Raw genomic sequence first — 144,179 nt, forward strand, 5'->3', positions numbered from 1 at the left:
TCACAATTCTTTAAGACCATAAACTTCTAAAAACATATTGAAACATGACCAAACCATCCTTTCGATCATACTTTAGACTACAATATCTATCCTTCACTTGCATTGATCAGATATCCCTAAAATACTAGTCCTCATCCTTTATTTAACTCACACTAAATGTTGAACCACTATTTTCTTCACCTGATAAACACTTCTGAAATACTTAACAAAACTAGAATAATCAAGCTTCTTTCAAGATTATACTCCAAATTACCTCAACCTTCATTTAATTATTTTCCTAGCAACCATTACTAGCCTAAGTTAAAACATTCTTCAAGAATTAACTTATAAACTCTAAATCTTAGGAATATAAACCGTGTCCTCAAAATACCTTCCCACATCCTAACCTAATATGAATCCACAAACTTAATGTTATCCGTAACCCAGTACCTAACAACTGCGTATCTTTGATAAGACTCAGCAGATCACTCAATCAACAATGTTATAATTTATGAAACCACTTATATCAATAAGGCCGTATTTAAAACTAACTAGCTTCCTTATCAGTATTGCACCTACTCATTTAAATAAACTACTTATGCCACATAAGTTAAATCCATCCTATAACATTAAAATATAGTTTAATGGTTATACTAATTAATCCTCTAATACTTGAAATAACTCCCATAGATATAAAGAATTTATGGGTCATCAAAACATGTCATAGCACAAAACCATTGTGCCAAGTATCCCTTCCCACCACTCTATTCAAGAACTTTTTCAGGCAAGTACACCCTCCCAACCATTTAACCACCATGTTACTTCCTACCACTCGTCTATAGAGATTATCAAGCAATCAACCACAACGCAACCTCAATTATAATGTGCTTCCCGAGATCAAAACCATATCCCAAGGATACTTAGTGTTAACCAAATCTCAAATTTTTATCTTATGCGAACTAAAAGTAAGTATAAACAAGTTCACTCACACACATCACTGGATAGAGATCAAGGTGCGACATATAAATCTTTACCCATCCTTTACATCACCATTGAGGTTTGAATACTACCATATAACTATACCTGATGAAATTTCTCCAATCACAACCTACAATTTCTTAATTATTCCAAATTCCCTAATCACATTGCAACCCTCCTTTTTATCTATTTCCAAACTCTTCTTCTTCCTTATCTTTTCATGTTCATAATAATATCAATTCAACCTACACTACCTCTACTAACTTTAATATTCCAAAATCAATAAAATTTACAACCATAAACCATGACACTTTAATCCTATCAAAAAAATACCAAATATTTGCATAAGCCGAAAGCCAAAATTTGCGTACCTGGATTTTCTCCACTACTCCTCATACCATAATCACATAATCTCAAATCTTATACATTTACTGAAAAAATCTAACCATCTCCTTTTAATCATCCATTTAGCTTAAAATCCTTCCAATAAAAGATCTCGTGTCCTCTTAACTTATAAATTTCTCCTCCTATAAACTTTCTCTCAATCCTCTTTATTCCTTATATAACTTCTCATCTACTCTTCTTCGTCTAATATTTGATTTATTCTTAATCTACTTCCGTATTCCTATCCCTTTTTCTTTTTTTTTTTTTATTTTAAATTTTCTCTTTAAATCTTCCACCATTTTCTTTCTTCAGATTCCAATCCTCACTGATACATCAATCCATGTTACCAATCTCACACAATGTCATTCCGTTTCTCATCAACACTTCCTTCTCTTCTGACTTCTAACGTTATTGATATACTAAACCAAACTGATTTCTCAAACCTTGCTACATTCATGCTTATCCAAAGCTTCTCTAAATCTAGCCTTTGAACTCAACTCCTTTTTGTGAAACGTAAGATATCTCATCTATTAATTTTTGTTCTAGAAACTTCTAAAAATTTTACTTCTAAACACCAACATCTTCACTCATCCTTTGAAACTTAAACTCTAGTATTATATTTCCCTATCAAGGCTTTAACTAATTCTAATATCTTTCCTCAAACCCTCAGAATTAAGAAAGGAAAATCATCTATGGTAAAAGTTATGAGTAGTTAGACACAATACTCTACTATCTAGATTTGGAGGAAATGGTAAATTATACCATTTAGATTCAATTCTTCACAGAGAAGACACGGAAGACCCACAACACAGAGGTCATCCTAAGGACGAACTGCTCTGATACCATTAATGTAACATCCCAATATCTCACATTGGATAATTCATATTATTACATTTACGGTAACATCCCGTAATCTCACACTTAAAAATTCACAGTTGATATACATATTTTAAACTCAAATTTCAACTATAAACTCCTAAGTATAACTTGAATCCTTCTAACTTATCTTCGATCTCTTTCTTCATTGGTATTGCTTCAGACGACATTCCTTCATCTGCTCCCGTATAATATCACGCATTATACGATCATCGCATTCACATGCACACACATGTAAGGGTGAGCTAACAATTCAATACAATAAACATACCTCGATATCAAACCATACTATGCTCACTATACCAGATCAAATTACATAAACAAATATGAGTTACACACTAAACCACATTGCATGCATCAATATATATCAAACACCAAATCAGAATGCATACACCAATATGCATCATGCATACACCAATATGCATCATGCATACACCAATATGCATCATGCATACACCAATATGCATCAAACACCAAATCAGAATGCATACACCAATATGCATCACGTCCATCCATCCCAAAAGTCATACAAATTGACTATATCGCATACATTCACATACTCTCCACATAAATCACATCATTATAATTCACAATCATATTCAGATGCATAAATTCAAATCTAATAAAGTCCAATTATTTCAAAAATCATACAAACTGAATATATTCCAACAAGATATATTACACAATAATTTAACAGTACATAATCTGTTCAATAGGATTTAAGTTAAAAACTCGTCGAGTATACTTCCAGGAAAGAGAGGTGCGTCACAATGGACAACTTAAGTACCAAATCTTTCCTTAGCCAAAGCGTTCCTCTACTAGTTTTTAACAAATTTCTTATTTACAGATTTAAAACAATAGCATATAATATTAACACCGAAAGTTAATATAGATATCAAAAAATAGAAATTAAGCAATATTGAGATCCCTGAGAAGATACGAAATTAATATCTATAAATCTGTAACTCCGATTTCAAATCTGAATGGTCACAATAATTCACTATTTGTTATAAATTACATATTAAAATTTCAGGTTGATCCAACGGTTAACTAGATAGATATTGAGGTTTTACCGAGGTAACTCAGGTGCAGAATTTTAAGTGGTTTTTGGTTATACTCAAAATGCGGAACTAATTTCCCTAATCACAGACATTTAATTTCAAATCTGAACGGTCAAAATGACTTAATATGTCTTATGAATTACATACTAAATTTTGGGCTCAATCTAACGGTAAATGAAATATATATAAAATTTTTTACCATGATAACTTAAGAACAGAAATATAGTGTTCATCAGATTTTTCAAAACTTAAAACTTATTTTCTCCAACCATAGACTTTCAATTAAAAATCCGATCGGTCAAAGTGTATTAATATATCTTAGGAATCATATATAAAATTTTCAAGTTGATCTAACGGTCAAATAAGTCGTAATATATATTTTACCGAGATGACTCAGTAATAGATCTACAGGGGTAATTAATTTACTCAAACATGCAGGATTTATTTCTCTAAGTACAGACTTCTAATTACAAATCCCAACGGTCAAAGTGAAGAAATAGGTCTTAAGATTCATATATTAAAATTTTAGCTAAATCCAACGGTCAAAATAATTAAAAGAAATTTTTTTACCATACTAACTTGAAAATAAGAAAATTATAATCATGAAAACTAAATTTATATAAGTGAATAGATAACTACCATTACCAAAATTTTAACATACTCATAACTCATATTCATTATCATAACATGGATAAAAATCATATACAAGAAAGATTAGCTCCCCTTACCTCTATGCCAGACTTAATCTCCTGCTCCGAATTTGTTTCCCCGAAACCCTTCAGAACCTCTACTCTTCTTACAACTAAAAAATTTCTCCCTAACTCTTTCTTCTCTATTTCTCAAGCTCTCACTTGATTCCTCTTTTCTTGGTGCCAAATACCCTTCCCTCCTATGGCTATTTATAGTAAAAAAAAATTTACTATTCATTAATATTTTAATATTATTTATTATTTTAATATTATTTAAAAATAATATTTTAATCATTTACTCACCAAATCTGATCCTAGTTTCTACCTACTAATTTCTTCCATGCTAAGGAATCTTAATGCTGGAAATTTATTTTTACTATTTACTTTTTACTATTTAATATTTACTTTTTACTATTCAATTTAAAAAAAATTTACTAAATAAGTTACCAAAAATTTGAACCTCTCCTTCTAAAATTACTATAATTTTATATCCAAAATTTACATTTTTCTATCCATTAAAATTATTATTACTAATAAAATACTAAAATTTACTACTATAAATATATATATATATATATATATATATTTTTTTTTTTTTTTCATGAATTTTACACTAAACATTTTTGTTTTTCTTAGAGAGAATATCACACTTTTTTACAAATAATGAAAGCTACTTTTTAGAATAACTATCTAATTCTACTTGTACTTTTGCAATAGAATAAGTTTAAGTTTTATTTACAAAATTACTAACTGTCTATCAAAAATATTTATGAGTATAATATTTTGATCATCAAAATATGAAAATATACATTAAAAATAGTAATTTAGATAAAAAGTTGTTCGGTTTATTTAATTATTCGCCCTTATCCTTCACAATTTTTTATTTATTTTCTTTACCTTTGAATTAAATGAAAATTAGATCACTAATTATTGATACTTGTTATATTTTATAATAAAGTGATTCAATTCAAGAATCTATTTTTTTAATATTACTTTAGTGGTGATAACTTATAATAGTGTTAAGATCAGCCCAAGATAAATATGGGAATTGGGTCCACGATTTATTTATTTATTTATTCGGCTTCGAAGTGAGATAATGGGAAGTACTTGCACTCATGACACGGAATACATATAATATTCTTATTTACTATCAATTTAGAATAGTCCATATTTTTTTAGATACAATGGGTAAAGCCCAAGTTAAAAAAATAAATGAAGTGGGCCTATAACACAACTTGAACTAATTAAGATTAATATTTCATACATTTATAAGAAAATAAAATAAAACTATAAGGAAGATAATTTTTCTCACAGATTAAGAAAAAAATTATTTCTATAAATTTAAATCAATTGTTTTTATGATCTGAATGATAGAGTATCTTTAAATTAGTTATATGTCAGTTAATTTAATATTATTTTTGAATAAATATTTATTGAGAAGTTTGTTTAAATATGGTCATAAACTGTTGATTCTCTAGCAAGAGTGAATAACAATGGAATTTTGTTTTTTTATGTTGGCTTAGAAGTACAAACATGAAAGAAGAAAGTTATCTAGTGGATTAATATTTTAACATAAGCTTATATTTAAATATGAAAGACTTGAGCTGGTTTCCAAGACAAGCTTGTTGGTCAAGTGTTATTGAAATTCGAAATAGCAAAATATTGTCTATTTGTATTAAAGACTAAGATAAGAAAATGACAGAATTTATAAATTATAATTATATTACAATTTGATGATGGATTATATTATATCCAAACTACAAATACTAAGCTACAAATACAATGCCTCAATGATACTCTTTTGTTCTTTGTTTCTGAAAGACAAGCTCAATTTGGAGTATAACTGTTGTCACCTTTGTCTTTGAACTTCAGTCTAAAACTATGATAGGTTGGTGATGCTTTAACAATGCAGTCATAAATTTGTTGAGAAAATGACAGGTTAACAGACCAAACAAATCAACTTTCATGTTATGTCGCAGTAATAAAAACTTTTATGTCATGTTTTGTTGTTATTATCATTATTGTTTGGTATACTTTTTTTTGGATAAAATTTTTAATTATGTATTATTAAATATAATTATAATTTAAGGAAGAATAAGATGTCACACAATTAAATATCTATAAATAGTTTGATTGAGAAGGAAAACTAAAGTAACTTCAATCTATTTATTGAAACATCATTAATTTAAGGAATTATAAGATGTTACACAATAAAAAGAAAATGTAAGACTGATAAGGAAAATACTATTAATTTTAATTAATATAATTAATAAGAGAAGAGGTGTTGCTGATCAATTCAAAAGAAACAATAAAGAAAAGGAGAGGTGAGCCTATAGATGCTTCTGAACCGTCTGATGGGTGGCTGGAATCCAATCCAACGGAACGAGTTGACCAGTCAAAATCAAACTCATCATGTCACGCACACGTGTCCACCATCTGGCACGCTCTCATAGGCTATTAGAAAAAATAAGCACGAGGAATAGAAAAACTTAGTCAGGGGTAGTTTCGTCAGACGAAATTGTGAGAGCGGAAATTTCAGTTTAGGCTACAGAACACAGACTCAACATCATTGACATTGAGAATGGCAGTGTCTCCATTTGCTTGCTTATGTATGATTATTCGCACCAAATAAACCGATCGCGTTTTGTTCTTTTGATCAGTATCGAATAAGAAAGCGAGCTTCAACCCTAGCGTTTCTACAGTCGATTCTGTAAGCTCTTTTTTTTCTTATTAGTGAAGGACCAGTTGTGAAATCTGTATTCCGTTCTAGTGTTTGTGGAAGCTCTTGAATTCAGTTTTTGTGTTTTCGCTGTCGTTTTACGAACACGGCAGTGTGAATAAATATTGTTTCTGGTTTTTGTTTTTGTGAGATTCAGTGACGTAGATCAATGAAGCGATTCTGATATTGCGCATTTGATATATTCTGTGGATATTTACCGCTACCTTAGTTTCATTCTGTTAGTTTAGTGGATTTTGCTTTTCGTTTTGGGGGAAACCTGCGCTGTGGTAGGTTGTGGCGTATGCTAGGCTTGTGTTTGAAAGTTTGATAGACAACGAGAATTCTGAAAATACAAATGCTCACTAATCGGTAATGCGTGCAGTGAACTAGAGACGCTAAAACCGCATTAGGTTTTTCTTTGTTCTTTAAACTGCGTGATCTATTTGTATTTGTCTTTTTGAATGATACTGTTAGTAATAACGAGGTTTAAACTTGTGGCATCATGCAAAGTTCTTGACCACTAGTACTATCGTCGTGGTTCTAAATGCTTGATGCTGTCTGTTGGTCTCAATGTCTTCAACATGCTGCTGAAAATCTATGTTGTTTTGCATATTTATCGTCTCTATCTCTCTCAGATACTCACGTACTCCCTCACACTCATTCTGAGAATGTAATTTGGGTTTATGCGAGTGCCTCCACTTGGATGGAAAGTCTGGCAGATAGATACATGTATAGGAAATAAATAGAAAATGCACACTCAACCGGACTATTACTCTACTTGTGCCTTATACTTGGTCTCATTGTTGGCTGTTGAAGGATGTTATATTTGTGTCGGTGTTTGCTTGAGGATTTAGGGCTTTTCCGGGGGATACATACCTTCACTTGATTGTGGTCGATACTAACTGGACAGCAATAATGTATCGAAGGTAAGGATAAATTTATTTATTAGAGTAACTATTGGTATTGCCTGTCTTTACCTGGTATCTTAAACATCTTATATGTCCTGTATATGTTCTACCAAAATTTCTGAATTTAGTTTACAATATCTTTTTTAGCACATTTAAAAGATCAAATGAAAGTACCCGGATTCTCATCACAGCTATCATGGGAATTGCCTTTGGATTTTTTGTTGGTATTTCTATTTCATCTGTGCATTTGAGGAAGGTAATAAATACAACAGTAGTTTTTTTCAATATTGTGTCTCACACTTATCATCCTATTAATTTTTTTTGTTCTCTTGTTATATTTTGCAGATTAGCTTACTTTCATCACCTGTAGGGAATTCTTTTGATGTACCTGTAGCCGAAGCTGAAATAGACAGATTTTCAGCTGAAGTAGAAAAATCTCCAGCTGTTATTGATGAGTCTTCTGGAACCAAAAATCTTGAAGTCTTAGGGTCCATTAAAGTACCAAAGGTATTTCAATTCTTGTTCTTTAGAAGGATGTCAATGCTTTTATATTCCCAGAAAAGAAAAGCTGAAGCTTTAGGTCAATTAATACCTTCTAAGGGAGTATCCTTTGACTGTTACTTGTTTGTTAGCACTGATATATTATGTCAAACTGTTCCTTAGAAAGGTTTGGTTAATCTATGTGTGTCATTACCATTTCCCAGCCATGGTTAATCTTAGAATATTTTGTGTTTCTAAGCTTTCTTTCACGGCTAACTGTTGGAGTTGAAAATATCATGAACTAAGCGCTTTAAATCCTATTCTATCAAAAAATTTAAGAAGTATTAATCGAAAGTCTATTTATATATAATTTAATAATATTTGTAATTTTAATTGATTTATATTTTAAAATTTATTTTTCGACGATTATTGAAGTTTGTGTTCCATAATTAGATAAAACATACCGCAGAAATTTTGTCCCAACCTTTAATAATTCCATCAAGGAAGTAAAAATATGCTTGCTCGTTGGAAAAAATGAAAGTAAGCCTTTATTCAAATTATCTAAGCTTATATATTGCTTATAAAACAATTATTAGGTGGTAGCATTCTTGAACATATCAACATAACTAGTGAAACTGGTGCACAATTTATATAATCAGGTGACATGGTCTATTATGTGAACTATAATTTTTTTGTAATTGTTTCTAGAACAAGGAGCTGGGTGCTAGTGTTTTGAGTCAGGAGCTTATCAACTTTGGAAGTAGTCTTTTTATAATCATTGCTTAAGAAATTTAATAAACATTGAAGTTGAATGTGCTTTTACCTACGTCTCATCCATAAGGCACTGTCAAGTTTTTTTTTTTTTTATATGATTAAACTACTCTCTAGAATTATTTTCTGCCAGATATGATTCTTGCAGCGTCATGGCTTATGCATTTTAGACATTATTTTATAATTGTACTTGTTTTAGATCGGTAGCATACTATTTATCAAACAAATAAAGTTTGATTCAAAGCTGCCACTTTCACAGATATTTGTTTCATCAAATCCTCGTGGAGCTGAATCACTTCCCCCCGGAATTGTTGTATCAGAATCTGATTTTTATTTACGCAGATTATGGGGTGAACCTAGTGAGGTATGTTGATAAGCAGTTATTTATGATGCAAGAATTTATCTGTAGCTTGTAGTTGTTAAGTCTCATAGTTTTACAATTTACAAACATGAAATTTGATCAAACCCCAAAGTTCATCTATTGTTGTGGTGGTGGGTGTATCATTGTAAAACAGAGAGCGACATGTAACAATATCTGTTTTATTCTTCAATATAAGTTTCACATGATATAAGAGGCAAAATCAAAACTATTATATTGGCTAGAAACGTGCACTTTTATCAATTGTGTATTTATGCAGCTTTATTCATGCATGAAAACATTGCATGCTAGTGTGTCAGCAGGTTTGCATGTTGATAAGCCAGTGTGGATAGGGAAGACATGTTACGTGTCTATTTCTTTGATATATTTCTTGCAAATCTTCCAATGAAACCATGAATGGTGCAGGATCTGAAGAAAAAGCCAAAGTATTTAGTTACATTCACTGTTGGTTATGAACAGAGGCATAATATCAATGCTGCAGTGGAAAAGGTTATAGAGATTTACTACTTTCAAATATTCATATAAACGTTTTTATTTGTATATTTACCATTTCATATTTTTTCCAAATTGCTGACTATCAAATTGTTCTGTAGTTTTCTGATGATTTTGCAATTTTGCTCTTTCATTATGATGGTTGGACTAGTAAATGGGATCAATTTGAGTGGTCAAAGAATGCAATCCATGTTAGCGCAAGGAAACAAACTAAATGGTATAATTAGAGACCTTATCATTCTTTGGAGTGTATCTTGTTGCTTTACTCTTTTTCTCTTATACAATTTTCTCATACTTGATGTTGTACAGGTGGTATGCTAAAAGATTTTTGCACCCTGATATAGTGGCAGCTTATGAGTATATTTTTATTTGGGATGAAGATCTTGGAGTAGAGCACTTCAATGCAGACAGGTATTATTTTCATCTGTCTAGTTTGCTCAAATTTTACATTAATGCAGTTTTTAGTTTGATTAACTAACTGTATTCTATTCACCTATTCACTAGGTATATTCGTTTAGTGAAAAAATATGGTTTGGAGATCTCTCAACCTGGTCTAGAGCCCAATAAGGGATTGACATGGGAGATGACAAAAAGGAGGGGTGACAAAGAAGTTCACATGTATTCCTTTGCTGTTCTTTTCTTTCTAAATTTACTACCTTAGTCATTGATCTAATAAGGCTCTCTTTGTCAGACCTTCAAATGTGTTCTTAAGTCTTGACACGTTTTTGTATGTGTTGCCTAGGGTTACAGAAGAGAAACCAGGCTGGTGTAGTGATCCACATTTGCCTCCTTGTGCTGCGTATGCCCTTTCTTCCACCCTGCTTCAAAGTTGAATGTTGTATTGCAATCATTTACCTAGTTTTTCTTACCTTTGTCTACTTAGTTAATTTTATTATATCTTATGTTATTTTAGATTTGTGGAAATTATGGCACCTGTCTTTTCTCGTGAAGCTTGGCGTTGTGTGTGGCACATGATTCAGGTATATTTTATTTTCACATTTATTGGTTATAGTAACATTGCTGGATGAACAGGTAAATCTTCTCTTGCACGATAGATGCATAATCTTAGTAATTATAGTGATGGCTTTCCAATTGTCTTCCGTAGAATGATCTAGTGCATGGATGGGGGCTGGACTTTGCTCTCAGAAGATGTGTAGAGGTCGGTAATTCTATCTATTTACCTTTAACCCTCCCTATTGAAGAGTGTTTGAATCCTTTTTGTTAGCCTTGTTGGAAGATGCGTATGCTTTAGTTGGTCAAGTATGCATTCAGGTGCCAAACTGAAAAGAAAGCTATGTGAATACATCATACAATTAAAAAATCTATTTAAAGCATAAACTATTTTTTGCCTTTAGAACTTATTTAACACAGTGATCCTGGTTTTGTAAGCTTACTGTGTTTGTGTTTGTGTTTCTGTTCATATTAATGAATTTTGGCTTATCTTTTTTCTTAAGTTACTATATGGATTAATTTATCAGGACTATGGGCAATTGTAGCTCTTGAAATTGAAATGCATTTCATTATATTTCTGTTCTTGAATTAGTTGAAGAGGCTTCCTCAGTACCACCTTTTGTTTTGTCCTAGCTTATTTTTTGAGTGTGAAGCCCGTCTAGTTTATGCTGAATAGAAAATATGGGGCTACAATCTCTCTGCCCAGATATAATATTTTTAGAACAAGCTATTTGATTTACTTGGCTTTAATTTGAATCCTTTTTGCAGCCAGCACACGAAAAAATTGGAGTAATTGATTCAGAATGGATTGTTCATCAAGGAATTCCTTCTCTCGGGAGGCAGGTTAGCTCACAAGCTTACAATAGATTCAGGACCACTTATTTTCTTTGATTATATAATTTCAATTGAGTTTGTTTTTATAAATGCATCTACATACTGCGAGTATGTGTAGGCTGCAAATGCTTTGCTTGGCCAGGCAGAAAATACAAATATACTTATTTTAATAACAAAATACGTGTGAAAAACTATACTAACCTCGTATAGTTTGGTGTTTTGTGTCATAGAAGTTGATTTGGATAAGGTTTCAATAACGAGGAGTTCCTATTGGAAAGAGATTAAACTAAGATAAAAGGTTTTTTTATTTTATTTTAATTTTTTTTCGGAGGAGAGGGGAGAAGATGTGTTATAATTTTGAAGGGGCTTATGTAAAATTAAAAAATAACTGAAGTTGAAAATTTGAAATTCCGAGAAATAGAGTATTTCTACACTTGATGCTGAGAATTCTTCTGAATCTGATGGCCAGTATTTTATCACAAGTTTTTGTGTTTTACATCTTGTTATGTTGATTATAGTGCCGGGTTTGGGTAGTACGTACAAAATTTTAGGTTCAAAATTTTTTGTTGCCATTGTACGCTTTTAAAACATGGGGAGATGTATTCAGGATAAACAGTGTAGCCATGAATTTTCCTTAATATCCTCTGCACGATTCCTTTTTGGGGGAGGGGTGGTAGAGAGATTCCTAGAAGTTGTCCCGAAATCTTATGTTGGGAATATTACATTCCCATGTTTGGTATGGAATTTTGGTAAAGGGTTCTCAGAATTTTAACATGTTTTGAAATTTGTTTTAACCGTGTTTCCAACAAAGCATTCTCATGAGAGGTATGGGAAGCCAAGATTTCATGAAAGGGCGAAAGTTTAGAGCATACTCATGAAACATTGCCAAAGATTCCCAATAATCTTTGAGAATATGAACTACATTTATAACATTCACAAAAATTGATATTTTCAAGTAACACAATTCTTAGGAAACATAATTTCTTAAAATGAAAATGATTATGCATATTAAATGCTCTCTTAAAACATCCAATTGGTATCCATGGAACCCCAATGCTTCCATCAAGCAGTTACATTTGCAAGTTTTCTTTCTTTCTTGGTGAGGAGTATTACATATACAAGGCTTTATTGTGTTAAACTTTCTGTCACTTTTCTCAGAAAGAAAAGGAATAATGAGCCTTGACGATATAGTATGGTGTTGTTGCCTTGTGACTTGGGAAGTCCGTAGTTCAAATTCTGGAAACAAGCTCTCCGAATTGTGGGAGCCTCTTGGCATTGAATTGTACTTACGTTAGAGAGAATAATAGGAATTTTTTTTTCCATTTATTATTACTTTTTACTTTTATACACATGATGGCATTTTCTTTCATTCTTGTTTTCTTTCTGCTTTTCACTTTTTATTTTCGAGAGGGGGGTGGGGGTTGTGGTTGCAATTGTTTCATAATTATTAAAGGTAAACGAAAAGATGAAGGTAAAAGACGTAGGGACATTTTCTAGAGTGATGATTATCTTTTTCCATAATTATTCTATTGTTGCCAAGTCCTTCTACTCCCGATGAATTCACATATGGTCTTTTACTTGTGCAATAAATTTTGTATTAATTTCTAAATTTAACTTTTGGGATATTATGCATAATTTTCAGGGAGAGGCTGACAAAGGAAAAAACCCTGGGGATTTGGTACGTATAGTTTCTGTCTAAGAATGTTAGTGAATATATATACTCTATTTTTTGCTTAACATCGTTGGTTCCTCCTTCAAGTTGTTTGAGCGCTACATATGCACTCACCTATTGTAGCAAATGTAATAACAGTTATATTAGTTATATACTTATACTAAGATCCAACATTTTGCTCCCTACTGCAATAACCTTTTTCTTGAATACTCTTTCAGGTCCGAGCCAGATGCAAAAGTGAATGGGCCCAGTTTCAAGTTCGCCTAACCAATTCTGATAAGGCCTATCTTGAAGGACTTAAACGTAATGGGAAGAATTGATATATGGATCCATCTTCCTGTTGTACATTTTTTATGTACACTCTAAATGGTAGTATTTGTTTTGTTTTGTATTGTTTTCTCCCTCAGGTGCGTGCGTATTTTTCTGATCCATCTTTTTTGAGGAATTAATTTGTACCAGATGTAATTCAATCAGTTTTATGTTATTGATTAACTTTCTAATAGCCGTTAGATCGAAATCTGTTGGCTGTACATATATAATTGTATATTATTCTAAATGTTCCTTAATATGAACGTAATGTTTTCTAGTATTACAAAAAAAAATTATAATTTCTTTCAACCTCGATAATATTTGATAAAACAATACTGTTAGATCAATAAAAATAAAAACGTATTTTATGTCAAATTATTGAAAGATGTCAAATATTTATCTTTTCCCAATTTGTACCTTTTTATTCTCTCAAAATGTTATAGTGGCTAGTTTTCTTTTTTGGTCTTTTCCATTTAGTATTTTTAGTGCAAATAAAATTGAATGAGAAGAAAATTAAAATGAAGAATACTTTGATAACGAAAACGTGACTTCATAAGAATTAATGACTTGAGTAATGCGTTCATATTTTACGTTCGATTTATGGTTAAAGGTAAGAAATATCCGAAAGTTACAAAATTGACAAGGTTGTTTACCAGTTTGCTTTTAAAAGTAAAAAGAGTCTTGAACTGTGCAAATTGTTTAAGTGTAAAACAATTTAAATTTTGAGTTATGGTGAAAATAAGTTTGATTACGTATAGTTATTATGCAATTTTTTTAACCGAATGATTGAAATGTTTTCAAAAAGTGTTTATAGTTAAATAAAAATAAATTAGACACTTTTAGTTATACGTTTGAATCTATTAGAGATTATTTTAGTGGATAACGATATTTGAAGAAAAAAAAAAGATTTTTAAACACCTAATTAACATTCGTTATTTGCCTATATATCTCTTTTTACATCGCTACAATATTTATACATAATTTTTTACTTGTTCAATATGTTCTAATATTGGGTGTGTTTTTCACATGTTACTCTATATCTTCAAAATTCACTCTTAAAGTTTTTTTAAAAGATTAATTCATTGTTGCTCTAATCATATAATAATATTTTTTTCAATTATTATAAATTTAGTACTTTCTCTGATTTAATAAAATAGTGTATTTATCAAAAATATCATTATTTTAATATAATTATTTCAAAAATAACATTTATTTAAAAAATATAAAAACAAGTATTTGCTATTATGGTCAAATTACTTACATAAGTAAACAAGCAAACAACGTGGCCTAGTAGTTTTTGTATCGGGAACACTGTTTAGTGTCTACTACACACTGAACAAACAACATGCGACAGCTTACCCACCAAAGTTGACGAGTTGCGTTGAATTCAGATTCAACATGAGTATTCAGAGTATATAACCATTTTACTTATTAACTTAATCAAATAGATTATTCATATTAACATGGATAAGTTAATTAGATATAGGTTATTGCAATTTAACACGGTAGGTTATTCGAAATCAAATTTTATTTTGAAAGAAAATTAAGATTAATTTTGTTTTAATTTTAAGTAAATGAAATACATATATTAGAACTTTAGTAAAAATAAACTTATATTTGGTTTTGATAATTATTTTTAATAAATTATGGTTTTCTAATGTTTATTATTAAGTTTCAAATCAAATCGGTCGTATTAAAAATAAATTAAAAATTTAAATACAAGTTTTATTAAGATTGAATATAGATAAGTTTCAAAAATTAAATTCAATCCAAACTATTTTGGTTCGTATAAACCTAATTTTGTTGATTCTGAAATACGGTTACCTCGTTTAATTCATTTGTTTATAACACATGCTCGCATATTTGTATAGTCATACAACACGTATTCACGACTAATTGTCACGGTGTAGTGTTTTTGTTAGAAATAGTAAAAATTCAAACTAATATACAGTGGAAAATGAGGTAGCCAGCATTTACTGTCAGTGTTTCTCTTAATTTTATTAATCTTTATCTTTTCAAGTAAAACTATAAACTAATTTCCATTTATAAAATTGTTCTTTTATTTTTCTTTTTTCTTACTCTTATTAGGTTTTATGAAAAATCTTGTGTACTTACGCTTAACATGACATGATATGTTATTTAACCATTCTTTTTTTAATATTTTTAAAATATTTGTGTATGATTAACTCAATTTTTATTTAGTACATTAAAAACAATTAAGTCTTAAACCAATATGTGACTTAATAATAAAGTCTAACTTTTGGAAAAAATATTTTGGTTGCATTCCTCTCTTGCTTGCCATGGGTACATAAAAATTTCAGTTAATAAAAGCATATACCTTTTTATTTTCTCAATTTCATTCAATAATAAAAATAAGTTAAAAAATGATACAATTGTAAAATTGAAAATATAAAGAGTTGTAAGATGTAAAAATAGAATAAATTCACTGATATGGAAAGTCATTAGAAAATAAGGAATAACACTTCATTATACACGAACTGTATCAATTAAAGTTAAACATGAAAAACTTAAATATATAATATCCAATCAAACACTTTGTTTATATATTATATCTTGTTGGAATATGAAGTATTATTGGATAAATAGTTTGAAATAAATTGTTCCTTTTGTAGATGGATATTTAAGGAATGAATAGGCAGAGAGATTGCCTGAATAGTGAATGAAGATGAGCCTACAGAAGATTATCTACCATTTAAGTTAATAAGAGATTAAAAAGTAATAAAAATATTGTAAAGAGTCATTTGGTGGAGAGATATTATCATTTAAACTTTAATAGACTCCTAATTAATATAATAAAAGATATATAATATTCCTTTTATAAATTTGTTATCATTCATCCTAGGATATAAAGAAAGAAAAAATAGAGGTACAGTGAAATTGTTATAACTCATTTATAGATTATTACTAAAACTTAATTGTCTTTCATTGTTATACTGTAAATTGTCTTGTTAGTTTAAGATTATATGTTTTAGATATATAGAAACATTGATTAAACCATTTCGAAAGTTAGAATAGTGGAATTCTATACACAGTTTTTAAATAATAATTTTATTACGAGTTGTACCGTAATTAGAGTGGTGATAATCTAAAAATCATTCTGAAATTTATGAATATTTGAGGTAACAAAGTAGATAATTGAATTTATTTTGCATTTATTGTTAAACTTATCAAATCTTTATTGGCTTTGATATTAAAGTATTTTTACAAATAATTTAAGAAGAGTGGATTAAACTGAGTAAAAGACTAACATTAGTGAACACAACATTAAAAACGTACAAGACTTAAAATATTCATAACCTAAAATCCATAATTGAAACAATTATTATTATAATTTATCTTTGAATGTAGTAAGAGAAGAAAGAAAGAAAGAAAAAGAAATTGAAAGTGTGGTATAGGTTAATTAGGAGTGGGGTTGAAGTCTCTTGAAGATGATTGGAGAGTGTTGCTTCAAATGGCAGACATGTAAGCTGAGCTGAGTTGGCCTAAAAGGAAATGTTGGTTTCACTCACCTTCCTCACTTCTGAGTCAAGACTCGTTAGGCCTACAATTTTTGAAATCGATGTGGGACAAATGAGTTTGGTAATCGCATTAGCTATATACCTATACAACAATATGCATAACATAACACACGTGATGGCCGTTAAACACATAACTATGCAGCAGTTCAAATGTCCAAATCCCTTTTTCATTCCACAATACTTATATTCTTGCTTCAAATGGCCGTTAAACTCCCGCCATCCCATGAACTTAACGCCGTTAATTAGGCACCACCAACAACCCATAAAAAATATAAATCCCACAAAACCTTCATTCTCATACATACAACCTTACACTTCCACAATACACCTCTCCCTCCCTATAAACGCTGCCGTTTAGACTAACAACTTGGCTCATCTTTTGGAGTTGGAGGAGCCCTTGCATCTTGCAATTTCATTTCACCATTCCAAGGTATGCCATGAATCATCACCATTTTCATTCCATTCTTTCCTGCAATAGCTTCTGCTTGTAATGTTTTTCAATCACTATTATAATTTCACTTCAGTAATGTATATGAATTCTACTAACAAAATATCATAAACAACATCTCTATGTAAGTTTTGTCCATTCTTGTCATACAAAAGTTTGTTGATCATGGTTTCCATTTCTGTGATCCTGTCAGGCTCCTACCAGGAAATAGCTTCAAACTCGATCTCAGATTGATATATCATTTATTTCTCTTCATATTGGATAAGGTATTATGTGTTAATTAATTTGATTTTGGTACCAACCATTGAGTAAAAGCTAAGGAACACATTGCTGATTACTGAACCATTGTGCTTTTTGGTATCTGATAATAAGTTGATAGATGACGTTGTACTTGTATGACAGAAAACTGTGAAGGTGACATTGAAACAGTAAAGGAAAAAAGTTAAATTAAATAGCTAGGTAGATATTTTAAGAAAAGTGTATGTTTAATTTAATGATTTCAGAAAACTAAACTTCAAATTCTGCACTTTGATGAATCTTTTGACAGAAAATATGGGAGAGATGTCAAACTTTCAATTGGGGGTGATTGGTGCACTATTTCTCTCGGTGGCTTCTTCTGTTTCCATTGTCATCTGCAACAAAGCCTTGATGAGCAATCTTGGCTTTCCTTTTGGTGATAATCATTTAGTCCCCTCTTTAGAAATCATTTAATTTTGGCTATCAATGCTCAAATTTATCAACATTTACATATCTCATCGCTCTAAGTTTGAATTATGTTTCCTTTGGATCAGCCACAACACTTACTAGTTGGCATCTGATGGTAACCTTTTGCACCCTTCATGCGGCTCAACGCTTGAATCTGTTTGTGGCCAAATCCATTGACTTCAAAACGGTGATGCTTTTCGGTATTCTGAATGGCATCTCCATTGGATTTCTCAACTTAAGTCTTGGCTTCAATTCCATTGGATTCTACCAGGTTTCACCTCGATATTTTACTGCTACACAACAGTATCATGTTAAACTTTATGATATACATATATACAGATATGTTATGTTCATACTTATGTTGTCTTCTGAATCATTCATTCTACGTGTATTAATTTTTCCTTATGGAATGATTACTCTGCAGATGACAAAACTTGCGATCATACCATTCACTGTATTGTTAGAAACTATTTTCCTAAAGAAGCAGTTCAGGTAACAAGTTATTGAAAGAACTGATTGAAAATTTTAAATTACCCAGTGTTCATGTGTTAATGTAAAGTCTTGTGCTAACACATGCAGCTCTAAAATAAAATTCTCTTTATTCCTATTACTTGTGGGAGTTGGCATTGCCTCAATCACAGACCTTCAGCTCAATTTTGTGGGAACTGTTCTTTCACTTCTAGCAATCATAACTACTTGTGTTGGCCAAATTGTATCCTTCATTGCTCAATGCTTACTCTTCCAGTTGCAGCATGTAATTATTGTCATCAATTGATTAAGATGGCTTAAACTTGATCATTAATTATCTTCATTAAAGCTTAGGAAGATCTGATATATTTGGATTCTTAACTCAGTGCTCAATTTAGCTGACCAACACAATACAAAAGAAGCTCAATGTCTCTTCCACACAGCTGCTCTACCAATCTGCTCCATTCCAAGCAGCAATTCTTTTTGTTTCAGGCCCTGTTGTGGATCAAATGCTCACCAAGAAAAATGTTTTTGCCTACAAATATTCTCCTATTGTGTTGGTAATGTTAAATCCTCACCTTCTGTTATATTTAATATATGTATAGTAGTAGTTAAAGATCATATATATCAGAAACCATAATATGTAATCATTTTTTCTTCTGACACTTTTTTTTTACATAAATTTCAATGATTAATTCAGGCATTCATCATCTTGTCCTGCTTGATAGCTGTTTCTGTGAACTTCAGCACATTTCTGGTCATAGGAAAAACATCTCCTGTAACTTACCAAGTACTAGGACACCTCAAGACATGCCTTGTTCTTGGATTTGGGTACACATTACTGCATGACCCATTCACTGGAAGAAACATTCTTGGAATACTCATTGCAGTTTTTGGAATGGGATTGTACTCTTATTTCTGCACTGAGGACAACAAAAAGAAACAGTTAGCTAGTGACCTCCCATTGTCTTCTCAGGTTTCTTTCTTCCCTTTTCTCTTTCTAAATCTTTATGACAAGTTTCTCAAAATTTAATTTTTATTCAATCTCCTTATAATGTTTATAATCAAAACTAATAAACGAAAAAGGGGATAAATGATAAATACTTTTGCATCTTGTGAAGTTCATAAAATATTCAGTACTTCATTTTTGCCATAACTATTGTAAGATTTTATTCATTTTTTACTCTTTAACTATAGGTGAAGGACAAAGACAGTGCAGCAGTTTTGGCAGGAAAAAACGTGGGAAACCAAAAGGAGGAAAATGATGAAGTTAAGAAATTAAGCAAGGATTCTGTGATTTGAATGAACAGGGTCCATGTCTTTTTCAGATTTGGTATATTTTGGGTTTCTTCAATTTCTTGTAGGGAACTTGTAACGAGTATAAATCAAATTTGTTTTGATAAGTTTTTCGTACCAACCGTATATTCCTTCAACTACAGGAAATTCAAATTTCATAAAATTGTAATTCCTTTTTTCTTCAATAGAAAGGTAGACATCAATCATTTTTTGTGATTCACAATAACTATGTATGTTCTTCTCAATAACAATCACAGAAGGAAGCTGTTGCTTTCTATTTTATTATCTTCAGTGTTTCTTAATCACACGTCTGTCATCAATATTTAAACGTTGAGTGCTTCGTTATAGTGCTTAGAACCACATTAATTATAGAGAGAAATTAATGTTTATTTTATATGATTAAAATTTATAATAAATAAACAAATTGTATAATAATAACTCTTTAAAATATTATTCAAGATAATTATTTTAATTTATATGCACAAATGTTTTAAGTTCTGCTGAAAAAATAGAATTAAAATGTGAAAACATGACATTCTTTACACGGTTTAAATCAAACACGTTCAAACTTGGAGTATATAGGAATTTTCTTATTGAGTCTATGAAAAAAAAACTAAATTAAATATTCTTTTTCAAAATAAAAACCAATTTGAATATGCGTTGAAGTTTTCTCAACTTATGATAACGTACACTTATAGCCATTGTAATTTGTTTTTTTTTTGTCGGTAAATACTACCTCAGTATGTGAAAGATGTGGTGAAACACATTATCGTTTTTTTTTCATGACCGTCATTCAAAAATAGTGTTATAAAATTTGATTTACAAGTGTTTGAAAGTTTAACTTACACTGATTTAACTTAAACCGAAATATAAATAAAGTTTGAATAAGAATTGTTTTTATACTAAACTAATGCCTAGTACTAGTATTTTTTATTGTTTTTAATTTAAACATGTTTTTTTTAATTAAAGGAAACGGATATTTGAAATTAGAAAAAAAATAGATATTTTTTAAATAATTAAAGTTGACACTCTTTTTCAGAAATGCCTTAAACTGAAAAGAATTATAAACGATTATTATCTTAATGGTAATAAAAATAATAAAAATAAATACTAAATTGACGAAATCACTTGCTGGTAGGATAAACAAAATATAGTAACAATTTTTTATCTCATGTACCAGAGTCAGTAGTAAAATAACATAAAAAATAGCCTTTTTTAACAAGCTACAAAAATTATTTATTGTTTAGAACATAATTGGTTATATCTCTTCCTTAAATGTTCTCTTCATATTTGACCGTTTTTTACTTAAATGTTTTTGTAAGGCTTGAACAATATATTTATTATATTAAAAAACATAAGATACATTGTTTCATCATCGCTTAAATAATCGCTTAATTGTTAGTATGTAATTTCTATAAACCTATTTTTAAGCCATCATGTTGTCCCTTAAGTGTCATTTATCTAGAGAGAAAAAAATTGTTTTGACCTTTTTCTTGCTTGATCAATTAATTATTAAGATTGACAAATAAACGATTATCTTCTAGGTATTGTTCAGATTTGATTTGAAGAAAATCCTCACATTAATTTAACACGAATATGGATATTGATAATACCGAATGAAAAATAAAATTGATATATATTATAACATGGTTCTTGTATCAAGTTTATTTTAAATTATTAAAATATTTTTAGTTTAGTAACCTAAAAGAACTTTATTTTCATTATTCTTTTGATTATTTGTTTTATTTTATTTTCCCAACCTTTCTTTTGCTACACAATTTTTAATTTCTTTTAACTGTTCAACTTATTTCATGAAAAACTTATATTTTACATTATTTTTAATTATATTTATATTGAAGATGAGATTTACATTCTAAATTTGAGAATGTTTTAAAATAATAATTTTAAGTTAATTAAAATGTGATATATATATATATATATATATATATCATTTCCCAAACATTATTACTTTTGTGTTTATATTTAAGCCTAAACAGTAATGTTGATACCACAACATATCTTTGAAAAAGAAAATTAATGGAGAAAAAAAAGATTTCTTTGTTATCGAAATTAAAATATTTAATTTAGTACTGTAGCATTTTTCGTGAAAACCCCCAAATATATGTAAACACATTTTGCTGCACTTTTTAAAAATAAAAAAAATGTAAAACATAAGTGAAAAATAAGAGACGTTATTTGTCGAAAAATAAAATATATGATTTTGTTTGTAATATATATATATATATATATATATATATATATATATACTAATTTACAATATTATTTTCTTGCGTTAAGTATTATGTTTACTCATGTTTAACATATAATTTTGAATGTATATATATATTTACTTTTTATATAATATTTCGTATTTACTTTATTTCTTTCTTTTCTATCGTACAAAGATGGTGTTTTTTAAATATTAATTTAAAAAGAAAATGAAGTAAAAGATGAAAAAATGGCGGATAATTTTTTAAATTATTTATAAAATAAATTGATGTCTCCTTAAGACAAACAGTATAATGTCTTTCTGATTTTATTGTAACTATGATTTCGTATTTTATTAATAAATGTGCATTATTTGCTATTTTTCATTTTTGTTCTATCATTTATCTCAAAATTTATTATAATATTATTAAAAACTGACACTGCAAAAGATGGAAGGACACACTCTTTCTCTTTTTCTAAAAAAAGACATTTATAAGATATTGAAGAGTAGGAAAATGTCAAATCATGACTGGCTAGTTGACCAAATAAAAAAAATACCCTAAAATTATTGTATCGTGGAGTCATTACTTGCAAACTACATTCATTTATTTGTAGAGTAGCTGTTAGTTGTTCATTTATTTGTTGTAATAAATTGATTGATTAATGGACTATTCAATATTCTTATCATGTTCTATAAGTTAAGAGTAGAATGCATCCCATTTTCTATCAGTTGGATTTTGTAAGCAACTTGATAAATAAGTGTTTTAGTAGTTTATATTGATTTTTATTATGTCTTTTCAAATAGCATTTTAGGTTTTCGGATTTTTTTTTAAAACAATATATCCTTAATTAAATTGTCAAAATTTTGAGTTGAAAGTGTAACTTTGAATTTTAATTTTTAATAATTTTTTGGAAATCGTAATACTCTTGCTATTTAGTGAAATTTACATTATTATATCAGAGCAAAATTCATAAGATATATTTTATAATATTAAATACAATTTTTTATAACTAAAACTAAACACTCAAAATAAAACTACTACAAGTGAAATATACATACGTAATATCATAAACTATATGTATAAAACTCTAGACTTCTTTTCACTATTCAATATTTTTTAATAATTTAACGATGTTTTTCTAAATCCATATAATATGATTGGATAAATTATATATCTAACAAATTTGACTACCACCAACATTTAGACAAGAATCTTCTTTGACTCTCACAACTAATTTCTTTTTATCTACTTGAATTTAAGTATTAATAAAGTCAAGATAATCTTACTTTAATCTTTATCATTAATACACCTCACATTAAACAAAACTAATTTTTTTTTATCTACTTGAATTTAAGTATTAATAAAGTCAAGATAATCTCACTTTAATCTTTATCATTAGTATACCTCACATTAAACCAACTCATCATAGTATTTTCATCCTAAGAATAACTACCTCATCATTCCATTCATATACATCTTAATTCACACTAAACATTACCAATATTATAAGCATAGTCATAATAAAGCTATCAAACAAAATATATCACACTTAGTTCATATTCTCATAAAATCTTAAATCATCATATCATAACATAACATTCAAATACTATATTTTCAATAATTACATCAAAACAGTGAAAAGAAATTTTATAATCATAGACATCTAACCAAATATGTCAACGTTGAAAGTAAAGATTCATATGCTTAGGAATAGATTTTCAAAATTTCAGCTAGATCCAACGGTTAACAAAGTAGAATTCTCAATTTTCCCAAGATTGCTTAAGACTAGAAATAGGGTGGCGCCTAAAGTTGAGTAAGTGGAGCCTAATGCTAAACTCTTGGAAAGACATTGCTTTGAGAGAGCACTATAGTCCATAAGTAGCACCCAACACTTCCCAAATCAATGACCATTGTCTAAGTGACATCTATCGACACTACGATGATGCCTGAAAACATACAAGATCCAAAAACTTCATCTTTAAGTTTTAATTAAGCAAATTGACTCTTTTTGAACTATTCCCCGCTTAATAAACTTTGTAAAATCATAGTATCACTATGTCTTAAGCTCAAGAAGTTTCAATTTAATCAATTAAAGGTCTCATAGAGAAACTTAGATCAACAAACATCAAAACTCATATTCACAAGATCAAAAACCCTATAGTACAAATTGAATCATACTCACCTATTTAAAGAAATCCTACCACAATAGACATATTACACGCTCATTAGTGTCTTTTTATAAATATATTTAATTAATCTTTTAACTAATCAACTCATCTCATTCATCAATTCAATTAAATAAATCAACTCAACAGAGACTAAAACACTATTTCACATATTCATTTTTCAACTTCACAATTCAATTATGAAGCTCAACATATACAACACAATTTTGTCACTCAGCCCCTCATTACACATCAACCAAATTAATCAAGTGTCACGCATGCCAATTAAAATCAAAATTTACAGTTCAATCAAATCATGTAACAAATTCACAACTTAAGCATCAATTCAAATAATTATTTCAATCATATACAATTATCACTGTAAAACATATTCATCCATTATATTCATCATAAATCATTGACTTTAAGATATTTTATATGACATGCATGATCTTATAACCATATGTGCCTCAAAATGTTAAACTAACTAAAAAGAAGAACTTATTTTGTTTGATATCCTAATAGGTCGAAATGATAGATTTTACTGTTGTGAATTTACTAATGGTCTTTGATCGTTAAATGAGAAACAAATTCAAAAACTTACTTAACAAAAAGACAAAGGAAATTCTAGAAATTTTTTTTAGATAAATACGATTCAACTATCATAAATCTATTTATAATTTAAATTTTTTATTATTAATTTTTTTTATGAAAACCATCACCTTTTACATTGACACAAAGATAATATTGACGGACATAAAAAATTAATAGTTTAGTTTATGTAGATAATAACAAAGAAACAAAAATTACTTAACTTTAAGAATAAAATAATATGATTTATCTAAAAAGAACTCGAAAAACCAAAATTATAAATAGTTTAAAAGAAGACTAAAAGAGCAAGCAAAACATTCAAGATAAACATGATATAATTTTAGAATTCACGATGTATTTATCCAGAAGAAAAAGAAAACCACTATATGTGCATCAGCATAAAGTAAAACCCATTGTATTTCAATTAATTATAATAATAAAAGTTTGAAGAGAACGTTGATTTAAAGAAAAAGAGAATATTGAATCATTAAAAAAGCATGACATGACCTTGTTTGGAAACTTTAAACAATTAATTAGTCGAGTATAGTAACCATAACACTATGACTAAGGAAAGTAATTTATAATAGATCAAGTCACGGTAATACCTAAACGTCTTAATCTCATCGTTTCAACATGGTGTCGTTAAGGTGGAAAAATATTGTTACTAAAATATTTTATTTTAAGTACGATATTTTCTTAAAGACAAGTGAGAAGATGATATTATATTGATAAAAGTGATATAAATAAAATAATAATATACATAGTTGTCGGATGAATATATTATGATTTTTTGGTCGTTTCAATTTGATTAAATTTTCCATTAGAGACTTATATATAAATTAAACATTAGTGTATCTTATTAATAAAATTAAGCTGCAGTTTTGTCCTTCAAGAAAATATGGAGCATGTTAAAAAAGTTCATGTTTATTCTTATTTCTTATAAAAACATAAAGTATATAGGGTATATGTATAATTATGAAGGTTGTTAGTACTATTTAAGTGTGATATTAGAACTATTATTGAATCCATACATTCTCAAACATGCTTTTATCTTGTACATTATAATTACTTTTTTCTAGCTATAAATTCAATCATTTTGAGTATACACTTTAATCATAGCATTTTATTTGTTAGTCTTTAGTGTATTTGAAAGCATTTACTGTGTTATTGTTTTTCTTGTTTATTATGATTTTTTAAACCCTTTCATTATCATATTTTTAGAAATTGGAAGATTTTAAAAAAATGTATAAAGGCGCATTAAAAAGTTATCGGGGATATTTCTCTTTCTAAACCTTTTTTAATAGGCACGTTAAGTATATTGATTAACCTTTGTCATTCATAATACCTACATGTTGGTGTTAATTATGACGTTGGGATAAATAAAGACGAAATGCTAAATGCATCTTTGATTAATCGGATGTATATATTAGGACATTTTTAATAGAAAATAATTTACAGGATTTAAACTATGTATTAAAAAATGTAATTTATAGTTTTTATAGTGTCATGTTTTTGTTATACGATTTCTCTTTATTGCTTTAATACAAAACATTTATATTTTTAAAGCAACTCATATAATTTTATATTATTAACTTAAATTTAATTGCTATACATAATGATACTTATTATTTAAAATGAAAATAAAAATAACAATAACATATATCTTCTATTTGTATGGTTAAATGCTTGGATAGATAACTTTGAATTTTTTAAACAACTTTTGAATGTCACTTAAAACCTATAGAGTAGAAGAGTTGTTTAAAACAACTCCTAAACATATTTCAATAAGAATGTTATAAGTGTGGTAGATATATAAGTAGGTATTCGTAGTACATGGGGATGTAATTAAAATTTATATAATTTAAAAATATAATAGAAAACATATTTTCATGTAAGATTTTAAACACTTTTAAAATATTTAAAATTATAAATGATAATAATCGATTTCAAATTTGGTCTACTAATTTATTACAAAGTTGGGATGTTCCTAACACGTGTTTAATGAAAATTCTTATTAAGTACACTATAAAAATAAACTAATTTTAAATAAATTATGTTATTCATTATTTTCTTGGACAATAGTAGCCAACAAATATTGAAAAATAATTATTTTAAGATTATTGGAAAACAGAGAAGAAATATCTTAATAAAAGTTGCCAATCTTAAAAGCAAATTTCAAGAAAACATTTATTAATTGATTTACTTTCCGAGTATTTAAATAATGCACAAAACTTAACGTGTGCACTTAATATTGAAAACAAGTTAAAACCTCAAAATAATAATAAAAAGAAAAGACGACGCATACTTGATTGTTCCATGCATTTGGTTTAAATCATGTTTGTTTCGTTCAGGACATATTTATCTACAACTGCGAGCTACAAATAGGACTGAGAATAGAGGAATAGGAATTTTTGCATGCCAGACAAATGACTGGTTGCATTTCAAATGCTTATATAATTTACATACCAACACTGGGCTCCATTACGACAGTGGTAAGACTAAGAGAGATATAATTTAAACATTGAAGAAAAATTAAAAAACAAGAAAAAATTTGTTAAAGGAATGTAAAAAAATGTAATTTTTAAAGAATATGATTAAGAATTTAAGTGTGAGTCTAAGTTTTATATTGGATAAAATAAAAAATAAAATATTATATAAAAATGAAAATCTATTAATTTATTGTTTTATAATTTTAGGTAATGTCAATTTTGTAGGAAGATTTGACACACACATACACATAGATCTCCATAACCTCTCATAATTAATATGATTATCGGTCCATTGGTTGCCTGTCAAGGCTTCACCTACACTGGAATTAATTACGAAAGTGTTAAGATCAAAAGAGATATAATTTGAACATTAAAAAAAATTAAAAGACAAGAAAATATTTGTTGAAGGAATGTAAAAAAAAAGTAATTTTAAAGAATAAATGATTAGGAATCTAAGTTTTATATTGAATAAAAATAAAAAAATAAAATATTATATAAAAATAAAAATATATTAATTTAGGTAATGTCAATAATAATGTATTTTTAAACCGATAAAATATAATTTGCTTTAAGTTAAGTCTTCACGGATTTATTTTTGATACTACTTGAAAAGATTTCAATGGAAGAGTTTTATGTGTATATAAACTCGTATTTTATTTTACTTGGATTTTGTTTCTACCTAATAAATTTCTTGCACTGAAGTCTGTTGATGTTATATTTTTTCACAATATTAAGTAAAAACAACTATTGTAGAGATGACGGTCTTGGTTAAAATGTTGCATGTGGAAACACGAATAATAAAGTTGAAGGCCTTGGTGACAGAGCTTGACAGAGCTTGGATCTCGGCACGAGTACTAGATCGACATATGCCAGTGTTTCAAAACTTATGTCCTCTTCCATAAATTCTACACCTAACAGAAGAAAAAGTCATTGCAATTGTAAACAATGCATTGGTCTCTTTTTCGCAACGCAAATATTAATGATGATGAGATAAATAATTCATGCATTCCAACTATCAACAACATCGTCAACTAACCAACCTCTGCTGGATGAAGACCATCATGATGTTTCTTTACTAGCTCGGGTTTATTATATATTTGCATTTTCTTTTTGAAACATATTCAACCTTATGGTTTTGTAAGACAAAAGTTGGTTTTTCAATACATTGAATGGTTTGATTGCAAGTTTTATTTTTTATTAAAATTTTATTTACATTTTATAGTTTTCAAATAAATATAGATATCAAATATAAAACTAGATATTGGTGAATGGTACCATAATTGACATTTTTAATCAACTTCAATTCTATATTTAAGTTCATTACATAATTGACATTTAGTTTAATACGGTAAATTTGGTAGAAAATTTAATATAGTTTTGGCAAAATTAATGATTACTTATGAGGGCACATAAATTAGTTGGACATATTGGAAAGAAATTTACAAGGGATTAACTAAGAAATGCATTCAGCACATGCGGAGGATTCACCAAAAACTTTATATAGCGAGAAAATGTTAAAGACATTATAAGAGGTCAGTGTAAGCAATCGGTGGTAGATTTTGCAGCAAGCAGCGAGGGAAAACTAAGGAACTAAAATAAAACAATAATGTGCAGGAATACCGACAAACTGAGGAGAGATATCTTGTGAAATTATGACAAATTATCAAACAAATATCGATGGAGACATGACAGCTTTTATGCCCTATTCACAAATTTATGCATGAATTTTTATAAGAAAAGTAAAATTAATTTTAATTTATAACATATATATATTTATAATTTTTTTATGAGATTAATATAATATTAGATATAAGATAAATTCTGATACAATTTTAAAATTTTAAGTAAAAATCAAACTTAACTCTACAAGCCATCCTGTGAGGTAAACTTTTACTTAATTATATAAACTACTTAATTATTGGCGTTTGAACAATAATCTAATGCGATTTCACCTTTCTTGAAAAAGTTGAAAAAGTAAGTACTCCATACTCAAACATCTATAGAAGCATGCATTAAAAAATCACAAAAGAGCCTTAGTAATGTTATCAATACCTTCCTTAGTCCTTACACGTCTATTAATACTGCATACTTTACTTGAGTATAAAGTGTACTTAACCTTCTCAATTTATCCTAGTAAAAAAATAGTATTAGAGTCAATTATTTATCTTGATATCTAATTAAAATATATCTCCTTGGTTTATCCCAATAAAAGATTCTAAAGAATTATGATCTAATATTATATTAATTTAATATTAAAAAAAATAACTTAGGTAAGTTCTTGTTAGTGATTTATGTTAATCATGTAATTAAGATTTAGTAATTAAAACGTTTTAGTCTTATTATAAGATAATTGTAATATGTGGTTTGGATTAAAGGACCGTTTCTTGAAAAAGATTTTTTTTTAACTTTCACGAAAAGTTGATTGTTTAAATTAGTAAAATGCTCAACACAACAAAACATAAGCAAAGACTAATAAAATGGGTCAACAAAATGCCTATTACCATAAAATAGACAATCTTGTTTTGTATAGGAAAAAAAATCTTTCGAAATTATATATATATATATATATATATATATATATATATATATATATATATATATATATATATATATATATATATATATATATATATATATTAACAATTCAGCTAAATATATAATAGAATTGCTTTAACATATTTAAGACTTAAGATTTTCAGCAGATAAGTTTAAGAGAGTTAAAGTTAACACAATAATAACGCATTATTAATAAAAAATCAAATTTAACCCTTTGAGTAATTTGCATTGATTCAATTATAATGTGGGTAGGACCAGTCATAATGAAATCATCTTAAAAATTTACGTACTTGTTTAGATATTGGGATAAGTAAACATTTTTACTTTATTTTTGGTGAAAATATTGGGATTTGGATACGAAGAAAAACTATGTAAAAGGTACATAAAATTATATAATTAGAAAGAAAAAGAGAATATTATAATGATAAGAAATTGAATGCATGTCTGTATTATATATTTTATAGGCTTGGTTTGGAATTATTGGAATCTTATATTTATATTTTAGATATGAAAAATAAAAGTTATTTAATTTTTTTTTGAATGTGAATTATAAATTCACGTTTGACTTAATAAATTAAATATCTACTTAAAGTCAATTTTATTGGTCTTTTCTATATTTAAGTATTCTCCATCTAAGGTTTCAGTCATACATAATTTCTTATTACTTCATCTTTAATTAAGGTGCACTCACTTATTTGATTACCAAGCTCTCTAAGCTCTCTATATAGTCAATAGTTTAAACAAAGATGTATAATTAATATAAGAAAAACAAGGTGAAAATAAAATGAATACATATTTATATAATAATTCTTCTGGACTCTTCTAGTTTATGCTAAAAAAAATTAACCTGTAAAAGTATAGTTCTTTTTTACCACTCTTTTATATGCATGAGAAGAGAATCATTGATCCCAAAACTAAGAATTATAAGTTTGTTATGTTATTAGAACATTTTATTAAAACATATATTTAGTAAATTTAATAATTCAATATTAAAGTATTAATTGTTTCCTTTATTATTGTATTTGTTCGTAAAATTTTACCAGATAATAATTTCTAACACGTCATTTATACTTAGTACTTTAAATTTCCAGGCACCACAAAAATAAAAAAATCACTCGTTAACGTATAAAACACGAACACCTTTTGTAACCATTAGGATAAAACATAAACAACCTGCATTTTCGTATCTGGTTTATATATATATATATATTGGTCACATTGTTCTTTTATTCTAGCATAATAAATCACTATAACAAAGCATAGTTGTTATGGTGGATCAATTTGGCTCATAGCATAACTCAAAGGATATGTACCTTTTGAAACACAGCTTGCATTTTAAATATAATAAACGGTAGAAATTACCCGAGTTCAACTAACCCATTCGCAACGATGACAAAAAATTGCCTTTGTAATATATTTAAAATTAAAATCAGTATAAATATTATTTTTTTAATTATTAAAATAAATAGCGTGATAAAAAAATATAAAAACATTTTGTTTTCCCTGCTGGATACGTATATAGTGTATGTGATTTATCACTATAAGCTATCATCCGATATAGGCTACAGCTGTAAAAGAAAGCGTTGAAAAGAATAATCCCTACCATTAAAGTTCCCAAACGAAGAAGGAAGAAATTTCCCCGTTGACGAAGTCAAATGGCTATATTTAAACATGTATTTTTTAATTATTTCACACTTTAACTATTCTTTTTTAAAGTTACCTAACTTTAAAATAAACGGTCGGGAACCCTTCGTCAGTAGATTAACCTGTTTCCTATTTTCCTTGTTTAAATATCTTTTTCATTTAAAATACAAAAACTGATTATATTCCATATTAAAATAAAAAATTGAAGCTTGAAAAGGACTATTTAGAAATCACTTTTGCTTTTTGTGGTGAACAAAGCACTTTTTAGAAAAGGAAAGTAAGAGTGTAAGTATTAATTGAACAAATTCTTTCGTAGCATCCGGCTACAAAACTATTAAATTTATTAATTTTATCATAATTTATATTGACTATAATTTTTCTTAAATAGGATCACGAGACGATTTTGCCAACCTCCAACCCAAAAATACCAATGAAATAACTTAGTAGTAGGATTAAACATGAATTAATGTTAAAAATATTAGGTTAAACCTAAGCAAAATTATTATTATTTAAATTCTAATTAGATCATGTATTAATCCGAAATTTATAAATAAAAATATAAATATAAATAGGGTAGTATGTTGGTTATATTTATTATATTTTTATTGTTAGCATATGAAATCTATCATAATGTCTTTTACATAAACGAGAAACTTTGACCTTTGACCTGAAATTAAAATTGAAAAAACCGATAAAAAAAGAATTGAACTGGACTGATAGACCTAAACACTTATGACATTTTAGTTTTTTAAAAAATATTAATTTTCTAAAATAGTAACATTTATAAAACATTATCTAAATCCAATCAAAGATGATGAATTGTTAGAAGTATATTAAAAGAGGATACGCAGATGACTTTGAGTGAGCTCCAGTCCAGTTCTTACCTCACCAGAAAACACTTGAGAAATAGAAAATGAATTAAAAGGGGTTTTACCATTTGTGCGGCTTGGTATTTTTTTATTAATCCGAAGAAAGCATTGTAATTGTGGTTGGAAAAAAAAGAATACTTTAAAGGGAAGAGTAGGAGAGAAGGAATGAGCAATGAGAGGGCGGAGGGTGATAACGTCATTTAAGTGGTTCTGAAATTAACTTGACAGGCAATCTTTGTCTCATATGCAACACAAAAGAGTTACACCCAAGGCAAACACAGCACAGCGCACACACACCACACGGCACAGCCATCCTCAAGAGAGAGAAACACAGACATTTACATTACAATTTCAATTACATTTAGTGGTTGCAACTACATTCTGCCACTCGCCGCAGTTCCCTTACACCGTTTCGGATCGCTCTCGCATCTTCACTTCAAAACCTCATCCATTTTCCATCGCTTTTCTGATTTTCATTCCTCCAATCACGCTTGCGTCTGTAGTGCAATCATTAGTTAGATAAATGCTCAATGGTGAACGCTGACAAGTGAATTGGAGAGGGAAGAGAATGGGAAGTAGTGCCGCTGCATCGGCGTCGCAAAGCGATGCAACTGGCAGAATGGAAGGCTGGTTGTACCTCATACGCTTCAACCGTATTGGACTTCAGTTCTCGCGGAAGCGTTACTTCGTCCTCGACGGTAACCTTCTCCGCAGCTTCAAATCCGTTCCTCTTTCTAATAACCAGGTTCTGTATTGTTCCTTTTTTAATTTATTTCGCCGATTTTATTTTTTTTTTAATTCAAGTTGCGTCGATTCGATTGCGGATGAAGGTGGAGAAGTTTCTGGATTAATCGTTTTCGTTCTGCTTGATCGACTTTGACATGTGGAACTCTTTCTCTGGAATTTTCTTTGCAGGATCCTGTTAGAAGTGCGATTGTGGATTCCTGCATTCGAGTCATGGATAACGGGAGGGAGAGCGTTAACAGAAAAGTATTGCACTCTTTCCGTTTTTCTAATGTCTTTGATTATTTGTTGTAACCGATGCTGCCGGTGCATGATGTTCATTCGCTGTGCTGATTGCAGGTGTTTTTTATTTTTACTCTCTATAACACTTCAAATCACAATGATCAGTTAAAGGTGAGGTCGCTGTTATGTTTAGGATGCCGAGTTTTTCTATTTGGAATTATGTCGTTGAATTGCTAAGTGCGAGTGTTGTGCAGTTAGGAGCAAGCCGTCCTGAAGAAGCGGCGAGGTGGATTCAGTCTTTCCATGAAGCATCGTTAAAGGTATGCAATATGAAATGTTTTAAGCCTGAGGTGGAACTGTTTCGGATGAAGGATGAGGTTATTAATGTAAACTTATAGGGTGCACCCGATGGAGGAGATGATGCTGTAGGTTGTTCTAAGAGGAGATGGCAGTCCTTTAGGTAGAGTGATTTAATTTTTTATATCTGATCTATGAATAATTTATATTGCAATAAAAAATTCAAGTTCTTTCTCAATTTTTTATTATTCAAAGATCTTTTGATTTATTTTTATCGTATCATCCTTTCAGACTCAGTGGGTGTTCCAGTAGAAGTCACCCAAATTCTGTCGACTGGACTCTTTCTTCTGCTGATGTTATTGCCCCTTCACCGTGGACAATCTTTGGCTGCCAAAACGGTAAATGTTTGTTTCTATTTCTGCTGTTTGAGTTGTCATTGTTTTGTAAAAACTTTCAAAATTTAACATAAGTACTAGAGCTGGCTAAAAGTGGTATGAATGATTTTATGGTCGCATAATGAAGGTTTACGACTATTCAAGGAAGCGAAAGACAGGGATTCTGGTGGGAAGGTTGGCAGAATTTGATCTCAGTAACTATTTTTTATATTTGGAGTAGAAATGAGTTTTTTTTTTTTTAATATGGTCCTTTCTCCAGAAATGGGATGATCACCCTGCAATAATGGCTGTTGGTGTGGTTGATGGAACTTCAGAAGCCATTTTCCAGACTCTTATGTCTCTTGGTCCTTCAAGATCAGAGTAAGTCCATTAGTTTCATTGTGATCTTCCAGCAGCGGTATTGTTTTATTAGCGAGAGATTTCTTATTTTGTCGGTTGTCTTGGTATGTTTGTTTTTTTTCCTCATTGACTTTGTTTCTAAATAGATTTAAGTAGCATTTCATCATCACAACATATTGGCATGTTACTATCAAATTTTACTATATCATCATTGCTATTCTTAAGATTCGGTGATTGGATGTAGAAGGAACTGTAACGTTACAAGAGAATGGAAAGTGTATAAGAGCCAAGCAAATAAAAACCAGAGCAAAGAAAGAATTATAATCCAAACAAACTTACTAGTCTCTTTTATCTCCCATCTAGGGTACGCAAGCATTAACCAATCGTCATAACTATATTAAAAGACTACTTTATCCCACATAGGTGAAAAAAAAATTCATCAAGCTCATGACACCAGTCATAAATACCAAATAAAATAACAGCATACTTGCATATTGTCAAATTGCATTCCCCTCTTTACTCTCCCCCAAAACCTGTGAATGACGTGAGAAAGGGCTCCAAATTCCATCACAAGTTTATCATTCACTAAATCTTGTAACAAGATCGGACAGAATTTTTAGCTGGACATTGAGCACAGATCGTATCATTTTATGTCTAATGATAATCACAATAGGCCTAGGTGAAATAGGGTGCTTCCATTGAAAAGAAAAATGAAATGAACTGCAAATAAAAAAACATTTAATAGTAGATGTTAGGTTAGAGCAATGTAGTAGTGAGCAATTTGATTATGATACAATTTTATAAACCAACATTGCTTTATTGTAGGTCCTTAAAGCACATTAATTGTTGGCATGCAGGTGGGATTTTTGTTTCTACAAGGGGAATGTGGTGGAGCACTTGGATGGTCACACGGACATTATTCACAAACAGTTATTTAGTGATTGGTTGCCTTGGTATAGACCCAAGCCTTTAGTGCTGATCATTGTACCACTGCACTCGTTCCAAGGTTCTACCAGTCTATTTAGAATAAAAGTTTCAATTTTTCATACATGTTTTACAGGGGAATGCAACGAAGAGATCTCTTGTTGCGGCGTTATTGGAGGAGAGAAGATGATGGGACATATGGTAGTAGTGAATTATGGAAGAAAATTTTCACACACACACATTCTGAATGGAAGTAACTTCTTTGATTTTCTTTGTCACAGTTATTCTTTACCATTCCGTGTTTCATAAAAAGTGCCCTCCCCAGAAAGGCTACGTGCGTGCTTGCCTTAAAAGTAATGTATGCTTAAACTGTAGAAATAGTAAATATTTCTTTTCTATTATTCTATTTGCCTTGTACTTTACCTCAAAATAAATAATACTGTGAAACTTAAAGATGGTAATTTGGAATCATAATGTTCTTTGCTTTTAATCATCTTTATTCTGATCTGAAATTAAAGTAGTAGAGCTGTCACTGATTCTGAAATCATCCTCCTTCACTATTGTCATTATAATATCCAATTTATGTATAGAGGATTTCTGGTATTGTTTTTTTGGAATTTTTAATGCCTACGAAAATTGCTAGGTAGAAAGTTTAGTAGAAGTGTAGGTTAGAGTAGTTGAAGGGTGACAACTCGTATTCTTTTGTAGGTGGAGGGTATGTTATATCACCGGTGAACAAAGGAAAGCAATCAGTTGTAAAACATATGCTTGCTATTGATTGGAAATGCTGGAGATCTTATCTTAAATCTTCATCAGCACATTCCATAACCATTCAAATGCTTGGGAGAGTTGCTGGTAGTCTTATTTTATTCAGAAGTTTACATTATTGAACACAATCATTTTCTTGCTGGCCGACATTTATTTTACATTGCTAGTTGTTAACATGTTTAATAAAAAGATTTAATATTCTAGTTAATATTTTATTTACCACTTTCTTTTGCACTTGCAGCATTACGGGAGTTATTTAAAGCTAGACTAGGGAATTGTTCTTCTCCTGATTATTCATCTGGAGAGTTGACGACAAAGAGTGGGCTTCATGGAAAGGAAGGGGGCATCACCAATTCTGATACCGAAATTCAGGCAGATGAGAACAATCATGATAACTCAGTTGGAGAAGTAGATCAAACTCAATCAGAGCATGCAAGCCTTGTTACTCTAAATGATGCTGATGATGAGTTCTATGATGTTCCAGAGCCATCAGACTATGACGAGTCGGAAAATGGGTGGATGACTGAATCTAGTCACCAAAGGTCTCAGGTAAAAACGATAGTTGAAATATTTGTTTTCATTGCACAGAAATGAAGTGAACAATCTGAAGTTAAGGTAGTTTTTGTCTTGACGTTTAATATTTAGGGATTGCTCTTAAGACATTTCCTTTAATATATAGTTTTTAACTATCAATCACTGCATGGCTTTCAAATGTCATTTATTGTTCTCAGTTTATTATATCTGTTTTTCATTAGGGATAAATTAGTTTTCTCATTAGTTAATAGACACTACTTTAGTTCTGAACGTTTTGATAGACTTAAGTTTTTGTAAACAGTCAAGGTGTTATTTGCTCCACAATCCATAAGTCTTAAGACACCCAACAATATGTTTAAGAGTCTTTTATATGCTCTAATATGGCTTGAAACTTTTTAAACCAATGTAAATTATTTTGGAATTTCAACTTTTAAATGAATAAAGTAAATGTCTACAACGGACAACATTCTCTAGGCTATGTTTGGAAGCATGGAAAAGGCTGAAGCGGACAGGAATGAAATGACAGTTTAAACAAAGTTTGTTTGGGATTTATTAAGAAAAGGATTGGAACGGCAATGGGGGCTCCTATTACCTCCTATGCCACTTGAAATCCTGATTTTTCCCTCCTAAAGAGGAGGGGGAGGGGGTGTTACAGGGGGTTGAAGGAGGGAATGCCATGAATTAAACTCCCCTCCTTCATTACACTTTTTAAGCAATCATTTATCGGAGTGTCATGTTATATTTGATTTCATTTCTAGGCTTGCCGTGCCACTCCATTCTCTTAAAAACCTTCTACACGTGCCTTAGCCATCACATTAGTGGAATAATCACTATATCAGATGAACTATGCATAATTTGGAAATATTATTGGCTTGAAATTACAATTTTCAACAGTTAAAGATAATCTTGAATTCCTGATCCTTTAGATATTGGACTGGTTTACTAAGTTATTCACAATAGTAGGCTTTCTAATCGAATGCTTACCTTTTGAGGCTGATCAACTGTGCAATTCGGCCCCTTCCCTTTACTGTATGCTCCTATTTTTGCATGCTTCTGCCTAGATAGTTTACATGTAGTTTTATATATTTTTTCATATAGTCTAGCTATTTTCAAAGGTGGGGCTGCATCTGGGGATATTTACTTATCAGCATTTTTATGATGCTGGACTGCTCATCTCATGTTATTCTTTAAAAATTTTGCACTGGAAATTTGGTCAAACTTCATATTTTGCTTGACTTCGGCCTTTCCTTGTCCTGCTGTGATGGGAATTTCAGGACATTCGTCATCAGAAGTTATCAACTGCTGCTAACTTTGTAAAAAGATTGCATGATCTTGCAGGTGATTTTTATCCTCTTTGATTCCAGATTATGATTAAGCATGATTTTTTCCATTGATTTACAATGTCTAGAGATTCTGTTACAGTTCAGAAGAGGGGTTATGTTGACTTGCAAGAGATGGTCAGGGAAGACAGTGGTATCACTTGCTCATATGGATCCACTCTTCCTCAGGATCCTACTTGTACATTACCTTGCAGCTTGACTGAAGCAGATCCTTCTACTTTCCTGATTCGTGGAGAAAATTATCTTAATGACCGCCTGAAGGTATGATGGCTACTGCCATTTTTGTGTGGACATAGCGCTTGGTAACTCCCGCCTGTGCATGCAATTCTTTCTCCATTTTGTTACATCAATGATCTTCTAATTATTGGTTTGACACTAAATTATGTTTTCTCTTTTTATGTTAAGTAGTTTGGTTTGGATGCTTTGAGAAAAGATACTAACAGCAGATTAACTACAATATATGCAGTTATCCTTTTTTTTATTTGGTTTAACCAAGCACATCATCACTAATCTCAAATGCCTGGTAACAATTACTAGATTAAAGCGAAGGGAACCTTGATGCAAATGGTTGCTGCAGATTGGGTGAGATCTGACAAAAGGGAAGATGACCTTGGTGGCCGTCCTGGAAGCATTGTTCAGGTTGGTCATTGCGTATGATTATGTTATCTAGACTTATATTTTTCCTGGCTTCAATTATATTTAGCCATTGTGTAGCAACTAATGATTTCCATTATAAAGAAAAATCCATTTGCTGAAGTTTTGTAAATTGCAGAAATATGCAACACAAGGAGGGCCCGAGTTCTTTTTCATTGTAAATATTCAGGTAATTGATAGTCTTTTTGTGCTTAGGTGGTGACTAAACTTCAGCACAGCGCTAATTATGTGTTTCTATGAACCAGGTTCCAGGTTCTACTACATATAGCCTAGCACTATACTACATGATGAATACTCCCGTGGAAGATGCTCCTTTGCTAGAGAGTTTTATTAAGGGCGATGATGCCTTCAGAAATTCAAGATTTAAACTTATACCGTACATATCTAAGGTGAGTAAAATGTGCTGTAAATTGCAGCCTAATAGCGCACTTATACATCAAGTGATCCAGTTAATTATGCATATGAGATTGAATCTCATCAAGTGATCCAGTTAATTACATTTTCCTCTACTTTCCTTGTATTTACCTCTTACCAATTCCTTGAACTCATTTAGATATTGTAGTAACATTATTTTGAGCACATGTGTTTCCTCCTGGGTCAGTGATTTACTCGATTTCACATAATCACTGAATTCTAAGGAACTCTGTTCTAAAATTTTCCATCCCCTAGGACTATGCATAGTCCATGTTCAGAAGGCAAAATGTCTATTAGTTGTCATTTGTGCCTTTGTATAGTAAGTCTTGACATTCCTGTTTCAGGGTTCATGGATAGTAAAGCAGAGTGTGGGCAAGAAGGCGTGCCTAGTTGGGCAAGCATTGGAAATCAATTATTTTCAGGGAAATAACTATTTGGAGGTAAATATTGCGTGGAAATGAGTAGAATAGCAACTTGTTAGGAAAATTAAGACTATCAAAGTAAATATATTGTGTTTGTCTGTTTGAGTTTATGCGTATGCTGTATGAATATGCTTTGGTCTGCGGAAAACATATACACACGCAGGAAAATTGGTCATGAAAGTTAAGAATTGGGCTTAATAGATGATATGCATGATGCATAAAAAATTTAGCTGCCAACCATCTTTCACGTAATTCTTATCTGGAAATCCTGGCATTGATTCAGCTTGGGGTTGATATTGGATCATCTACCGTTGCAAGAGGTGTTGTGAGTCTTGTTCTTGGGTACCTCAACCATCTGGTGATTGAGATGGCTTTTCTAATACAGGTAAAGTGATGTTCATTTTTATTTCCTTGTAATTAGTTGTCAGGCTTAAAATTTATCAATGACCTTGTGGAAGAGTCTCCGGTAAAAGCAATTGTCATTTTTTCATTTGAACGATTTTGCTGTTCTATACACAAATAATTCATGCCTATCATCTTGTTTAGGGAAACACACGTGAAGAGCTCCCTGAATTTCTTCTTGGAACTTGCCGCCTTAACCATCTCGATGCCACTAAAGCGGTTTGTCTGAAACCGTGATTTTCAATGAAACTTCCTGACAATGACAAGTACGTTGTGGAGGAGAGAATTCCAAGGTTGCAAATGTAGATAATTGAAATTCCACTTTCTCGTCTCCACAAACTCGCTTTCAGAAGTAATTTTTGTTCACCAATTTGAATTCTGCACCACTTTATGGTGCTGTGAGCGTTGTTAGGATGGATGGTGTGGGGGGAATTTGTATAATGAAAGTTGCATTTTATTTTCGTTACACCTGATTTTATATTTTTTTATTACTTTTATTTAAATACGTCATCCATTTATTTTGCCTGTGTCCAGTTTTGGTATGTGGAATTCAGGCAATGAAATATTAGTACATATTTCCTTGAAAAAATGGCGTGCGTTTTGAGTGAAAAAATAAATCATTTACATTTTTCTCTCTGCATTTCTTTCGATAACAACACAATTCAATCCAAAAGCACATTATTTTACACTAAATATGTTATTATTTCCTTACCAAAGATATGACCTGAAATAGTCTAGTTTTCTTTTTTATTCTAATGTTTCCCCGAGTCTCCTGTAGTAATCAAGAAAATTTATTCTTATAAATTGTGTCGCTACCAAGTAATATAAAAGCTGAGTAGTACAAGGTGAGCGGTCTGGTGAAGCAAAAAAAGGAAAATAAATTAAAAATATTTATAAAAAAAAATGTCTACAACAATAATATAGGTCAATATAAAGGTAATACAGTCGCTATTCTCAGTTTTTTGGCCGAACTTTCTAAATATGATTTGGACCGGACAGCCACTTCGAAGGGAAGAGGACAGATGGATTTTTCATTGCGTTCATATGTCAGTGATGATTTTTAATTGATGAAAATAGAAAGAACAAAATGTTTAATGAAGCATAATTAGACTTTAGTAGCAGCCATGATAATAGGTTCTTTACTTTTAGACCATGAAACTAAATTGGGTGAAGCGATGATTTTCTAATCATAAAGCTGGGATGCAGGAGCAGTTGGATTGAATTAGAAGTCCAACAAGACTTCATTCGCAATCCAATTTGAAACTGAAAGAGAAAAGAAAAAAAAAAGCAGTAGTAGCAGCAAAGCAGTTGAAATGTCGAAATCCCTTTTAAAGAGCAGGGTGACCCCGTTTGGCCTTCTCCATGCCTGTAAAATAAAAGAAAGGAGACAAGAGATAGTTTTGTATACGAACATCGCAAAAGAGTTTGTTAGCAGTTGGCCCACTCTTCACTTGACATGATTCCTAACTAACTAACTAACTTACATTGCAATGAATTTTCTATAGAGGATTTTGCTTCTATAGGAACAAATCTTAAGACAACCACAGTCCTCCTTTTGTTTCCCAATTTCCTCTTCTGTTTGTACCATTCACTCACCTCTTCTCTGTCACTGTCTTCTATTTTAATAGCCTTTACCTTCTTCAGTTGCCATTCCATTACCCTCTCTCACTTTCTTAACCACTTCTTCTTCTAAATGCAACCCTTCCATTATTCAAGGTTCTATTTTATTCATTAAAATCATAATTTCTGCTCTTCCTGCTTCAGATCACCAACACTCTATTTAGTATTTAGTATATTTGCATCTCCACATGTTTTTTCTCATTGCAGATGATGTATGCCTTTTTAAAACATTATTACTTACATAAATTAATATGATAAACTGACAAATCTACATATTTTTAAAACTAAAATACTAAATACATAAAATCGAGGGAGTAATTAAATCATATATATTATAATTGTTTCTATTTTTTAAAATTATATATATATTTTTTATTTTTATATTTATAATGTTATTGCCTTTTCTCTATACCAATAAATGGAAATAAAACAAAATAATAATTGATATTATTATCTTAACATCCTACTATGAATCTTTAGAAAACTAATAATTTATTTAAAAATAATAGATGAAAAAAATAGAAAAAACAAAGACAACTTGCCTCAAGTATATCGATGACCTAGATCGTTCAGCCAATAATTTAAATTTAAGTAGCATATACCGACGCTCTACGTGAATATACTTAAATTTAAGTAAATTTAAAATTTATAGAAAAATAAATTAAAATAAACATAATTGTTTTGTTATGGTTTCAGAATATTTTTTGAAATAAAATATTTTAGATATTGAAACGACACTAATAAACTTGTAAAATAAAAATTACACATTTCTTGTCAATGTTTTAGGTTTTCAAATATTTTAAAAATATTGGAATTTTTATTTTCAAATGAACTTTATTTTTTATTTTTTTAAACGTGGAAATGTGCATATAACAAATAGTTTTCATTTTATAAATTATGTATACTACCAAGATTTTCGTGCATTATATGGGCTTTTTTAAATTTAATAAAAAAACATACTAAAAATAAATTTAGGAAATAAATAATTAAAATTTATCAAAAAAAAAGTAATGAAAATATTATTTAAATCAATATATATATTATTTATTTATATCATATTTCAATATTTAAATTACGATTAATAGATTTCAATAATTTCAATATGTAGTCCATGTAAAACAGAAATAATTTGATGTAGTGAATCAAATCAAATTTAAAAATTAAAACCGTAAATACTTTATGTAGGAGAAATAACTCAACTTAGGGATTGTTTTTATTAAATGTTCTCATTTAAAACTTCAAATTCAGATTTACAATATCAAAATATGGCTATGTCTCTGTAGGTAAATACATACATTCATTTCATTATACAAGAGCAACTTGAGTTATTTTTTTCAAAATAGAAACTTGATTTACTAATATAAAGATTAAACTATAATTTGCAACCTTTCTAATTATAATTATTTTTCACTTGATCACTTGATTTTTCCCTAAGTCTTTGTCACCTTTGTATCAATTTCTTAAATATTACAATCACGTCCTTTGGATCTATTTTCATATCAGAGTGACCGGATTAATTTAAGCACAAAATATGATAAGAAAAAGCTTCGCATTCTAGTGTGTCTATGTGAGCTGGATTCTCCAATTGTTCATTATTTTATACTTTTTTTTAATGTTGTTCTAAAAACACAATAATAATAATAATAATAATATATTTTATGTTTTAATATGCTTTCTGATAATTTTGCTTTGATCTCATTATTAATTAAAGGTAGATCTGAGAAACATGTTTTCCAATTTTCAGATCTAACCAATCTTTCTTTGTCACCCTAGTTGTTCAACGTTTTCTTTCTCCTAATTATAATGATTTCTTTTCCTTTAATTACCTTTACTTTTCGGTGCAACAAGCAAATCTACTATGTCCCACGTATAATACCTCTTCAATAAAAATATCTCTTTATTAGTTTTCTTGATATACGAAGAATTTTATTATACAATTGATCTATTTTAGATAATGTTTTGAAAAATTTGTATTTGTGGAGATAAACTAAAATGATTTTATATAACCAACTAAATTTTAGTTTATCTATCTAAAGTTATATCCATTACTAAAAATTTATGATTATATTAATTATTTTGGACACTATTCACCATGTAGATATAAACAATATATAGAAAGTGTAACATCCCAAAAATACAATATAAATTATATGATAGAAGAGTTACATTTAATCATAATTCAGATTAGTCTTAAAATTTTACAAGAGCGTACGGTTCTTGACCGAACGACCTTTACAAAAAGTTACACGCTTAAACTGTACCGAATAAGCAAACATGACCGAACGGTTTACAAAAGGAACTACCGAGCGGTCAAATAAACTCAAAAGGAAAGGTGACCACCTTACATTCAAAATAAACTACTGACCGAACGTTCTATTGTTCAGTCTTCACTTCTACTTCTACCAAATTTTCTTCTTCCAGCACCTCTTCCAACAGCTCGTCTCCTTCTGCTCACATCCACACGGATGATCATTGCAACGACAAAGACGGACATACCAAACCAGACAACACAGGAAATACAGGGTAAGCTTATGTAATTTAATTCATGCACATCGTACATTTCACAAAATCATTCAAACAAAATAAATCAGAGTTCGTTCACACAAGCCTAATATACTAGACTGACCGTCCGGACTGTATGAAATCTGTGTAGCTACGACGTTCGTGCACCCGGGTGGTGTAGTAACTGGAATACTCTCATCAGCTGCCACCCGAGGTTAGTCCTATCTGTCCAAAGTACCCCTAAGGACTAGGACCTCCTGCCGTTCCCACACATGACCTACTCCCCTCTACATGAGGACGAGTACTCACGGAACATCAGGATGAATCGACAGCTTAGCATTACCACAGTCATACTTTATAAATTCCAATATTCATACATGAGTCGTTCCTCCCCGGAACGCTCGTCCATAATCAACAACATTTCCATATTACATTTTCTTCATCTTTTATTAATAAACATCTCATTTAATCACCTCGTACAAAGATTTATGAGGATTCCAAATAACGAACGTTCAACTCGAACTCAAAACTAGTCCAAACACATAGAGCGAGACAGAGAGATATTCAAGTTTTGAGAATGGATTAGACCAAAGGTTGAATCGGTTTTAAGAAAGATAGCGAGCACAATAATATATTCCAAGAAACAAATGAACGAACGTCGATTTCAACGCTGAGCCAATTAGATGAACCGACTCTTGAAAACTCCATTTGAACATTAAAAGACCAGACCAAGAACGAGGACTCCAGAGTGAAACATATGAATAAGAATATTTCAAGGCACGAAGATAATACCTAAAATGTCTCATATGACGAGACCGAATGTTTGTGAATACTTAGTTTAATTGAGTTTAGTATCAAGAATCCAAGTGACAGTCAAAGACTGAACACTATAGTGAGCGAACCCTAGAGGGCTTGAACGAACACTCATATAAGGAAATTTAGCTTAAAGAGATAGAACGAATGCCTGGTGTAAGACCAACACTTGCTTATGATGAACACTTGGTATAAGACCAGGTGCCACTAACTTATATAAAAGAAACTTGATAATTATGCCAAGGTACTATTGAAGTAGTATTTAGAAATAACTAAAATGTTTTATAGCAGAATCTCAAGACAGAACTATGCTTGGCCGAACGCTCAAGCACAGTAATTCGAAGTGTAGACGCTCGTCCTCAACTAGGATTCTTCCCAAATGAAAGAATCCATTACTAACCAAATTCACTATAAAACCGAACGGTCAAGGACCGTTCAGTAACGAACGTACACTTTCTTATGGGAAATCATATCAGGATCATTTATATTCCAACTCATTTATTACATATAGTTTCACACCTTATACATTCATATTTCATACCCTTCAAACATAGAGATATCATATATTTCATACATCATAACATAACTCATTCATATTTCATTTTCACTTATTAAATAAACGATCGTTCATGTATTACAAACATATCAATCATCATGCATCCAATTCATTCAGTCAACTACCGTACATTCATACATTACAACAGCATACAAATTAAATTAAATAAGCTTCCCTTACCTCAGAGCGTGAACGTACGTCCTTCAGACTAAAACTCAGTTCGCTGAACTATGATCTTTCTACCCTCAACGCTCAACGACTCTTTGAACCAAAATAAAACAACAGACCAAACTCGTTCAGAATGAAACTAAGGGCCCATGCAACCAGAACTTGGTTTGCATGTTTACAAGAACGAACGGTTAAAGACCAGAAAAAACTTACCCGTTCAGAATTTGAAACCAATCGGATCAAACTAAAGCTTGGGACGCCGGAAGTGCTCCTACGGTGCCTGAATGGAGATTGGAGTAGAGAAAGAGTGAGTTTTGGTAGAGAGAAGGGGGAGTTTTTAGTGAGAAGAAGGAGAAATGAGAAGTTCAGAGTTTTGGGAAGAAGGGTGCATGCAGAAGAGAGTGGGACGGAAGTTTCAGAAAAATTAGTTTTGCTTCACACGTCAAAACGAACGTCCCCTCTTCAGTCGACACCTGCTTTCCACTAACTGATTTTCGGATCCTCTTCGCTTGACACCTGGCGTCCGTCATCTGAGTGTCGAGCCTCCCTCTTGACACGTGAATTCCACTAACGATACGTGCGTGGATTTTACTGGTTCTGAGAGAAAGTGTTGAAATTATTATATCACTTTTGAAGCGATATAATAAGTTTTAATATATAAAATTAGTTAGTTTTTAAGACCAATTTTGCACATTTTACACGAACTCAAATATAAAATAGAGATTTTTTATATCAATTTTGATGTATAAAATGTTTTTGATAAGAATGTTGTTATTTATTGTGATTCGCATATGTATAATCATAAAAAAAAAAAATTACAACACAACCAAATATGCGTTAAAAATGTAAAAAAGCAAAAATTATTAAATGTTCAAAACTATAAAAGAAAATGGTAAATGACATTTTCCTCAAGTTCCAAGTTTCTAAATCCACCTCCCCTTTGAGCATAAGTCCCCACCTCTACTTCTAAATCTTTAAAAAATTATATATGATAATAGTTGTTTACTGTTTTTTTTTTCAGTTACGGTATTTTTCATGTTTTGAGTCAATAAAAAAATTATGTTCTTTTATAAAAAAATTATTCTAAAATCTAAATTTTTTAATAAAATTAATGTCATTCAAAATATTGATTCATAACTATAAATAACATTGACAACTATTAATATACAAAATAAAGTTATAAATTGAGTTAGAGAAAAATGTAAATACAGAAAACAACATAGATGAACGTGACAACATAAGAGTATTCTTAGAAGAGAGAGCTCCTAGAAGAATGCCTTGGGGGAGAGGAACTCCTAAAGGAGGAGCTTGAGAATCGAAGAAAAAAATATATTAAGTGAAAAAGTTAAAAGGTGTTCGTCATAAATTAAAATATATAACATTGATTTATATTATAATTGATGTTGTATGTGGATATCAAACTTTGTTGGTATTATGTCGTACTTAAATGCTACATGAACATAATGTAATAGGAATTGACATAATATGTGTCAATTAATTAGAAAAAATATCAAAACATTATTTTTAACTAGGTATCCTATTAACATTAGATTATTACTAATCTATAAAAAATACATAAACATTTACAAAATATTTATATTATCTTCTTTAAATTTTTTTCAAAATAAACGTTCATCGTTACTTCATAATAAAACTAAAAATCAATTAAAATCATAAAATATCTAAATGATATATATGATGAGTGTATTGGACCACAAATATCATATTGTATTCGTTCTAAAAATGAGATTAACTCATTTCTAATTTTTGTAGTGATGTTTTATTATCAACTCTCTTTTGTGAACATGCAATATACATAATAAATAATTGGATTGAAGAAGTTTTTCGCTCTTAAGGGGGTGTTTATATGAGTTGCCAACTATTTTTTGTATCATGATAGATTTAGGATGACTCAATTGATCATGTCAAACAAGGAATTCATTTTGATTTGTAAACTTCTTGTTTACAATTACATGCATTTTGATTGTACTGATATATGGGTAGTAAAAGTCATAAGAAAAGGTTGATAGTTTCTCCGATACTCTTTTTTTTTTATTCAACCCAAGTCTAGTGATATAAAGATATTTCGTATCTTCTTCATTTTTTTATCTTAGTATGATATCCATCTAAACAAATATCCTTGACACTCAATGGGATAAAATGTTGGGGTTTTTTTTTAATATAACACACAAATAAGATAAAAGAGGATATTTAAGCCAGAACATTGCCTTAGATACTTGATGATATGATTTTATCTAGGAAAGAGTATGATCTTTTCTGAATTTGAATCCCAAGAGACACACCAAAAATAAATCGAAGAAGAATGTGGAATAAAACAAAGATAAGAATGTAACAATCTAGCAAATTGATAAGTTAAGTGAATATTTGACACAAAGATATTAATCTTTGATAAAAATCAAAATTCTAATCCAAGAACCAATCCTCTCTCAAAGAATGCAAATGCATAAAATATGACTCAAGTGTTTACATGTGTATTTGGTGTCCTTATATGTAGGCACAAATGTTGGAGCCACCTAAGAAACCCTAAAAGAAAGCCGAAAAACATCAAGTCCAAAAATAACTTGAAAAATTAAAAATAGAAACAAATTGTTTGCAATTAAAGAAAATTACAAATATTTTTAATTGCCTTAACTATTGTATAATTATGCTCTAAGCCATGATCTTCATGTCCCTTAACTTCCAATCTTCAAGGAGCATCATGAGCATCAAAGGAGATTTGTTCTTTCAACTTTTAATTGTAGTAACTCTTCTTCAATTTTTTATTCTATAAGATCAAGAGATAATCCTTTATCATACTCCTTCTATCATACAATATGTTTTTTAAGGACAAATTTGTGATGAAGCACATGTTCCAAAGCAAACAATATCTCAGATGAGGGATGATTGACTCTAATGATGTCACTTGTCGGACTTTGGATTGTATTATTGACACCCACTAAGGAGGTCAATATCAAGGTTTTGAGATGAACCATCGATTTCTTTAAACCCTCCATTAGGATGAACCATCATTCCTCTTAGGCCTCGATTGAGGGCTTATGTTCCTACATACCCAATAGTCCAACATCACTTATGAGTCGGGGCCTAAGGTAGTTTAAATACTCCTCCCTCCTTCCATTCTTTGAGGTGCCTTTTTAACTTTTAAGGATAAAACTGTGATGGAGCACAGACTCCAAAACAGACAATACATTAAATGAAGGGTGATTACTCGACCAACCTCCTTTTACTCTATGAAATGTTTTCTAAAAACAAAATCGTGATAAGGCATAAGCTACAAAAGTGGATAATACTTTGAATGAAATTGTTATTTACTCTAACTATGTCACTTTAGTAGATTTGGAATAGGAACAATTACTAGTTGTTGTTGATCAACCATAAGAGCTATATTATTATTATATATATTTGGATTTACACTGAAATCTAGAATTTTTCAAGTGAGTTTAATATTCTTGGTATTTTTGAATTATGAGCACGAGTATGTTATATTTTACTTTTGTATTTGTAGGCATGTAACTATACATAAATCTTAACAGAGGCTAACTGAATAATTTTACTTTAAAATTGATTATGATAGAACATTTTGGTTTTGCTTCGTCTTCTATTTAATTCCATGTATTAATTAGTTAGATTTGAACATATAGGTTTAAGCCATAAGATTCTAGTATTATATATACTGAATTGTAGTTAATTTATAGAGAATGAAATATTTTTATGTAATTCGATCAATATGTTTCAGAGGTCCTAAGGCATATATAATTTAAGTGAGGCATATATTGTTTAACTGATATGGAAAAAATGACCTCAAAATTCTAAAACTTCTTTAAATGAATATAATCTTACTTAAACGTACACATACTTATCAAGGGTTTTACTTAAAAAGAATATTGCTTAAATGAGATGTGTTTTTTAAAATGATTATATATATATATATATATATATATATATATATATATATATATGTTTGACCTAATTTTATATTTTATATTTTATATTTTTAACATTTTATTTCACTAGTTAGGCTTCTTGTTGTAATTTTAATATGTTCATTATATGAGGTTAAATATATGAATGATGCAGAAAGTAATTTTTTTCTTAGTTCCCAATTGAGTATTAGTAATACGAAGGATAAAATAGATCAAAATAAATAATATCTGAAAGTTGTCACTATAATTCGATAAATCTTTTGGATGTATAAAAACTTGTGATAGTTGTGTGTTATGAGACGATTTATATATTTTTTTAAATTGTATGAAATAATTTGTTGATTACTACTTATTAAACCTAATCCGTTGATAGGATGTGAAATGTTGGTTTTAGAACACAAAGAAGAAATTATGATGTTGAAAATTACAAGAACTAGAAACTTTATAGTACAATGTTTTTAAACAAAATTACAAACCCTATTTCCTTCTTCATGCTACTTGATATGGGGCTTTGGTTTCATAATTAACCAACATATTAGCTTTGAAGTAAATAGGAACTAGATTTGAAGTTAGGTAAAATCCTATTAAGTATTATCTTTGAGAAACCCTTACAAAACAAGTTACTTATTATTTTAACAGATTTGATGTATGGATGTTTGACTCATTTTAATTTTAAGGGGAAAAAGTAAAAAATAAAGCATGCCAAACTCAATTAAGATTTTTTTTTTCTTGGCTGAAGTTAATATATTTGCAAAAGAGGTCAACAGAATTGCATATCTGTTTCGATCTTTCAAAACATGATGCCCCAACACACATGGTCCCACATTGAAAATTAGTACCATCAATTATTTTATCAGAAGGTCCATATCGATTTCCTTTTCCAAAGAGAATCAAAATAAATAAAATGGTAATAAAAGTTTGTATTTTCAACAACCAAAATATAAATGTACATAAATAAATAATGAATATCAAATAACATAATTACTTCTCTCATTTTTCTCTTTTGAATTTAGGTTATGTAAATACAGGAAAGGGTAAAATATTTGACAATATTTTTTTATAATCATTAATAAAAAAATAGCATTTTAAGTTAAACTGGTATGAGGATTTATTGTATTTATACTTTATTTCAATAATTTTTTTAATATTAAAATTTAAATTAATGATAAGTGTATATTATTTTTAATATTACTATTTTTAGCCTTAATTAAGTTTTAATTATTTTATAAATTTGAGTATTTTTTTATTAAGTTTGGACTAAAGAAAATTATGTTAAATATTTAGAGTACTCTTTACTTCTTCTAACTAAATGCATTTGAGTTTTAGTCATAAGAAGATGATATGACTATTACTACCAAATTTTTTTAGTCAATTTATTCAATAACTCTATTTCATTCCTTTTTAATCTTTTTTAATTTGTTAGTCAACTCAATTCTTTCTTCTTTAAAACTGAGTTCATATTCTGAGTTAAAAGAGATTAAAATGAAAAGATGTAAGTTGATTAATGAGTTATAAATGAAAAAAAAAATGGTTAAGTCCTCTCATAAGAGATAAAATCATTTTAAGCAATCAAAGAAAAAATTTAAATAAAAGCTCAATTAAAAATATCAAAATTTATAAAATAATTAAAATTTATTTAAATATGTGAAATCATGAGTGTTAACTTTTTTATATTAAAAAATTAAATATAATTACAAATTAATTCTTATAACAAATTTTATTAAAAAAATTACCAAAATTTATGTTAAAAATATAAAAGATTATATAGGTAAAAATAACCTTTTTTAATTAATTTTTATTATATTTTAATTTTTTATGAAATAAAAAACATATGATGAAATTCATATTAAAAATAGTTATAACATATTTTAATTTACATATATGAAATCAATATAAAAATTATATAATAAAAACATTTTTTATCTTTACAGAAAACTTTTATATAATAAAGACTAAAAATTTGATTAATAAATATAATAAAACAAAAATAGAAAATATTAAAAATATATAAAAATATTTAAAAAGTTAATCCTCATTATTAATTATTATAGATTTTGAGTAAGTGATGTTGTATGTGTTTACTTTTAAGTGGAAGATATATACAAAGTCTGGGTTGACTTTCTAGTTCTACTACCCAAATTAATTTTTGTAATATTCTATTCTTATATAATATTACTTATACATTGAATATGAAAATATTAATAAATATAAATATAGATTTTATTACACCATCCACTTTGATATATATATATATTTTTTGTGATATACTTATTTATTTACTTTGTAATAAATAATAAATCATTTCTCTTTTAGGTTTTTTATTTTTTATAAGTCATTGTTTGTATAGTATACTCAATGTTGGGATTAACAAATTATAAATATTTTTTTAATTTTTTCTGTTTATGCGAGCTAGACTATAGATCTACAAACTTGCAGTTATGCTGCAGAGACCAAACTTATTAATTTATAAATATTACGTAAATCAGTCTCCTTTCAAAAGTGGGACAAGTTGGTCCTCATTGTGATTTTTATTTAAAAAATATATTTAAATACCTATATTTTGAAATTTATTACATATGTTTAATAAAAAATTTAACACTAAAAAATTATGCATTATTATTTGAATAAAAATAATAATAAAAATTATACTATAGTTTCAAATCTTATTCATGTGATACAAAAGAAATAAAAATCTAAGTCAGAAGGAGAGCTTAATCTTCATATATTATCAAAGTAATATGTTATTAATTAATTAAGAATAATGTACACCCTTTTAAGTAATTATTGTGATATAATAAAGTAATAGCTAGATAATAATATCACGGTTTAATAAAATTCTCATAAAACAATTTCTTACAAAAGGTAAAAGAGAAAGTTTCAAAGTTCTACAAACAAGGTTTATTCTTACATGTGATATAAAGTTGAACGTGCTATGCTCATTTTTTGAAAATAAGATAAAAATAGTTGTATAATATTTCCTCGTTCTTTGTCGGTGATCTGCATGAATTTTTGTATTTTCGCTTGCAAATAAATGAATATATTAAATCTGGAACGATACAATGATTTAAAAAAATAATAATAATTTGTTTGAGATCCACCTATTTTTGCTTAAACAAATGGTTTTAGATCCATATCTCATGCTCCTCCATCACTCTTACCACTACATTTGACCAACCCTTCTTTATGTTTTTCCTACTTCCCACGGTTTCTTCACCTACAATTTTATGAACTATACCATTCATTCATTAACCCAATGCATATAGGTCAATTTGTTCTACCTTCACAATACCACAATTAAAAAATATTTTATTAAGATTATTTAATTTCCCTTTTAGAAAATATTTTCCATAATTAAAACGGATTATTCTTAAATTTTTCTTTTCCTTAAACTATATTTAAAGAATTTTGGTTCGGTTTCTCTCGAGCAATGTTCCTAAAGGTTTAGCATGAGAATAACGCGTTTTAACGTTAAGAATGCAAAACAAAAAGCATAAATCTTATAAATTATGAGTGAATGATAAACGTTAGATATTGTTTTTATAACTCTAACTTTTGGAAGTGTATAAAACCATAATAATTACTCGTGCGAACAATGAGAAAAGGTTTTGATAAAGGAGAATTAAATAAATATAAGAAATTAAAATTTGGTATGAAATAGATGGAATACTATTATGGAAAGGGAAATATTGATTGAAGTCACGAGAGGAGGATGAGGGTTTCCGCATGGTAGTAGCGCCAGTGGCGCAGGAAAATAAAACCTAATTTACCAAATTCAGACACAGAGATTCTCATTCCTCAAGATCTTCTTATGTGTTGTCTCTGATTAATCCTCAAATTTCTTCTTTTTTTTTTCTCTCACTCTCTCTCTCTTTCGGTTCCCAAATTACTACAATGTGCTCCATTTCCTCACTCCACCCAACCCATGTCTGAGGTCTTTCAAGCTCTTCCCTTTTTTTTTTCTTTTTCTTTTTTCTCCCTTGGTTTATCTCTTTTATTTTTCCCTTTTAACGTCAGATATTGCACGCATTTTTCCTTTTTGTTTTCGATTTTGTTTTTCTTTCCAAATTTGAAGAGATTGTGAAAGACTGGCGTTTTACTGTTTTTAGCTGGGCTTTTTTTTTTCTTTGTGGATATTTTACGAGGCACATCCTCTCAGTTAATTACCTTGTTATCCAAATTACAACAGAGAGCATGCATAAATTCTAGTTTTTTTTGGTGATGTTTAACTAATGATAGGTGGTTTGGGTTGTTTTTTTTTTTCAAATGTCTTTATTGTTGTGTGCAAGCAAGGAATGACAATGTGTGTGTTGCTGTTTCTTGTGTAGTGTAGTGTTTCGGAACAGATATTGCTAACATGAAGGACTCTTGGTTTTTCGACAATAACTTCAACGGTCTGTCAGATGATATTTTTGATGATGTCGTGGGCTTTTTTGATTTCCCACTGGAAGATGTAGAAGATGACTGGGATTCTCAATTTAAATGCCTTGAACACCAACATTCTGAGGTTTTTTCAGCATCATCAAATGGGCTGTGTGCCAAAACACAAACTGAAAATCCTCAATTTGGGACGGAGTTCTCTGTTTCTGTGAGTATTCTGTCTGCAGTTATGGTGTGTAGGAATGTTGATTGTGATATCTTTAACCTACTAAACTTCTTCTCTTGTATGTTGCCCCCATGGTTTTAAATCCTGGTCCTGGTTTTAGTTTTGTTGCTGAAAATATGGGAAAATGCATGACCTTTGTGATGTGGCTTCAATTGTGGTTGCAGACTGTTTTTTGAGATCATGATTGTCCATACCCTCTTAGTTATGTACATCCTAAGTCATGCAGAACCGTCATTGCACTGCACTTATATTTGAAGAATTAACTATTTGTATGTTTTTATTATGTGAAACGGCACTTATATTTGATGAATTAACTGTGTGGATGTTTTTGTTATGTGAAACCAAAATTACATAATTGCAGCTAAAGGATAAATTTTGTTGATCTAGGTCGTTTAGTTTGGTTGCTGGAATGACTGGTTTGTTTCGTGTTGTCTATACTTTCTGAATGAAATTGTTCTTGCTGAACTTTCATCACAAACCTTTGACAATTCTGTTTGTTTGGTGATGTTAATTCTGTTACTTTGAGAACTGAGTTTTTACTGTTGTTATTCCTAAAATGTTGTCTAGGAATTTATCGGATTTGCAAAACAAAATTATTGGTAATTAAAATACTCATTGGGTAAGAGAATATATTTGTGATGAATTTGTTATAATCTTGGAGAATTAAGCAAAGAGGGCAAACCCTGGCACAATTGTAAAGTTATGCCTTGACGACAGGTTGGTCAGGGACTCATGTCCCCAAAGAGCCTCTTTGCATGTGCAATGGGCCCTCCCCCATACCTTCATGTAACGAAGAGCCTTTCACTATCAGTGTACATTACTTAGGAGAATTGGACAATTAGTGTATTAAGGTTGAAGATTCAGGGGACTAGGTGCATTTACTTAATGGGCAGGATTATTGAGCGACTTTAATTGCATTCCACATGCTTTATTGTTTACTAATGATCTGTTTCCCCAAGTAAAGAGTAGTAGAAGAAGCAGTAGTCTGAATTCTCTTGAAACTATGTTGCCAATCTAATTTTCCCAGTCTTTGCAGTAACAGGATACAATAATAAAACGTGTAGCTGTTAACAAATTTGCAGGAAAAATTTCTACATTTTATCTACTACCGACTCAAAATGACCTCAAGATGTTACTACTATTCTGTTTGTAGTGCTCAGCGTTTATGGACCTGAAGTTAGAACTTCATGGTTGTGTGACTATGTGAGGATTAAGGTTGGAAGCATGATGTTTATCTCCTTCCTCTCCCATTCATGTTACAGAAACTCCCTCTCTTGGTATACATTTTTGAATGGCATTAAACGGCTTAGAGAAAGACAAAAGAGGAGGGAAGTGAGAAAAAGTGAAGAAGATTGGCCAGAAAATGAGTCATCTGATTAATTTTTTATACAGTCCATCAATCATAACTGTCCAGTTCTAAAATTCAAAACTTTTACTATTGTTGAATATGGGGTTTTAGGCATAGAGTGAGGAAGAGAGATAAAAGAGTTTCAAACGCTAAATTAATATTGACAAAGATGTATTCATGAAACCTAAAGCACTAATCCTTGTGTCTATGATCAGAATCCTACTAACTTATTATCGAAACAAATCATGATAACTAAGGAGGAAATAGGAAAACTAATCCTATAAGATAATTTAAGATTTTAGACATTGTAAGAATTACTTAAGTTAAATTTGTGTTAAAATGTTTGGAAGAGGTGTAATAACACGAACTTCTTTATAATTAATTTGCATGCTAAGTTGATATTTTTAAATTTACAGGTGAATAAATCTTAAATCTCAACAATACCTTAGAACTCATGCCATATATTATCTTGGGTGTTGCCCTCATAAAGTGATCGACTTCTGGTAACAAAGCTTGGAACTTGTGAGTGTTTAGTTATTTTGAATGGTGAATGAGTGTGACATGTTCGTAGAAAGATGTAAAATTTGCTCTCATAAGAAGTAGATGATTAAAAGAATGCATGTCTTGTGTTCTTGTATTTGGTAAATGGTAAGATACAGTTCTAAATATCAGATCCCTTGCCCAAAGCTATTTCCGTCTCCATGGCTGAAGTAAAGAAACTCCTTGGCATGGTTGTATTGGATGGCCGGGGATGATTATTGAGTTCTCGTTTGTGCATGTGTATGTATGTGTATACTGTTTTATGGCTATGGAATAGAAAATGATTTACAATGTCTGTAATCACACTTTCTTAAGGGGCAAGACTACCACATGGTATTGCAAATTGAAATTGTAAAAAAGGCTAGCAATTTGAGTGACGTGTGTCTTTTCATGTTGGACCCTGGAATGATGATGTAAGCATATGGTAATTGATTACTATGAGTATCAATTTTAGAACAGTAGCAGTCCTTTCATGTGAGTAGATTTGTGGAGTATAAATGTAAATGTTGGATGAAATCAAATGGAATCCTCTCACTTGTTTATTAAAATAATCAAATCCACTGATGTTGCATCCGATTCTTGTTCTTTTTTATTTTTGTTGGTTTGATGATTGTTTGGCATTGCAGTGTAATGGGATTTCCCCAATCAAACAGCTGGAAAAGGCTCCTGGACCAACATATGGAAAAACCATTCCCCTCAAGAATGTCACTTTCAATGGAAAAGATTTGCACCGATTCCGAACCTACAGCCCAGTTTCAGTTTTTGAAAGCAGCAGTTCTTCCTCTGTTGAGAATTCGAGCTTTGATCGACCTGTCATTCCAGTAAAGCGTGCTCGAAGTAAACGGCATCGTCGATTAAGTTTCAGTCCTCTATTTTCCATTCCTGTCGTCCAGGCTTTGCAAAAACAGCAAAGGACATCTGCCTCTGAATCAGATTTTGGAACAAATGTTGCTGGGAATATGTCAAACAAAGTAAAAAGCCACAAGAAAAAGGATTTGTCCCTGCCATCAGAAGATGTTGAGTTAATGAGATCCTCACATCTGGTGTCAGATCCACCAAGGAAATGCACGCATTGTGAGGTGACAAAGACCCCACAATGGAGAGAGGGACCTATGGGTCCCAAAACACTGTGCAATGCTTGTGGTGTTCGGTACAGGTCCGGCCGCCTCTTTCCCGAATACCGGCCGGCAGCTAGCCCAACTTTTGTTGCATCATTGCACTCAAACTGTCACAAGAAGGTCGTGGAGATGAGAAGCTTAGTCCAGGAGGATGTTAGGGGTTCTGTGTTTGCTTCATCAAATCTCCATGGAAATTCTGTAGGATAATTTTTATGTTGGATTGATTATACTGAGGAAGAAACGGTAGTCCTGAACAGGATCCTCCTTGTTTGTTGTTTTCATTATAGTCTAATGTTATATTGCTTAGCTTCATTTGTTTGATTAATGTAAATTGATTGGTGAAAATAAAAGGTAGTAGCAGGTTAGTGCTTTGCGAGGAATTCGGAGAACATGGTGTTGAAAGCTTGAGAAGTTGAGAATGGTATAATGTAGTTTTCATTGTGGTGGTTGATGAAGCAGCCAGCAATTTTCTAACTGGATGCCATGCATGGCTGTGGGGTAAAGAGTTACAAAGTAGGTGCAAGAATCTTTGCCATTGCTGATGCATGTGCTACCACAACATAAAGTCAAGGATTAAACTGAGACAAGGACAATAATACCACATGCCTCATAACATGGCACAACATTTTAAAGAAAGCACATGTGTCGCTTTTTAATGTCAGAAGACTTCCAAACTAGATTAATGCTTTTCCAGTCAGTTTCAAAATGGCTTGGTCACTTGCCCTTCATAACAGGCTAGTGGAATTTGTTTCTAGCAGCAATGTTCAAAGGGCTGGCCCATTCTAAAGTCCAATGGTCGGTGTGGGCTGGCCTAATTTTTTAAAGGGTCATTATCGTTCTTAATTGTTTTATACTTTTTTTTTCCTAATTAAGATTTTACTGTGCATTTTGAAATTTACATTTGATTATGATCTAAACTTTTATGTAGAATCCATTTAAGTTTCCTCTATTTTTTTATTGAACCCCTTTTCCTTGGTTGACCGTTCATGTATAACCTTACATTGAATGAAGTAACTAAGTTCAGACCTATATTCGGATGAATTTTTAATTTGATAATGCTAAATGATATCATTTCATCTAAAAAAAATCATAATCATACCTATTTTCTCCAAATCTTCAACTTTATTGGTCTAACATTCGTGATGTTACTGTTTTACTTCCTTACAAAATAGTCAAACTATTTTTTATACAATAATGTATTGTAAAAGATAGGCCTTAATTATTTTAGAGGCCCAATAATACACTTGTCTTATGGATCACACGGGCTTTTACTATTTCAGAGAAAGCCCATATATTAAAACATGTTTTTTTATTCATCAACGTTACATCCAAACGACGAGTCTAGGACCCCTAAAACCCAAAAGACCAAAAAAAGATCTCTGCAGCCACACTCAAAAATAACAACATCTTAGTATTATTTTTTGTTTGGTTGTGGTGGTGGGATTTAAATAGCTGCAGACCCTCTTTACGAATGAGCTCCATTTAAATAGCTTTAAATAACTTAATGAAGGATTAATGTATCACCCGATTACTATGAAAAGACTACATCAAGCCAAAAAGAAATTAGTTTGAGAATGACATTTTCTGTTTTTCACAAATTGTTGTAACATCCTCCTTTCGTATGTTGTTTATATTAAGGAGTTGTTATGCTGTTCCTTTTCACTGAACTAGATATAAAAATTGAATCTAGCTTGTTATTATCACAAAGTGTTGTCTATCATTATTAATTGAAACAGTAAATTTCTCTCCTTGATATTTGAAAACACATTCTTAATTGTTTCACTTGAAATAAAGGGAAGGAAGAGTAATTAAAATTGGAGAAAGTGAAAGTATGGTCTGGTAATAATGATTCAAGAGTAAGAAATAGAATACTAGGGCAAAGTTAATACGCTGGTGCTGCCGTGTTGGTACATGCTCCATTTGAAATAGTTAATGGACATGAATAATAATGGTCCTACCTAGTCTTAATTAAGGACTGAGTGAGTTCGTGTGTGTACGTGTTTTTGTCAATTATCCCATTTCATCCCCACTCCCTAATACCTAATTACCAACCAAGTACAAAGCTAACTCTACACTTTAATACACTTAATAATATGTTGTGCCCTAACAACCTAGATTTAACTACACTTTCTCCAACTGAAATCAAACCACATGAAATGCATTAATCCACTCCATACTTTGTACCATAACACTTTCTTCTTAGACACCACCATTCCACCAATTACTTTTCAATGTGCGTGTCATCTTTCTCCTCATAAGGGAATAATCAAGAACCAAGCGATGCCAACATTAAATTGTGGTTATTTGGTGTCTCACTTTTTTCTGCTGCTAATTCTATTCAATTCAAACCAATGAATAGTGTCTACGTTGTTGCAATGTACATGATGCAGTTGCTCCATTCCAAAGGGGCTCATAACATTAATTTTTGTATTGATGATGTCGTTTTCTTGTTTGGTTCAGAACAATTAATAAAATTAAAGTGTTGGCCGAGACTACTACTTGCTATACATCATTTGTTCATTCTGTGTTTCTTCTCTTTACCAATATCAAAGACGTATTAACAGAAGTTACAAAACTTAAAAAAATGGTTGAATGGGATGTGGTAGCTGCTGTTTTGGTATGCATGACTGACATAAAAAATGAAGCATGGTTTGAGAGATAGGTTGGTGAAATTAAAATAAGGTTATGTGCCATGGCTAAACCAAGTGGGATGGTTCCTGATCCGACATTCTAACTCTCTTGAGAACGAAAGGAAAGTGTGTGCATGTGTGTAAGACAGGGTAAGTGTGTGTCTCTCTCGCACACGCGACAAAAGACACGTGCCAAGTGGTGGGGGCAAAGGGCAGTGTCAGTAAGAGTAGCACAGACATTGATTAAATTTAACTCTAAGGCTCAGTTTGGTGCAGAAATAAGAACAGAGAGTAGTGGCATTTTTGGGCAAAGAAAGGTGATGCAATCAATCATGCATGCAATCTACCTTCTTCTTCCTTCATCCTCCACTTGATGAATCATGAGATATTAAGACCAACCATCACCGTTTGATTCCTTCTTCTTTCATTCCTTCTTATCATACTTTCAATTTCAACAACACCTTTCTCTGTAACTTCTTTCCTTCATCTGCAACTCATCAAATCCACCATCCATCCACCCGGTTTATATAAAATCTCTAGACTTTCAGATTTACACTTTAGTGACCACCCTTTCAATAAAAATATAATTTTTTTTAATTTCTGTTATATAATTTTTAAATAATTGCTATAAAGTTAACAAATTTATTATAGTGATGTAATTTTTTGTACAGCTTTGAAAAAAATAAAGGGTTTAACTGAGACCCCATTATGTTTAAAGTTTGGTTGTCTTGACTTGAGAAAGTGAGAGGGTTGTATTATTATCTTGTTGTGGAATGCGATGATGCATTTGGTTGAAGTGTGAAAAAAATGAGATCTTTCTTTCCTTTTTTTTTTCTCTCTCTCCCTTCTCCCGTGACACAGAGAACACAACGACAGAGATTCCTGAGAGAGACTGCATCCACGTCATCATTCATCACCATGCTCCTGAGTCCCTCTCCCTACGTCCCTTCATCAATGTCGCTGCCAACGAGGAACAGCTATAACCCATCTATGATTCTCACACGTGTCCATCTATTTCCTAATCCTGTTTCTTCTTGTCTCTTCACTGTTACTTACTATGCTCCATCCCAAACATTTTTTTCTTTCATTTTCAATATAATAAATATATACTCATATATATATATATACTAATTAGTGACTTTCACTTTTTTACTAATCATTATTTCTAGAAGTAATTTTTCTTTTCCCCCTTTTAAGCTGGTGTTTTTGGTAGAGAGAAGAGTACAGAAGGAAAAACAAAATAAACTAAGTACATGAGTAATGATAGTGTAGCACCTAAGTACCTTTGTTGAATGGTGTATATGTGAGAGTGAAAAGGAAAGAGAAAAGAAGAAAGAAAGAGTTGGTGATGAAGAAGTGGTCCATGGTAAATAGTGTGGAGTTGACAATGGAGATAAACGTGGAGAAGAGTATTGGCATTGGCATTAGCATAGGAAGAGATAGATAAATGGATGCACTCAAAGCCTTTTATCTTGAATTATCGTTGTCAGACTGAGAACACATCAGAGTAGAAGACAGCGACACCCTTTTTTGGCTCTGCCTTGCTTTACTTTCTTTAATTTTTTTCTCATCCTGTCATATTCATTTCCACACTCACAAACAACACTGTGCCCAAATTTATGCTCATTTGTCAATTTCTTGGGACCCTATATGTGCTTCTGCCCCACCTACTGGGTCTCCTTCTCTTCAACTATTCACCATTCACTGTTTCAGTTAACAACATTGCATTCTTTTACCCGTTCAGTTCAGACTACGCATGTGAATATTTCAGTTTTGGTGGAGCACCTCAATTACCCATAACCTAACCTAACACCCTCTTGGACAATTTTTCTAAAGAGAAAAAAAGAGCACTCAGAATGGGTGAATATTATTAATAAATGGGATTCTTGGGTACATACTATAATAGATGTTGTAGATTAATGGAGTGAGTGTGGGACGGCAAAAAAGGGACAAATGTTAAGTTATGGCCTTTGAGCAGAAGATAAGAATGAGATATTGATTGAGGGGCCTGAGGGCTAACTACAAAATTCAATTCTTAAAATTATTATCCCAACATTTCTCTATACATGGATGGTTTCTTCCATGCGTCTATCACTTCATCTTCTTGTCTTAATTGTCTCGACGTTGTGTGTCGGTATCAATGTTGATTCTTAACCAACCAATCCTATTCTTTTCCGAACCACATCTTTTTTTTTGGCTGATTTATCATCCTTTTTTCCTCATAATTATCCCCCATCTTGTTGTTATTGTTCTTTCTCATTACATAACTACAAAAGCTGTGTATTAAACTTGTTTAAATGACATTTAGCACTCTTATTTATAACAACTAACCCTGATTGAGCAGAATAGATTAATGGATTATTGATGTTACATCGAGTCTGGTATTGGCGACGTTGTCGGTTCACCTAAAGGACTTGTTTGGAGTAAGCCAAGTTGGTCTGATTAATTCCTAAGCTTTTTCCTCAGCAGCATGGAAAGTTATTCCTTTTAACTCTTACAGGATAATCTACCCTATTTTGACTATCACTATATGCATATGCCCTTACAATACTTCCTGAATTATGCTATGTATCGTACATGCTGGTGCTTTCTCTTGTTGTTGTACCTATTGTTTTTGTCGCCATCTGCCTAGTTATAACTCATTTTTCTCTCTTTCAGCCTTTTTCTTTTTCCTTACATTTTTTCCATTCAGTTCAACTTTCATTGATTTGATATCTCATCACCATCCAATATTAATGTTAATGTTGATGTGTATGTACGTGCATTTTCTTGCAGTTCAGATGGGAAAAGGGAAAATGGAGTATGAGTTTTCTGTGAGGTATATACACGTAAGGAAGAATTTAATTTGTAGGGTTATTGCATTTGCATGTAAGTTATAGGTACTTTTATTATCATTAAGATTTGTCTGTTAATTAATTTCTGCATAAAGTCAAAAGGGCATAAAGAAATGGGGTGTCTTGCAGTCGGCAAGAAAAGAACAAGAACAACTTTCCGTGTCCTCCTTCTTTGTCATAATTCATAATCAAACGAGGTTTTCGAGAGCCATATATATCTTGGCATATGAAAGTGGCGTTTTATTAACACAATCACTCATCAGTGGACACAACCTACCCTTCACCATGTGACCATCTCCATCTTCCTTTCTGTGATCGATGTCCTTTTCAATGCAACTTATATTCTCTCCTTATTCACCTTTTCATTAAACATCTCACAGAACCACTTCACCAGTATTTTTGTTTGTTCACTGTTTCTTATTTGTTAATTTCATAAATTCAGAGGTGATTAATAAAAGCATGGAAAAGTTCACAGAAAAGGGTCCAACTCTTAAAAAGCTTGTGCGGTGCATGCTTTTAGTAGAAAAAAAATACTGCACTTCGTGACTGTTACAATTACAACAGACAGGTGAAATATGCAGCAGTTCATGCGCATGAGCAAGAGGCCCACATATCTCACTTTCTAGTTTCTTCCTTCATTAAAATTTTACCTTTTTTTCATTTTATGTGTGCAGTGCAAAGTGTAGATTAGACACAGAGATCAACCAAATATAATTAATAGACACTTTACTTATTTGACATCTAACAAAGAAAGGAAGAAATGTAGTATTACGTGATAAAATAAATAAAAGAAAACAATAAATACTAATTGTTAAGAAAGCTGTTTAGAGATAAAAAGTATTTGTGTTCCATTAACCTGATCCGACAAAAAAATCGCGGGTCTCACTTCCGTGGCAACGATCCTCACTAGCCTAGTAACGCGTGGCATGTACGCGTGAACAGCACTGGCTGAGTCTTTGAGTTCACTTTTTCTGTTTTTGTTACTTGGTAAGGTGGTGATGTTATCTAGTTAGAGGAAGAGGCAGAAAGAGTAAAGAAGAGAGAGGTTAACATAACATTTATTTTGTGTATTATTATCATTAGTATAGAGAGAAAGTAAATGTAAAAATGCGTTATCTTGTCAGGTTAGGACTTATTGCAGAGAGAGACAGAGTCAGAAGTAGTAGGGATGTTGAGTTGAGTTGGCAGTTAACAGTGCCATAATAATAATATAATGAATCAGTGATTACCACTGTCACCTTTCCAGGTAATTTTAACTTCACCACATATCCTTTTCTTTTAACTCTTTAACTCCTCATTCTGACACCATACCCTCACATAATAGAAACAATAATACTAACAGTATTAATGCGATGCTGCTGCTAATTACCTCTCTAACTATCTTTATTGCATCATGTCATGTCACCATAATTTATGGCCTTACTATTAAACAATTCCATTCCTCTTCTTCAAATTAAAAAATACTTTTTTATTTACCATTATAATAATGAAATAAATATGCTTTGGCTGGCTCAGCAATAGGCATAGGCTTTCTTGCTTCTGTGCAATTGTTTAGTTTATAGGCTCCCCAGAGAGAGAGAGTGTGCGTGGGTAAGAGAAAAAAATTGTCTTTTATTTTGCTTGTTTCCCTGAGATCTGAGCCAACCCAGATAATAATAAGCAGAAGAAAAAAATTCAGTGAGGAAAAGAAAAAGAAAAAGTCTTGTATGTGAGGGAAAAAGTTAGGCCTTTTGATTTTGCATTCACTGACAGAAAAAGAGAGAGAGAAACATAAAACATCAGCAGCACCTATACAGAGAGTGTTTAATTCAATCAGTTTTGGTGTGTGCGGCCCAATGAAGGAAACCGAGAAGAGCTTGGATCCGCAGCTGTGGCACGCATGCGCCGGCGGCATGGTTCAGATGCCGCCGGTGAACTCCAAGGTATTCTACTTTCCTCAGGGGCATGCGGAACACGCGCAGTCCAACCTTGATTTTGGAGCCTCCAGGATTCCGATCCCGCCGCTTGTTCTCTGCCGCGTGGCGGCTGTTAAATTCCTCGCCGACCCCGAAACCGACGAGGTCTTCGCCAGGTTAAGGTTGGTTCCTCTCAGAAACACCGAGCTTGACCACGAGGACAGCGATAAGGTTGACGGTAACGGCCCGGAGGGTTCTGAAAAGCCAGCGTCGTTCGCGAAGACGTTAACTCAATCGGACGCGAACAATGGTGGGGGATTCTCCGTGCCGAGATACTGCGCGGAGACCATTTTCCCGCGGCTGGATTACTCGGCGGAGCCGCCGGTGCAGACGGTGATCGCGAAGGACGTGCACGGCGAGGTGTGGAAGTTCCGGCACATTTACCGAGGGACGCCGCGTCGGCACTTACTTACCACCGGCTGGAGCAGTTTCGTGAACCAGAAGAAACTGGTTGCTGGGGATTCTATAGTGTTTCTGCGGGCAGAGAATGGGGATCTCTGCGTTGGGATTCGTAGGGCGAAGAGAGGGGGTGTTGGTGGTCCCGAGGCGCCGTGTGGGTGGAGTTCTGGTGGTGGTGGGATTGGCCCTTACGGGGCCTTTTCAGCTTTTTTGAGGGAGGAGACCAAGGTGGTGAGGAATGGGTGTGGGAGGCCGAAAGTGAGTGGTGAGTCTGTGAGGGAGGCTATTACTTTGGCGGCTAACAACCAAACCTTTGAGGTTGTTTATTATCCTCGAGCCAACACTCCTGAGTTTTGTATTAGGACTTCTGCTGTGAGGGGTGCTATGAGGATTCAGTGGTGCTCTGGGTTGAGGTTTAAGATGCCCTTTGAGACTGAGGACTCTTCCAGGATAAGCTGGTTCATGGGCACCATAGCTTCTGTTCAGGTTCTTGATCCTATCCGCTGGCCCAATTCGCCTTGGAGGCTTCTTCAGGTACCCCTTTTCTTTTCTTCATCATATTCAGACATACGGGCCTTAACTCTCTACCTTTTGTTCCTTGATTCTTGATTCTGTTAACGTGTGCAAAACAAGATTCGTGTATTAAATTTATCTGTAGCAGGGTTTTCCATTCCTTGAACCTTTTTTCTTTCCTTTTGGAATTGGTTGGGGGTTGTTGTAATAAAATGATTCACCTGCATCTGTCAATTCATGACTTTTATGGTTGGTTTGTTACCTTTTCAATTTGTATGCATATACTTCTATTTTGAAACGCCATGTTTTCGGGATTAAACTTATACGCAGTTCGATAACTGTTTTTCAATCAGAAGTTCAGTTTATTCGGGTACCAAAGCTCTGCGTTAAAGGTTAGAAATAGACTTCTGAGGTAAATTTCTAATTGGGATAATGGAAAAGCACCAGAAATACCTCTAGAACGGTATTCGAGTTTTTTTCTTTTTTCTTTTATTGGGAGATGTTCTTGATTGTATTCAAACAAAAGTTGAGACGAGTTTAATCTTGTGGACAAGCTTACGAGGCAACCGTGACTTACGGTGGTGATATTGATACAGGTTACGTGGGATGAACCAGATTTGCTCCATAATGTGAAGCGCGTAAGTCCATGGTTGGTTGAGTTGGTATCTAACATACCAGTGATCCATCTGGCACCGTTCTCTCCACCAAGGAAGAAGCTGAGGTTTCCACAACACCCAGAGTTTCCCCTTGATGTTCAATTTCCGATACCAACGTTTTCAGGCAACCCCTTTGGGCCTAGCACTAGCAGCCCCATGTGTTGTCTATCTGATAATGCTCCTGCAGGCATACAGGGAGCCAGGCATGCTCAAATTGGAATATCTTTATCAGATCTCCACCTTAACCATAATAAGCTGCAGTTGGGGTTGCTTCCAACCAACGTTCGCCAGCTTGATTTGCAAAATGGGATTTCTAATGTCAACATCACCAACCATGGTAAGAGTAAAGAAAGTCTATCGTGCTTGCTGACCATGGGAAGTCCACGCAAGAGTTTGGAGAAATCTGATCAAGTGAAGAGACACCAATTTTTGCTTTTCGGTCAACCGATACTCACCGAGCAACAAATTTCTAGATCTTCTAGTGATGTGTTGTCTCAGAATGGCACCGCAACAGATGATGAGAACAAGGAGAAGAAGGAGACGGGATTCCTCAGTGACTCCCAGTCTTCAGTTTCCCCAGGAAAATCATCTTCCACCGCCGAGTTCTCTTGGCAACTCGGTTCTGATACCAGTCATTGCAAGGTTTTCATGGAAACAGAAGATGTGGGACGGACCCTTGACTTGTCCTGTCTCGGTTCTTACGAGGAACTTTACATGAGACTGGCCACCATGTTTGGAATAGAACGCTCTGAGATGTTGAGTCATGTTCTCTACCGCGATGCAACCGGTGCTCTGAAACAAACTGGAGAAGAACCATTCAGGTATCATTCTATTTCTTCTTCATGTCTAATTTTTTAAGAGTCTTCATGTTTTATTCAGGGTTTTGGCTTTGTGCAGTGAGTTCACGAAGACCGCTAAAAGATTGACAATTCTAAGCGATTCAAGCAGCAAAGATAGTAGAAGGTGTATAGAATAATATAGCTTTTGAATATGTGCATCTTGAACTGTTGTTGGTTCCTCTTTGTGACTTGAAAGTTTGTTTTTTTACATGCAGGGTTTGGATCACAGGAATTCGGAATGCTGAACATGGATTGGATGCTACTTCGAATAAGACAGGTCCTATGAGCATATTTGCTTAAAAAGGTGTTTTTTCCATCTCAGAAGTTGAAGGATTTGGAATATCAACAAAATACACAAACAATCGATGTTGCCGTCTTTGTTTCCTCCGACTGTAGACAACAATTTTTTTTGTTGTATGATGGACTATTGTTATTCTAATATTAATTAATTAATTAATTAACGTAGATTTTGTTTCCATCACAGTGTTTGCTCTTCTTTTTACTGTTGCAGTGTCTACATGTCACTGCTTCTTCTATTTTTCTCAGTACGGTTTGCTGTGGTGTTAAGTTCAAGCCATGCTGTATTCAGTGTTAGATTATGGTAGAATTAATTTTCATAATGTATGTTTCAGTTAATTTTGGTTTAAAATACATTACTCTGAGTGAGATTTATCAAAATAATAAACTGAATGAATTGTAAAACTTTTCTTTTTGTTGTGAACTTTTGTGGGGTCTAATGAATGTTATATGTGAATTTGGTGATCCATTTTCATTGAATTAGGAGCAGAAGGGATAACCATGATAATTAGTGGTGTAAGAGATAATCATAATATACAAATTAATAAATGTGTTTGTGTGTAGAAGGGATAATCATGAGTGATTGTATTCTATTAAAATCTAATGCAGTTTTGTAGAAAGTTGATTTTTGATGATTTTGAGGTTGAGAATGGAGCTGAGTTGAAGTTTGAGATGAGAATAATTTAATTCAGTCTAATCACGTATTACTATATAAACATTAAATTTAAAGAAGAGACTCCAAAAAATCTAGTTAAGTAGTGTCCCACCAACACACAAACTGAGGCTTTCATATTCTCTCCTTTTTTTCTTTTTTTTTTCATTCCCATTTATATTTGGTTGTTGTTTTCAATAATATCTCAATCAAACACTGAAATTTATCGGCAAAAGATTAATAATTTAAGAAGAATATTCCTTATTGCATAGTGCTTTTCTTGTTCAAACTCTTGAAAGAAAGTTAAAATGAATGAACAAAAATATGTTTCGAATCATAGAAGCATTTATGAGATTAGTTTAAGATACTATATCTCACCCGAAGGAAACCCCAAAAATCAATCATATATTTAATTTTTAAACACAGTCCTAATTAAATTTTTGAAGCATTTAACTTCCATAATGTTACAGAACTTTTACGATTTTATAAGCTATTAATTTTTTTAAGGTTTTTTTTGCTGACTATTTCTTTCGGAATCAAACTTTCCCTTTCTTTGAATGACAGGTAGTGAAAATGACAGATTAAACGTGTTATCGAAGCTCTGGTACTCGCTACTATCACAAGGTTTAAGAATTTTGGTTTTTTATGTTGACTTGAAGTTTAAGTTTTGACTTTCTTACCTTTGTATGGAATGGGAGGGAACATGAGAAAAAAAATAACAAAAATGAAGTTATTTAAATTAATTGAAATAAGTTTATTCTTTTAATGCTATTTCTGATTATTTATTAACATAATAATAAAAACAAAGTAAATGTTAATCATTTGTTAACATTTGAATACGATGGATTGAAATTGTTTAACCTTTAAAAGTGAGATGAACAAATTTATTGTTTAAATTTTATATTAACCAAAATTCACTTTCATGAAATTAAAAATAGAAAGTGTATTGTATGTTATGACAATCGGTCGAACAATATCAATCGTTAGTTTTAAACAATAATTATAATTAATGATGATTTAAGTTAAAATACGAATTATTACTAATTAGATCATATTTATGTTCACATTAGTTTGAAGTCTATTCTAAAATTTATAAATACAAGTTTGAAGTATTATAGTCAGGTGATGACATTTAATACAAATTTATTGTTAAAATTGTCGAATCTTTGATGTTTTTGATATCAGAATATCTTCTATAAATAACTTTACGACCGAATAGAATGAATAATAAAAAGTGACGAGTGCAAGAAATTGGAATAACAAAACTTAAAAGATTGTCAACCTCGATCCCTCAAACCGAAACAAAAAATATAAATATTTTCTTTAAATTCTCTTAAATAAATCAAGGGTAAAAATATATATTATAATCAACCATACCTCAACTGAATATACTTTTCAAACAGTAAGTAAACTTGAAACAGTGAGAAACAATACATGAAGCCATGTATGACTTCTATCCATTCAACTTTAGAAAATGACATTTGATAAATGATAAATAAAGAGATTTGAGTTTTCCATAAAGAATTCACAGACACGATATTATAAAAAATAATCTACTCTTTAAAAGAAATTGAGGTTATCTTAACTTTAAAACTTTAGATAATGACTTTAGAATCTTGTATTAAACTTTTCTCACATTCTCTCAGTCTTTACAAGATGCGTGGATAACTTTTTTCCTCTCTTATGCCAATAAATTCTTTCAAATTCATATGCCCATAAATAAACACAAGAAGAGATGAAAATTCGTTTTCATACATACACGCAAAATGTCTAACATATGAAAACAAACACAACATAGATAAGTTTGTCAATATAAGTATTTGAAAGATAGCACAACTCAAAAAAGGATGAAATACTTTGGTGGCAGTGAACACCCGAAACAGAGATGGGGATCTGAAAGGCAAAAAAAATTACTTCCAAATCCACTCTTATTTGCTTTCAAATCCACTCAAATAAACAATAAAAATTTTATCTTCAAATCCTCTCAAATTCATTCTATCATTTTTTTCTCAAATTCATTCAAATAAATAAAATATAATATTATTCAAGTGAACAAATCCTCGATATTAAAGAAAAGTAAGTTGGATTTGGTCCAAATGATGTTATTGTATTGTATGGAGTGAAATGCATTAAATTAAATTGAATTGAAATGAATGAATCCTATTTGTGGGTGAGACATCGAATTGTGAAGAGAGACAGTCCATCGCAATCCCGAGAAAACCACCTTAACCTCAGTGTTTTAGTCATCCCTAAGCCATCGTCACACGTGGGAGTAGGATACACGGATTCACGTGTTAGTGTCACCGCTTTGATGCTCGAGCCTTTTACTTTCTCCATTTTCACCAACTTTTCCTATTCTACCTCTCTTCTCTCCTTTCAAATCTTCAAAATCAAATTCATTTCATTTACAATTGTAAGTTTTCTAGTTATCTACTCCAACACACTCACTTACTTTTATAACGAATTCCATTGGATTCTTAAGGTTCTACTATGTTTTGGTTAATGATATACGATCGAATGAATTATAGTTTAATTAAGTTTTACATTTGTGATAAAATTAAATGTTTTTAATTGAATTTTTATTAAGTTTTTTTGTCTATTGAATTTCTAAAACTTCCATATCTTTTGATTAAGTTTTTGTTGTTTAACATTTTACATTTCTTTAGATGAAATAGATACATACTTTGAAACATAGATAGATAGATTATAATTTTCGTCAATTGTTTGAGAATGAAAAATATATTTAATCCAATATAAAATTATATCATGATTGTAGTAAAATATTATAATTTTCAATTGAAAAATAAAAGTTATTTATCATTTTCCATTAATATTGATATCATTTAAATTACTCACAAATTTTTTATAGGCAACAAGTTAACAAAATGATAAAATAAAATAACAAGTGATCCAATTAATAAAAAGGTTAAACAAAAAAAGTTAAACAAGACTCAGTTGAAAGTATAAAACTTGAAGTGTTGAACAAATTATTTTTTTTTAACAAATACTGAATAAAAATATTCAAATTTATCATATACTATAGTAACCCATAAATTATATAATAAAAAATAAAAGTAAAACTCTCATAATGATGTTGTTAAAACGATCTTATATAATAATGATTTAGTTTGAACGATCTCGTATATGACATTGAAAATGTAATTAAAATGTGGAAAAGTAATAACTCATAAATGTGGTGGCAAACATTACATAATAGAAAGAAAGAACTTTTTGTATTACAGAACACCAAAATCTTTCTTTCTTATAAGCATATTTATTACTGTTGTTCATGCGCCCACCACTACATGAACAAGTTAACAATTCGGGCTTTTTCATACATAAAGGTTCTGTTTACAAAATCAAATCAATTTATATATTTTATGTAACTTAAGAGATTGTTAGGTCTTATAGTTATTATTATTATTATTTTTATTCCATTTGGTTAATGAAATGTGTGACAGATGCATCCATCATGATGCATGGCAATGATTCCATTTGGCAACAGAAAATGTGTAACTTAGTTGTGATAGTCAAAGGTGATGGGATGAGCAGCAGAAACGTCAAAGATCCCCATAATAACATTCCTCACCTTTTCAAAACTCACCCTTTTGGATTTCTGCATGAACCATTGGACATTTTAATCTTGCTATGCTATTCAAAGCAGAATGATAATGATTACTCACAAAAATAGACTATTGTTCATTTTCTAAAACACTTTTATCCTACCATTCAACCATAAATTATTATGAATTGTAAGTTTCTTCTTGATTTTTCTTTTCAAGTTACATACAACTTCTAAATTGAATAAAACTCTATTTATCGAGAAAACATAAATTATTGAGATTGTAAACAATTTTATAGTTAATAATAAGATGTCGTGTATATAATTTATCATGTATGAAAAAATTTCTCAGTAAAATAATTAGTCAAGATCTATTTAATTATAGATGATTACACAACACTATGTTGATGTTATTTCTAGTGGAAAGAAACTTCATGGCACAAAAATATAACATTATCGTCCAAATGTGTTTTATGCATAAGATGGTTAGTTCAAGTGGTAGAACCTGTGATGAAACCTATAATCAACTCTATGGTGGAGTTTGTGATTTAGTCTTTTATAGTGCAACTTGTTATTTAGTGTGAGTCAATGATGGTTAACCATAATAATATTTGTGTTGTGAATGAATATTTTCTTGTTAAGGATCTAGATATATACCTTCTTTAGAGAATGTCACTATTATTGTAAATAGATTACAAGGTTTAAAATAATTAGATTCATTTCATAGTAATTCAGCAATTATAGAGGAATTAAAAACAACTTCTAAATGGGCTAATATACTTAATGAGAGAAAATATTTTAATATTGAAGAGAATGATGAGTCACTTCAAACTATAAGAAAACTTAGTAAAGGTAGACCAAAGAAAGTTAAAACTAAATTCTTAAAAGCAAAAACTTCTAAAAATTAAAAACATTTTTTGGAACGTGAACAGATTGACTAATGATAAGTTTTTAAAGGTTTTTTTTCTTAGTGGATGAAGTTCAAAGTATGAAATAATCTTCGTGAAACAAATTATGTATTTTTTTTCATAATAAGTATTGTTTTACAATATATAATGTAATTTTATCATGAGATGTGATCTCTATGTTTTTCTTTCATTTTTTTTTCTTTTTAATAAAATCTTTATAATGACAATTATGCTTAGAATAAACTTATTTAAATATAATAAAATAAAGTATGTAAATTAGTATAACATTTGTGTTGTAAATTTACAATATAAGATTGATTTAAACTTTATTAGATATATTATCTTTATTTTATATTTATCTTTTATCTTTAGTTAGTTTAATATTATTTTTTATTTATGTTTTGAACTTAACTCATATTATAAATAGAGGATCCTGTGTGTATATTCAACCCAAAGGAGATTAATTTTATACATAATTTTCATTATTTTCAAGTATATACACTTGCTTAAGACAGTTACACCTAAACTAATTTTTTTAGCAGTGTGTTTGTTGATGACTTTATCAACGTATATTTAAAATCCATAACATGAATAGATTCTTAATTGATTAATTATATAAATTTTACACTAAATAGGCATAAAAGTGGTTTAAGATAAAAGAATGTAATTATTTGGAGTTGCAATAAGATTGAAGATGTGGTGGGCCTTGAGCCTGGACTTGAGAAGTGTTAGGGTGTTGCTTCCTCCACCACCACTCCTTGCTCCCTCCACCTCCCCCTTTCTCTTCTACCCCTCACTCCATCTCTTTATTCCTATTTTATCCTTCAGTAAAACTTTATTTTTAGGGTTAAAATTTTATAATTTTTAACCACTCCAATCCTCTGAACGCATGCAGCGATACACAACCTATTCATTTTGGGAATTCTTTCTCCTCTCTTTCTTTCATTGTTGTGGTGTGAGAGTGTGGTGAGTGAGAGGTTGCATGTGGTTGAAGGAATTGTTGTAGCAGTGGCAAAATTCAGTCTCGGGATTGGTTGAAGGTGGTGGTGGACTCCATCAACGCTTTGGAAAACTTACTGAAAGCACTGTGAAAAAGCGGCGAGGTAAGAACCCTAAATTAACGTGGAAACCATTAAACGAATATGGGCATCCGTCAACGGATTCGTTTAAGGGGAAACGGATGTCGACATCCGTTTCACCTTAAACGGATGTTGACATCCATTAACAGATGCTCATATCCGTTTAATACGTTAATTTAAGATTTTTAAGATTTTGTTTTTATTAGTTTATTCTATTATGTTAATTTTGAGCTTATCATGGCAAACCCAGGACCAATTGTGATAGAGAAACTCCGTGCATCTAAGTTAACGAATGTCATTGGAGAAAATAACATATTTCCAACAGTGGCTGATGTTGTTTCAACTTTTGGTGCAAATGGTGAAGGAGTATTATGAAGAAATTAAATAACTATAGCTTCAATTCAACCGTTGAAATCCAAAGGGTAGGAATTAATTCAAAGTGCTCATTAGAAAGTTTCTGAGCAGGGAGTATGCAGATGTGTCTTCCATAGCTCTGCTTGGTTATCTTCTATTATTTCGTGTTTTATATGTTGATGTATGAAAGGAAAAGGAAATATAAAATGTGTTATGTGTCTATATCTTAATTTGTGGGAATATTAATATATTCGTAATGATATACATGCGCTCAATAGTTGCAGAAGAAGAGAGAAAATTGACTTCATGATTTGATGGATAGAGTTGATTATATATGCTTGATTTCTATATGGATGGAATGTCGCAAATAAAAATGTTTCAGGGAGTTTGCTATACCTGATCGATGACCAACACACACCACAAGATTAAGAACAATATCCTATATATATTTGTATGGTATGATTGGGATCCATTTTTCTGATGTAAAGCATCTCATATCTCATTTGATAATTTGATTTAGATGGTGTAAATTTTTGGACAACTCCGATCAATAAAATTAATTCTTTTGAATTATACTTTTTCAAATCTAATCCAAACCCACTTCGTGAATATACTCCTCTACACCTTCTGACTGCATGTGTGAATTTCACCCATCCTAAAAACAAAACTAGTAATTTATTAAAAATTTTCACAAATATAATAACATTAAGTGTTATTCTTACATAAAAAAGTTCTACTTATTTACATAATGTCACCGTATAATCATTCTATTTTAAATTTTTCTGAGTCTATAATAAGTTGTACGTTGTGGAAACTTAGTTTTACACTGGTGTGAATAGCTTTGAATATTTATTAGTGAACGATATATATATATATATATATATATATATATATATATATATACACACACACACACACACACTGTATCCTAAACTTTTCTTCACAAAAAATAATACGAGGAAGTAGCGAGAAAAATGGAATTACTATAGAGAAATTATTATACATACATCAACCACTGCAGTTGAACTAATCCTGCGTAATTTGTAGTATTGAAAAACTGAACTACATATTACAGATATTCATCGAAATAAAAACACAAGCTAGTCCAAAACTATCTGAGTTTTTGAAGTGGTTCATTGAGATGTTTGATTTCAATTCATGTTTCGTGCTCTGACTCTAGAGCCCCAGGATTCGTCCCTTTGTGCCACCTACATCTCCAACTCTCATCACCCACACTTTTCTTGCTTCTCAAACCCAACTCATAATCATAATCCGCTCGAAGTTGTGGGTTGGACAAGGTGGTGTAGGCGGTGTTGAGCTGCACAAACATCCTCGTCAACTCTTCTTTCTTGGAACTGTCATGGCACACGTCGGGGTGGTACTGAAGAGCCATTGATCTGTACGCTTTCTTTATGTCATCTGTGGTTGCACTCATGGGACTCAAACTCAGTACCTTGTACAAGTTCTCCTCCACACATGCCTGCTGTTTCGTGGCTCTGCATGAAACGAAAAACTAATAATAGATATGAGCATCACACCACCGCACCGCACCACCACGGAGAGAGAGCACCACACCACCACAGAGAGCAAAGGTAGAGTTTGGATGAGAAATCTGAGCAAGAGAAAAGAGTGTGACAGAGGTGAGAAGAAGAGGCGGATCTCAAGAGAGAGAGTAAGAGAAAGCTTGGGGGGTGGGGCTATGATCGAGAGAGTAAAAGTGATGTATGTAGGATTTGGTAATTAAAAGTAAAAAAGTAAAAAAGTTAAAATTTAAAAGGACAATTTTGTCATTACAAAATTTGTGGGGAGGTGGAGGGAGAAGTGGTGGTGGTGGAGGGAGTAACACCCGAAGTGTTATCACGTAGGCCCAAATCTTTATACATTCTGGTATGATATTGGTATTTCTTTTAAAATTGAAACTAATTCAGTTTACCAAGATCTATACTTGAAAATTTCACTTTTCCGGAACCATTGAACATCACATTATTATTTTTTTTTGCATAAATACTCGCACACTTTTCCCGTAGTGTTTTGTGTTATTATATGAAAAATAAAAGAAAACAATCTTTAGCTAAGATCATCCTTTAAAAGGAGATAATGAATGAGGGGTTAGAGAGTAATCTAAAAATAAAGAGATTGCATGTTTTGAAACTACTTCTTGTAAATTTTGTTCAAAATTCCTCTATAAAAGCTAAAGCATGGACAACATTTGATGTCTTTAAGGACTTGAATGACACTAACATTAATTTAACCTTCTCCAGCAAAAAAGAGAAATTAAAAGTGAAATTCATCACAGTAAAGCAGATTAATTATGATGGTATCAAGATATTTGTGCTGCATGGTACACCTTAAAACACATTTTATGCATTCATTTGGAGCCGATAATTTAGAATACGTCGCCTTCTCTTCACCTCTTCACTTTCAATACATTATAATCATTAATAGAGTTTAATTATTCAGATTTGTTATTCTTATTTTAAGGATTAAGATGGTAAAATATAAGTTGAACTTAAGTAAATCATTTTGAAATGTCAACATAAGTAATTTATTTAAGTCAAAACTATAAACAAAAATATCTTGATACAAATAAAATAATTTTACCAAAATCTTGCAGATAGCTTTTTTTCTAAGTTGAGATGAATGATTAATTAATATTGAGTATGTAGCATAGTTTGGAGCCCCATGGCATCATGAATCCCATACCATTTATCTATAAGAATCTTCTGAACCTTCTTTCAACATTAATAATATTACTTCCTCCATAATAAACACTGATTACATTACTTCTCCACGTATCATTTTTCCTGAAACACTGATTATATTACTTCCTCACAACGACAACCTTTAGTTTTCTTCTCTCTTTATTTCATTTGCTTCAGAACCTTCTCTTATCGATCGCTCAAAATTTGATAATCTCCTAGTGCATGCTATACCCTTTTTCTTCGGACAAATAATCTTAATTTAATTTCGTATGAGGTTATTTTGTGTTATTATTGTGCCTTGTGAACACTTACGAAGGCAATAACCATCCATAATTCCGTATGAAGCATTTTAGTTTTCAAAGAACTTACGTTGATCCTTAAAATACGAGTCTTTTATTAACATATTTGTTGGGAAAATTTGTTTAAGCAAAAAAATTAACGACCTCTACATAATAAAAATAATACCTGTATATCCGATAACATGTGTCTTGTATTTAACTTAAACTTGAGCTGGAGTTTGGTTGTTTATATAAAAACTAGGTTACTTCAATAAACAATATGAAAATAAAAAATGTTTTCCACAATTGTAGTGTGATCATTTTTGCTTACCTTCTTTATTGTGCACATAAAAAATGATAAGTAAAATAACAATTACACACAATGATATAATATAAATTATGTAATGTTTAAACAGTAAAATAGTATGAAATCCAGCACGCTCAAACTACAAGACTGATTGCCAAAAATTAGTTTAAACTCAATCACCATTTTCATATTTAATTTTTTCAATACATAGTTACATTAAAGAATCGTAAGCTTGTAAAATGTGACCTTCAAAATAGTTCTCTAAAGAAAAAACATATCTATGCTTCGGGGTTTTACTAATGAACAAGAACATTTGTTAATTAAAAAACATTTAACATCTTGAAATTTAAAAACTTTTTATTTAATTTGTTTTTTCATAAATGAATAAATAATCAAAGTTGGTATCCAATTGGTTGAAAACCATGAGATTGTGCAAGGTAAACCAGTAGGTACCAGTTAAAATATTAAAATATTTAGATAAAGACTAATAACACAAGGCATTGAGATAATGACGAAATCTTACCAACAAATATCTTCATTCTAAGAAACCTGAAGACCAAAGTGCGGACCACATGCTTAGAAGAATGTTTACCTTTCAGCCAGTGACATATAATGAACCATGATAAAATGATAAATTCGCGATTCTGTAGCTCATTAGTCAGCCGAATCATATTCACCAGATGCCGGTGGTACCATGGTGTTTGCAGAGACTTGGCAAAATTCACTAAGTCGAAAACATAAAAATACACAACCACATTGACAAGAAAGTTATGTAAGTATATCTTCCATAATGCATTTCACAACACTAATTAAGCAGAGCGTCCTCAACGAATTAAAAACAAGTCCTCCAGATTTACTGACAACTACATACCTGATGGCAAATCATCGTGAATGCTGAAATGAGCCCAAAATGAAGAGCAGAATAAATTCGATAAATGTGGGAAAGCCCATAAATCACTTACAGGAAGAGGCAAAACTTAGAATAACAAACAAGCTTAATCTCTAATAAACGTGAACAGAAATAGGGCATAATTGAAACAAAAATATACTGTACATTAATTTGCTGAATTCGCTCCTGCGAACCAAGAATAGGGTCCACTGGTGTTGGTCTAACTTTTGATACAAACAAGATTTACCATCATGTCCGTGTCACTCCAGAACAGCAACTTCCTGGTCAACCCTCCAGTAATTTGCATCATTGAATTCCTTTATTCCAGGACCACCCTCATCAGAACTTTCTTTTTCTGGCACTTTAGAAACCATGTTTCTTTTCAATGGACCTGCCTCTCCAACTATCCCTTCTTTCAAAGCCTGTTCCATAGCCTTCTCAGTACCTTCTAATTCTACACCTACAAATTCAACATCTTCTTCAAAGAGTGATGGTACTGCTATTGATCTTTGACTCGAGTCAATACTCCCAACAATTGAATCTTTAGGGGTTGGTGACCTGTTTGAAGGAACAGAGTCCCCATTTGGAGGACTAGGATTTAGGTTACCTATTTGAGGTTTGGTAGGAAGGTTGTAACCAGAAGAATCATGGTCCACAAATGGATTCGTGGTTGAGCCAGCATCTTGCACATCTAAAGGTCCACCCCATTCCACCCACTCTGGCAAAGGCCTGTCCCCAAACAATTCTTCATTGTCCGACTCAAACCTGAAGAAACCCATATCATGTGAAGCACTTGCCTTTTTGCTTTCGAAGTTCAAGGCGTCCCCATTCATGGAATCACTACCAGTTACCCCATTTAAGTTTGTGCTTGAGTTAGATGTACCATTGAGATTATTGGTGCTTTCAGCCAATTCTTCATCCTCTCCAACAACTACCTCATCATCACTACTGTTACCACCATTTGCAGCACCATTCATGTTTATCTCATCCATCATCTCAGATGATGTTGTGCCCCCAGTTGCATCACCAATTCTGTCGTCTTGGAATGCAAACCAGTTGGAGTTTGTGAAAAGACTACTGCAAGCAACAAAAGTAAAATAATTTTTTATATTGGTTTTGAATATTTTCTTAATTTTCTATATTATACGTGGAAGTAAAAGAAAACAGTGGAAATTAACCACTTAGATCATTGTGCTATCTACTTCTTTCACAATAACTTTTGCATGTGATGGGAGAATAGCATAAGGGAAGGAGACACGTCATGGGGCAGAAAACCAAAATATGTTGAGGTTAAAGAAATGAAAGCATATTCTATTTCTATCACGGGATATGAAATTTTTTAATCAATAACAGCCCAAAAACAGAATGAGGATGAGTGAAAGGGAAGGGATTCCTAAGTATAGAAAGATCTATAAGCAATTGAAAGCACGATCTATTTCTAGTGGTGATAAATTGACTCACCTCCCTTGATCATCACTGAGTCTGAGGTTTGATATGACTACCTGAGCAGAGTCATCATCAAAGTAGACATCCTGCACAGATCATACAACAGATAAAGTTGCTATCAAATTAGTTAACAATATATCACTCAGCAATATAAGAGCCAGACCGATTCTCAGGATCCACAAAATCGATCAAATTAAATTATAATTGTAACCAAGAATAAACAGCAATACTACCTCATCCTCTCTATCACCGTTGCCACGTTCCTGCAACCAAGCCAATCAAAACATTAGTCCAGAATTCAAGTTGCAGGGTGCAACCCAAAAAACGCACAGGGGCAGAGGTGCTCTACTACAAACCTCCTCATTATCCTCATTCCCATAAATTTTGTATCTAAAAGCCTGGCTCAAATTATTTGCTAAAGCTGCAACATCATAGTCCCTGTCATGAAGGTCATCGTCATCACTATCCCTCATCCTATCTTGCAAAGCAGTCGGACGTCTGTACAAAGGAAAAAAAACAAATAAAGTGACATGTTAAAATAAGAAAGACCCACAACACAACAAAGCAAACATATAACAAAAACAAAAAACGATAGATAGTTAATAATAATAATGTACAAAACAACTATTACATCCACTGCTTGTCTAATAGTATCCCTGAAATCAAGCCCTCTAAACCTTACTACCCAAAATAACCTCACTTTTGGTCACAAGACTGAAAGTAAGGCAATGGTTTAGTTCCCTTGTAATTTATATTGCAATAACCAAATCAAACCCACAACAAGTTTTATAATGGGAGCTGCTGAACCTCCCTAATCAACCCTTGCCAAGCATTTAGATTTAATTAAAAGCTTACCCACAAGCCCAACGGTGAACATTCTCAACCACGTTACGCTCCTGAAGAACTGATGTTTGCCACTCACTCCACTCACTATTTTCCTGCGGACGTTAAACATATCAAGTTGGAATATTTCAAGAAAAGTTTATCAAAGCACAATAACTTCAACATGAGTTCAGCTCCAAAATCTCAGATGAAAGAATAAACTTTATAGTTACAAGTTAGCATGTTTGCGATTTTCACACAAAACAGATAGACAGAAAAATAACATCAAATAGACAGGAAAACAAAACATGTCATGACTTGAACTATGTAAGGAAATAAAGAATTATTTTATTGGTATGCATCACACATTACATTCTCATCACCTCTATTTGGAATAATCAAACTCTGTAAAATAAGAAAATAAAAAAAAATGTTGAATTGAATAGGAAAATTCTAAATATGTTTTCTCCTAATAAATTAAATAATAAGAATATTTTCATCATAAAAATATGCTATTTTACAACACTCCCCCCAAGTTGGCAAATAAACATCAATCATTCTTAACTTGCCTACAAAAATTGCGGAATCTGCCCAAGGAAGATCCTCTATGAAAATGTCCACTGTTTGAAGTCCTATAGGGATATGGGTTGCAACCACAAGACCTCTATCTAGACTATAATTAAGGACTTATTATAAGCAATGTTCACAGCTGACTTGTTATCACAATAAAATTGAATAAAGATGTTAAAAAATGAACTTTAAATCTAACTCAATCATACAAAATCGACTGGTACAATGAAATTTACACCTACTTATATAATGCAAATTAACTTTATCTCCAGTCAATGTGAAACTTCTAACACACCCTCATATGCTAAGGCATATATACATGTCGAGCGTGGGACTAAACATTAATAATAGTCCAATAGCGAGTGGAAAAATAGATCCAACAAACAAACTTTGCTAGAATAAGCTCTAATTCATGGCCCAATCTATGTTAAAAAGTGGATTTTAAACCTAATTCAACATCAACTCGTAAAGTGAGGTTTGCACTCACTTATATACTGTAAATTGACATTACCTTTAGTCAATATGAGACTTCCAAAAGATGTCAACCATTATCTTATGTTAGAAGTTATGGGTGGAAAATAACTGCTAGCAGTCATGTATTGGGTGTATATATTGTTGAAGATTTGTAATTAGGAAATGTGAAGTTAATTGTAATTTGAGAACTAAGAATACTCTCTGTAGGAGACTTGTGTCAATGGGAGAGCATGTGCATTGCTGTGATTTCAGTTTTCATATTATATTTTATTAATTTCATTAATTGGTGTTTTATCAGACTCCAAAAGCTTCTTTCAGATAAGCCTTGGAGCAAAGTTATAAGCTCTAAGCAGATTTGTCAACAAAAGCTATTACAAAGCTTCAGATTTATATAAACAGAAAAAGGTTTACTATAGAAACGATGAGGCTTTCCTGATGCTATAAATATGACATTCACAACTAACCTGAAGACATGTTAGTATGAGGCTTCGACTATGTCCTAGGTGAACAAGTTTGTTAGCAATACGAGTAATATGCCCAATGTTCCCTGCCCGTGGTGCCTGTTTTCCAGCAGCAAGTACAGTTGGCTGCAAAATAAAACAATTTGGTAAGGCTGTTCTAATAGACATGACAGCAATGTAGAGATGATTGATTATGCACTTCATATAGGTCCTATCAAAAATTGAAGAAAATGAAATCATCCAATATATCAATTCAAAAGCATTTAAGCATTCACTTACCGTATTTTTGTCAGCAGATAGAATAGAATGTTTATCTGCTTGGAGAAATCTTCCAATTAAGTTACACTCCCGAAGAAGATGATCAACAATGGCATCAGCTTTACTCTCCAAACATGATAATATGATACTTTCTACATGATGGTGTAATGAGTTATTATATGGATACCTGTATCAGCAAACCATGCTCAAACTAGTTAAAAAAAGTTGAAGATGAAGATAAGCAATAATGCTACATCCACAAATTTAAAAAATTGAAAGGTTTCTCTAAACATCTACGTGCACGTTTGATTTGGCTCTTCGAGCATTGGATCCACGTTTCAGATGTGAAAAATGGAATATTAAAAGTAGCTTCAGCTATTAAAAGTAGCTTCAGCTATTAAAATGGATCCACATTGACTGATCTGATGCAAAACTAAACATGCACTACATAAAACAATTAATAGTTGCTTACTCAAAGAAAAGATCAATGACTCGTTGAATAGTTCCTGAATTGACCATGTCTTTTTCTGCCACTTCATTTCCGGTTTTCAGAAGGACGGCAATGAACTCAACAATCTGAAATAAATAGCAGAAAGATCAGAAATTCAACATATTCAAAATTCATATTAGAAATACCTAGCATAAGAATAGAACATTTGCATAAACAGCTTTGAAATAGACAGCAAAGATGATTTTTGGTACAACAATTCAATATTGACTGGCTTGACACTAACCTATTTAAGGGATTACTAAAGTACCGATATTTTCATCAAGGTACATTACCAACCATTCATTAGTTTCTTGTTAAATTAAACAAATTTGAATGGATTTATGATAAAATGAGCAGCAAACAAATGTAGGATAATTCACCCTAGGTATGGGTAATTGCGATTCCCCTCTAATTGGTTGAGAGAGCAATAAAAACTAACCTTCAATCGATGCTTGCCAAGGGGAGGTCTCAGTTCTCCATATGTTGTGGGCAACACTTTTTCATCGGATGATACATTCAGAAGCATAAGCAATTCACCTGAAGACAAAAAAAATAAAAAAATTTACCAATTGGTTTGTACCTAACAAAACATAGTGACAACAATCTGCAAAGCTTCAATAAAGAAAACAGTTGCAAAACTAAATTCCAAATTAAAAAACCTCTAACCTTTTTATGTTACACAACATTCAAAATAACTAAACCATGATGTAACTTCAAAATTAAAAATCCTCTAACCTTTTTTAAAAACTATATGCATTATATTATTTTGTTACACAACACTCAGAATAACAATACAGCTAAGCCAAATCCATGATGATGACCTATGATGCGCTGATACTTCAACTTGTATCATGTATTGTGTCCGACATGTATCCGTAGCCAATACTTTAAAATATTTTACCAATACTCTTCAAAAAAGTATATAATCTATTAGGAAGTTATACTTTTGTGATGACAATAATTTATAATTTTTTAGTTTGACAATGTCCAATACATTTGATTTTAATTTGAATTCACATAATAGCAATCACATATTTATCATGTTTTTACAAAATTTTGTACATTTTCAATATGTATATATCTCGTATCATATCCTATTATTTTTAAAATATTGACATATCAAATACGTATCGTATATCCGATAATATTTATGCATCATAGATGATGACAATAACACAGCTAAAAACACAACAAATTGGACTTACCAAGTTTTGGTAGCATTGCACCAATAGTGTCTGGGTTTACAGGAATTGGTGGCTCATACATGTGTTGACTTCGAAAGGAATGAAAAAGGGGAGATGATATAGCAGATCTTTTGGGATCCAACAAAGAAACACACACTGAAAGTGAATTCACAAGGCTAGACTTTGACTGTGAATCTTCCAGTGCGTGATCCAATAGTTTTTCAACATAACTGCAAGTATAAAATTTATACAATAATTATTTCGTAATTACATACTAGACGAAAAGACCAAAACATAATATATATATATATATATATATATATATATGATAATTATATCATTCAAATATTAGAGCAAAATATCATAAAATCATGCAATACAAACCTTGGGCTTGAAAGTTTAATTGCTAGAGTAGATGAGGGATTTCTAGTTATTGTGCACAATGTTTCAGCAGCATTGGCATGAACTTCGGGAGGACACTGGTTCAAATAGCAGAGCAAAAGTTGTCAATAATTTGCAACAAAAAATAAGGTAATAAAAAGCCTAAAACTTCAAACATCAAAACAAAAATTGAATACTAAATTGAGCTTTTAATTAATTACATCTTCTCTGTGCCAGAAAACAAACTTTGGGAGCAAATACAACACCACTACTAGCAATCATTATTAGAGTGATCAGTCAGGCTTGTGGATAATAAAATCCCCAAAAATCAAAGAATGTATGTGGCTACATTCAATCTCATTTAACGGTCTGAAAAGGCATAAAGCTAAATGCATAAGCATCACACAGCAAACAAGTAAAACCTGGCTAAGGGAACATAAACCTGGATAGATGTTTTACTTACAGATGGACTCAATTTATCAATAATCATCTCAAGCAAGTTGCTCTCAGCCAACCATTGCATCACATCTATAAAATTGTGATACATATGGTCATCAGCACCTACTAATCGAACCAAAACCTGTCAAAGGAACTTACCTCAGAATCCATTCTAGCACATCAGCAAGATCTCAGAACTGTCATAAATACAACTAAAGTGGTAAAAATTTACCTCCATAATGGATGTAATTCCTATCAAATCAACCAGTTGACGGAAAACATTCTGATGGACCTGTAGAAATTATGTTGAATCAAGAATGAATGATTTCACAAGGAGACTATAGTATGCAATATGCACACCAAACAATAGACTAGAAACTGTTTCATATAAAGGTTGCAGAGATAAAAGGGATTTAATGTAAAATCAATCAAGCGTTTTAATCCTCCATAAAATTGAATAAGCAAACTACCACTGTACTGAAAAAGCACAATGTTTTACTTACTTGAACATAATTCATCAGTGGAACTGTCTTTCGAATCATTAGGCAAACAACAACCTGTAAAATGGCATAGAAATCAGTATCATGCATGTCAGATAGGCCACATTGACAAAAAGGTCATGCAAACAAAACTTTAAATTTTATCTTAATATATACCTTACTAAAGTAGCCTGCTAACAAGGCACTATGTGAGCGATTAGGCTCCAAAAAGGAGAATAATAAGTTCATCAGCTGAAATTACAATAATGTGAAGGGGAAATCAATAAAGAGACATGACTTGAAGCTAAAAATAAGTTCACAAACTAGGTGAAGTGTAGACCTCTTCGTCATCAACCAAGGTCTTCAAAATGACATCAATTTCACATGTAAAAATCTCGCAGGCAATGAATGGAAACCTAAATTACAAACATACAAACAGAGATGGTTTCAAGGAAGTTGAAACATTAAAAAAGTTCTTTTGCAACAAATTTTCAATAAACTGCATACTTGAAGGCTCGTTTATTTTCAGCATCTTCGGGTGCTTCTTCAATAATGTACCGTAACAATTGCTCAACCTGGGTCTGATCTCTCAAACTAAAATGGGAAAAAGGACAAATTATCAATTATATTTTGTTGAAACGACATGTAATTGCCTTTCCAGCCTGTCCTTTATGTATATTCACCAAAAAATAGAAATTGGACAGCACACACACAACGAAAATATTGAATGGACTCAAATTAAACAGACACATACAAGTTGATAAGGCGACTGTTTAAGGCCTTGCATTCTTGGATCACTTCCTCTTCATCCAGAAGCTCTTCCAAAGTGAAATTATCCTTGTCTAATATTGCCTCCACCTGCGTAACACCATCAACATAAATGAACTTCAACAGCAACAAATAGGAACATAGAGAGCGAGAAAATAAGTATGCTTGTTTGAAGCTACTTGAAGACTTTAGTTGTCAATTCAGTTGTCCTCTTAAAACTTTCAGCCATCAAGCATGGCATTCAATCATAGTGTAAGCGAGCATCGTTATACGGAATTGTGAAAAAAACACTGCATCTCAACACTAAAGCAAGTTGCCATAAACTGATAGACACTTTGAATTCAAATCTATCAAAAAGATAAGGGGAATTTTTTTCGAAGAATCACGTGGCCTCTTTTTCACAAATTCACGCTAACTTGTATTTGCTATAACTAAAGCTCGAGTGTTTTCCATTGATTAACATGCGCATAATAACACCCTACAGCAGACAGACTTCAAATTAAAAACACCCGCAGCTGAAAAAAAAATACCAAGAACTAATTCTAGTAAAAAAAAAATACATATATTAATTAGCATGGTAAAACAAATCAACAGTCTCTGATTGAGATCCTCCTAATATAGTGAACCAGTGAAGTAGATTCAATAAACAAATAGCAGATTCAAAAAAATTAAGTGAAAAACAAGCAACGAGTTTGCTACAAGCTGCTGTATGTAATAAATTAAAAAGAGCGGAAAGCGAGAACAGCGAAGGTCGATCCGGAAAATGGAATTAATGAGTAGCATAGTGAAATAAGGATTAGTTAATTTGTAATTAGAAAGATAAAGTAATGGAAAAAAGATGACATTGGAATGGTGAAATGAAAGTAAGTGAGGCTTAAATTATGGAGGGAGAGAGAGAATAATTGAAACTTAGTTTAAATGCGGAGGAATTGGCGCGATTAAAGTGGAAACTCACGGGGGAGGAAGCAGAGAGAGATGCAAGCTTCCAAAACATGAAGGTGGTCGGATCTAGGTCTTAACCCTAATTTTGTGGGAGAGAGATCGAAAAGCAACCACGCCGTGAAGATCGATAGAAGAAAGAAAAGAGAGAGGCAGAGAGAGAAAGAATGCCCCCAAAATAATCGCTAGCGCTAAAGTACAAACCATGGAACTACGGAATTGCCACACACAAAAACACCACCTATCCCACGCTTCATAATGCCTCCTACATTTTTTTTATTTCTTTTATTATTTTAATCCCATGCATGGCCATGGCATCTACCACCATCATGTTATATGTCATGGCCATCCCAATTTGAATTTCAACTGAGAAACATGGTTCAGCGTTACGTCGCCCTGCATTCCACCATTCAAATTAAAGTACACTGTTCTTCGAATTAAATGTTAAATTATTGTGGAAATTGAAAACATATCTACAATAGGGGCACCAATATGCTGAAAAATCTTAAACTTTTGTGTTTGATTGTTTGAATTAATTAAGTCAATGTCTAAAGCACTGTTTTGTTCAGAATTCGTTACAACGTTTTAGTAAATGATTAATTTATTTTGACTATAAAATAATGTAAAGACCAATTTCAACTTCTATTTATTACTCTTAAACTAGATTACTGTTATCACCTACTTTGAAATAAAATATTGATGTGTTCACTGTTTTTGGAGTTTAACTTTGTCTTATACAAATGTAATACGCAATAAAAGAGTAATAAAATTATTAATATATGCAACTATTCATCTATATTATAACCTTTTATTTATAGGATAAAGAAAACATATTGTACTTATACATTCGTATCTTCACAATCATATCTTCTAAACTTACATTTATATTACTTCATCTTACAAATAATATATAAAACGATTATTTTCTTTAAATTTAAGTTATATCATAAATATAACAAATTTATACAATTTCATTACAATCATGTGTACATGTTTAATATTAATATTATATATAAAAGATTACACATTGACCTATATAAGAAAAAATACCTAGCCATGTTGACGCCACTGTAGAGTGTCAAATGTCTAAGTGTATGGTATTCACTAAATAATATTTATTTGACATCTTTTAGAAAATAATTTTTTTATTTGAAGATGTCTGTATAAAAAATGTTATAGTAATGATTAACATCCAAATTATGTAAATATCAACTACATAAATCATGATAAATTTAAGGTATAAAATATTTTTAATTTTCTTTATTTCACATATATTATTAATCCCTGATTAACTTCTCCCAATCTAATGTCTTAGTCTTTTTGACTTAGATAATGAAGTTATAGATATCTACGGTAACATGATTAATCTACTTAATATATTACTCAATCAATTAGTTATGTATCACCTAAAACTTAGTCATAATTCTCATTAATGTAAATCAAATGGTGAATATCAAAATTATTTAAATGAAATAAACCTGTGAGAAATTTTAAATTTTCTTAATCTAATCTACAAAATTATTTAAATGCAAAATTAATAAAATTATCATCCAAGTATTCTCATATTTGTGAAATTTTATTTAACAAGTCCGAAAGTAAAGTTAGTTATCTAAATGAAATCAAAAGTAAAGTTAGTTATCTAAATGAAATCAATTCAGAAAAACCTTGTCAATTAAGGAAATTTTATTCATAATTATACAGAGTTTTCAAAGCTAAAGTCAAGGCTTTGGTTAATTTATTATTAACCAAGATCATATCCCAAAAATTTTCAAATGTTTAGCTTGGATCACTTTTTGTCAATAAAGTTTAGGTCTATTTCTTTTTCAACGTCGTAATTGGATCTTTGTTTTTGTAAAATTGAAGCAATTATGGGTTTTCCATCAAATTGAGAAGACGCCGCTAAGGAGGGTATTACGTGGCATGCTGACAGTGTCTTTTTAAATGATGTGGCATTAAAAACGCATGAGTGAAGTCATTTTTTAATTCAGAAATAAAATAAATACAATTGAGACACGTTTTTAATGTCACATCATTTAAAAAGACATTGTCAGCACGTAACACTCTTCTTAACATCGTCTTCTCAATTTAAGTTTAAAATTTGTTAAACTTTATGTATTTTTTAAACAATCACAAAAGAAAAATCCTTACCCTTACTTAAATAAGAGCTTAAAGTGTAATTAAAGTGTAATCCAAATCAATTTAAAGTTACTTAATAGAACCAAGTAGATAAACTTCAAACGTTATCATATTATCTAAACATGTATTACTTAAAAATATAATTCATAATCAAAATATTTAGTATATTAATGTTAATCAAACTTTCATTTATTAACTTGAATATTAAAATGTATTTTGCAGGTATTGTCCAAACAAACTTTAGACGACAATAGAATTGAATAATTCACAACTTAAAATGTACTTAATTTACAATACAACTAGATAACCACAAGTCTAATTCTTAATACATCCAAAATTTCATTTAATTCAACATTTAAAATTACTCTCATATATGCACCAACTCTTTACTTCCTCAATTCTCAATTTCAGTCTAAGTTTAATATAGCCAAATTTAAGAAAAAAAAAAGTGATATGCACATAAAATTTTGATTTGACTCAACAAGAGTTTAACATCACCAAAATTTCGAAGATGTTCAAAAACTTCACTAAAGATAGCAAAACTTTAACTCAATCAATAATGACTACATATTCAAAACCAACATCAATGTCTAACATAAGTATACATAAAAATAAGAAAACACTTATTCCCATTTAATTTATGTTTGCATGAAATAATCCAAACTCAGAAGTTACCAAAGAGTAAAATTCTTGAAAAATAAAGAGAAAGTAGGAAACTTAAAAAAAATACATACAAAAATCCAAAACTGAAGAGAGAGGAGATTAATTGAATTTTTATGTGTATTCTTACTTTGACTACTCATAAATATAATATATAAAAATTAAGACAGTAAATATGTTAATAATGAGAAAATTAAATGAATTAAAAAAAATTAAAAGAATTTAAGCTATTAAAGCTATTTAAAAATAAATAATAAAGTACGTTTAGTTAACACTATAATAATAATTAGAAATAATCAGTTAATTGAGTCTTGTAAAAATAGAAAGTATTTATTAATGAAAATAACCAACACGCCTTGGTGTAAACGGAAAATAAGTTTTGTAAAGAACTAACCTCAAAGTGATCCTAAGATCTATGTATTTACAAGCAAGACAAACAGAGTCTATTTTTCGTTAGAAAATTAAAATAGAAATGTTGTTATTAAAAATATTATTAAAACATCTTAATTGTGATTTTCGATTTATTTTTAACAAGGGTTTTAATGGAAAAAAATATTAACGAATATTCTTATTACTACTTATAGGAAAACCCATAAACAAAATATATAGCCAAAAAAAGCACTCTACTTTTAGCATCTGATTAAACTTTAGAATGTCAAAGATCGTGAAAATGTGCTATACTTATTTTGAATCTTTCCTTTTCATAATTGATTTCTAAAATGCTGTAATATCAAAGATTTATGATTTATACATTATTAAATATGATAAGTATACATATGTCTATTTCAAATATGCCTATAATTTTGATATTTATTTAAAATGTACATTACAATTTTCATTTATATATCAAACGGACTCACTAGCTGACAATACTTTATATCAAAAAATCTAAGATGAAAAGGTTTAAACCATTCGACACTATTTTTTTTTTTTTTTTGAAAATTCGACACTAATATTTTTGAGTTAACAAACTGAAAATGTAAATAAATCCAAAACATTTAAATTATATTCTTTCAATACGGAGAGAAGAAAAATCATAATTCAACATTTTATTAAATTATAATTCAACATTTCGTCAATAACCCCACATTATTAGAACATTAAGAATCACTAGAGTATAGTTTTTGCATTCATAATCAATCGTACAAAAATAATTCAGTTATGCCACTAAAAAAATAAAATGAAAAACACGTTTCGTTGCTTAAAAATAAAATAATAGACACTCACCTTTTAAATCATCAATGCCAGTCAAATGGAGACACGTGTCAAGCGATGCAGTGATCTTCTTGATGTTAAGTGCGATGATAAGTAAGAAGGAGAAAGCTTAATCATACCTCATTGGATGTATGGTCATGTATGGATGCATCATGCTTGTTTCACACCATAATATAGCAATGTTGTTACCAGTATTCTCGTAAAAGAATGCAACGCTGAAATTCATAATTTTGAAAATGGCATCACTTTCTTGTTTACAAACTTTCAATATTTTTTTTATAGTCTATTTCAACTATACTTGCAACAACAAAATCTAACTCAACTATTTTATATTTTTTATTCTATTTATATGTTAATATTTCAAATTTTGCGATATAATGAATAAATATTTATTTCATACAATAAATAAATATTTTAAATATATAAAATATGCTGTAATAATAAATGGCGTTAACATATAATAATATTTTGTTATATAAACTATTTCTAGCATATTGGTAATTTTAAAAAATGATTAATTTAATTTATCAAAGTTGATAAAAGAAGGTAAGTTTTAAGAAATAAGATCTTAATAAAAACATTTAAAAGTGTTATCAATGAAAAAAAAAATACTACAACAACTCATAAATTCTCTAATTCAGTTTAGTTATTTATATATGTAATATTTTTATTTTCCAGTTACATGAGTCTGTAAATTTTTTTCTCGTTTCTAATTTAAGTATAATTTTTTCTTAAAGACAGTCATTATTTTAAATAATTTTATATTCAAATTAGTATAAATTAAAAATATAATTTTATGTAGTTAAAGATACATATTAAAATTTAAATTATAACCATTTAAATAGTTTTCAGTGAGATTTTTTAGCAGCTATATTTAAATAAGATTATTTTTTTCAAAGAAAATGACTTTAGAATATTTTTTCTTAACCTCTTATTATTTTCAATCTATCAATATTACTAAATTAATTTTGAATATTTTTCTACAATAAATTATTAATAGTTAAAAATTTATGATAATGCTAAAATATAATTTGTGTTAAATACATTTATCACTAGTACAAAAATCACGTACAACGTCGAATATTTTGGGCTTTTAACGGCGAATTCGCGAACGTCATATAAGGAGACGTTAAATTATCATCGAATTAAAAAAATTTGACGTTAAATTAACGTCGGATTTTGTTAACATACGACGTTAATCAATTTTTTTTATTTTTTTAATTAAGTCTAATCTTTTTTACAACTCTACGATATTTGAAAAGCAAATGAGTATTTTATAAAGCATGAGCTATGAACATGTAGTGTAGTGTCAACAGCAAACAATAATAACCAACAACAAGTTCAATCAAACAACAACAAACAAGTTCAACTAAACAATAACAAACAAGTTCAACAAAAAAACAACAAACAAGTTCAACAAATAAGTTCTTCAAAACGAAAACGAAACCAACCTTCAAAAGGTGGGTTCGTCGGAATAAAGTTTCGTCACAATGAGAGAGAAAGCAAAATGCGCCTATGAAGGACAAAAGCACGAAAATAATCGGTTAAAACAAACAAAAATCATACATAAAGTAATTTATTAACATTCATTTGTATCAAATGAACGAAAGATTATATGTGATGTTCGTCAAACTTAGTTCGAGAAAAGTTTGAGAAGAGAAGAAGGTATCGCGCGATAAGATAAGGTAAATGAATTTTCAATCTCTCGCTCAAATTTTTATTGAATTCACTAACCTTTTGATGTCGAATTTAAAATTCATTCGACGTTTTATATCATTTTACGTCGAAATACAATTCTAAACGACGTTTAATAATTACATTTATTTTCAAAAATGTCACCGCTCATTTTTAACGTTGGTTATTCAGTGGTTAGACGTTAAACGCGTCACGTTATACGCTGTTTTTCTACAAGTGTATTTATTAAAAATTGTAAGTATGACATGATTTATACATTCAAAATATTTATTTATTATATTGTAAATTTTAGAGAAATAAAATAAAAAGTTAGCTCGTACAATGCACTTTAAAACATAATTATTATAATTTTTTATTTTAAAAAAATGTTTATCTTTTATAATATAAAAGACTTGTTAAATAGAATAAAAGGTTAGATTACAACATCTCAACTTTTATAGCATTCAACTACAATGGAATTATGTTACACCTTCAATATTATAAAACAGTTAACTCAAATAAATTTTATAAGATGTTATTACAATATTTATAAATAATTTATAGTAGCAAAACATATACAGGATCCTACACAACTATGAAATATTACACTAAACCAAGAGTGTAATAGATATTTCAAAAACAAATGAAATTAAAACCCAACATCCTAAACTAAGCTCTCACTGTTAAGGGGATAATTGCAAAAAGAGAAGAAACAAAATGGTCAAACAACGGAGAAAAGGTAATTTAATGTACAAAAAACAATCATATATCATGTTTATAGAATTAGACATATGGCACAAATAAAACAATCAATCCTAAGTTATACAATTCTCCCCTCTAGAGTTAATCATCTGGATACATGTATTAATATTGAATTATAGGGGCTTGCACTCAGAGGTGGTGCAACAACAACAACAATTCATCCACATTAACTACCACATTCCGAGGTTAATTCTTCAAACATCTATGGTCAATAAATGACTATCAGACTAAAAACGTTTTTTTACTCTTCACGACCTAAATATCTTTTTCCTATTGAGATTTGGAAGTTATTGAAAGCATCAGAATAGCCCCTAATCACTAGCATTTTATATCAATACATACACTATACACGATTATCCTAAGGATTTATCCTTGAAATTCCTATAGTATCATATACAACAATTTCATACTCACAAATATTTTCATATCCACTTTAAATAAAACTCGTGTATATAGCATTCATTATCATATGTCATGAACATATTTATAAACATCAACAAATATACATCATATATCAAAATAACCAATCCACTCAAACAAGCAATTATATCATTTCCATTCACAGGACTTTCATAATTTATTACATATTGTGCATAACATCATAATGCTCAAATTAAAACCAAGAAAACAACTTAAAATACCATAAACAAGGTGCCCAATGAGCTATACTACTCACCCAACGAAAATCTTTTGAGATAATCGCAATATCACCTGATAATCGATTATTCTAAAGATGTTTTAGGCAATGATGACTTTCTTATGAGATAATTAATTATCTCGCTTGATAATCAATCATTCTATATATTTTTTAAGCAAAGATGAAATTCTCGCTAAAATAATTTACTATCAAATAAGATAATAGATTATTCAGTCCTAAGTGTGATTTTTTTGATTTGGTTGCACTCGAGACCTACCAAAATGACCAAATCTATAATTGATTCAAAAACATGTTTAAGACTAAAATTAAATACCAAATTGCTTATTTGGCCACGAATAAGATACACCAAATCAAACCATCCATTTAAAAGCTCATAACTCAATTTCTACATGTTACAAACCAGAATTTTAGAGAATTAAGTGACTAAACAAGCTACAAATGACTCAAAACACAAACCCCAAACATTCATATTCTTCCCAAATTAACTCTTTAATATTTCCACCTGTCAAAACCCTCAATTAAAAATCAACACAAAACTCTACCTATTGACCACAACAAGATGCAACATTAGATTCCAACCAAATTATAATTTTAAATATATCAACTCAAGTGATCAAATAGGCAATATTGAACAAGCACTCCTAGCAAGACTCTTCAAATATCAAACAACACATATTCACTCTAAATCATGAAATTAGGCTACAAAATAGATATATTCGAGTAAGCTCACATTCAACTATTCTATATACCGATTCATAATTTTCAAACCAACTCAAGCATGTAGCACAGTTAATTTAAACATTGTCAATGTCAAAAAAGGTAATTAGTTTCCCTTACCTATTAAACCATTGCATGACTGTATAGAACTCCAAACAGCTCCCATAGATCAAAGGACACTATACGCACCTACTAACAACGAAAACATGATCAGGATAGTCATTAGAACCATTGATCAGCAGAGAGTCTTATATAAGACTCAAACTTTGCATGCAAAAACATTAAGGCTCGCATGCAAAGGAAACAAGATAAACCAAAGAAAAAGAATAAAAACGAACTTGCTCTTTTAGAGGAACTGATCAAATAGACTTAAAAAACTCGTTATTGTGATCACTCAGACGGTCTCTAATATTCAAACATATGAATGCAGGAGAGGAACTCGTAGAGAGAAGTTAGAAAATTATAAAAAAGTGATTTTCTAAATAATGTGTTTTAAAATAATGAAATTTATTTAAAACAAAACTATCTATATTAAAAACATTTAATATTAAAATAATCAAATTTCACTATTTTTAAACCATTACCACTTCTAAAATATTATTTTTTTTAGTTTTTACACACAAAAAAATTATTAACATGTGTTTGACTTATATTTATCTTATATATATATATATATATATATATATATATATATATATATATATATATATATATTTCACGCACGAGTTTCTTTCTTTATACTTTTTTTAATTAAAAGAATAAATATTTTTATTTAAATTTATATTTAAAAATTTTCCTTCGTCTTTAATTTTTTCCATGGATGAAATATGAGAGAAGAAAAAGGCATTTCTGCTTAACTGGGCCAGTAATTCAGATTAATAAAAAAATACTAACAAATGACTAATTGATAATTAGAAATTTAATTTGATTTAACAAAATAAAGTGTAAAAATAACGTCTCATTTAATAATATAAAATTATTAAATAAAATATTATATATATAATAATCATGAAGTAGGAGGACTAAAATATATATATATATATATATATATATATATATATATATGGGGTTTGCTAACGCGCGTACGCCTGTTTTTCAGTTGGTACATTTTAGCAATGTGTACCGGGTTTTAGTAGACAAAAATATCCTTATATACCATGGATTCTAAGTTTTAAGGTTAAGGGTATTTTAATAATTTTGATTCTCAAAACTAAAAAAAAAAAAGAACCCCCCGAACCCTTACTCACCTCTTTCATTCTTCTCAATCCTTTCTCTTTCATCTTTCTCACTCCAATCTTTTCTATGTCATCTCTACTGTAGCTCCAATTGAAAAAATCAGAAACACCCTACTGTAATCCCAATTAAAAAAATCAGAAACACTTGCTGTTAAACAATCTTACAAAAAAATGATTTTATAATGAGTTTTGATCTTATAATTTTTGTCTTATCTAATTTTATCCAATTTTCACAAGCATAAAGGAATTGGTAATTGACCTGGAAAAAATCAAAAATACTTGTTGCTAAACAATTTCTTACAAAAAATGATTTTATAATGAGTTTTTATTTTATAATTTTTGTCTTATCTAATTTTATCTAATTTTCACAAGTATAATGACATCAAAGGAATTGGTAATTGGCCTGGAAAAAATCAGAAACACTCGTTGTTAAACAATTTCTTAAAAAAAATGACTTTATAATGAATTTTCATTTTATAATTTTTGTCTTATATAATTTTATCTAATTTTCACAAGCATAATGACATCCGAAAGAATTGGTAATTGGCCTGGAGGGTTTTTTTAGAGATGATGATTCAACATATGCAGATGATGAAATTAGAGAAATTAGGGAAGATGATGAAATTGAAAAGATCTTGAATGAACCTTTGCCTGAAGGTGAATATCTCAATGACTCAATCCTTTACAAAGGCAAATTGTTTAAAAGCAAGTGTTTCTGATTTTTTCAATTGGGACTACAATAGGGATGACAGAGAAAAGGTTGGAGTGAGAGAGATGAAAGAGAAAGGATTGAGAGGAATGAGAGAGGTGAGTAAGGGGTTTCTTTTTTTTTTTTTTTTTAAGTTTTGAGAATCAAAATTATTAAAATACCCTTAACCTTAATACTTAAAATTCATGATATATAGAGGTATTTTTGTCTACTAAAATCCGGTACACATTGCTAAAATGTACCAACTGAAAAACAGGCGTACGCACGTTAGCAAACCCATATATATATATATATATATATATATATATATATATATATATATATATATATATATATATATATATATATATATATATATATATATATATATAACTATATTAGTCTTATCAACAACTATAAGTACCATAAAAGAGAACCAAATTTTTCAAAAAAATGAAACTAAACCAATTTTTCAACTCTTATAACTAAACAATTGTAATATCATCTCTCTTTGAGATATCTCCAAACTTGTATCTTCACCTACTTATATTATTAAAATAATTAAGAAAAAGAAAACAACAAAACTACAAAACAACATAAAAATAAACTAATAAACAAATAAAACATCTCATCACAATTCATCCCACATTAACACACCAAAAATTCGTAAACTCATACATTACACGTAATTATTATATTTCATTTTGTTGATATATGATCTACTTACTCTTTAACATGATAACGTGTATTTCCTATATGCTATAACAATTGTTTTTAACATTATACATTATGTATAACATTTACAGCGTGGGTGCTTAGTTTCACAATGATGAAATTGGATAGTTGAATTTTCTTTCAATAAAAGTTATCATATTAACCCAACATATTTAATAAATCGCATATGTTGCACGTGTACTAATATTAGTGATTAACAAATAAAAGAGAAAGAGAGGTTGGACTTAGACACACACAAGTTGTTGCAGAAACAAAAATAAATAAATAAATTATGGCCATGTGTTTATAAAAAGATAATAATACTTTGACAATATTTTTTGACAACATTTTAACATCATCTATGTGTCATTATGTGATTGATTAATGTTGATGTTTATGATTATTATTATTGATTGTGGAGTAATTTTGGACCAATGTTAAAATGTTGTCAAAAAAATGTTGTCAAAAGTATCATTATCCTTATAAAAAAGGCTAAGGTTGCGAATAACAAGATACCAACAATAACAAATTCAAGTTTTGTTCCTCTTGTGGGATAAACCCTTTTGAATTCAAAGTTCCCAACAATTATGACATAACATAAATTATTAATCGTAATTTGTTTAAGTTTCTCTCTTTCCATTTTATTTTCACAACTTGCATGCAATGAACATCGGATGTAGGTGAAGTTTTTAAATTTGAGTTTCATTGTTTTCTTTGTGTGTGTTCTATGACTAGAGTTTCCATTTTTAAAGTGATGTAATAGTTCTTTTAATGTTATCTACTCATAATCTCTAAGTTGTAATTCCTTAAAGAGAAAACAAATATCGAGATAAGAAGTAAAATTGTAATTTTTGTAATATTAACTGAGTTTAAGTTATAATTGAGTAGTCATTTTTTAGTTATCTTGAATATATTTCATGTGATAATATCATATGTTAGATTCTACCATTATAATTGAGTGAAGAATAGGAGTATGTCTTTTGATCAATAACCATCGTAATTGTTTAAATAGCTGATAATGAAATGAAAATTTTAATTGTTGAATTAGAAATTACTAAGAATAACGTCCTACAAAACTATATTACACACCAGTCATATAATTTAAATATAAATAAGTTTACATTTTATCAATTAATGTTATTCAATAAACCATTTTATCGTTAAAGTTCTAAATAACGACTAAATTACATCCAATTAAATCCGTTCTCTAGTAATTCAAATTCATTTTACATAAATTAGTGGAAACACATGTATTATTACGTATGTGGTCATCTTTTTATTATAATTAATTAATTTAATTTTTAAAAATGACTAAATTTAAATAATTAATAATTAAATAGAATAAAATGATAAAATAATTATTTTACTTTAAAAAATAATAAAATTTAAATTAACGATTATTTAAAAGATAAAAGTAAAAAACTGATATTTTAGTTTAATATTATGTACATATATAATAAATATTTTTTATATATCGGTATAGGTAAATTAGTTAACAAATTTTCTTAAAATGTTTTAGATAACTAAACGTGTCTTGTTATAAATAAAACAAAAACGAATGTATTGGAAACATAAGCCAGTTCTCTACGTCACATACACAAATAGAAGACATGTTTGAACTTGGATTTAATTTAATGATTTTAGTTTTATTTTCAAAAGAAGTAAAGTCGAAAATTCATATGATGTTGTGGTGAATAAAAGAGAGGAGAAAATAGTGATTTGGTTGGTGAATGAATTTTAAAGGCTTAATACCCTATTTTGTCTCTAATTTCGCTCGACAATATCAAATTAGTTTATCCTTTAAAACATGCGTCAATTACGTTTTTACTTAATAAAATTTATATCAATGAAATCTTTCCGTTAAATCCGTACAAACGACGTTAATAGAAGAGAGAGAAAAATAATTAACGCTTGTACGGATTTAACTGAAGGAATTTCATTCATATAAATTTTATTAAGTAAGGACGTAATTGACGCACTTTTTAAAGGATAGACTAATTTAACATTCTCGAACGAAACTGGGACAAAATAGGGTATTAAGCCAATTTTAAAAGTGTTATTTTTAAAGTCAAGAAAGAGAATGCGACTTCCCCTACAAAGTTGTATTTTCAAACAAAACTCTGTCATCGTGGATATTTTTTTCAAAATAAATAAATTTGAGTGCTCCGTGAGAATAATTACGTAAAGAATTGTCGTCTGACCACATTAATTAGTTTAACAATATAAAGAAATAGAATTTAATGAGCGAAACTTAGTTTGACTAGGTTAATAATATCCACACACCATATTCTTTTCACATTTGGGCAGCACCGTCCCTTGTCATCATTTTCACTAATTCCATTGTAGATTTAATTTATTTTTAAATGATGATCTTTGACTAAGATTGCAAAAGTCTACTCTAAGTATAACGGTAGAGAGGGAAACAAGTTAGTGAATTTATATTTCAATTGGGTTTTATTTTTTGAGTTTTTTCAGTAGATTTTTATTGGGGAAATTGTTTTATTGATGTGTTCAAAATATTTTTTATTTTGATTTAAGTATTTTTCTATTTTATTTTTGTTGTTAACATGATGTGATTGTTATTAAAGGTGTTAAAATAAGTTTAAATTTGTGAGTCAATCAAATTTACAATGGGATTGAACTTAGTTGATTTAAATAATTCAATTTTTTTATATATGAATCAAATTGAACTCAATTAATTTACCCATGAGTTAAAGAGGTTAGTACCAAGTTGAATATAGGGTGAATAATAATCCATAAAACAATAAATTTTTATTATTATTTTTATTATGATTATTTACTATTTCTAACTATGTAAGTTGATAAATTGACTTTTTCAAAACCTAGAATATTATTCAATTTATTTGTATTTATATAGAAAAAATAAGTTAAATTAATTACTTTTTATTGTACTGTAATAAATATATAAAATAATTTGAAAAAACTTAACATTTTCAGATGAGTAGATCCATCAACTCATGATTGATCAAGTTCAGTTACAAAATTTCTAGCTCACTAAAAAATAATAATGTTGAGTTGATTCACTTATAGTTTAATTTGTGGTTAACCAATTTGGGTTAGTCAAATTGACTCATTTTGACACCCTTAATAATTATTTCATTTTTTTTTGTTTTTAACTCATCAATTAACTTTTTTTTTCAATTCAATATCATTCAACTTCCTAATTAACTTGTTGCTTTTACATTTAAGAACATGTTAAATAATGAGTTGGAAAAGATGGGAGAGAGGTGATGCAAGTTAATCAATAAATTAGAGATGAAAAAACAAAAGTAACAACTACTTCCTTCCATTAATAACAAAATCAAATGATAAAATATTTATATAGGTGAAAAAATGGACCAACTAATGGTGGCAATTTCAATAGTGTAAGTATTGATGTAAGAATTCAGTTCGAGATTATTCTGACATTCAAATAATCACTTATACCCAAATAGAGACGAGTGAATTATGTCATGAGAGTAGCAAAAGGTCCTAGTCTTAAGGTTTGGTGACCTAAAGCGTTCAAGATTTAGCTTGGTGACAATATAAAACAAAGTTGGTAACGACTCTACAAACATTTAAGACCATCACAATTACTAGGATCTGCTATCAATACTATATCCAAATGATCAAGTCTATAAATAGGTTATATGTATGATATGTACATGTTTAGTATAGTCAATTATGTATGATGATGGTTTAATTGATTTTATATATTTTTTTTTTAAATTTAGCTTGCTCTTTTTCCTTGTGTTTGTGGTTGTTTGTTTTCTTGTTTAGAAATTTGTCATCTAGGTGGAAGCATGGGAGAAAGTTGCTTTGGAGCATATGTTTTGTAGTGAGGAGGTTGATGCGTAGATAAGTGTTTAGTTCTTCAGTTTTACTATTTAAAATCTTTTAAAAAACTTTAGATATGTATTCAAACATTTTTTTGAAGTTGTGTTGTATAAATAGTAAAGATGTTATAACTATACTTTGATAACTGTAATAACAAAATTTTTTATGTTTTCCTTGTCATTTAACTGTTTTGTGTTATTAAATTTGTGATGATTCTATGATAGTGGTAAATCTATTAAAATAGGATATCACAATATACATTATTTAAATGAAATGAGAGATAGGAAAAAATTATTAAACTGATAATATTTTGAATTTAAACATAAATATTTCATATTTTAAATTATTATAGTATAATATATAAAAAGTTTGTATACAATTGCGACACTAAAATTATATTTATGAGAATGTATAGAAAATAAAAAAACCGTAAAAAACTCATTAAAAGATGATAAAATATAACAAATAAAATTATTAAAAATAAGTAAAAATATTAAATATGTGTTAAAAAACAATTTGATATATCATGGAACAAAATTATACAAAATAAAAAAATAAAATTATATAATTAAGAGTATGACAAAATAGAAAATATTTACCTTAGTGATATAAAAAAACTTTCCAAATATTGAACTAATCAAACTATTTAGAGATAGTGCTAATTATTTGAGCGAAACAAAATTTTCTTCATACGAAACAAAAATTAAAATCAAAGAGAATAAAAAAGAATTTTTTTAATGTTATTTAATAAATGAAGGTTTTGCGCCATTGAACATTGAGAGAATCAAATATTTTCATTCAAAAAATAAAAAACAAATAAAATACTAAAAAAAATAAAAATAATTAAATATGAAACTTAAAATTGATATAATATATAACATTTGAACATATAACTATATAAAGAAAAGAAATATACAATTAAGATTGTGACAATAGAAAGAAAAAAACTTCGAAGAGGTAAGTAGATTATGTGAATATAGAAGGCAAAATAAAAAAAAAATGTGTAAGATAGATATATAAATACAGAATATATATATATATATATATATATATATATATATATATATATATATATATATATATATATATATATATATATATATATATATATATATATATATAAGTCTTTTAAGTTATCTGAATTATATGTTTTTTAGTAATTTAATTAGGGCATGATGTGTATTAGTATGGGTATGAGATGAGACGTATATGTATATATTCATTCTTGCATTAAAAAAATTGAATATTACTTATATCCGTATTCAATAATAAGGAACTTAGTAATAAGAAAATTTAGTTTGAAGAATATCCATAAAAAGGGATTTATTTGTTATTTTTAGGTAATAGTCTACAAATTATTTTTTACACTTCCGAATAATTATGGATCCAACGAGTCTCTTGTAAAAGTTATTATAAAAAAAACTTTAATACTACTTTCAACCAAAAGTTTTAAAATAATAAATTTTTAGAGATCTTTCTCTTTATATATTGTTTTTACATTACTCATTTTGATTCAAGATGAAACTCGTGTCTATACTTACATTTCTTACAAAGGTTTTATACCACTAAATTTACATTAAAAATAAACTTACATCCTCATCAATATATTTTTTTAACAGTGAGAACCGAAGCATAGTAGTAGGATTTAGTAGTACTTTTTGGTTAACAAGGTGAAACAATTTAGTTGAAATATAGTCGAAGTTGAATTGCAATGGATGAATGAAAGAGAGAATGAGGAAGTAGTGTGATTTGAGTAGCCCTGGACTAAAATGATGACATATAGTGGAAGTTTGAAATTGTTAAAATAGCGTGGAATTCAAAGAAGCATTAAACAAATACCAACTACCGCCCCATAAGTCGTTCTGGAGTTCTATTTAAGTCTCCGACACGGCATAGGCTTCAGATTATCACTCTCAGTCTCTGTTTCTTTAATTATAGAATCTCACAATTCTTGTATCAAGGTGATTTACAGAGTGTAAAAGGTACCCCTCTTCCAACACTATTTCACCCCTTCTTAAACAGGAAACTCTTTTAGACTTCTAATCCAACAATAACACGAAAGCGACCTCACAGATACAGAACCTGTTTCTTCTCAGTTAATGCAGCCTCACACTTGCAACCACTTTAACATACTTCTTTCCATTACTTCAATAGAGCGTGTGACAAAGATGACTAGGTAAAAAACCTCTCAACTAAGTGGTTAGAAAAACCTCTCAACTAAGTGGTTAGAAGGCTCCATTTTATGAATCTATTATTTGGCTTAGTATAGGAATGAGTAAAAGTTCTGGTTCGGATAAATAAATGCAACCAACCTCAAACTCTCAACTCTCGGGTCCCATTGGAGTGCTGTTCCAGATGATGTAATGACTCACTTCGGTTAAAAAAACAGATGAATCAGGGAAAAGTTTCTGATGATCAGAGAACTTTGAATCCCATTCCAAGGGTGATAAAAAAAAAACTACAAAGTTTTGGAACTTGCTGGAATCTGGAATAGAAGAGCTAACAATCATGGGATACGTAACTCACGTTGGTCTGATTGGCTTATAAAAGAACTACCTTGGAGCTTTGCCAGAGATTTTCTCAAATCCGAGAAAGATGATCGAACATAAGGTGCAAAATACGAAACTAATTCAGATTTATTTTGAAAAATGAATTGCTATCACGAGCTTCCTGGGGAAAGAAAATGTTTTTTAAAGAATAGTCTAGTATTTTTCCTGAAACAACTGTTACTGGAACCCAGCGCACATCAGGGTGGAGAAATACTGATCCCATGAAAACGCCAGCAAAAATACCAAAGCTCGCAGAGTTCCTGACAAGGTAAAACATGATTTGGCATGCATAAAAAAGTAAAATAGTCGAGTAAAATTTAAATCCAAACTGCCCTTGAATTTCACAGAAATTGAACTGCTGATACTAATCAACCTGCGGCAACTGTCACATTTAACAGGACAAAATGGGGTGAGGGTGAGGAAGGAAAAAAGAACGGATGATTTAACATCACTCATTATAGGATCAAGTACAAAAACATGACAGTGTTCCCATGGATCAGACCTACTTCAATAAATTTCAAATTTTCAGCTGCTCCAAAATATGCATAGTCTCGATGTTCTCAGCCTTGTCCGTCTCTTGAATTTTAATTGGTTGTTTATCTCGTTGGCAAGAGGCACTGGCAGTTGGTAGATCCTTTTGGATGGGAGCAGGTTCATCCCTTCTTGGAGGTGGAGCAGCATATACAGGAACAGCCTGCCGAATATTGACTGCAGGAGCAACTCGCATTGGAGAAGCCCGTATTACAGGATGGGGTGGCACTGAGGCAGGTGGTGGACAAGGTGGTGCAGCAAATGCTGGTACCACAGTCCGTATAGTCACTGCAGGAGCAATCCCTTGGCAAGTTGATCTCATTTGTCGAATAGGAACATAAGGTGCTGCTCCTACTGCAGGGAACTTAAGGGGACGGATCCCTCGGCTTTCTAGAGCACAAGACTGTGGTGGTAGGGTGGAATTGTCGCCGGTCACTGCAGCCTGTGGATGCCTGTTTCGAGAACTTTCATTTGCTGTTGCCATTGATGGCTTGCTTCGAGGTGCGGTCCTTTGGCAAATTAGGGGAAGGATTTTTGACGAAGTGGCTGGCGGTGGTTGAGAACTGATTGGTCTGGGATTTTGAATCTGAAACCTTTTATGAAATGGAATGAGAGTGTTTGGATTAGACATTGTCATCTTCTCCTTCAAACGGTAATTCAGTAAAGCCCGCGCTATTGTGATCTGTTCCAGTTCATCATTGTTCTCTGGTTCCGTAGACGAGCTTGCAGTCTCTTTTGCCACTGGTAAGAAAATTATTACCCATTCGTATTCAATCATTCACAAACGAATCATAAATCATCAGATACAAAGGAGATGAAAAATGTAGTTTTATTGCCAAAAAGTCGTGAGTAAATCTATCTGGCACGATGTCTTCTAAAGAAATTATCTTTAAACTAAAATAGATATGTACTATAAAAAGGCTTTTTAGTATTCTCTCTTATCACAAATAAATTTGCCAACCAAATTCTTTTGCCATCTGTAATGAGAACGGAAGAAACAGGGAATCAGGCTTGGGTTGGGTATTTCCGCTATCCAATTTTAATCTCCAACTTATATCACGCTATGTTCAGAGGACAAATTGACATAAAGTATGTATATTTTACATGAAAACAACTAATTTTCCAGATCAAAGACACCTACAACTTACATTGTTTCAAAGCCGACCAAGCTGCCATAGCTGCATTTTTCTCAGCTTGTTTCTTATTCTTCGCGGGTTCTCCAGTAAATGAGATTCCAGCAAGCTCTACTATCCCGGTAAAAACAGGTAAATGTCCTAGGCCAGACCTGTACGTTGTGTAGTGAGGCAATGGGGCTCCTACCCTTTGCGCAATTTCCTGTAGAAGGTTCTTGTACACTCCAGTCTCATCCTAAAAGACATTGAACAGAATAAGCATGTGGAACAAAGAAAAAAGACCACATATGCAACAAAGAAACACCATGCAATGAGGTTCAATGGTTACACATGTTTACTCCACATCAACAAAATTACAAAAAAAAAAAAAAACATTACAAGTTTACAGCAGGTGAACTTTTTACAAGCTATAAAGCAGAGCAGCATAAAGTTCACTTCTAATTTTAGAAACAGATTCATGTTATGTTCTCTTTCATAAAGTTTTCTAATAAAGACTTAAGCATGAATAAATAAATAAAAATGGATTAATTGGTATGATCAACGTTCTACACCTACCAGCAACATTTGTGCATTAATTTAAAAAATCAAGTAAATAAGAAACATTAGCATAATTGTAAAAGAGGTCGATGAGTTTTAATATAAACGAAGAGTAAAAAGGTGGAGGTTGGTGAGAAGGCGCAGGTTAGCAAAAAACGTGGGTTATTGGTGTTGAGTGCGCAAAATATTTGGGGGTTAAGCAGAGTGAGAAAGGGAGAAAGCAAAAACCCTAGAAGCGGCAATGAGACTCACGAGGATCTTGGCGGCGAGGGAGTGGGAAGGGCCACGGTGGGATAAGGAATTGAGAGCGACTTCGGCGGCGGAGTGTTCTGCCTGACGGAGAGTGGAGCAGTAGTGAGGACTCTCGAAGATCTCGCCGTTAAAGTTGACGGTGGCCTTGAACCTGGGCGCGTGATCGGGACCTTCCCGAATGCACGTGTATGAAGGCAGGTTGAAGCAGCTCCGTTGGGCCAGCTCTTGAAGCTGGTTTTTGTACATTTCCACCACCGCCACCAGCACCACCGAGAAGACGGTAGCCACGCGCGGATCGGGTCGAATATTTCTGACCGGCCCGGGAAATTGGTCCGAGGGCAAATGAATGGGCTTAGGGTTTGTCGACGGAGAAAGGAGACGGTGTAGTGAGAGAAAGTTGAGGAGTGAGAAAAAGAGAGGAAAGTGCAGAAGGGGAGAGTGGAGGGTAATTTCTGTGAATGATAATAATAATAATAATAATTAATTAATATTATTATAATTATATTGGGAGGTTATTTATTGCGTTGCTGTTGTGAGTCAACTCAAAGGTTAGGCTGCAGTGCACCAGTGCAGTGCATGGATGTGAATGTGATCTTTTCCTATATTTTCATGCTTTATGAGACCACTATTTATTTACTTCGCATTTTCCCCACCAAGTTTCATTTATTACTATTAATTATTAATCTACTAATCTATGTAATCAACTACTTCCTTATTTAATGTTAGCTTTTCCTAGCTTCAATAAATATCATTGCCATCTTTAAAATACCGATTAAATATTTTTCATTATAAATAATTCAGATACAGTCAAGTTTTTGGTGTAAATAATTTCGATACACTTTTATTTTACTGTTATTTAATTATAAAACATTATGTATAATAAATTTACAGCTTTCATAATTATTATTATAAAAACATTAATGGTAGTTTTAAATGCATGACAAAATATTTTATCCACTGCACAGTCATATTTTTAATACATTTGCATATTTTTTTATGATAAGTATTAATTGTGTTTTTAATTCATTAAATAATAATACTGCAAATATCTTATCAGATAGTTAATGAGACCATTAATTTTATATTCACATTGGTCACCTTAAACCTTTCAAGGCACCTTGTTAAGGCGTTAACTACAATTATTTTATTATTTAAACTTTGGGAACTTCCCTTTTGCCTACATTCTTTCCGAATTATTCACAATTTATAATGTGTGCTTATTTTTTCTATTTTCGTATGTATTAATAAAGAGTGCTTATGCATCTCACTAGTCTCATCTGCATCTTCCAATTGATAGCTATGTTCTTTATTTAAAAAAATCTAAAAAATTATAATAATGATTTAATGATTTTTCAACTACCAACAATTCTTAATCCTGTACTATTATACTATAACTCTTGCATGCACACCATTTCATTTCTTCATTGTTATGTTAACCTTGTACTATAAGCTTATGCATGCACCCAACCTTATTTCTCCATCGTTTCATTTATTTTTTTCTTGTTTCATTGAGTTTTATTTGTGAAAGGTTATATTTGTGAGAGGTTATATGCTGTTTTTTAAATGTAGTTTTATGTTGTTTTAGTTGAATGTTGTTTTAGTTTTATGCTTTTATTTAGGAGTTTTAGTTTTTAGGCTGTTTTCCATTTCCTTACATATATTATTATAATAAATATGTTTAAAATAATCAATTAAATATATAATAATAAATAGTTAATGAATAATACTTAAATAACTACAAATTATAATAACAACATTAAAAATTAAAAAATAAATTAAGAAATAAAATAATAAATCAAAAATTAAAATTTACGCATAATAAATATTATTTAAATAAATAAATAATTTCAAAAACATTAACAAACAGATATAAATTTCAAATTAATTACATTATAAATAATATTTAAATAAATATCAAATATTAAAAATTAAAGAAAAGTTAACAAATCAATAAAAAAAAGTTTTAAAAAACAACAAAAACACAACAAATTAAATTTAAATTAATAAACGAATCAAAATCTAAAAAAAATATACAACAAATAATTAAATAATAATTCATATTGAAAAATAAAATATCAATAAATAATTATAGACTAAAAAATTAACAAACAAATTTAAATTTCGAAATTAAGAAAAATTAATTACATTAAAAATAAAATTTAAATAAATATCAAATATAAAAATAAAATACAAAATTACAAAATATTAACTACAAAATATTTAATATTTAAATAAACTAATAAAAAATATAAAAAACAATTAAATGTAATAAAGCATATAAAAAGAATGAAAAGCAATGCTTGAACACATTTCAAGCTGCGCCAACAGTAAAACCGCAATTTCAAGTGCGGTAGCCGCATTTTCAATTGCGGCTCGATATGAACCACAGTTGCAAATATAGTTAGACTGTACGACAAGCTCTCAACCACACTTCTAATTGTGAAGAGTTTTACAACCCCTCTTCCAACGGTGGCGTGCTCTTAACTAGTAGGGTTAAGGTCTCGACTTTCATCCCATTCAGCCCAGAAATGCATCCTAACACATATAATCTCAGGATACAAATAACAGATACAAATACTACATACAAACAACACATACAAGCGCGACAACAAGTAAAGTGAGAGAGAGAAGAAAGGGGTGTAAGATTTCAGCAAGGGTACAGTTGGAATAATAGAAAAATGGAGAGGTGCTTTTCTGAATCATTCCTGTGCATAATATTTTATAATTTATAATTAAGGGTTGGTAGAACATGACCAAGTTAAAGTCTGAACCTTCCTCCACATAATATTTAATAATTTTTAATTTAAAACTAAGACTGGGTAGAACCTGACAAGGTTGAACGCATTTCTGAATCATCTTGTGCATAATATTTTATAATTTAAAATTTAAAATTAAGAGTCGATACAACCCGACCAAGTTGAGCACAGCTCTGAACCATACTGTGCATAATATTTTATAATTTAAAATTAAGAGTTGGTAGAACTTGACAAAGTTGAAAGTAGCTCTTAACCATCAAGGTTGGATGTAGGGTTGAACGTTCCTTAAAGTTCTCAAAACAAAAGACATGTCTTTATAAATTATTATGGAATTTTGTACTCTTGTTGCAAAACCTGATATGGATCCGAAGTATCAATGTCGAGGCCGAGCGCACGTCTACACGTCTACACGTCTGGTTCCTCGTGGTTTCATGGGGATGTCGCTCGGCCCCACGGTGGACGCCAAAATGTTTCGGTTGAATTGGTCCGAGGGTCAGTCGTCCTTCCTTGCTCTGCTCGCTTTTGATCTTCAATCTTCTCCGAAAACGCGATCCACTCCAATGGATTGTTGACATGTAGAAGACACTCCGACGCTCAAGTCAGATATAGTAAAAAGATGATTGTACCTGACATATTGTATTATTTATAAAATTTGTGGCCGTGAAGTTCATTGATTAGTTATCAGTATATTTGTAGGGAATCAAACCCAATAATTAATAATTAATAGCGAAAGGTAATCTCACCCATTAATACCTGATAATTGTCTACCAATAACCATTAACTCCCATCAGTATGTAATAGTACAATTTTTCACTGCAATTTGAATAGATAGCTAGTTACAAAAAGGTGTTGTTGATATAAAACAATTTAAATTAAAATGAATATAAACAATATTCCAAATTTGATAATCACAGTATTAAAATCCTCTTTTGCCAAAACTAGCACGTGTACTAGTAACAGATGAACTTACTTCTCTTTAAAGTATCTTCTCCATTTTCATGAATGTGCATATAATAATTATTTTATTATATTTTATCATTTAGGTATTTTGAAATATATATATATATATATATATATATATATATATATATATATATATGTGTGTGTGTGTGTGTAAGTTAACATCTTTTATCTATTAGAACTTTTTTATCTAGTGGACATAAAATATTTAAATTATGAAAGGATATTTGGCATCATATAAACAGAAAGAAGAAAGTTACATTAATGCTTTTAGACATGATAATCAAACAAAAACATGACTATTTACCTATCGACACTTTCTTTTAGAAAAAAAATGTTATTTAAAGGTTAATTTAATTTTGAAATAAAAAGGTCAAGTATCTACACTCCAAAATGATTTTTAAGTACTGATAATCGATTATCAAACATTGTAATTGATTACACCATATTGAACTTGTACAAGAAATACGGTTTCACTTGTAACTGATTACACTCTTTCCGTAATTGATTATCAATCGTGTAAATAGCAAAAATTCTCTTCTAATCGATTCCAACAAAATTGTAATCAATTACTAAAAACTTCGATAAATCTTACGTTTTTATTACGTCATACTTTTTGTGACACTGTAACAATGATGCAAAAACACTTATCATAAAAAAAATTAATTTTACTTGTCACAAAAAATTATTTTTTACTAGTGAGTAAAACTAAGTGGAAACCGTAAAGGAATTATAAAAGTTTTCTTGAATTAATGATTTTCAAAAGTAATGATTTAAATATATGTTTTATTATTTTTTTATGATTATCTATAACATTTATTTAATAATTTAAAGAATTAAAATTTATATTAATGAAACAATAACTTTTTTATTAATAAGTTAATTAAAATATATATAATTGTTATCGAAGTTATTATTTTAATGAAATAACGTCAGATTTTTATAAAAGTAATTTTTGTGTGAATTATTCAATCAAAATTTTCATAATACTTTTTCTCATAAAAAAATAAGCATTAAATTCAAAGAGAAAATTTGTTGAAAAATATTAATGATTTTATATAAAAAAAGTAAATGCATTAATTATTCAATTAATTTTATCGGTTATTTAAAAATAAAATGAAATATTAGGATGAAGAGTATTTCATTTCACTTATTTTTAGAACAGAGGAATCCTTATTCTTTTTCTATATATAGATACATCATCGAGTCATTTTTGTTATATGAGAAAAGAATGATGAATACATTGTTTTTCATATTGTGCTTGTGTTTGGTAATTAGTCATCATGTTGATGGTATTCAAAACATATTCAATGAAGATTTGGAGTTTGAGAGAAAATCACAACTAAGTGATAAGTCTCCACTCAAGACTATTCATGTATTTCATAATCTTCTTAAATCTTTTCATATAATTTTCTTTAACTTCATATTATGTTACTAATTTTATTATTTTTATTTTGGACTGTATAGACAGAGTTTGGAGACATCGTTGATTGCATTGACATTTATAAACAACCAGCCTTCGACCATCTTTTACTAAAGAACCATAAGTTGCAGGTAAATAATAAAAGACATTTAATTATGGGTTAAATATGTTTTTAGTCCCTAAACTATTGGCCGGGTTTTAGTTCCTCTTTCAAAGGTACAATTTGGTTCTCATTCTTTTCGAAACTCTAGTTTTAGTCCTTGAAACTTTGGTTTTAGTCATCGAAAACTAACCTCGAAAACTACCACATTTTTAACGGTGTTAGTTTTCGATGACTAAAACCAAAATTTTGAAAAGAATGAGGACCAAATTGTACCTTATTTTGAAAGATGGACAAAAACCAGAAACGACCAATAGTTTAGGGACTAAAAACATATTTAATCCTTTAATTATATACAAAATGAGAAGCTTTAAAATATTTCATTGCTTTGGTTTTAAGTTTTAATCTTTCTTTCATTTTATTTTTATTCTAAACTTCATTTTTTTATTTATTTTGCAGCTAAGGCCCAACTTTGAAAATTTAATTGAAAAAGCAAGTGTGAATAATTCACAAATTGGATCTATATTTGGGTTTCACAAAGAAAAATGTCCAGAAGGAACGGTTCCTATACAAAGAACAAAATATGATTTTACTAAAAATAATTTATTATTAAATAATCATACATTGGTCCAAGACATCCCTGGAGTTCATGTAAGATATCTTATGCAATGTTGGTTTTTTATTTTTATAAATTATATTTGAAGTGGATTAATTTTTTTAATATATTGAATTTTATAGGTTGCAGAAATATCTATTCCAAAAAATTATGCTCCTTTGTATAAAGTTAGCGGAATAAATAGCCTTTATAATCCAAGAGTGAGTGGAAAAGGTCAAAGCTCTATATCTCATATATGGGTTGAAAATGGACCTCTAGAATCTACCAACAAAATAGCTGCTGGATGGCATGTGAGTTATAATGATTACATTTATGATTTCTTTGCCAATTTAAGTTATTTGATTTATATTTTAAATATCAATAAAAAAATTAAATATTTTTAATTGTGTTTTTATTAAAGATTTGTATTCTATTGAGTGTTTAAAATATTTTTTGTTTTTGTTTAATACCTGTTTTATTTAAAATAATAGTTTTATTTTTATTAAATTTATGAGATATTTAAAAATTAATTGAGATTATTATTTTTTATCTATCAATCTATAAATTTTAAAATATACTTATTTTTCCTTCTTATTATGTTCATACATTTACTATGTTAGATGTAAAGAAAAATAAATAAAACAAGAACAATATAATTATTGTATTATAGTGAAGAAAATTTATCATATAGTGAATTTCAAAACATAGATAAAACAGAACATAAAATATTTTCTAATCGATCTCATTCTTTGATATCAGGTGGACCCAGCAATATATGGTGATACAAAGACCCATTTTTTTGCAGCATGGACGGTAACAAGAGATGCCATTATATTTTTATGTAATTATATAAATGAAACATGTGTCTTTTCACATTTTTTTTCTAAGACTACTGGATGTTTTTGCTTTGCAAAAAACACTTGATATGAGATTATAATTAAGCTTTTTAAATAAAAAATGAATTTATTTATTTGCTACATGTAATTATTCATTTTCTTTTTGTGCTACACACATTCCATTTCTTTAAATTTAAAACAATGTTAAAAAATTGCAGAGTGATAATTTTAAGAAGACAGGATGCTACAATGTTCAGTGTCGAGGTTTTGTTCAGATTGATAAAAAGAATTTCCTTGGGGGATATTTCCCCAAGGTAGGTACCTATGGTGGACCAACTTATGAGGTTCTCATCTCTATTACTCAGGTAAAAGTTATGCAATTAAATTTCACTTTAATTGAAATTAAATTATGTATTATTAATATTCATTTTATTTTTTTAAGTAGAGTTAAATATGTTTTTAGTTCTTAAATTATTGGTCGTTTCTGGTTTTCGTCCCTCTTTTTAAATAAGGTACAATTTGGTTATCATTCTTTTCGAAACTCTAGTTTTAGTTCTCGAAACTTTGGTTTTAGTCCTCAAAAACTAATCTCGAAAACTATCATATTTTTAACTGTGTTAGTTTTCGAGGACTAAAACCAAAATATCTTATTTTGAAAGAGGGACGAAAACCAGAAACGATCAATAGTTTAGGGACTAAAAACATATTTTAACCTTTTTAAATATTCTGATATGATAGTTCTGATGTGTTTTCAGGATCCAAAGACAAAAAATTGGTGGATAAGTGCAGGAAATGTAAACATTGGATATTATCCAGCAGCATTGTTCACGAACTTGGGATCGGCATCGATTGTTGGATGGGGTGGGAGAACACAAGCTAAGGTTGGAAGTCCTAGTCCTCCAATGGGATCTGGGCATTTTCCTGATGGAAAGAAAGACCATGCATGTTATTTTAGATCTCCCATGGTTCAAGACGCATCGAGAGAAATTTATAGACCTGAATCTATTATGACCAGAGCCTTTTCTGACAACACCAAATGTTATGATGTTTATTACTATAAAGATCATGGAGGGGTTTATGATGAAGGTGTTATTCAGTTTGGAGGGCCCGGAGACAAATGTGGAACTTAATTTTCTTTATAATTATATTTTATATGAAGTCAAAAATAATCATCTTTTCTTATTTGTCTTTTTCTATATTTTTTTTCCCTTGTCTTGCTAATCTTCACAATAGTCTCCTTTTTTCCAACTAAAGTTGGACCACTTGTTTTTTGTTAAATAAATTTTTTTATCATAATATCGGTATGAATTATTACTGTTAAAACTTGAAATTGGAGTTTGTTTTTTTATTAAACTTGATATAATTTAGGTTTTAAATTTTAAAAAATAATAATATAGTTTTTTTTAATTTTGTTAAATTTTTTCCACATGATAAAGTCTATTAAAACTGATATCTAAGTTAAAAATATGTCAAATCATATATAAACATGATAAATCTCAATCCAAACTGTAAAAAAAATTAAGAAATTTGGGTTAAGAGGATATTCATTTATTATTAAAATTAATAATGTACTAAAGTGTTAACAAAATTTCATACAACTAAAAATATATCTAGTTCAAAAATTATTAACAATGATTAAAGTGTTAAGTTAAAAAAATTAAGAATAATATCAATATATTAGTAAAATGGAATACAATTAACTGATATTTTTTATAAATAAAAAGGAGGTAGTAGCTGACAATGCTAGAATTAAGAAAATTATTTAAGAAATTTTTATTTAAATATTTGTAAATGTTTTGTTTAACAGTTTGTATAAGAATCATATTGATATAAAACTGTAAATTAATTTATTAAGTTTATTATATATTCACATATTTGTAAAACTAGGTACAGATAATTTAATTTATGATACGTGGATATAAAACTTGCAAATTAATTTGTATAAACTGTAAAATGTACTAATGAAAGACATGAATGTGTTAGCAAACCTATATATATAATGGAGTATTTTTTTTCTGATTTTAAGTTAAAATTTACATTCTTTTGTAAGTTAGAGAATTTATATTTGGTGAAGGAGATAAGTTCGTTATCTCGTATCTATTTTTAAAGATAAAATATACATCATAATCTCTATTCTTAAATCCAATAATATCCAATATGTGTAATTTTATTCTCATTTTCATTCTCACCAAACAGTGTCAGAATCCTTAAAAGTTCTGTGTGAGTGGAAGCCATAGTGAAAATCAGAAAGTGAAAGACAGGTATGGACAGTTGAGTAGCCGATCAGTTTTTGACGGTGGTGTAAAACTCAAACTTTCAAATTTCGTGTCACTTTTTCTACATGCACCCTTCATCTTCAACCTTCTGAGTTTTCATTTTCTCCTTATTCTCTCTACAATTTTCTTCATCTCTCTACAAAATCTTAGCCTTTTCTTCTTCCGATCATCATTCAGGCAGCGCCTGAGTTCTCCTGGTGGCAAGGGCTTCACTTTGCACCGATCAAGTAAATAGTTTGAAAGGTAAGTTCATTCTCTTTTAGAACGGTTGTTTCTGGCACATGCAAGCCAAGTTTCTAGTTGCATGAGTTTATCATTTTCCTCTACGAAATTCTGATAGCAATTCTGGTCTTTTACTTGGTTCAGTTTCGTAATCGGTGAACTCTAAGTGTATAAGATTGGTAGTGGTGAGGCGTATTGTAAGGACTTGGACTTGAGTCAGCAAAAAGGGGATGACAAGTGGCAAAGGATGAGAGGTTGAGTACTTTAAAATAAAATTACATTAGTTTGGAAACAGTGGGTTTTAACTCATTCCTCTTGTCTGAGAAACCATTCCCCTTCCAGCAAGCTCTCTCCTCCTCCTACATCTTCTCCCTTTCCATCTTTCACACTGAACCATTAAAATCTTGATTAGGTGCTGCCCCAACGATCACAAAGTAGCGGGTGTTGCTCTTAGTCGATCAATTTTCCCTAATCTGAACCGGTAAGAAAACCCCCTTTCTCATGTGCCCTAGGGTTGTAAGCATGTGATTGAACTTGGTGCATGCAACCCATTTCGTTTTCTTCCATAATCTAGCTTCTATTTGGTGCTAAGATTCGTTTTCTATCATCAATTGATGATTTATAGGTGATTCTAACCTTTTGAAAGTGCAAGCAAGTGGTCTAGGGTTCCTACTTGAGCTTGGTTGTCTACACTAGAGGTAAGGGGAGCTAGTTCTCGTTTTGATTTTACTGTATGACGTGATTGCATGATGATTTTCAAATTTGTATGTTGTTGGAAGCAAAATTTTGAATTTTGCTAACTTGAAATGCATGTATGGAAGTGTGAGTGCTACGTGAATGTGGTGATTGATGGATATGAACTGTTTGGGATGATTTTGAGTGATGAATTATGTATGTTGGAACTGTTTTGGTGTGTAAAATCTGTTGTGGTGTTGATAGGAAGGAAAATCAAGTGTCTTAGGGTCACTTTTTGGTCATTTTAGAGGAAGTGAGGTAGGGATTTTGAGTAAATGAAGGCTGCAGTGTTCCTGGACTGTTTGGGCAGCCTAGACAAGTCCATTGTGACTTGTTAGAAGCATAACAGTAGTTGAAAACAGGTTCCAAGTAGTGGAATCGAATTTGGGTCTCTAAGTTGTTGAAATTAGTGTTTTGGAGCTGAAAGTGAACTTTAATCACTTAAAAATGGTAGTAGAAATGTTTAGAATCATTTGGATAAGTTTAATTAAGTCTAAAACGAGAATTAAGAGTCTAAGAAGTTGAGAAAAGTGGTTAGAAATGGTCAAGGGAGGTGCTGATACCAGTCTGCAGAATTCTGAGAATTCTGCAGAATTAAATTCTGCAGAACGCGCAAACTGAGCGTTCGTCCATGCCGGAGCTGAACGCTCGGCCATGCATGTGCTGAAGGACGTTCGGTCTTATACCCCAGTAGCAAGTGTTAGCGTTCGGTCATGAGGCTTGATATTGAAGCGTTCGTCCATGGAACGCTTGCATTAACAGCGCTCGTCCCAATAGTGCTCGACTAAGAGTAACAGCGTTCGTCCATATAGGGGTCGTCCATGTGCTTTTGACGTTCGTCCATATAGGGGTCGTCCATGTGCTTTTGACGTTCGTCCATATAGGGGTCGTCCATGTGCTTTTGACGTTCGTCCATATAGGGGTCGTCCATGTGCTTTTGACGTTCGTCCATATAGGGGTCGTCCAAGTGCTTTTGACGTTCGTCCACATAGGGGTCGTCCAATGGTGTTAGGACGTTCGTCCAAACAGTGTCCGCCCAAGGACTTTTGGACGCTCGTCCAAACAGTGTTCGTCCAGTGATATTTTCTTTTATGCTTTCTCTCATTCCAGTAAGCTTTGTTAATTAAATATTTCGGTTACAATTTATGAATGCATCTTCATGTGATCCAGATTGGTTGAAAGTGTATGATTATAAGTGGTTTATGATGTACATTGTTGATCCAAAAGGAATATTATGAGATTTAAAATGGTCGGATTGAATCGGAAATTAGATCTCTCGGTGAGATCAGTTAGTGTATTGAATGAATGTAAGAGGCTTCCATACGGGGGGTTATCCCTAACACTCCAACGGTCTTTCATTCTCACTTAGAGAGGATTGACGCGTGTGGTGGGAGTAGTGGGAGGTCCTAGGGTAGACGCTATCACTGGAGGTCTATTCCGCGGTAACGGATTAGCCTTGTGTATGGTCGGGTGGAACCCCTCGGCAATGGCTTTGCAAAGCAGTAGAGGCCATCACAAGTGCACAACCCGCCCCAGCTCTACATACATTCTATGTCCGGACGTGTCTAGAGTCTTAACATGATAGGATACTTGTCTTGATGAGTGTTATTAAATAAATGCTTATGTTTATGATGACTTATGTGTATGGATATTCTGGTAAATGCTAGATTGGTTGAAAATGAATTGTATGATTGTTTGAGATCTAGCTCACCCTTGCATTTGTGTGTGTTGCATGTGTTTGATTTCCCTCTTGCGATGATCATCCAATCCTTTGGATGTGAGCAGTAGGTGATGATGTACCCTTGGAGCAAGCGTTGGAGAATGAGGAAGACCCAGCTCCTAATGCTTAGGATTTCTACTAGCTATGTTGTTCAATAGCTTTTTATTTTGAAAAACTTCTAGCCTTCATTTTTAGCATTATCTGTATTTTGGAGAATTATGAACTTGTACTTATATTTTAAAGTTTTCCAGTCAGACTTGGATAACTGTACTCCTAATTCTATCTATTGTGTACTCTTAACTGTTTCTCTTATTATAATTGATGCATTCTACGTATATACTTTGTTATATATTTTGGGATGTCACACGTATCCTGCAACTATGAGAGTTCGACTAAGTTTAGAGGTAAGGGAAACTTGTAATTTAATTATGATTCTTTTTTTTAATATTGGCTTGGATGTTTGATGTTCTGTATATATATTTGGTTGAGATGAATTATAAATGTGTTGTATGATTTTCTGTATGTGAGTGATGGTTATACATGGTGCAAACTGGGTAGAAATATGGTTTGATTCTAAATCTGCAGTATTCTGCATAATTCTGTAATTGTCGACGATAGTCTTTCTTGACCGTTCAGTTTTTCTTTGGGCATTCGGTCTGGACTGGATTCTTCTTTTGTAGAGAATTTCAGTTAATGACCGATCGATTTTCTATTAGTTCACTTGTAAATAATCGTTCGGTCTAAGTATAGCTTTCTATTTATACTTTGTAATCAGCTTAGTTGAGGTATTCAATAATATTTAAAGTCGTAGATATTGTAGTTATCATTTATTGAAAATAAGTGTTATGTATTTGTATTATATATATATATATATATATATATATATATATATATATATATATATATATATATATATATATATATATATATGTATATATTCCTTCATTTTGGTATAAGCTCAGTAGTGCTCGGTCTTAAACCAGGCGCTCGGTCTCAGTAGTGATCGATTTTGAACCAAGCGCTCGGTCTCATCATAATACTCAATTATACTATTTTTGGAATAAAAGTGTTCGGCCCTAGTTTGTAGTGTTAGGTTTAAACTCTTAGGTCTCTGATAAAAGCTGTCATCATTTTCGGTTAGGTTTAATTATATGTATTCTATAGTATTCCATACATTCTTTGAGTTCTGTCTAGTAAAGACCTTTTGGTCATAATTGTTGAGTAGCTAGTAAACGTTCTGTATTAGCATAAGTGTTAGGCTTCTGATGAGTCTTATCTCGTATGGACCGTTCGGTCTTGTTCTGTGGATAAGTGAAAGACTGCTTGGTCTTACACCAAGTGTTCGATTATGTTAGTCTAAAAAATATTCTCTTGTTCGTTCCTACTTCTAAGACTGATGTTATCTATTTCAATTTTGTTCTAAGATGAGATCTGGTTTTTATTGGTTCGGTTTGACTGTATTGATGATGAAATATGATGGTATTTAAAATGTAATATGAATGGAATAGTATGGAAATGAAAGAGTATTCCAGGGAGGAATATCTCAGGATTGGTTATTGGAATGGTAGAGTATGAATGTGATTATGCTTAGTTGGCATTTATCCTAATATTCTGTGATTACTCATTCTCAAGTAGAGAGGAATAAGTCATGTGAATGGTAGGAGGTTCTAGTCCATAAGGTGAACTTGGGCGGAACGGACTAACCTCGGGTGGCAGCTGTTGAGGGCATCCCAGCTATTACATCACCCGGGTGCAAAAACGTCGTAGCTACACAAAATTCATACAGTCCGGACAGTCAGAGTAAAGTGGTCGGTCATTGCATGCATTGTTGTATGATTATAGTTGGAAATGTATGATTGGTCTTATATGTTTTACTGAATTAATTAAATTACATAAGCTTACCCTATTTTTCTGTCTTGTCTTGTTGTCCGTCCGGTTATTCTTCCTGTTGCAATGATCAATCTGTGGATGTGAGCAGAAGGGGACGAGTGTTTGCTGGAAGAAGCTTTGGAAGAAGTGGAAGTGAAAGCTGAACCATAGGACCGTTCGGTCGTTAGAATTGGTTCTATTTTGTATAACCAATCAGTGTAAGATTAGTCTTGGAACCGTTCGGTCTACACTTTTGTTTTGTAAAGTTTAAATTCTGTAGTATTGTTGTAAGACCGTTCGGTCATAAACGTACCTCTTCTCTTTCAGAACTGAACTGTAATATTGTTAATTATGAATATTCTATGATATGATTTTATACTGTATTTTTGGATGTTACAATATTTGTACCTTGTTTTACAGTTTTATATTAATTAATTTTTATAAAAAAAATTTAAAAATTAGAAAACATAATATTATAAAAAATTAAATATAAAAAGACGCATTCTTGTTTCTTCAATATCATATATTTTAAATATATATATATATATATATATATATATATATATATATATAAAATCATAAAGATTTTTACAAAAATTAATGAAACAAAGATGTTAAAAAATATATATATATTTAGAAAAAAAATCAATATTTAAGTTTAACAGTATTTTAAATATTTTTTACTTCATCTAAAAATATCTTTATTTGTATGTTAATAAAAATTATAACACATGACTAAAAAAATTACATAAAGAACTAATATTAAATTAAGAATAGTATAAATATTTTATCTTTTAAATTTTATTTTATGTTGTAAGGTGAAAAACAAGATTAATGAAAATACATCATATAATTATATTATAATAAATTAAATTTCTTTATATGATAAAATCACACTATAAAGAGTTAGAAAATAAAATAATTATATAAAAACTCATAAAAAATATTTTATATAATAAAAATAAATAACAAATAAAAATATTAAAAAGAGGTAAAATTGATCAAACATGTGTCTTAAAAACAATTTTAAACGAAGTCACACAAAGAAAAATAAATATATAACTAAGAATATAATAAAATAAAAATTATCTTAAAAATATTAAAAAGTTTTTCATATATCGAACTCCTTAGAAATTAAAAAAAAATAAAAAAGATAATATAAAAATTAAAAATTAAAGAGAATAAGGAGAATAAAAATTTATATTAAATAAAAAATAAAAATATTAATTATTAAAAGGGAATATAAATATTCAAATGTAAGATAAAAAACTATATTTATTATAATTGATAATACATGGAACATAATCGAAAAACTACCTTAAAAATGTGAGTGAATTTCATTAATATAAAACAAATTAAAAAATAAAAAAGAGGAGAAAAAAATGTATTATAAGAGAAAAAACAATTATAAAAGTGTGTGTGTGTATATATATATATATATATATATATATATTAATTAGGTTATCTGATTAATAATTTTCTCAACACAGATTAAAGTGTATTTGTTAATCAATTAAACGGCATGATCAATTTAAAATAAAATCAATGACTAAGATGAAGAGTAAGTCATTTTATCTTCTATATATATCATCAAATAATTTTATTAGATGATAGAATTGAGAAAATCATTATGAATATGTTGTTCTTCGTTGTGTTAGAAAATTAATTATATTAATCATAACATTGATGGTATTCAAGATAAAGTGAAGGATGATTAGCCATAATATTGATAGTATTTAATTGTAGGACAAAGTACTACTCTAATATAAAATATAAAACCTTAGAAAACATCATATTATGTCAAAAATTAGGATAGATAAACTAAACCAATGAAAGTATAAGTTATTCAGATTGTGAACTAAAAGATCTTACGGTATGATAATATTACTTTTATTGACAAGATCAATTTGAATAATGAATGCACAAATAAGTTTGCAGTTATTACGTATTTATTTGACTGTTTTATTTTCATTGGAAATTGAAAACTTTTTTGAAAGTTATACATTTATTCAACAATTTAATGCAATAATTATTTACATAATTAATTATTAATGAACTATAAATATTAATATTATTGTTACTTATGAATTCGGTATTAAATTTTATTGGAAACTGAAAGTTTTTTTCAAATTTTTAGTTTTATTGACCAAATTAATTGTGTTTAAATTTTTTTATTAATTAATTTTTTGTATAAAAAATTAATTAATATTAAAATAACATAAATATAAAAATTAATATACTGTTACTTAATATTTGTGTAACATTCCATTTTAATAGTATAAAATTACAAAAATGAAATGTTATATAGGTGCTACAAGAACGACTAGATAAAACAAACCTTATCCAAAAAAGACATCTACTTTTGTAGATCTATCTAACAACTTATCTGCTTCTCCCTCACCTCTAGCTTGAATAACTGAAAAGGTGAATCCCTAAGCTCACACCATTAGGTAATTATCGCAAAAGAGAAACAACATACAAAGACAGACAACAAAAAAACAAGGATAAGTTAGATACAAAACAATACATCATAAGTTTAAAGTAGTTCATATAATAATCATATGTAATTTAATCCAATCCAAACATCTTAACATGCAAAGACCTAAATCGACTGTTCGGACTTAGAATGAATACCGAGTTATGGCGGGTTGTGCACTTTTGGTGGCCTCTACTGCTTTGCAAAGTCATTGTCAATGGGTTTCACCCTACCACCCACACGAGGTTAGTCTGTTACCGCGCAATAGGCCTCCAAGTAGCGCCTACACTAGGACCTCCTACTACTCTCACCACATGTATCAATTTTCTCTATTTGAGAATGAAAGATCGTTAGAGTGTTAGGTTAACCCCCAATAATGAGCTCCCTGTATTTATTCTAAAACACTTTAAATCGTACCGAAGGAGTTCCTTCGTGGAACCCATGTTACCAACCGTGAAACCATTTGAAACCAACTTAATCATGCATACTTCCACAATTGAATCACCACACATGTTATCAATAATCTTATAATACCATAGATACATTAACACCATTTAAACAATCATAAAATAGCTCAAGATTAACTCAAATAGAAACATTAGAAGAAAAGGTACAAATCTATTCGCTGAGCGACCAAACTCGCTAAGCGACCTAAGAGCCTTATCGTTGAGCGACCTAGCTCGCTCTGCGAATCCACAGATAGTGTCTCCAGACTCCAAACCTCTCGCTCAGTGACCCAATTCGTTGTGTGAATACATAAACAGTACCCCCAAGCCCAAACCACTTGCTCAGCGAACCAGTTCGCTGTGCGAATAAAACTCACAATGGTTCCAGACCCCAATCTCTCGCTCAACGACCCAACTCGCTGTGCGAAAACATAAACAGTGGGTTTTGCTCACTCACCTCTCGCTCAGTGCACCAAATCTGTTCGCTCAGCTAAAGCCCATTCGCTCAGCGCATCAAGTTTGTTCGCTCAACGAGACTGCATAATTCTACAACACCAAAACTGCAGATTTTGCGCATCTCAACCATTCCGGACCATTTTTAAGCACCTTTCTCAACTTCTAACACTCCTAGATTGTATTATATCATCAATTAGACTTAGACAACTTCATACAAACCATCCTCAACTCATTTTTAAGTGACTACTATAAGGTTCTACTCCATAATTTACCAAAAGCTCACTTTATAGACCCAACTTGGATTCTACTGGTTTTAGCTTGTTTTTAAACAAGTTAAGGACTCTAACAAGTCCCAACACACTCAAGAACATCAACTAAAATGACCAATTAGTCATAGAACCCTCAATTCAAGTTTTCACTACTCCATTTCCTAAAAACAAGTACTAGACTAATGTAAACTATATATATACAACCTCATACCTTCTTATAACAGATTTCCTCCCAATTTGACACTTAATTATGATCCAAAACAACTCCTAACCAATACCAACTGCAGCAAAATAATACACGAACCATTTCTCACCATTTCCCTATCAAAATCTCAAATTTGAACCAATTAACCTATAACCAAGATTACCCTTTTTCTTCCAACAATACAATCCGCATCAAACACTTCCTCAACACAATTTCCACATCTCAAACACGCATACACACAGAATCAAATAGTTGTACAACATACATCATCACACAAATCATCAATATTACTCAATTAACTCAGTTATCACTAACATCAAACAACATTTTCATTCAAACAATCTAATACTCATATACTATCAAACTTACACCACATACTTCAATTAAAAGTAATTATCTAACTTCCCTTACCTCTAAACCAACTGTCAAACCTCGCGAAACGATCCGTCGATTACTTGAACTGCAAGGAATACCTAGACGAACCTATGAAACACCAAATTGGAAACGAACAGAGTTCTTAGAACTCTAGATGAATCAAGAACATGTAGGAGATGCATGATTACACATGCAACAATACAATATTCCTCTAAAACAGATTTAGGAATGAAAAGGAAAAAAGGGAGTCGAAACTTACTTGCTCTATTAAAGAAACTGATCGGTTAGATTTGTAGACCTCGTTGCCGTGGTCGATTAGGTACCTTCTGATCGTCCAAGAGATAACTCAGGAGTTAGAACTCTTAGAGAGAAGATAAAGAACTCTAGAAAAGTGGTTTCTAGACAAATGATACGTTCTAAAATAATGAAACTCGTTTATAACAAAACTATTTATAATAAAACCGTTTAATATTAAAATAACCGAGTCTCACTATTTTTAGACTATCAATCATTTCTAAAAACTTCTGAGGTTTTATAATTTGAACGTATGTAATTATTTTTTACGGATAATAAAACTCGTTTCTACAAAAATGCTAATTATCATATTGAAGAAATTCAGAAAAAGAAAGAGATTTGACAAGACATGATATATGACTAAATTTGTCGTGACCTATTTAACTTTAGTTCTGAAAAATGAAAAAACAAGTTTGAAACTTTATAAGATAGGTGAAAAGTTGAAAATGGGATTTTAGTTGGTTTTGGAATAATGTCATTGCTTCAAAGTTGTTATCTTAAATATTAATGAATCAAATATATAACATTCAATGAGTTTTATATACAAGGAGATGAATTATGTAAAGAGAAGATTAAGTGAAATTTTAACTATTAAAAAATAAAAAATCTAAACTTTTCTTCTTTCAAAATTTAACAACTTATTTGTGAAATTATTTTTAATATAACAGTTCGTATTAGGTGTAGCAAAGATATTTAGAAAATAACTTATGCAAGATCAGATAATCAACTTCATATACATTTGCAAACACTGTCTATTATCCCAATACTCAGTTTCACTATAAACTTAATTTTAGACTTTGATAGCTATAAGATGAAAAAGTGGTCGTTTACGTGCACGAGAAGATTGATTAAGAATGTTGCCAAATTAAAAAAAATGATAATTTACAAATTGTTAATTTTCATTGTGCTAGAAATTTTATCAGATGCGAATGTAGGAAAGCACTGTTTCCTAAAAAATGGTGAAAGATGTTTATGGATGAAAGTCAAAAATTGAAGAGGTTTGTTCTCTTAGTTTTAAGATTGACTAATAGCTTTTCTGGATGCAAGTATAAATAGAATTCATTTGAAATGATAATCTTAAGTTATTTATAATTGTCTTTATCTGATTTATATATTTACTGATATTTCATATCAAATTATAGGTTCATACAAATAAGAAAAAAAAAGGTGAACAATTAGATTTATGCCATTCATAACTTAAAGTTGAAAAATAAACAAATTAGAAAAATTTTTATTCTTCCATCTTATAATAAGTTAGATGATTAATGAATAATTGAACAAAAGAGATTATGTTGTTGAGATTGAACAAGTCCAATGTACATGCGATCTAGGAAATATTCACTTAGAATAATAAAATATCCAACTTAAAATACATTTGATCTTTGAGAAAATAACTTTTGAAGTTCATCCGAAAAAAAATAATGGTAACATTATAAAGATGGTGGCCATATCATCGAAGATGGAATGTAAAAACCGACATTTTATAACCATTCCATTTTTATAACTTTATAATTTATGTTTTGTAATATTTATATAAACTTATTTATTAGAAACTTTATATAATTATTATTCATTACTATAGTTATTTTAATATTACAAATTTATTCTAACTATTTCACTTAATTATACTATTAAAATATTAAATAAATGTTTTTTATATAAATTTATTTATTTTTACGGAACTGTCCCCATTTATGTAAATTCTAGACTGATAATTTATCCACATAATTTGCAATGCACACAATCATCTTGCTCAAATCTTCAATCAATAAAAATAAAAAAAACAAATGAATTATCGTCAGTCTAGACTCTCATCTTTAAATAGAATCATATCATAACATTTTATGAAAATGAGCTTTATGGAACATCATCCCTTAAATAGTAGCCTACTGGAATTAAACCATCACACCAATCAAACCTTTGTATAAAGAACAATAATATGATTAATACCATAACAAATTTATACACGCAATTCACATCTACTATCTCTCTCTCTCTCTCTGTCTTTTTTTTTTAGTACAATATTTTCTCTAACTACTATATTATCCTTGAAAACTAGTTGTCAATATCAAAATTTTTATTTTCCATCAATAAACTATGTAAGCAACATTCAAGCGAAGAAAAAAGATATTTTAAGTATCCAAAACTTCAATTTATGCACCTTAACTATAGTAGAAATCAAATGAAGAAAAACAATTTTAAGTGTCCGAGTTTATTTTAACTTGTGCAAAACTTCAATTTATCTAACCTTATTCTCTTCTCTTATAAGTAAACGTAAATAAATTTATTCAAATAAATATAAATGTAATAAAACTAATGGCGTTTGGAAAAATTTACAACCGAGCAGCAGTTCCGCTGTAAGCACTGACATACTAATAATATAATTTTCCATCAAAGAATTTCCTAATAGAAGACAATGGGGAAAAGAGGAAATAATAAATTCTATAGAACTTTTATTAAACGAACATTCTCATACACGTTTACAGTATTTGATAGAAAATCACCACGAAAAGGGACTAACTCCTAGCAAAAATATTTCATTTTCCACATCTTTTACCCATTGACACACCCGATTGCAAGTCTTTATTGCCAAGGCCTGCGTATCTCAGTGTGCAAAAATAGTCAGGCTTTATCCAACCAGAGTAACAAAATAAATACCACCATTCCCCAAACAAATTTGAACCTTCAATATACTCCCTAAAGTATCATCCTCTCTCCTGAACAGTTCTTATAATAAGATTATACTAGTACCTAAAGAATTGGGTATCCTCAATTTAGTCCCTAGATTGATATATTTTACTCTTTGAGAGGGACTAATTCCAAGATTCTTTCAATATTTAAGGGACCATGAAGCATGGTATCTAATACTTTAGAAACAACTCACATAACTTCCTTAGTTTAAGGTCTATTTAGGGGAGAGAGTGATAATTTAGACACCAAATTGAAGGTTAATTCCCAAAGTAATGGACCGGAGGAATTTTTACCAACTGTTGCAATCTAAACATGAAATACTTTTTTGCAGATTTTCATTGAATGTAAATTATGAATATACAGTTGGCCGGTGATAGAAACTATAGTAGGTAGAGAACCTTGACCTTTTTGTATAACAATAATTGAGATTTGCGAAATGTTGTAGGCAAGAAAAAAAAAATACCTTGTCTGCAAGGGGATCAAATGCAGCATAAAGCTCAAAATCCTGTGTTACCCAACAAAGCAGTACTGCCAAAAAAAAATATCCAACAAGTCTGATCACTGTCTGTTCGACAAAGCATCCAAATGAAATAGCACAACTATATCTCAATGCATTTCATTAGCAGATTTGACTTTTCACAGCACAACAAAATTTATAGATTGGCTTATCTATTATTCGTTTTAATCTCTATTTGCATCTCACAGAAAATAAGGAGTTCGCTCATCAATAGAACCACTCCATTTGAAACATCCAGGACTAAAACCACGGGGATATGCCACAAAAATGACTTTGATCAACCCCCCCTTCTTCCCCACAAGAAGAAAATCACAGTTGAATTTCAAAAAAAAAAATATTGCAGACCCTTCTACAGAGCAAAACAAAAAAATAGTTACCGTAGTTTTCATCCCTTCTAAACTGGGTTTTGTGTGGCCCAAGTCCTTTATCATGCATGGATGCAAAAAGTTTTTGGTAAGCTCTATACAATCTGCAACAATGGAGGCAAGTTATACTGCTGACAATAACAATTAGGCAATAAAAAAAGACACAGCTACCCAAAAACCAGAGATGTGTCCACAAAATCACTACCTTTTCTGCTGCTTAGGAGTATTAATAGGCGATGAGAACTCTGAGGATATATATTGATCTAGAAAAATGCTACGATATATGAAATGCCACAACCCAGCAGCACCACCAATGCCACAATCAGGTTCTCTTAATCTTTCAGGAGAATCTGATGGAAGCCTATGCTGACCTAAACGTGAAGATCCTGAATAAGGTAAGGGAGGAAGATCCTCCACACGCATCCCACCATCTACCAAGGATCTCTGAGCTTCACTGAGGACATTTGACTTCACAAGGACAGTTTCAATACTAATCCTGTGAATTGGCAAACAAATTTCTGAGCTATGAACGCAAGACATATTGCTACATAGAGAATGGGGATCTCTTTGCTATGAACCATCATCTGTTTTCCTCTTTTTAGTTTTATTCAAAATTAGAATCACGGATCCTATAATAACAGCAGTCAGACCATTAAACTATCATTTACCTACAATCCTTAAGATGGTAAAATGCATCAGAACTCGTGGTCAGCAACATCAAATACGTATCATCCTGCCAAATATTTACATGTCACGATCTGTGTGAACTCTTTCATTTATAAGATGAAAATCATACAGCAAATTTTAGTGCAATCAAATCCAACAACTCACATAAAAAAAGTGGATATAAGCGTACAAAAATGCCAAAGCATTGTATCGTGGCAAGCAAACAGGAGAAAATGCTTCTGAAGTCCTGCATATTCATATCCCAATAAATTTTAAAAAAAATGTAAAAAGGTAACATTGACAAAGGAATTGATTTGCAAAACATTTGCTATTAATTAATTGCTGCACATTGTAGAGCATTGCAGAATATTTGTTATTATTCATGCAGATTCCTTGGTTACAGATATTGCATGATTGTACAACTATAATTATATAATTATCTCCATAATTGGTAGCAAAAACATTTATTAAAAAATATTGTATCATCACTAATTAATGAAGAATTCTCAAGAGGAGAATACAGATTTGATTTGCATCTTCTCTAAGTCTAATAACCATAAAGCAAAAGAAGTTTTACCGTTTGAGTCAAGGTAGACTGAATAAATACAAAACTACGCCGTCAAACAGAAACTAGAAAGTCTACATTAAATAAAAACTATACTATCAAAAAATCTTTGAAATGATGGCTGAAAGATAAAAGTAGTTTCAGTTTTACTTGCCTAAAGGACTCAGATGACATAACAAAGTTGGTCAAGAGCAGCATATCATCTGGATGAAGAGAGGCTTTCTGAGCACCAACTAGACTGATTACCTGCCTTCAACCTTTAATGAATTATTTTATCATGTTATGTTAGCATGTAAATAGACAAATTCAGTGTTGAACCTTATGTCTGCACATCAGAATTGCAAACAGAACACCAGAATCAATAACGTCTTGCAAGATGGCACTAGCAGCTTGCCTTGTTGCATATGCAAGAGGCAGACAAGTATAGGCATGAAGAAATGTAGCCGGGTTCCTGAAACAATCAGATGAAGAACAATATTCACCATCAAAAAATAAAATTATTGAGAGATGTATATAACCCTTACTCCCCCAACCACCAAAGAAATTCATAGAAATATACATAAAAAGCACCAAAAATCCCTCTCTAATCTTATAGAAATCTTTTAACATTTCTACAACTAAAAGGCAAAAATGTGTTCAGAGCAGAGAAACAAACCAACTAAAAGAGTGGACTAGTGAAGAGAAAACAAGGTCTGTTCCACCAAGCAAGGGTGTCATATCAAACTTTGGATTCTTCTCAAAACATCTGTTTACTGACTTTGTTAGTATAACAATAATCTGCATACATAACAATAATAGAGATGCATCATATAACCGCTGCAACCTAACTAGTCTATTTCAATGACATAAAACAGACACAATTACTAAGTTCAGAAACACAAAAGCTGAAGAAAAAGGAAGCAAGCAAACAATAAATCCACTTTTCCATTGGGCACATAAGCATCCAACTCAAGTCCAACACAATTATACCTGGCCATGAAAAAGCTCCAACTGTCCCCTTAGTGACTCATAGGGTTCTTCCGTGCAGCTGATGCAGACCAAGTAAATTGGTCCTTTTACAAGAAAAACCACCTGTAGCATAAATTCAAACAAGATTTCACAATACAATCGTTTTATTGGTAAAAGATAAAAGCCTCTTCCCCCTAAACACTAATAACATAAGGTGAGCAGCTCATTAATCAAAAAGAAAAAAAAATATGGGCATGCTTGGATTAACCTCTCTATAAGCCCTTATAGGAAAAAAAAATAAGAAAAAAAAATGACATTAGTTTCTCCAGAAGCAGAAAATAGCTTACGCACAAACTAATTTGTAGAAGTTCTCTCAAATAGCCTCTTTAAACTTTCATTTATATAACTTACATATAAGATAATTTTAGCTTATCGAGAATTTAATTTCATTTTTTATTCTTATTCAGAAGTGCTTATGGAAAGTTTGTCCAAACGTATCTTACATCCTGTGTCTGTAACTTACACTTCAAAGCTCAGAAAGGATTAAGATATCATTGTGCTTAACATAGTATTTATTAGGCTTGAAAGTAATATCTAAATGAAATTATACTTATGAGAAAAAAACTTTTACAAGAGATAACTGTATGATCAAACCTGATGCTTTCCGGCCCTCACCAATTTCACATGATCACCCCTGAAAACATAATAGAGCTGTTAGAAAAATCACTCAAATTATATTCAGTTGAGACTGGACTGTAGTTAGGAACACTGCTGTAATTAGAAACTATTGGGCTATAATTGTCAGAACAAAGACAGCTATAATACCCATTTTCCACAAAGGAAATGATTGCTTGCAAAGTTGCCGAAAAACCAGCAAGCTTGTGTTCGTCTCCGTACCTGAGACAAGAAATCGAGGAATGGGATGTGAAGTTCTGAGCCAGCAATCCTAGAAAGAGAAATGAACAGCAATTTAGGGGAGTTTGTTAAGCTGAGAAACACTAACCTAGAATATATTGGTTTGCCAGAATGACTGAGAACAAAAAAATGCTTCTTCCTTCTCCTCCATGAAATGGAAGCATCATCCTGCACTTTATTCATCAATCAAACAGAATATGATATTACAGCCTTTACCAGAATCTTCGCTGTAGTGCCGTCATTTTAAAGAATCCATATCGGAAAAACTAAGTTCTTAATCAGAACTGCCAACTAGCTCAAAATATCCACAAGATTTTATTGAAATTCAAAAGCAATGCTTGAAACCAAAATATTATTTAGTCAAGATTGTTACCCATATTACCGCACAATTTTGTCATCGTATTAATTTATACTCGAGCATTTAATTTTGACTTGCAACCAGAATCGTAACTACGACAGCAAATGCTCAGCGGCCAACCCCCTTTCCCTGGCCAGAATTTCACGCTTGTGATTCTACAACACTGATCATTTCCCCACAGTTTCTATTTATGTAATAAACTCAAAATCACGATCATCATTGAGTCAGTACGATAATTAAATTGAGAATTAAAATAAAAAACTGTCTTTGAACAAACCCTATACCACATTGCAGCATTTAATCTCCACCGATGAAATCTAAGGAATAAAAACAACTGAAAACAAAAGGAAGTCCAGTTTCAAATTTATCACTCTTCTGTTCTAAATGCGCTAATAGAATTTTGAAATCACTCTTTAAACACTAGTTCATCATAGTGAGTAATGGCACAGGAAGCACGAAAGAACAATCAGTATGCGCACAAAAAGATCCTAAGAAACAGGTTTCGAAATTATTCACTAGATACGCCTAATTTGCATTACGCCGAGATCAATAGCAACGGTCACGCAACTCTACATGAACCTGTAATCTAATCTTAGATCAATAATCGGTTAAGTGTAATTGTTCATGAGAGTGAGTGTGCGAAGGACGTTATGATGAAGTAGGAAAGAATTTAGCGAGAAAGGTATATATACCTCATCGCTGTGTCGTTTTCCGGGAAGCCGAGAGGAGTGAGAGAGAGGTTGGGGATCGTCGATGGTGATCTCCTGAATTTCGTTATGAAGGACCTCTTCGACCTGGGAGACAATTGTGGCGGTGCTGCTACCCTGCTCGGCGGCGTAACCGCTGCTAGTAGGGCTAGAGGGATCAGAGGAGTGTCGGACGGCGGATCCATTGGGTTGTTGAAGCTCCGATGGTTCCGCGTCGAAGAGGCTCGGTGAGAGGGGAGGCAGGTTGAGCCGGATAGGAGGCTCAGGGTCATGCGCCGATGAACTCGTCTCGCTCATCGCAATTCAAAGAAGACACAGAGAGAGAGAGAGAGAGAGAGAGAGAGAGAGAGAGAGAGATGGTGTTTGTTGCGTGCTTAGGAGGAGATGAGTGAGTCTGAGTAGACGCGTCCAGGGTGCAACCCGCCACGCAGTACAATATGTGGGCTGGCATAGTACGTTTCGCAAGGCCCAACTCTGCAATTTGCCACAGACAGCTTGTTCCTGCACCCCATTAAACTTCTCCATGCACCCCTATATAAAAAAAAAATATACATTTTTTTCCGATTATATAACTTATAAGTCATTTTTTCTAAAACAAATAGCTCTAGAATTACACAACTCATAAGTCATTTAAATTATAAAATAAAAAATAACTTCCAAAAATTAAGAGAATTAAGAAAAAGATAATTTTGAATTGTTTATTTTGAAAAGATTAAACCCCTTTAGTTGTTCCTATTTATGTGAATTTTTTTCAGTTTGATCTCCATTTTTCTAAAATCCCCAATTGAATCCTAAAAAATACTAATTTGAATCAATTGAGCCCATTGCCGTTAATTTGGCTTAACAGGGTTAAGTTTTTGCTGAGATTGGAAGTTGACGTGTCAATTTTTTTTAAACGTGACATTCGCATACCTTTGTACGTGGAATATATTATTAAAAAGAAAATTATGAAAATTGAAACCCAAAGGTTCATCGTCTTCCTCAAACATCGACATCGTCTTCCTCAGACATCGAGCTATCTTTCGTTGGCATTTTATCAGAGAAAAAGAAAATGAAAGATGACCGGGGCTTGAATGAGTTTTCGCGTTTGGAATCGGGGTTGAAATTGGGTTTCCTGATTGTTGCGATTTTGGGTGTTCTCTTAAATCTTTTCTACAGTTTTGGGTCTCACGAATTGGGGGTTATGGTTTGCAATTTGTTCTTGCAAATTGGGGTTTTTGATCTTGTTTAGGAATTATCTTCTAGGTGCTATATTCTTGTTTTCTCAAATTGTGTTTTGGGGTCAGAGTTCTGCTTCTTGTGTTCTTGATCTCGTAAGTTTCATTTGAGTTGATGATCGAGATTTTGGGATTATGGCTTTCAGGTTCTGTTTTGGAATTGGGGTTCCAATTTTGTGATAACAACAATTATTCTAGATATTAAAGCACGATTTGGAGAAGCCAAGCGATGGCTCAAGACCGGTTGGAATGTTAAGCACCTGGAAGAAAGAGGTTTGAGATGGATCGAGACTGGTGTTGCCAGGGGGAACAACGACATCAATTGGGGCAACCAAACCACCAGGCGAAACAACGGACTTGCAGTGTTGGGTGGTGTTTCAATGACGGTGAGTGAGGTTGATGAAGATGTTCGCAAATTAGTGGTGAAATCAAACTCGGGACAGCGTTGCGATTCGCGTTCAAGGGTTCTGCTGGAGAAGATGAAGATGGTTGCTGGAATGTTATAAATTGATTGCGTAACGGCAGCACAAGGTGGTCTTGCAGCGGCGACGCTGGTGTTGGGTGATGGCGAGGTTGGGGCAAGGCGGTAGGGTGGATGACGACGGCCTAGGGTTGCCCATGGTGCTGACGGCGACACAAGCACATTCCTCTTAGCATGCCACGTTTACAAAAATTGACACGTCAATCTCCAACCTCAGCAAAAACTTAACCCCGTTAAGTCAAATTAACGGCAGGTAGGACTGGGCAAAGTTAACTTAAAATACTTAAACTATAGTTAATCCATACTTTTTTAAACTTAAAAAACTAATAATACAGTTAACTAAAAACTAATTAAACTAATTAATAATACATTCTAAAAATACTGAACTATTTTACATTCAGTGCAGTTAACTACAGTTTAGGTTTATATTTGTTTTCCCAATCACGGCTTCATTTGCTTTCTGCCTTACATCCCGTTCATCCCACTCACTCGCTGCTGCTGTTGAAGGTTGTCATTGTTGAAGGTTGTCGTCGACGTTACCGTTGTTGAAGGTTCGCCACCGTCGAGGTTACCGTTGTCGAAGGTTTACCGTCGTCGAAGGCTTTGCCGCACTCTGTCATCGCCGAACTGTCGAAGGTTCTTCCACCATCGTCGAAGATTCTGAGAACACTTTTCCTTTAACTGGAAAAGAGAAGCAAATCTGGAACCCTAAGGTACGAATGTTTTTCCTGTTGTTCAAACATTTTTGAAATGTATTCTTAGTTGTTCAAACATTTTATTAGACATCTTGTAACGATTGCTTGTACGTTGAGAGATAATAAGGGTGTTCTTGTTTTCTTTCTTTAACTTCTTTCAATACGATTTGCTCTAGTAAACTCATTTTTCTCTTCCAGTGTCATATCTAGCATGCCAATAATTTGTCCTTGAATTTTTTCGAAATCAGGATTTTCTGTAATATTTGCTATGATCACTCTCTTGAACAACTTTTCTTTAGCTTTCTTAGCAATTTCTTTAACTAAAAAGGTCTTACCCATACCAGAACGCCCATAAACTCCAATCATATCTACTGTTGAGTCTTCCAATGATTTCATAATCATCTCCAATGTTCTAGTTTTAGATGCAAAGCTCACATAACCACTGTTTGAAATAGCATAATCATGGGATGGGTATTCTTGATACGAAACTATGTGAAATTTCTTTTCCCAAAGTCCATCTTCTATGGTTTTATCTACCATCTTTGTAGCTTTTCTACCAAGCTGATACCTCAAATGGAAGTTATTTGGAAGGAAACCAATTGAGCATATTTTCTTTTCATGACATTCATCATCAATATAACTTAGTGTCTTGGAAAAGGGCCAATTTTTGTTGAAAAGCAGTGCCACAGTATTATGGTACTGTATTTGCATTTTATCCCAATTGTATTGTCAATGTCAACAACACTACTAAGTTCAAAGTTCTCGCTAAAGTTTGATACCCTATGAATATAAAGAACAATCTTATAACTTTTATTCATTATTTTCCTTTTATCAAAACATATTGTAGATCACATTCAATTTTTGTTAAAATAGGGGATAATCTAAATTAGTTTTTGTCCTCCGTTCTGTGTCTTGAAATTGAATTTAGTTTCTGAATTTGTATTCTGAATCTGGATTTTTTTCTATCTGTCTTTGCTTTGTTTACACTTTTGGAAAGCATTGGTGGCATATTCTCCAGAATTTGAAAACCAATAATAATGGTGCAATAACTTGCCAACTGATTTAGTAAATCTGGGTTTGTAGAGTAATTTTTGTGCTCAAGCATTGTTGTCATCTTTGCTTTCCCAAAAGCAGGTTTCTCACCTCAAACTCTTTTCTAAGCCACCCTTTTGATTTCTCTTCACAAAAAGATCCATGGCGTGTTTGGAAACTCATCAAAAAGTTAAAAAAAAGTTAAAAAAAAAAAGAAAAAAGCACGTTTAGAAACGCGAAAACTGTAACAATTATAGATTAACTTTGTGCTATTCTAATTCTACATGCAGTGTTTGGTTCTGTACGAGATAGAAATGTGGATTGGATTCCTTGCTTTTTTATCCCGAAGCATGTGAATAATCACATTTATATTTGTTATTCCATGGTTAGCATTATGGTTGTGTCGGTCTTATTCCATCTTTATTGTTTTATCAGAAAGCATTTGTCTGTCTCTGTCCCCATCCTTTTTCATCTGTGTGTGTAGGTTTTTCCCAAGCAAGTATAACAGAGAGATAAAGTGTTTGAAGATGGAGGTGGAGACTCTGTTGATGGAGATCATACAAAGCAAAAAAGACTGTGTGGAGATCGGAAGAAGCAACTCTTATGAGAAAGAAAACTCTTATGTTTAGCTTTAATTGAGAACTGTAATTATCTGTAATTGAAAACTGTTTTCAGTATCATTTAGCTTTAATTCTAAACTGTTTTCACAAAACAGTTTACTGAACTGTATTGCAGTTAACTGAACTAAAAAAAAGTTCAGTTCAGTTTTTTTGAACTAGTTTTTAGTTAAGTTCAGTTTTTTTTGAACTATTTTATAGTTAATTGTAATGGGTTTATAGTACAGCGCAAATAGTGTAGTTTGTCCATCCTAACGGCAAGGATTCAATTGATTCAAATTAGCACTTTTTAAGATTTAATTGGAGATTTTAAAAAAAATGGAGATCAAACTGAAAAAAACCCACATAAATAGATGCAACTAAAGGATTTTAACCATTTGAAAATTATAGTTTTGAATGCTACAATTTGAAAGTTAAAAGTGACTATGACTTATGAATTATATTTTATACAATTTGAAATTCATTTTTTATTTTTGAATTTTACAGAATTGAAAATTTACTTTTGACTTTAAAAATAGCCATTGAATTAGGACATGAGAGTATCCGAAAATTTTGGCTTATTTAATGATTTAATTTTTATATATTTAGATAAATGAATTAATTTTATTTTTATATGGAATTTTTACAAATTCTAATATTTTTTAAATGTAATCAATTTAATTATTTTTACTTACGTTATTTGGGAGGAGTCACGCATAAAATTTGGAAAGTATGACATGTTAAACCGTTTCAAAGATATCATGTATCAAAATTTATAATAAATCACATGTAAACTAGGATATTCTCAATTAAAAAAATTCAAATTTGAATATGACACCTTTCAAACAATATTAACAAGAGATTCTAATAAATTAAAACTTAATTAAGTAAAAACAAATATAACACCCAAAATACATCATGTAACTAGATATATAAATTAAATTATTAATTAAATAAAAAAATATGAAAAAAATAAACTAGTTTAATACTTCTAAGTATTTTAACTATTTTATGAGAATTGGTTTATACTAAATAAATATGAGCTTAAAGATTTTACAATAAATATATATATATATATATATATATATATATATATATATATATATATATATATATATATATATAATAAAAATAATAATTTGTGTAAACACATGCACTACGTGTTTATGTTCATTTTTTATGACGATAAAAAATAATTATTTATTTTATAGATGATTGAGATGATTTTTATTTATTTAATTTTAACAATACTATCAAAAATTTTAAAATGGTTAAATTTCAAAAATAGAAAATTAAATAAAAAATGTCGCTTGAACAATGAAATTGGAAAACATATGGTCACAATAAAGGAATTTCTTTATATAACTGTACATATACTAAATACACTGAAATAATATGATGTGTTATTTTTTATGACAGGGTTACTTTAGAGATATAACTAAACAAATAACTATTTAATTCAAAAAAACTTTTTTATAGAATAAAATTAGAAAACAAATACATAGAGGTGACAAAACAAGACAATCTAACGTGTTTAGGTCCAAATCAACATATGAACACGATAGAGCAAATGACACAATGTGGAGGTAAACACGACACAAAATAACTAAAAAAATAACTATTTAATTAAAAAAAACTTTTACTTAAAGAATAAAATTAGAAAACAGATGCATAGAGGTGACAAAACAAGACAATCTAACGTGTTTAGGTCCAAATCAACATATGAACACATAAGAGCAAATGAACACAATGTAGAGGTAAAGACGAGTAGGGCAAAAAATAGGAAAAAGGGGAAACAAATCCACGCAAGTGAACAAACATGTTATGCCACTGAAAGAATGGTTACTCGCCGTCGTCATCGTTTTGGGTTTCGTCTCTGTCACCACTCACCTTCTTCCTTTGTGGGTCAAGTCAGTGCCTCTTTCACCTCTATTATGCATCCTTAACCTGAGAGCTCATGGAAGATGAGAGATGAACGAGAAATAGAAGGGTTACGAGCTGTTGCTGGCTACCTCAATTTTCATAATCTATAGCAGACTTATGTTACAAACCACATGTGCCAACTAACATAATTTATCACTTATGGTTATGGGGCACTATGCGGCATGTAACTCAACGGGATGACAGGCCAAACAAGCCGGGGTGATACAAGTTGATGGGTTGAAATTTTCAATCCAACTCGTTCCTTTTTAAAATTACTGACAGACTAACCTGTCGGTTTCAGTCCAGTCTCTTACCCTTAAAATTTGAATACTAAAAATAAATATCTTTATATATATATATATATATATATATATATATAATCTTTTTTTAAGAGCTTAGAAAATAATGTATACGAGTTTCATTATTTAAAAGTATACTATTTTTCTAAAACTTTTTTTCTTAGAGTCATTTACTCTCTCTTTAAGTCTTTTAACATAGTTCATATGTTTGAATATTATAGAGCGCTTGAATGACCACTAAGGTCAAATCTTCAAATCTATCCAATCAGTTTTTACACAAGAGTAAGATAGATTATGTTTTTTGCTTTAGTTTGTGTGTTTATCTATTTATTTGAACATTTCTCTCTTGTATGTGTCGTCTAAGTCTTCATTAGTCCTAACGAACATGTCATGATCATGTTTATGTGGTCTGTAAGAGTAGATTGAGTTATGAGTTGTTGGAGTTATCTTAACACTCTTAGAATAATTTGATTTTTTAACAATTAAAGTAAACTAACTACCACATATATAAAATTATTGATGTGTTTATAATATATAAGATGTTATTACAGTTATCTAGATACTACTGTTAACACTAAAATATAAATATATAACAATTATCCAGATATTATAACATCAATATATATATATATATATATATATATATATATATATATATATATATATATATATATATACTACTTTTTAAAAATTATATTAATTTGAATAGTATTGTAGAAAATATTTAAATGAAAATAATATGAAAATTATATAAGTATATTTAATGTATAACTGTTATCTTATTTAAGTTAACAAATTTAGGAATAATAGTAATGTCAATCTAAAATAAGTAAAAGCAATATAGAAGAATGCACTTCCAAAAATAAATGGTAAACAAAAATCAAACCAACCGTAAATAAAAATAACAATTATACAAAACAGTAACATCAATAATCCAATTTTTTAAAACTGACATGAAATATAATATACTCATAAAAACATAAAACATTAAAACTATTTGTTCACAAAATATGCTTTTCCAAATTTTTCAATTGCTTTAATAGTTTAGGAATCAAAATACAGAGTGTTCTCTAATAACTTAATCGCTCTTTATCTTAATGTTCATCTTCATGAAATTTAGCGATCTTCCAAGCTCCCAGTTATTCTGATGAATTGAAAATCATTTCCTGCATATATTTGGCAAACCCATTATTGATTGTTTATCAAACCTATGCTATCTTCTTGATTGCACCATCGGGAATTGTAGTTCCTCACTTCAACGAGAGTTTGATCTTTGAAGCCATGTGTTGTGACGATGAAGTAGTTGGGAAGTTTTCCTTTGCTTTGCACTTTCACATCATGCATGCTACAAACAAATCCTTACTAAAACAAAATTACGTTGTAAATAACAATGTACACAATACATATAAATTGTTGAAATTTGACAAATATACTCTAATAATGTTTATCTTAAATTACGGATGACAAATAAAGTCTTAGATATTGTTTGAAGTCATTTATTTTTTAAAATAAAATATTTGCATTAATTAAGTATGACATGATATGAGACTTAGTAATACTTAATTTTTTAATTAGATAAAAGAACGAGAATAAATACCTTTTGAACTATTAAAATATTCAGTTTATTTTCGTAATAAAGAGATGATAATATGTAACTTTAAAATTGTAAAAGTACTTAGTTTATTTGTGTTCGTATATTTTTTCTCTCTTTTCAATTGTTTGTTTTATTTTATATGCATAAAATATATTTTGACATCAAAAAATTTAATTACACATTTTATCTTTTAGGCAAGTGTGTAAAAACGATATATTTTTAATTTTAATAAATTAAATAGTTTTTTATTTTACATTTGATTATTTTTACATTTTTTAATCCTTTTAATTATTATTCTTCTACACGAGTATTTGACTTTTAATTTTAAGATTTAAACTTTTCATTTTATATAAAAAAACACTTTTTATTTTCTTTGATTTTTATTTTTATTTTATTTAAAAAACTTTTCTTTCGTTAAAATAATTTTTATTATTTTTCAATAATATATTTTTGTTATTTTTGTTCGTTCGATTTTGTTCAGTCATATATAAGATTATATATTAACATACTGATTAAATTAAATTTAGTTAAAAGTTTACATACTATATTTCACACAAAGCACTTGGTTTTCATTTATTTTACATTTGAATGGGAATATGCTAAGATATAGTGTAAGATCACTAACAAATACCCTTCAAATATATTTTATTAACAAAATACATAATTAATGTAAGAACATTACATAAATAAAATGCAACATCCCAAATTCTCATACTTATATATCATAAATGTTGTAACATTTATACAATCATCCATCGGGAATTATATAAAGGATTTCACACATTATACATATTTTTAAACTCAGATTTCAACTACAACACTCATAAACATAACTTGAACTTCTTCTCTATTATTCTTCGGCCTCTCTCTTCACTTGAACAGGCTCAGACGTCATCCTCTCATCTACTCCCTATAACACGTACGTTATACGATCTTCACACAAATATAAATTTTCTAGCACAAACACACACAAGTATGAGTGAGCTAATATACAAAAGACTATTCAAAATGAGGTATAATACTATTACTACACATAACTCATTCACAATAAAGTTATGTAAGATGCAAATCGTTATACTAGACTCTATTATCAAGATAGAACATTGATGGAAGTCTCGGGTGGTCGTGCACTTCTGATGACCTCTACTCCTCGTACAACAAAATCATGACCAAATACAATACTATATGTTATCCATAAGGTTAGTTCGTCAATACATATGGCCACAACTGAACATAGGATAAGACCTCCTGTCACTCTCACCACATAACACATCTTTCTCTACTTGAGACTGGAGAATTATTAAAGTATTAGGATGACCTCCACAACAGGACCCTCGACATCAAATTGTACACTAATGTCATGCCACTACAGAGTCTATCCACGAGACTCAAATCATGTTAAAATTCATCAATTTATACCATATCACTACAAAATTTATTCATGAGACTCATACCATGTTGAGATTCATCAATTCATATTCAACATAATAAAATGAATTCATTACAGATTTTTCATATCAATTAAGTATATTACATAATAATTTAAATATATATATATATATATATATATATATATATATATATATATATATATATAAAATCCAGTTTTTGGTATTTTATACAATATGAACTATGAACTATATGCAAAAGCACAAAATCTATGACAAATTTTTAGGTCATTTGGAGTTTTTGAATATACTCTTAAACAAATAACAACAACAACAACAACAAAATTCAACAAACAAGTTCTTCAAAACAAAACGAAAACTAACCTTCAAAAGGTCAATTTTTCAGAATAAAGTATTGCCACCAATGAAAGAGAAAGTAAAATACGTCTATGAAGGACAATACCACGAAAACAATCGGTCAAAACAAACGAAAATCATACCTAAAGTAGTTAACTAACATGCATTTGTATCAAATGAAAGAAAGATTACATATGATGGTCGTCAAACTTCGTTTGAGAAAAGTTTGAGCATAGAAGAGAGTATCGCGCTAAGATAAAGTGAATGAATTTTCAAACTCCCGCTCAAATTTTTATTGAATTCACTAACTTTTTGACTTCTAACTTTAGGGCATTCGATGTTTTATAATCTTTTGACGTCAAATTTTAGGAATTTGAAGTAATACGTAAGTACATTTTCACCTTCGCACAAACATTTTCACGAAATTTACCTAATAGGACGTCAGACTTCTCAATATTCAATGTCTTATAACAAATTGACGTCGAATTACAATCCTAAACGACTTCTAATAATTACATTTATTTATAAAAATGTCACTGGTCATTTTAAATCTTGACTAGTTGTTGTTGTACGTTGTTTTTATACCTGTATCATATATCATATATCATATATCATATTTTAAGGGATATGGTTTTTAATTTACAATTAGCTCAAAATTATATAATTTTATTTCTCATTTGCATTGGTGAAAAGTCTCGTACCTGTATTTATTACCAGTTCAGTTTATAAATAAAAGTATTCACATATAAAGTACTTTCTTTTAAAACACGGTTAAAATTAGATATAATTCAAACTATGTTTACAATTGTTCTTTCATAACCTATTGATAAGCACACCAATTTAATACAAACTTATGAGTTGAATTGAGGTAGTTAATTGACCTTGTATAACTAAAAGAAAATGTTTCGATATTATTCTACTCTTGATTTCGTGTATGTTAAATATGTTAAAGAGAGACTTATATTTTAATGTAATTTTAACTTTGGATGAATAAATCATTCATTTGACTGAACCTGTGCATACCAAGAAATTAAAAAATTCTTGTTTTTTACAATAATAAACAAACGAATTATATGTTAAAGAATGACAATATTATCCTTCGGTCAATGTTCCTAGATGTCAAAAATTAATTTAATCAGTCTTTATTTTATGATTAGACAGTTGGATTTGACTCTTTTAAAATGTGCAAATATAAGTAAATTAATTAATCATAAAAAATAATTTTTTTATTCTTGTTTATCCAGGTAATATAATTTTTTATTTATTTTGCTCATATTTTAATTTACAGCTAAATAAAGTGGACATTTCAGCATGTGAAACTTTTGAATTTTATTTGATGCGTGTGAAGACTTCAAAGGTTCAACAATGCAGTCTTTCTTTATTAAGTCAATTCTGGTGACTCTGTATAAAGCAAGTTGTATAACAACTCATTAAATAATTTTTTGACAATCATTAATGTCTCCTGTTACAACAGTATAAATATTACTCTAACTAAGGCTTTTATGATAATAATTAAAAATGAATAATGTATTTCTCTCATAAAATAATCAACAGCTACAAAATTAAGAATAAGTATGATAAAATACATTAAAAAAATCAATAACTATTGCTATACATGTTTTATACATCATATATCATATCATATTATACATTTATAGCTATAATTAATATTTATATTGCTCAAATTTATTGACACACTTTAAAATTATTCAGGTACTCCAAAAGTGCACTGCGTTTCAAAGCATTTACCATTTATTTTTTATAATTATTCTTGCTTTCTTTTACCAAAAAAATATAGCAACATAGATTTTTTTTCTCACTGATTATAATAAAATATATTAACATTGATTTCACTTTTCAAATTAATCACGAAAGATGGAGACTCGTCTATCTAGTTAGGTTTTTAAAACGCCCCTTTTGTTAAAAAATAAATAAATTTTTAATTTTTATATGTGATTTTTAAAAATAATTTATGAATATAATTAATTTAATTTTAAAGATTTATAAAATATGAAATAACAGGATCTTGCAAGAGCTTTGTGAACTTACAAAATAATAATTTAAAGAAAATGATGTATTTTAAAAGCAAAGATAAAGTATTTTGTTTATCTTTATAAAGTGATTGTTTAGTTATTATTCTATCATATAAAATCATGTCAACTAAAGTCTATTTTAAGGATAATTGTTACTCGAATTATAAAAATCATCCAGTACACAAATGACATTTTATATTAGGCAATTATTAAAAATAGTAAACAATTTTTTTATTTGTCATATATTATTTTAAATACATAAAATTAAACATTAAACATGTTTTAAAGTCAATAAATTATGCCTGAGATAAATTGTTGAATACAAAGTAAATGATAAAGTTTGGATTAAAAGCTTAAAAATTAATACAAAATATATAATAAATTGATTCTAGCTTATTCTCGTGTGTGTTAGCATCTTCTTTGGGTTTACACTTTTGGTTTGAAAGTAGGTTTAAAGTTAAAGTCTAATAGTAGGTAAGTTTGAAACTGTAGGAAATTTACCAAAGTAGCAAGCCAACAAAAGCAGTTATAGTGATTTTTTTAATACAATTTTTCAATATATACATGTAGTAATCAGTGGACCACAAACATATTTTTAATTATATTAATAACCATTAGTTAAGTTTAAATAAAATTAAAATTATTGTATGAAATATGACAATGCTATATATCTCTAAAAAATAGAATACCATAACTTTTTAATACTTTTAATTTTAATTAAATATCGCACTACTTTTATTAAATATTTTCCATGAAATTTTTTGAAAAAAATAGACTTGACCTATACAATTAATAATGGGAAATTTGAGCCGAAAATGTTGTTTTGATTAG

At 30.4% G+C, this 144,179-nt stretch overlaps 9 protein-coding genes across 13 annotated transcripts; 6 read left to right on the forward strand and 3 right to left on the reverse strand.

Annotated features, from left to right (window-relative positions):
• Nucleotides 1-6,488: 6,488 nt before the first annotated feature.
• Nucleotides 6,489-13,690, forward strand: LOC124821693 (uncharacterized). Of its 2 annotated transcripts, none has more exons than XM_047293616.2 (15): nucleotides 6,489-6,677; nucleotides 7,503-7,612; nucleotides 7,742-7,850; nucleotides 7,940-8,101; nucleotides 9,105-9,209; nucleotides 9,630-9,713; nucleotides 9,818-9,933; nucleotides 10,026-10,127; nucleotides 10,221-10,334; nucleotides 10,459-10,515; nucleotides 10,630-10,696; nucleotides 10,822-10,875; nucleotides 11,436-11,510; nucleotides 13,144-13,179; nucleotides 13,392-13,690. In XM_047293616.2, exons 2-15 carry the CDS (start codon nucleotides 7,602-7,604, stop codon nucleotides 13,491-13,493), a joined length of 1,194 nt encoding a protein of 397 aa, XP_047149572.1. In that variant the 5' UTR covers nucleotides 6,489-6,677; nucleotides 7,503-7,601; the 3' UTR covers nucleotides 13,494-13,690. The 2 variants fall into 2 exon arrangements, with proteins under 2 accessions (XP_047149572.1, XP_087949109.1); XM_088092983.1 differs by having other exon boundaries at nucleotides 7,541-7,612.
• A 3,620-nt stretch (nucleotides 13,691-17,310) lies between these two features.
• On the forward strand, nucleotides 17,311-20,223 carry LOC124839758 (UDP-xylose transporter 1). Its single transcript, XM_047315674.2, has 9 exons — nucleotides 17,311-17,451; nucleotides 17,663-17,735; nucleotides 18,017-18,142; nucleotides 18,261-18,445; nucleotides 18,599-18,666; nucleotides 18,754-18,886; nucleotides 19,041-19,202; nucleotides 19,343-19,618; nucleotides 19,840-20,223. Exons 3-9 carry the CDS (start codon nucleotides 18,022-18,024, stop codon nucleotides 19,942-19,944), a joined length of 1,050 nt encoding a protein of 349 aa, XP_047171630.1. The 5' UTR covers nucleotides 17,311-17,451; nucleotides 17,663-17,735; nucleotides 18,017-18,021; the 3' UTR covers nucleotides 19,945-20,223.
• A 12,508-nt stretch (nucleotides 20,224-32,731) lies between these two features.
• LOC124839768 (Pleckstrin homology (PH) and lipid-binding START domains-containing protein) lies at nucleotides 32,732-40,442 on the forward strand. Its single transcript, XM_047315685.2, has 21 exons — nucleotides 32,732-33,207; nucleotides 33,378-33,452; nucleotides 33,546-33,599; nucleotides 33,683-33,748; nucleotides 33,827-33,888; nucleotides 34,017-34,123; nucleotides 34,248-34,294; nucleotides 34,380-34,480; nucleotides 35,317-35,412; nucleotides 35,520-35,584; nucleotides 35,665-35,736; nucleotides 36,092-36,238; nucleotides 36,393-36,700; nucleotides 37,960-38,023; nucleotides 38,108-38,286; nucleotides 38,563-38,664; nucleotides 38,798-38,848; nucleotides 38,925-39,068; nucleotides 39,438-39,533; nucleotides 39,799-39,900; nucleotides 40,062-40,442. Exons 1-21 carry the CDS (start codon nucleotides 33,031-33,033, stop codon nucleotides 40,152-40,154), a joined length of 2,208 nt encoding a protein of 735 aa, XP_047171641.1. The 5' UTR covers nucleotides 32,732-33,030; the 3' UTR covers nucleotides 40,155-40,442.
• Nucleotides 40,443-53,192: 12,750 nt separating this feature from the next.
• Nucleotides 53,193-57,438, forward strand: LOC124839776 (GATA transcription factor 11-like). 2 transcript variants are annotated; one of them, XM_047315698.2, is made up of 3 exons: nucleotides 53,193-53,448; nucleotides 53,848-54,102; nucleotides 56,635-57,438. In XM_047315698.2, exons 1-3 carry the CDS (start codon nucleotides 53,440-53,442, stop codon nucleotides 57,331-57,333), a joined length of 963 nt encoding a protein of 320 aa, XP_047171654.1. In that variant the 5' UTR covers nucleotides 53,193-53,439; the 3' UTR covers nucleotides 57,334-57,438. The 2 variants fall into 2 exon arrangements, with proteins under 2 accessions (XP_047171654.1, XP_047171662.1); XM_047315706.2 differs by having other exon boundaries at nucleotides 53,194-53,448; nucleotides 53,843-54,102.
• A 6,643-nt stretch (nucleotides 57,439-64,081) lies between these two features.
• On the forward strand, nucleotides 64,082-67,430 carry LOC124839788 (auxin response factor 18-like). The gene is made up of 4 exons (XM_047315717.2): nucleotides 64,082-65,478; nucleotides 66,054-66,934; nucleotides 67,011-67,076; nucleotides 67,168-67,430. The coding sequence occupies exons 1-4, from the start codon at nucleotides 64,426-64,428 to the stop codon at nucleotides 67,250-67,252; spliced, it is 2,085 nt and encodes a 694-aa protein (XP_047171673.1). The 5' UTR covers nucleotides 64,082-64,425; the 3' UTR covers nucleotides 67,253-67,430.
• A 10,572-nt stretch (nucleotides 67,431-78,002) lies between these two features.
• Nucleotides 78,003-86,914, reverse strand: LOC124839799 (uncharacterized). Of its 2 annotated transcripts, none has more exons than XM_047315742.2 (19): nucleotides 86,707-86,914; nucleotides 85,738-85,841; nucleotides 85,491-85,577; nucleotides 85,324-85,399; nucleotides 85,161-85,235; nucleotides 85,008-85,061; nucleotides 84,737-84,796; nucleotides 84,530-84,646; nucleotides 84,070-84,164; nucleotides 83,707-83,915; nucleotides 82,941-83,038; nucleotides 82,484-82,587; nucleotides 82,033-82,198; nucleotides 81,757-81,879; nucleotides 80,282-80,364; nucleotides 79,783-79,924; nucleotides 79,660-79,689; nucleotides 79,442-79,512; nucleotides 78,003-79,054 (listed from the first exon to the last, which is right to left on the reverse strand). In XM_047315742.2, exons 1-19 carry the CDS (start codon nucleotides 86,743-86,745, stop codon nucleotides 78,241-78,243), a joined length of 2,547 nt encoding a protein of 848 aa, XP_047171698.1. In that variant the 5' UTR covers nucleotides 86,746-86,914; the 3' UTR covers nucleotides 78,003-78,240. The 2 variants fall into 2 exon arrangements, with proteins under 2 accessions (XP_047171698.1, XP_047171683.1); XM_047315727.2 differs by having other exon boundaries at nucleotides 78,003-79,057; nucleotides 86,707-86,913.
• A 16,937-nt stretch (nucleotides 86,915-103,851) lies between these two features.
• Nucleotides 103,852-106,440, reverse strand: LOC124839818 (double-stranded RNA-binding protein 2-like). Its single transcript, XM_047315751.2, has 3 exons — nucleotides 105,989-106,440; nucleotides 105,215-105,434; nucleotides 103,852-104,807 (listed from the first exon to the last, which is right to left on the reverse strand). Exons 1-3 carry the CDS (start codon nucleotides 106,232-106,234, stop codon nucleotides 104,053-104,055), a joined length of 1,221 nt encoding a protein of 406 aa, XP_047171707.2. The 5' UTR covers nucleotides 106,235-106,440; the 3' UTR covers nucleotides 103,852-104,052.
• A 4,495-nt stretch (nucleotides 106,441-110,935) lies between these two features.
• On the forward strand, nucleotides 110,936-113,884 carry LOC124839942 (protein neprosin-like). Its single transcript, XM_088093709.1, has 7 exons — nucleotides 110,936-111,079; nucleotides 111,172-111,258; nucleotides 111,687-111,878; nucleotides 111,966-112,133; nucleotides 112,582-112,635; nucleotides 112,877-113,023; nucleotides 113,414-113,884. The coding sequence occupies exons 1-7, from the start codon at nucleotides 110,936-110,938 to the stop codon at nucleotides 113,786-113,788; spliced, it is 1,167 nt and encodes a 388-aa protein (XP_087949835.1). The 3' UTR covers nucleotides 113,789-113,884.
• Nucleotides 113,885-126,424: 12,540 nt separating this feature from the next.
• LOC124839826 (vacuolar fusion protein MON1 homolog) lies at nucleotides 126,425-132,113 on the reverse strand. 2 transcript variants are annotated; one of them, XM_047315758.2, is made up of 14 exons: nucleotides 131,719-132,113; nucleotides 130,757-130,836; nucleotides 130,579-130,650; nucleotides 130,408-130,447; nucleotides 129,775-129,876; nucleotides 129,461-129,582; nucleotides 129,124-129,256; nucleotides 128,960-129,051; nucleotides 128,406-128,487; nucleotides 128,243-128,307; nucleotides 127,780-128,070; nucleotides 127,587-127,678; nucleotides 127,156-127,220; nucleotides 126,425-126,597 (listed from the first exon to the last, which is right to left on the reverse strand). In XM_047315758.2, exons 1-14 carry the CDS (start codon nucleotides 132,028-132,030, stop codon nucleotides 126,502-126,504), a joined length of 1,644 nt encoding a protein of 547 aa, XP_047171714.1. In that variant the 5' UTR covers nucleotides 132,031-132,113; the 3' UTR covers nucleotides 126,425-126,501. The 2 variants fall into 2 exon arrangements, with proteins under 2 accessions (XP_047171714.1, XP_047171726.1); XM_047315770.2 differs by lacking the exon at nucleotides 131,719-132,113 and adding an exon at nucleotides 131,042-131,710 and having other exon boundaries at nucleotides 130,757-130,841.
• Nucleotides 132,114-144,179: the final 12,066 nt, after the last annotated feature.

This window comes from Vigna umbellata, chromosome 6 (genome assembly GCF_029865625.1).
Source record: "Vigna umbellata cultivar VRB3 chromosome 6, Vumbellata_1.0, whole genome shotgun sequence".
In the NCBI taxonomy this organism is placed as follows: Eukaryota; Viridiplantae; Streptophyta; class Magnoliopsida; order Fabales; family Fabaceae; genus Vigna; species Vigna umbellata.

Coding starts and splice junctions, on each gene's coding strand:
- LOC124839799 (XM_047315727.2), bottom strand. CDS start 86,745: ATGTTTTGGAAGCTTGCATCTCTCTCTGCTTCCTCCCCC. Junction 85,400..85,490: donor GAAAATAAACGAGCCTTCAA/GTATGCAGTTTA, acceptor TTTGTAATTTAG/GTTTCCATTCATTGCCTGCG. Junction 84,797..85,007: donor CACTGATGAATTATGTTCAA/GTAAGTAAAACA, acceptor TAATTTCTACAG/GTCCATCAGAATGTTTTCCG.
- LOC124839758 (XM_047315674.2), top strand. CDS start 18,022: ATGGGAGAGATGTCAAACTTTCAATTGGGGGTGATTGGTGCACTATTT. Junction 19,203..19,342: donor AATATTCTCCTATTGTGTTG/GTAATGTTAAAT, acceptor TGATTAATTCAG/GCATTCATCATCTTGTCCTG. Junction 19,619..19,839: donor ACCTCCCATTGTCTTCTCAG/GTTTCTTTCTTC, acceptor CTTTAACTATAG/GTGAAGGACAAAGACAGTGC.
- LOC124839818 (XM_047315751.2), bottom strand. CDS start 106,234: ATGTACAAAAACCAGCTTCAAGAGCTGGCCCAACGGAGCTGCTTCAAC. Junction 105,435..105,988: donor CCCTCGCCGCCAAGATCCTC/GTGAGTCTCATT, acceptor AATGTCTTTTAG/GATGAGACTGGAGTGTACAA. Junction 104,808..105,214: donor TTGGTCGGCTTTGAAACAAT/GTAAGTTGTAGG, acceptor TTTTCTTACCAG/TGGCAAAAGAGACTGCAAGC.
- LOC124839788 (XM_047315717.2), top strand. CDS start 64,426: ATGAAGGAAACCGAGAAGAGCTTGGATCCGCAGCTGTGGCACGCATGC. Junction 65,479..66,053: donor CGCCTTGGAGGCTTCTTCAG/GTACCCCTTTTC, acceptor ATATTGATACAG/GTTACGTGGGATGAACCAGA. Junction 66,935..67,010: donor ACTGGAGAAGAACCATTCAG/GTATCATTCTAT, acceptor GGCTTTGTGCAG/TGAGTTCACGAAGACCGCTA.
- LOC124839942 (XM_088093709.1), top strand. CDS start 110,936: ATGATGAATACATTGTTTTTCATATTGTGCTTGTGTTTGGTAATTAGT. Junction 111,259..111,686: donor TAAAGAACCATAAGTTGCAG/GTAAATAATAAA, acceptor TTTATTTTGCAG/CTAAGGCCCAACTTTGAAAA. Junction 113,024..113,413: donor TTCTCATCTCTATTACTCAG/GTAAAAGTTATG, acceptor ATGTGTTTTCAG/GATCCAAAGACAAAAAATTG.
- LOC124839768 (XM_047315685.2), top strand. CDS start 33,031: ATGGGAAGTAGTGCCGCTGCATCGGCGTCGCAAAGCGATGCAACTGGC. Junction 36,701..37,959: donor CTAGTCACCAAAGGTCTCAG/GTAAAAACGATA, acceptor TGGGAATTTCAG/GACATTCGTCATCAGAAGTT. Junction 39,901..40,061: donor AGATGGCTTTTCTAATACAG/GTAAAGTGATGT, acceptor CATCTTGTTTAG/GGAAACACACGTGAAGAGCT.
- LOC124821693 (XM_047293616.2), top strand. Junction 9,210..9,629: donor TATGGGGTGAACCTAGTGAG/GTATGTTGATAA, acceptor TGAATGGTGCAG/GATCTGAAGAAAAAGCCAAA. Junction 11,511..13,143: donor TTCCTTCTCTCGGGAGGCAG/GTTAGCTCACAA, acceptor CATAATTTTCAG/GGAGAGGCTGACAAAGGAAA.
- LOC124839776 (XM_047315698.2), top strand. Junction 54,103..56,634: donor GGACGGAGTTCTCTGTTTCT/GTGAGTATTCTG, acceptor TTGGCATTGCAG/TGTAATGGGATTTCCCCAAT.
- LOC124839826 (XM_047315758.2), bottom strand. CDS start 132,030: ATGAGCGAGACGAGTTCATCGGCGCATGACCCTGAGCCTCCTATCCGG. Junction 128,488..128,959: donor ATGTCATCTGAGTCCTTTAG/GCAAGTAAAACT, acceptor ATGAATATGCAG/GACTTCAGAAGCATTTTCTC. Junction 127,679..127,779: donor ACTCCTAAGCAGCAGAAAAG/GTAGTGATTTTG, acceptor CCATTGTTGCAG/ATTGTATAGAGCTTACCAAA.